This window comes from Chiloscyllium plagiosum, unplaced genomic scaffold (assembly GCF_037043375.1).
Source record: "Chiloscyllium plagiosum isolate Xiang-an unplaced genomic scaffold, Cpla_swu_hap1 HiC_scaffold_18, whole genome shotgun sequence".
In the NCBI taxonomy this organism is placed as follows: Eukaryota; Metazoa; Chordata; class Chondrichthyes; order Orectolobiformes; family Hemiscylliidae; genus Chiloscyllium; species Chiloscyllium plagiosum.
In genome coordinates, this window is record NW_028270156.1 from 114647871 (window position 1) to 114787569 (window position 139699).

General features: G+C 46.3%; 1 protein-coding gene across 1 annotated transcript; it reads left to right on the top strand.

The window, feature by feature from the left end:
- Positions 1-23144: 23144 nt before the first annotated feature.
- Positions 23145-95840, top strand: LOC148147176 (putative G protein-coupled receptor 139). Its single transcript, XM_087996193.1, has 2 exons — positions 23145-23361; positions 94933-95840. The coding sequence occupies exons 1-2, from the start codon at positions 23145-23147 to the stop codon at positions 95838-95840; spliced, it is 1125 nt and encodes a 374-aa protein (XP_087852319.1).
- Positions 95841-139699: the final 43859 nt, after the last annotated feature.

Genomic DNA, 139699 nt, shown 5'->3' on the forward strand with positions numbered 1-139699 from the left:
CAGTGCTTTGACTATATGAATTGGGTGGTCATGTTGCTGCTGTACAGCACATTACTTTGGCCATTTTTGGTGTACTGCATTCAATTCTGGTCTCCTTCCTTTTGGAAATATATTGTGAAACTTGAAGGGAGTCAGTAAAGATTTACAAGGATGTTGCCAGGATTGGAGCTATAGGGAGAGTGCGAGTAGATTGGGTTCTCAAAAACTTGGATGATTGGGTTATTTTATTCCTGCAGCGTGAGGAGCATATATAGTGTGCATAGCCAAGGTCTTTTTCCCCAAAACTAGAGGGCATGGATTTCCGATGAGAGGGAAAAGATTTAAAAATGACCTAAGGAGCAACTTTTTTCCCACAGAGGGTGGTGCATGTGTGGAATGAGGAGGTGGTGGAGGCTTTTACAATTATAACGTCTAAATGATATTGGGATGAGTACATGAAGAGGAAGGGTTTACATCGACATTGACCAAATATGACTAGTTTAATTTGGGATATCCCATCAGCATGGACGACTTAGACTGAAGCGTCTTATTCCATGCTGTACATCTCCGAGACTCTGACTCTATCTGACCTTGCACCAATATCGTATTAATTCATCATTCTCGGACATGCTAACCTATGTTGCTAGATATGACCGAAATGTCTTCATTTCAGCATTCTGAAACCTGCAAACACATCCTTCCATAACACTGACTCAGAGTCTCTCTCTCTCTGTCTATTTCCCAAATCCCTCCCATTTGTTGATGTTTAAACTGCTTCCCCGCCATCTAGTTTTAATTGCCCAGTTTCAATGTGAAGAACTGTCCTATATCTTTTCCTGCCTTTGAATGTTGCTCACTCAAGAGCATCAGCTTCCAACACTAAGAAGCTTAGAAACAGTGTTCAAAAAAGCATTGCTTGTGTTTTATTTGACTTCCCAGTGTCCTGCCCTGTGCTCCATGTTGGATAATGGGGTTTTAACAGTTTCGAGGCACACCTTTGTAACTTGCTCTGTGCCTATTCATTTAACGTCTCTGTTAATCTCTCTCTGCTGCTCATGTGCTCAGTACCATGAGGAATCCTCACAACTGTTAGTGATTCAGACCAGGCTTCTCATTTGCCTTTGACTGACATTTGACTTAACTCTAGTTTTTGTACGTTCGTGGAAATGCTGGGGATGGTTTCCTAGAGGCTGTGTTTTAAGCTGCTGTGGAAATTCAGAAAGACCAGAGGCTTTGGTGATCCAACTCTGGATGAAAAATGGTGATTGTAGTTACAGCATCTGGATCTGCAACATGACTAACAAATGGAGCAGAGGCTGCAGAGAGGGGAATCTCTGCAAAATGGAATGAGGGAATTACATTCAGATCAGCCATGGTTTTGAAGAATGTTGGAGCAGGATTGAATGGCTCGTTCATGCAACTTATTCAGATGTTTCTGTTGGTATCAAGCAAATTCCTCTTCTCTCCCAGTGTCTCACAGTGGTGGGTAGTGAGTCACCTCCTCCTGTTCCTGTGGAACAGAAATATGGGCCTCACGAGCCTCCAGATTTCCCTGTATCCCAGTATCGAGCAGTTCAGTTACTGCCTCCAGTTCCTGTGTCCCAGTATCGAGCAGTTGAGTGACTCCTCCTGTGCCTGTGTCCCAGTCTCGAACAGTTGAAAGACTGCCTCCTGTTCCTCTGTCCCAGTCTCGAGCAGTTGAGTGACTACCTCCTATTTCTCCCTGTTCCTGAGCAGCAGTTTCAATGCTCTGAATGATGTCACAAGGTTAAGAAAGGACTTGATAGCAGTGAATTTCAAACTTGGAACAGCATTACACAAAGGTATCTAGAAACGTCTCCACCAAATATTATATGCAGCTCGTCTGTTATTTTATTCCTGTCTCCTTTTATAAACAGGGTGAATCATATACAACAGTGCAGTGTTCCGACAATACTCCCATATATAGGGAAGACAGATCAAAAAGATTGAAAGTTTTATGATCTATCCCTCAGCAACTCTCATTCATTCCATCCAAACCTAGTAAATGTGCCCTTTTATTGTGTTATGTAAAATGATGTAAGGAACTGGTTAACTGAACCTGTTTGTTTGGTGACTGTGATTAATGTCAGTCTCCATGGATTCTAATTATCCCAGTGGAGAGTTTCCATCTTTTAATGATGAAAGAGATCGATTCAATATGTTATCCCATGGTATGGGCGGGAGCATCACCGATAGCACTAACAGGGATTGGCTGCTCCAGAGAGAGGGAGAGATCAGAAACTGAGAACATTAGACTGAATAGTTCTAACAGTGGATCAGAATCTGAGAACAAGAGACTGGAAAGTTTCAACAGTGGATCAGAATCTGAGAACAATAGACTGGAATGTTATAACAATGGATCAGAATCTGAGAATAATAGATTGGAATGTTCCAACAATGGACAGGGGTTTATCATATTATGTTTGGATTTTTTCTACATATTCTTGGTGGCCGTTATCATTACGGATGAAATATGTACTTTACATTATTCAATGCTTTTATTATCCTATCCTGGCTATTCCCTGGTAAGTTTCACTGTCGATATATTATTTGCATTAACTATGTGCGACTTGATTACTGTTCTTTTCATTTACACTACTCTGTAAGTATTCACGGTCCAAACCACAACAACAACAGTGAACTTGTTCATTCTTTCTCGCCTTCTTTAGTTCTGGCACTGGGTCTTGTTGGTTGACATACTCACTTTCAGGTATGAACCAGGATGCATTGCATCACTGCCCCTGCTATTTAAATATTGAAAGCTTGGAGGTCACTGTTTTCTGTTCTGGATGCAAACTCCATTTCCTTCCTCTGACTCCATCTCATCCCTGACCAATAACTGAGGCTGAAACAGACGAGTCACAACTACGGTGATCCCTTTGGCCACAAACTGATTACTGACACCATATCCTGACCATTCCTAATTTTATCTATTGACAACTGCAGAATATACTTCACTGGTTCGTTCCATCTGCTGTTTGAACGTTCAGCTATGAAAGACAGTCTTAATAAAGCCAATAATCTGCTGCTGCTTAACCAAATCTGAGTCGGTATTCCATGGCTTGTATCTAAATGCAACCAAAATCCCATCATTCCTGTACGGATTGCTTTATATTGTTGTTGCGTCTGGCAATGTCTTTACTTTAATATCCACAAGTACATCGTCACCTCTGTCTATGACACGGTCCTCAGACTCCCTCTGTTAATGACTCAAAGCCCTGTCAGTTGTTCACATTTACACTGATTTCCTCTATGTCTATTCTCTCTCAAATAATAATTTTCATATCTACTGCCACCAACACACACAGACACACACAGGCACACTCACACACACACACAATATCTTATCTCATATTTTGGCAGTGGAGGTGCAGAGCCATATTTACTGTCACTTACTGCATGGGTTATACATCTTCCCGTGCAAGACATTTCTGTAGTGCAAGTATAGTAGCAATATACTGGCAAAGGTTTGCAATGGACCCCATGTCCAGGTAGTCCAGTTTATAGAGTAATCCACTAGCATGGTCTGCACAGCTCTCCATTCTGGCTAGTCCCTTGTCCCAGTTTATGGAGTCTTGGATGGTTCTGTGAGGCAGATTCACAATTTGATGAAACTAACCATTTCAACTGATCTGGCAATAATTTTATTGAATGGTCCCATTCTTGTCATTGGACCCACCATTGTCTCACTTCTCCAGTTACTCCCACCCCTCTGTCTCCTTATCCATATTTTCACAACGTGTTATCAGTTAATTAATTGTTTGTTTTTTCTGTACCTTTCCCTGGTGTTGTTTTTTTCACTCCCGAGTGTATCGAGTGCTGGCATTGTGAAGCTCAGAAACAATGCAATGGTATGTGGCAGGCTGTTGCTCCAAGTTGGAAAGGGGGTTCCAGCAGCTTTGAGACACGTCTTTGAAACTTGGTCTGTGCCTGACCTCTGAAGGCCTGTGTTTGTCCCTCTCAGTTGATTGTGCAGTACATAACATGAGGAAACCCCTCGAGTATTATTGTCAAGGAACAGGAGCTGAGGGGCATCTGACTGCCTCCTGTCATGGAAAGGTTAGTGGAGGTGATGGAGATGGTTTACTGGAGGTTGTGCTGTGAGCTGCCTTAGACATTCAGGCAGACCTGAGGATTTAGTGAACCAACTCAGGATGGAGCATGGGGACTGTAGTTACAGCATCTGGGTACGCAACATGAACAACAAATGGAGCAGAGGCGGCAGAGAGGGGGAGCTCTGAAACCACAGAGTGTTTGTGGGGTAAGGGATCTGCCAAACCTGCCTGTGTTTTAACGAGGAGACACACATCCTTTCCCTCTCCCCTTTAAATACACCCATGCAAATTCACCCTCTATTTCTCGCATACAAACACATTCCCCCTCTATCACATGCACACACACTCTCCCCTTTCTCACACGCACGCATACCATCTCTCCCTCACAAAGACACACATAGTCCCCCTCACTCTCTCACAAACACACACACTCTCTCTCCCTCCCACAGACATTCCACCTTGTTTTCAATAACACATACGCACGTGTGCGGAAACACACACACACACACACAAACACATCTAATCTGTAAGATGAATTTTCATTTGCCGGTTTGTATTTCCAGATGCATTATATTTTCTCAAAAAAAAATACAATTTGTAGACAGTCAGTCAATACGATATTTTATTAACTCCTACTTTGGTAATAAACCTAGTCTGATTCCAGGTGAAGACATATACAGACTCCAAACAAGACCACTTGCCTAAAATACGATGTCTGACTGGAGGGGTCACCTCCTTTACATCGATAATACCTGAAGGTATCTACAGGCAGGAGTTGAAATGAACTCTGGATTTGCATATTCATCAATCAAAATCTGCACCTCCATTCTAACCGATTAAAGAGTTAGCAGCCATCTTAGATGTGATAAATTCATGTGCATGTGTTGTCTCAGCCTTTCATCTTTTCCTTATAAATTTCGTGCCTAAGTTCTTTTCTCTCTAACACCTGACGAAGGAGCAGGACAATGAAAGTTTGTGTTTTCAAATAAACCCGTCAGACTATAACCTGGTGCCATATGATTATTGACCTTACTCAACCCAGTCCAAAGCGAGCACCTCCATATCATGGTTTTTTATTGGTTAGCCAATTTTCTCTCCAAGCAAATAAATTGTCCTAACCCCGTGTGCTCTTGTCTTGCATATAAATCTTTCGACAAACATTGACTTCTTGAAGTCCGGATATAATACATCTTTCAGATCCCCGTTATTCAACTTGTTTGTCACACGTTTTAATTAAAAAAAGTTAGGAAAATCATTCAAGCATGATTTATCCTTAATACAATCATGTCGACTTTGATGGGTTGTGGTTTGACTTTCAAAGTCTCATGTTGTTAATTCCTTAATAACAGATTCGAACAATTTATCTTCAATCGTTTGCTCATAACTTTTCATTCCCGATTGAAGTTGGTTATTCTAAGTTCTTCCTTTTCCATAACCTCGACAGTCCGTTTCAATTCCTGTGCAATAGGCACGAGGCTGTAAAAGATCGGCTCCAATTGCTGTGTGAGAGGCATGGGTGGCTGATTGGACTCATTCTGTTCCTGTTTTACACACACGATGGGCTGAATGTCCTCCTGGTGTTCCTACTCTATAGCGTCGATGTCTTGCATGTCCTGCGCCTGTTCCTGACCAAGCCGCTCAAGATATCATTGTCCTCATCCTGTTGCAAAGTGACAAGTTTGGGGACTAATGGAATCTCCCTGCTGTTATGCCACATTTCGAGTGTTGAATTGTGCAGGCAGGTTGCGTTGCCCACAGTGGGTAGCTCAGTGGTTAGCACTGCTGCCTCTCAGCACCAGAGATCTGGGTTCAATTTCAGTCTCGCGTCACTGTTTGTGTGGAGTTTGCGCATTCTCCCTGTACATGCAAGGGTGTCTGTCGTTTACTGCAGTTTCCTCCCACAGTCCCCAGATGTGTCAGTTAGGTGCATTAGTCATGGAAAATGCTCGGTTGCAGTGATTGGGTTGGGAAGGGGGTTGGAGAGTGGTGTTTGTATGGGATGGCCTTCGGAGGATCAGCGTGGAGTCGATGGGTCAAATGGTCTGCTTCCACACTGTAGGGATCCTATGATTAACACCTTCATTGCAGAAATCAATTGAGGGAATAATATCTGAGTTAATACCAACACCCTTTGTTAGTGAGGAGATTAAATCTGTGCACATTACTCCAGACGTGATCTCACTAAGACCCTGTACAGCAGCAGCCACACTTTACCAGCTTGTTGTAAGGTTCCCACTCAGGTTAGAGCAGGCTCAGCTGTCACGGGAATACACAATTTTGTTGAAAATGAATGGTGTGCTGACCTTCATTTCAGGATGATTTGAGTCCAGGTGTAAGGGCGTCTTACTGCAGCTGTGCAGGCCCTTGGTGAGACCCCATCTTGAACATTGTGCAGTATTGTGTGCAGTTTTGGTCTCCTTCCCGAATAAAGGACAAACCTGACATTGAGGGAGAGCAATGGAGGATGACCAGACTGATCTCTGGGATGACAGGCTTGTTGTGGGAACAGAGTTTGGGGCGACTGAGCCTGTATTCCATGAGGTTTCGAAAAATGGGTGAACTATATAAAACTCTGACATGGCGAGACAGATTGGAAGCAGGGATCATAATTCCCCTGGGTGGGATGTCCAAAACACGGGCTCACAATTTTGGTTACAGCCAGGCCAAAGTGCGTTGAGATGAAACTAAATGTCTGCACTGGTGACCTTGGGGGATTATTTCCCTGATCAGGCTGTGAAAGCTAAGGTACTGAATATAAATAAGGATTTCAAGACACAGAACGGGTTTGGTGTGGAGATATAGAATCAGCAATAATTACAGGTAGTTATCCAATACTGTGGCAGCTGTGTTCCTGTGGAATACCGTATTATAGAAAACGGTGCAATATAAATAATGGGGCCAATGGAAAAAAGAGGCTTCGGTGCGAAACCCAAAATTACCAATAAAAATCAAAACAAAAATAATAGTCGGCCTAACGCAAATAATAGCACAAGCTACATAAATCTTTAAATTGTATATTGTAATGAGTTAGTGCAGTAAATACCACACTTGAACACTACAGTCACTGACTACAGCCCTGTACCTTTCACCAAGATCTTCACCAGAAATCGCGCGGGCTGACTGACCACATGATGCGGAATTCCAGTTCTCTCCAAAATATCCCCCTCCCGGATTGAAATTAATTTCCTTCTAAATGTAGACTACAAATCCCACATTCAGGCTCAGTTTCAAGGCTTGCAGAGCGGATTACATTCCTGCTTTATCTGAACACACTGAGGGTGCATTTGACAGACAGAGGGATCCTGAGACTGGGATTTGCTGTTCAGCTAGTGCCAGAGACGGACTCCCATAACAGTGAACGGGAGCTCGCTTTGTAAAGAAAATGGCACAATTCACTAATTGTGTTGCAGCGAAATTGCGTTTAATAAACACACCTTATTGGATAACTGCCTGTATATCGAATGGAGGATCAGAATTTATGGACCAAAGCGAATACATAGTTCCTATTTTATGTGTTCCGATGATTAAACATGCTAAAGGATATGTGTGTTAAAAACTGAATTGAGGAGATTTTCACCATGAACTAGAATGGAGGATGCTCAGTGTGTTGAATGATTTCCTCCTTTCCCGAAGTTTCTATGCAGTCTGTGGGAAAGCTCTATAAATGTTGCCACCAGCTCTCAGATGTTAGGAAGGAGGTCTCTGAAGGGTCAATAGGATAGTGTTTCCCGTTCCAATACTGAGACTGGTGCCGGGTGATCTGTACGGTTTTATCCTTTAAGACCTCGGAGCAGTTTGATACAATAGAGTGTCTTGCTTGGCCGTTTCCGAGACCATTGAAGAGTTTTTCATATATCTGTGTGTCTGGAGTCATTTTTAGGCCAGACCAGGAAAGCACCCGAGATTCAATTCCTGAGGAAGGAAATTGGTGTTTACAATCGACATTGGCTTCAAGGTCACTGTTAATGACTCCAGGTTTTACATCTCGATATTTTATTATTTATAGTTTCCTTCGGCTGCCAGAGCATTAGTCTGCTCTGGATTAGTAATCCAGTGATATTTCCACAACAGCACCATCTCCACATGGGGACCTATCTGAAACCACACTGAGCAGGTTATTTCTGTGCTGCTTGACAGATCTGCCAGAAAGAACTCCCACCAATGTGACCATTGCGATGGGACTCAGGGCGTGGTAAATGGTCAGACTGAAGTTATTCCCTTGTTATGGGATTGGACATTGCTGAGTTATTTTCCACATTGCCAAGGAGATGTCAGAGTTGGAGCTGGAATGAAACAGCTTCCCCAGAGACACGGCTTGTTGTGCAGCACAAGTCTTCAGTCCTATTGCAGGAATGGTGTCGGGGACCATTGCCTTTGTCGTATCTACTGTGTTCAGCTGTTTCTTCATGTCACATACTGTGAATCAGATTGACTAAAGACTGGCATCTGTGATTCTGCGGGCAGCACGATGAGGGTGAGGGGGATCATCAACTCAACACTTCTGGCTGAGGACGGTGCAAATAATACAACCATGTTTTTTACACTGATGTACAGGGCTGTCCCGTTATTTAGGATGGCGATATTTATGGAGTCCTTTCCTCCAGTGAGTTGTTTAATAGTCCATCGACATTTATGTCTGGATGTGGCAGCACTGCACAACTTCGATATGATCTCTTAGTCTTGGGATCATTTCGCCCTCTGTATCAGATGTTAGTCCTGCTGTTGCGAATATAACCAGTCAAGTGCGGTAGCATGAATGGGTTGTCATTAGGTTTCGGTACACATGGTTCCGGACCCTACCATGTTCACCCGCACTCGTCGCTGACCCATAGATCAGCTTGATGGTAATGGTAGGCTGAGGGATTATCCTGGGGAAAATGTTACAGATTGTAGTTGAATACAATTCTGCTGCTGCTGTGATTCTACCGCACCACATGAATGCCCACTTTGAGCTCCAATATGTTCAATTCAATTCTACTGACTATCTCCCAGTTCACACCAAGACCCATTCACCCATCAGCCCTGTACTCACTGTCTTAGCCTGGTTTCTGATGTGGTAATACTTCCATTTTCCTATTCTGATTCTGCTGAGGGTCTCTTTCTGGTGTCGCGCCTCCAATTTGTTACTTTACTTAAACCCCTTAACATATGCATCTGAATCGTTTCCATTCCCCCAATGCCATCTTCTGTGTTTGATGTGAATGTGTTCCCCTCTGTTTCTCTCCCTGACCAAGATTAAGAGCTCTGCAGTGTCAGTGATACCAGCCTTATGCAGTTTCAGGTCAAGGAATTTGTGAACCTTGCATTATCGGTCACATCCCAGTGCATTCTGTGTGAGACAGAGCGTTTGAGCAGCTTTAACACACGTCTATGGAACTTGTTCAAAAACAGAAATTGCTGACGAAACTCAGCAGGTCTGGCAGCATCTTGTGAGTGAAAGCAGAGTTAATCTTCCAGGACCAGTGACCCTTCCACAAAGCTCCCATTTTCTCCAGCAATTTTTGCATTTTCATTTCCAGTATCCATAGTTATTTGTTTAATTGAAAACTTGTTATGAGCCTATTCATTTCTAGAGAAACTCAACGGGTCTGGCATAATCTGCAGAGACAGAGAAACAGAGTTAGCCTTTCAAGTCCAGTATGACACTTCTTCAGAACTGAAAAGGATTGGAAAATGAGCTTTATAATCCCTTGACAGATGTGGGGAGTGGGTTGACAGGTAAAAGAGGGTGTGGCAAAAGATAAACAAGCTTTTAGTAGTGGTGAACGAGAAGATCATGTGAAATAGCTTTAAATTAAGATGTGAATGGGGAAATGGGGTTCTCCCTATTCAGTGAAAGATAAAGAAGATACAACCACGCAAGGTCACAGGGAGGCCAGGAGGGAGATTGTACGGAAATTGGAGAACAGTTATAATGGGGACAGACTGTGAAATTATGAAATGGTACATTAACTCCTAAAGGCTGTAACGTACGAAAGTGTAAAGTGAGTTGTTACTCGAGCTTGGGTTGTGCTGCCTTGGAACATTGCAGCAGCCCATAGCTGAAATGTTAGCATGAGAGCAAGGTAAGTTATTGAAATGGGAAGCAATGAGAAGGTCAGGGTGATTTCTACAGACACAGTGGGTGTGTTCCTCAAAGCAATCTCTATTTGGTCTCGCCAATATAAAGAGACTGCAGTATGAGCAGCAATGACAGGAGATCAGATTGAAAGTTTACAAGTGAAATGCTGTTTCACCTGGAAGCGATGTTTGGGGCCTTGGACAGTGAGGAGGGAAGAGATGAATGGACAAGTGATGCAGCTTCTGTAATTGCAGGTGATGGTGCGATGGGGGAGTGGGGAAACGTTAGTGGTGATAGACGGTGACACAGAGGGAACAGTCGCTGTGAAATACTGACAGTGGGCGGGAGGGGAAGATGTGTTTGATGATGCTGTCCTGCTGGAGATGGTGGAAATTGCGTAAGATGAATATGTGAATGTGGATTCTCGTGCAGGCGGAAGTGTGGGCAAGGAGGAATCTATCATTGTTCTGGGATGGAGGGGACGGATTGAGCGCAACACCGTGGGAGATGGGACAGTCTTAGCTGAAGGCCCTGTCCACCAGAGTTCGGGGATTTCTGGTTTGAAGGAAAATGAGGTCACGTTAGACGCAGCTCACAGGAATGTGGCATCGTCAAATAGAAACAACAGAGATCCAGAAACTTGGAGAATGGAATCAGCCTCCACAGATCATGTGTTCAGCCACAGGCAGAAGTTCCCCCTGAATGATTGAAAAGAACCAGGCATCTAATTTGAGGATTTCTGGTCTGAAGCGGAATGTGAAAATAGACCCAGAGGAAGGCCAGTGAATATACGTGAGCAGACATTCAAACAGATATCCCAAACCGCTCAGTAATTATTGTTTCTGTTCAAAAAGAAGAACTCGATAAGAAGATGAAGCACCCATGGTTGACAAAGGCTCTCAAGGATACCATTGATGAGCATTACTGGAGGGCCAGATTTAGGATATTTATTTCAGGGACCAGAAGCAGATGCTGGGCATGAATTTCAGCTGTGCTTCCTGAATTCCCCCCAGAAACCGCTGCCATTGCTGCTCTATCCTCTTCCCTGCTTGTGTCCCCTTCGTGATTCCAGGTTCTCCCTCTCAAATTATAGAGTACATTCTCTTACGTTATGGTCCCTCCCCACTTCACCTGAATCTCCTTGATCAAGTCTACCTACTCTTCAGCAACATCAAGCTGCGTTTAGTGCTGCCACTTTGGCTTTGGTGTCAGTGTGGCTCAGTCTCTCCATTCATGCTGTTTTACACCTCCCACACATCTCACTCCGGAAAGTTTCCTTCTTTGAGTAAACCTGATTGAGAACACCTCTCCCCCTTTGCACTGAATTCACACTGTGATTCAAATTTCAAAAGGTATACTCAGCCTTTATCTCACTCTGCTAAAGGCTGACCGTGTGGCACAAGAATTCCTCTTCTTACATGGTTCAGGCCAGTGATGTGCTTTCACTGTAGAGATCATCGCCCCATTTGGACAAAGCAATTCTGGTGTTTGACTTCTTATTGGTACTCGTAACAGTTTCCTGCTGATTTCCTATTATAACATGGAGAAAAAAAAATCACAGTATGAAGCTTGGGCTGAGTGTCATTTACCTGTCATTTGAACACTGTTTCAAATTTGCAGTGCTTATCTTTAAATGCTTGTTCGTGAAGCCGATGTCAGATAGCACGTAGAGGTTGAGGTTTATAAAAAAATTATAGAAGTTTATAAAATCATGAGAGGTATGAATAGAGTGACCAGCCAAGGTCTTTTCCACGGGGTGTGGGAGTTCAACCAGAGAGGTTGAACCAGGTTTAAGGTGAAAGAGGGGAGATTCGAAATGGACAAAGAGTCAACGTTTTCACACAGAGGGTGATGTGTGTATATGGAATGAGCCGTCAGAGGAAGAATGGGAGATGCAAGTACAGCTACAACATTTAAAACTCATTAGGACAAACATATGAATGGGAAAAGTTTAGAGGCACATGGACAAAATGCAATCAGATGGGGCTAGTTTAGTTTGGAAAACCTGGTCAGCGTGGACACGTTGGACCAAAGGGTCTGTTTGTGCTCTATATGACTGTATGAATCTAGAAAGCGAGGAAAAGGGGAGAAAAGACATGATGTAGTCAATTGGCAAGAAATACAAAAACAAGCAGCACGAGCTTTTCCGAGCATATATAAAAGTTCAAAATGAGTGTGAGATCTTAGGTGAAATTAATTAGGAAAGTATTCTGAGGATAATTGGAGGGTGTGACTGAATAATTGGCTACAGGGAGGAGACAGATAATTTACACCCATATTTTGCATCATTCCCCACAGGGGAAGGTACAGTAAGTATGTCAATGATGTAAACAAAATGTTAATAGGAGGGACGTTCTTGAACCGTCTCTAACAAAATAAACAAGGATTTTTCTAACAGGTAAGAGTAAGAGTAGCCAGATCAGCAGTAATTCATAGCTGGTTTTAAAAGAAGTGGTCACAGCCTTGGGATCATGGCGCCCTCTCTATCAGATACTAGTTCTGCTGTTTGTTAATGTAAGCAGTAAGTGCGGTAGCTTGAATGGGTTGTCATCAGGTTTAGGTACACACGGTCCTGACCATGGCATGTTCACCCACACTCAACACTGAAGCGGAGATCGGCTTCATGGTAATGGTAGACTGAGAAATTATATTGTGGTTGAATATAATTCAACTGCTGCTGCTGATGATACTACAGCTGCTATGATTTGCAGTATCACATGAATGCCCAGTTTGAGCTGCAATATCTTCAATACAATTCTGCGGCCTGTCTTCATTCGCACGGGGACCCAGTCACCCTTCTCCCCTGTACACAGTGTCCTATCCAGGTTTCTGATGTGGGAACGCTTCCTTTTTTAAAAAGTGTCATTCTGTTTGGGTATCTTCATGATGCCATGCCTGCAATTTATCGCATTCCTCAAAAGCATTTAACGTTTTCACCTGAATCTCTTCCCCTCCGGTAATACCATCTTCTGTTTAAAGCGACTGTGTTTCCCTGTTTCTCTCCATGACCATGATTAAGAGCTCTGTAGTGTCGGTGATGACAGCCTTATGTAGTTTCAGAACAAATGAATTTGTATACCTTGCATAATCGTTCACTTCCCGGTGTATGGCGCTCCATGTTGGAGAGGGGTGTGAGCAGCTTTGACACACATGTTTGAAACTTGTTCAAAACCAGAAATTGCTGAAGACAGTGACAAGTCTGGCAGCATCTGTGGAGTGAAAGTAGAGTTAATCTTTTGGGTTCTGTGACTGTTCCTCAAAGCACCCAGTAAGTCCAAAAAGTTTTGTTTTTTTTCAGATTTCCTGTATCCAATTATCTTTGCTTTATCGAAAATGTATTCTGTAACTTTTCATTTTTGAAGGAACTCAGGAGTCTGGCAACATCTGCAGAGACAGAGAAACAATGTTAGTGTTTCAAGTCCAGTGCAAATCTTCTTCAGACGTGTAAAGGATTGGAAAGTGAGCGTTTTAGTATCTTGGAAGAGGTGGGAAAGAGTGTTTGGACACCAAGTGTGAAAGACAAATGGGCTTGAAATTGTGGTGAAAGAGACACAGATATATAATGGGTGTAAATTAATGTATAAATATTTTTTAAAAATGATTTTCTCTGTTGAATGGAGCAAAACAAGACACGAACCTAGGGAGCCCAGGAGGGAGAGTGTACGGAAAATGGAGAACAGCCATAATGGGTTCAGGCTGTGAATTTATGGAATTCAATATTAACTCGTACAGACTGTAACGTACCAAAGTGTAAAGTGAGGTGTTACTCGAGCTTGGGTTGCGCTTCATTGGAACATTGCAGCAGCCTGCATTTTCTTAGAATCCCGACAGTGTGGAAACAGGCCCTTCAGCCCAATAGGTTTATACTGACCCTCCAAAGAGTATGCAAACCAATCCCATTCTCTACTCTAATACTATACGCAGACCCTTGATTATTGCACCTAACATCAACATCGGCAATTCAGCATGGTCAGTTCACGTAACCTGCACAACTTTGAACTGGGACAGGAAACTAGAACACCCAGAGGAAATCGAACCCAGTTCCCTGATGCTGTGAGGCAGCAGTGCAAACCACTGAGCCACCGTGCCATACAGGACCGAACAATTATAATGCCACAACTCTATACGAACAGAAATGAAGCCATTCGGACCATCAAGTCTGCTCCGCCATTCGAGATTTTCAACCCCATTTTCCTGCTTCCTCTCAATAATCTTTGATCCCCTTGTCAATCAAAACTTATCTGAGTCTGTTTTAAATATACTAAATAGAACATAGCACATAGAACAGTACAGCACAGAACAGGCCCTTTGGGCCACGATGTTGTCCCGAGATTTAATCCTAATGTAAAATGTAATAATTTAACCTACGCACCCTTCAACTCACTGCTATCCCTGTGCATGATCAACAGTCGCTTAAATGTCCCCAATGACTTTGCTTCCACCATCAGAGCTGGCAATGCATTCCATGCATTCACAACTCTCTGCATAAAGAACCTACCTCTGACGTCTCCCTTTTACCTTCCTCCTAATATCTTCAAACTATGACTTCTCGTACTAGTCAATCCTGCCCTGGGGAAAAGTCTCTGGGTATTGACACTATCTATTCCTCTCATTATTTTGTACACCTCGATCAGTTCTCCTCTCTCCTCCTGGTCTCCAGAGAGAAAGATCCAAGCTCGTTCAACCTTTCTTCATAAAGCAATCCAGGCAGCATCCTGGTAAACATTCTTTGCACCCTCTCCAAAGCCTCTGACCTTTCCAATAGTAGGGCGTCCACAACTGGACACAATATTCCAAGTGTAGTCTCATCAGGGCTTGTCGAGCTGCAGCAAAACCTCACGGCTCTTAAACTCGATCCCGCTATTAATGAAAGCCAAAAGACCATATGCTTTCTTGACACCCTATCCACCTGGGTGGCAACTTTGAGGGATCTATGCACCTGCGCACCCAGATCCCTCTGTTACTCCACACTGCCAAGAATTCTGTCTTTAATGCTATATTCAGGATTCGAATTTGACCTTCCAAAATGCATCACTTTGCATTTATCAAGGATAAACTCCATCTGCCATTTATCAGTCCAGCTCTGCATCCTGTCCATGTCGCGCTGCAGCCTACAGTAGCCCTCTACACTATCTACGTCACCTCCAACCTTTGTGTCATCAGCAAAGTTACTAACCCACACCATAGCCTCCTCATTCAAGTCATTTATAAAAACTCCAAAGAGCAGAGGCCCAAGAACACAGCCCTGTGAGATCCCTCTCAATACTGTCCTGCAAGCAGAATACTTTCCATCTACAACTACTGTCTGCCTTCTGCCAACCAGCCAATTCTGAATCCAGATAACCAAATCTCCCTGTATCCCATACTTCCTGACTTTATGAATGAGCCTTCCATGGGGAACCCTATCAAATACCTTGCTGAAGTCCACATGCATCACATCCACTGCTTGACCGTCGTTGACCTGTCTTGACACCTCCTCAAAGAAATCAATAAGATTTGTGAGGCATTACCTGCCCTCATGAAGCCATGCTGACTGCCTTTAATCACCCAATGCTTTGCCAAATAGTCATAAATCCTATCCCTCAGAATTTTTTCCAAACTTTGCTGACCGCAGACGTAAGACTGACAGGTCTCTAACTGCCAGGGATTTCCCTATTACCTTTCTTGAAATAAGGAACAACATTTGCCTCCTTCCAATCCTGGTACGACTCCTGTGAAGAGTGCGAAGGCAAATATCCTCACCAGCGGCTTAGCAACCTCCTTTCTTGCTTCCTGGAGCAGTCTCGGATAAATCTGGCCCTGGGGACGTATCCAGCTTAATATTTTCCAAAATTGCGAGCACATCAACTTCATCAATCTTGACCTGGTCAAGATTGATCTGGGCCAGCTCCTCTAAGTTTCATTTACAACAAGTTCACTTTCCTTGGTGAAAATCGAAGCAAAAAATCTCATTGAGGGCTTTCCCTATCTGCTCCGACTCCACGCATAAGTTCCCTACACTAATCCTGGTCGGCTCTGATTATTCTCTTACTCCTCACGTATGAGAAAAATGCCTTTGGATTCTCCCTAATCCTTCCTGTCAAGCCTTTTTCGTTCCTCATCATGGCTCGCCTCAGTCCTTTTCTGAGCTCCTTTCTAGCAAGCCTGTAATCCTCTAAAGCTATGCTAGATCCTTGCATCCTCCATCTTACGTAAGCTACCTGCTTCCTTTTTACGAGACGTTCCTCTGTTCTCGTCATCCAAGGTTCCTTAATGTTACCCCTTCTTCCCTTTCTCAGAGGAACAAATTTGTGTATCACTCGCAACAACTGCTCCTTAAACATCCCCACATGTCTGCTGTGCCCTTTCTGTGGAACAATTGCTCCCAGTCTGTACTTCCCAACTCCTGACTGATAGCATTATAATTTCCTTTTCCACAATTAAATATCTTACCCCAGAAACTGCTCCTTTCACTCTCCCAGACAATGCTGCATGTGAGGCAGTTGCGATCACTTTCACCAAAGTGGTCTCCCACCGTGAGTTCTGACACCTGTCCCGGCTCGTTGCCGAACAACAAATCCAAAATAGCCTCTCCCCTCGACGGTCCGTCCACATACTGAGCAAGGAAACCCTCTTGAACACACCTGATGAAACCGGCTACATCCACACCATCTACACTTAGGAGGTTCCATTCGATATTGGAAAAGTTGAAATCACCCATAACTATAATCCTGCTACTTTTGCATTTTTCCAGAATCTGTCCGCCTATGAGATCTTCAGTCTCTCTACTGCTATTAGGTGGTCTGTATAAAATCCCCAAATGCGGTGACTGTTCCCTTGCTGTTCCTAACTTCCACCCATACTGACTCAATAGACTAACCTTCCTCAACAATCTTCATTGCTGTAGCTGTGACGCACTCTTTGATAAGCAATGCTACACCCTCTCCTCATTTTCCACCCACCCTATTCCTTTTTAGAGTAGATTCGATTACTTACAGTGTGGAAACAGGCCCTTAGGCCCAGCAAGTCCACACCAACACTCAACAGAGCAACCCACCGAAAACCATTCCCCTACATTTACCCCTTCATCTAACACTACGGGCAATTTAGCATGGGCAATTCGCCTAATCTGCACATCTTTAGATTATGGGAGGAAACCGGAGCACCCGGAGGAAATCCACAGGGAAAGTTTGCAAAATCCACACTGACAGTTCCCTGACGTGCGAATTGAACCCGGGTCTCTGGCGCTGTGAGGTAGCAGTGCTCTACTTTGTGCCACCGTGCTACCCCAAAGCATTTTTAAACGTTCTAAACCCTGGAACATCAAGCAGCCATCCCTGCCCCTGTGAAACCTACGTCTCTGTTATGGCCACGACATCGTTGCCCCAAGTACTGATCCATGCTCTAGGTTCGTCACTCTTATTTCGGACATTCCTTGCATTAAAGCCGACGCACTTTAACCGATCCCTTTGTTTCATCGCGTGAGAAACCTTCCTTATAGGTTCAATATGCCCTGTCATTGTCCCGTCTGCAACTAACCCCCTCTCAGTCATGTGGTCTGATTCCTACCCCCCTGCCAAACTAGTTTAAACCCGCCAGAATCACACAGGCAAACCTCCCAAACAGGCCATTTGTGCCCCACCAGTTCAGGTGCAACCCGTCCTTCGAGTACACGCCCCACCTTACCCAGAAGGTATCCCGATGGTCTAGTATCTGAAGTCCTCCCTCCTGCACCAGCCTCGCAGCCACGTGTAAAGCTGCATTCGCTGACTGTTCCTCATCGAACTAGCTCATGCCACTGGTAGCAAACCTGAGATCACTACTCTACTCGTCCTACTCTTCAGCTTCCAAACTAACTCTCTGTAGTCAATTTTCAGATCCTCAGTTCCTTTCCAGGCCATATCGTTGGTGCCAAATGATTTGGTTTCCACAGCCTTCTGTGATAAGGAATTCCACAATTTCACCGCTCTCTGGCTTAAGACTTTTCATCTTATCTCCGTTCTCATGGGTTTTCCCTTTGCTCTCAGCCTGTGTCCTACCAGTGCAAACGTCCTTCCAGTTTTGTCTGTATCCAGGTCATTCAGTATTCTGTATGTTTCAATTGGATCCCCCCTCATCCTTCTAATCTCCATCGAGTATAAACCCAGAGTCCTCAAACATTCCTCATGTGTTAAGTTTTCATTTCTGCTGAACCTTCTCTTGGCACACACCAAGGCTAATACATACTTCCTGAGGTATGAAGCACGAAGTACTGGAAATGTGGTCTGACCAGAGCCTTAGAAAGCCTCAGAATCCCCACCATTATATCCTACTCCTCTCGAGATGAACGACAACATTGTATCTGCCTTCTTAACTACTGACTCAACCTGCATGTTTATCTAAGGTGAATCCAGCGCTTGGAATCCCAAGTCACTTTGTTACTCAGATTTCTGAATTTCTTCCCCATTTAGTAAATAGTCCATTCCTGTATTCTTCATACCAAAGTGCATGACCTCACACTCTCCCACATTGTATTCCATCTGCTACTCCTTTTCTCACTCTCTTAAACTGTCAAAAACTTTCTGCAGGCTCCCTGACTCCTCAATACTACATGCCCCTCCAACTATCTTTGCATCGTCTGCAAACGTAGTCATAACGCATTCTGTCCCACCACTCAGATCATTAACCTATAAAGTGAAATGTTGTGGTCACAACACTGACTCTTATGGAACACTGCTAATCACCGGCTGCTATCCTGAGAGGGACAATTTTATCTTCACTATGCCTTCTGCCAGACAGCCAAACGTTTATCCATGCCATCACTTGGCCTCTGACACCATAGGTCCTTATCTTACCCTGCAGCCTCCTGTGCGATATCATATTAGAGGACTTCTGGAAGTTCAGATAGGTAACTCTCTCTGGTTCAACGCGTCGTTACCTCCTCAAACATTTCTCATTATCCTGACAGCAATGTAGGTTATTGAAAAGAGGAGCAATCAGATGGAAAGGGTCATTCCTACAGAGAAAGTGGAGATGTTCCTCAAAGCAGATTCTGTTTGGCTCACTAATGTAAAGGAGACTGCATTGTGAGCAGCAATGACAGGAGACTGGATTTAAAGAGTACGACTGAAATGCTGCTTCACCTGAAAAGTGTGTTTAGGATCTAGGACAGTGAGGAGGGAAGAGGTGAATGGGAAAATGTTGCAGCTTCTGCATTTACATGGGAAGGTGCCTTGGGGTTGTGGGGAAATATTCGGGGTGATGGAGCGTGCCACAGAAGGAATATTCCCTGTGAAATACTGAAAGTGGACGGGAGGAGAAAATATTTTTGATGGTGCTGTCCTGCTGGAGGAGGTGGAAGTGGCGGAGGATGATTCTGTGAATGTGGATTCTAGTGCAGTAGGAAGTGAGGACAAGGGGAGGTCTATCATTGTTCTGGGAAGGAGGGGACGGAGTGAGGGCAAAAGTGAGGGAGATGGGATAGTCACAGCTGAAGGCTCAGTACATCAGAGTGAGGGGATTTCTCGTTTGAGAGAAAAGGACGTCATGTAAGAAGCGTCCCACTTAATAATGCTCAGCTATTATTGACTCTGGTTAAAAAGAAGCTGATATGAAGATGTGAAGATGAACCACCCATGATGCACAAAGGCTGTGAAGGATACTAATCAATCATAAACTAAAGAATTCAAATTGGTGAGTTCTAGCGTCGGCCACATTTGGGAAGTTTACGTTTGGAACCAGAAGCAGATTGTATAAAACAAAATACAAAGAAAAATATTCCAAAACTGGCAAGAAATATTTAAAAAACTAACTGTAAGAGTTTTCCCATATCGAATAAAAAACTTTCATGATGTATGTGTGACTCTTGGAAGAAAGGCAGGAAAGAATATGTGGAGGATGTGAAGGGGAACTGGTTTCAGGGAACAGGCAGAGCATTTAAAACAGTATTTTACATCATTCCTCACAAGGAAGGCACAAAGAGTTTCAATATTATAAACAAAATTGTAGTCAGATGCAAGTTTTGCACTGTCTCTAACAAAACAAACAAGACTTTTCTCAAACAGAAAAGACCAAGTGTTTTTTGCTCATCAGCAATTCATAGCTGGTTTTAATAGAAGTCGTTGCAGAGTGACTGGTGGCACTGTGTGAAATATTCCATAACTCTCGGGATTAAAGGAGTGTTCCAGTGAAACTGGCGAAACTCCAAAGTGGCGCCTGTCTTCAAGAAGAGAGTGAATCTTCAAGTGTTTAGGTTCTCCCTTTGATTGAACAGTGGAGCATATTTGAGAGGATTAATGGCCTCATGATGCAATTTCATCCTGAGTGATTGAAAAGAAAAGGTAAAACTCTGCTCCTTCTTCTGATTCGTTATATACTGGGGGATGAACATTTTGCTAAAGTGAATTATTTTGAAAATTATCTGGAACATTGTACAAACGACATCATCCAGAGAATTCTAGAAACTGTACTCATAAGAACATTTTATAACCATGTGGGGGTATTGCGTAGGTGAGAGAGAGAGAGAGAGAGAGAGAGAGAGAGAGAGAGAGAAGGTGCTGCATTGCAGTGGTGAGAGTGATGGATCCTTATTCTGGGGAAGGCGCTAACAAAATATACAGTGAGTGTGAGAGAGTAGAGAGAATACGGTGACTCTTATCCTGACAGAGCGGGGAAGGTGCTTTTCCAGTATTGCTAGACTTTTCGTGGACCGCAGATACTGCACTGAGCTGGGTGGTGTGCTCAGACCATGCTCGGTGGGTCTGGTGGTGCGGCTCTCTCTGGGAAGAGAATGGTCCCCCTCTGTACTAGACTATTCACCAGAACCTCCGTGCCCCTGTCGACAAGCTGTGGTGTAAGTTCCCCTTCTCTGCCATGCTCGGTAAACTATGCAGGGCAGCTCCAAACCGAGAAAGCTCAACCGTGTGCCCATTGGCCTTTAAATGATGTCAGCAGTACGAGTGATAACTGAATATTCAGTGGCATCTGGGAGATGGTGTGTACCTCCAGCCATGATGCGTGGGAGAATCAGGCTGGTATTGAATGAGAGGGACACCATGGAATGGGGTGGACAGTTAATGAGGTGAGTTCGATATGATAACACTAGGAAACTAGCTCTGCCTCGTGCAGACAACCCCTCTGTCACACTCAAGGAAATTGGCACTGAGACAAATTATTGCTCGATTCAGCCCAATGAATCGAAGACTCTGCTGATCCTACTGCCAGTTACAACGCTGCAGGAGAAATGCTTATCCAAAACTCTCCATCATGTTAACTTACACCAATATCCTGCTCACCCATCATTCCTGGAAACTGTGGCCTATATTGCAAGATTCTATCGAAATGTTTTCATTTCACAATTTTTAAATCTACCATCAAATCCTTCTCTGAAATTCTCTCTCAATCTCCCCCTCTCTTTTAACTAAGCTCCTCCCATTTGTTGGTATTTAAACTGATTCCCCCGCCATCTCTCTCTGGCAGTGAGTTTCACACCCACAGCACTCCCGTGTCATGCCACAATGGAGATATGGATCTGTAAATGGAGGGGAGATGTACATCCTGTCACTTCCAGCACGAGCTGCAAGTTTCCCCACGCTGGGCAGTGATCTAACACAGTGTTACTCAGCAATTCAGTGATTGGTGTACACAGCTGTGTATGCTGGGAAGGTAACTGCTCCAGGTTAATGGATAAATTCACTGCTATTCACTGCACAGCTCCCAGACTGCACAGATATCCAGTCCGTGTGTATAGAACAATACCTTTGTGTGTTCTGCACAGCGCCCTGTGCTAAACAGATCATCTAATTCAAATTTATAGATCAGTGCACTGTTGGACCAATAAGTAGTGAATTGGTGAGCTCTAAACAGTGTTCGATCCTGGACAGATTGGTGAGCAGTACACTAGCCTGATCTACGCAGTACTTCATGCTGAGCAGGTATCTCAATTGGGCTTATACGTGTCGGGGCTGGATCTAAGAGGTGGATTGAGTATCCGATATAATTCCTGACATGATTATCACTACTCCAGGTCGGCCCATTCTGCAGGTAAATGTGAGCTGATGTGTTTGAGATAGAATTTACTTGGTTAAAATATTCGAAATTAAGCAAAACACAATTTATTCGAAGACTGTCGATAAAAGACAAAAAAAGGAAGAGGAACTTGAAATAACTTAATTCTGATGGAAAACGTAGCAGAATAATAGTTTATTTAACTACTGTACAGTAACTGCTCCAATATGGTATCATACGATAAGCACACAAATGTCAAAAAACAAATGCAGGAAACAGATTGTCTCACATGCAGTTCTCCAATCCAGGAGGAAAGAACATCTAAATGCAGTTCCCAGAGAAATCACAGAGACAATGTGTAGCACCCGGGAGGGATTTACTACCTTCCAACCCTGCTGAGACCCCAGCAATAACTGGTGAAAGGTAAAACTAAGAATCCTGGTTCTGTGAGATTTTGACCATCACTCCACAGGACCAGGCCGCGGCTGCAAGAACACACGGAATGGACTGTATCCACATCGTCTATGGCTCTGTAGGTGTCTCTCAAAAATGCCTAAACCTAGCTAAGCCGTTTAATGCTGAACAGACAAAAGTCAAAGTTAAACCTAAATAAATAAAGCAAAAAGACCCAGCAGGCCCGGTGATCAGACACAGACGCCCTCGGGAGCCCAGCAATTCCTACACTGCCAAAACACAGCAGAATCATCGAGCTTGTGAAGAGAAAGAATTATGTCTCTCCCTCACCTCGATGTTTACAACTGGAGCAATGCCATGAGCCCAATAATCAACGATATCAAAATCCCACTCACACCAAGTATTATTGTGATATATCAGATTTGCCGGGAAATGGGTTAACTGGAGCTGTTTGTTCAGTGACTGTGATTAATATCGGTCTTCCTGGACCTAACTGGGTCACTGGAGGATTTCCCTCTTCAATAATTAGGGACCTACTTCACCTTGTTATGACATAATATTCGTGGCAGAGTCAACCTCAAGATGATTGGGATCAGCAGCTGCAGAGAAAGAGAGAGATCAGAATCTGAGAACATTAAAATGGTCCAACAATGGATTTTAATTTGAGAACATTAGACTGGAATGTTCCAACAATGGATAAGAATCTGAGAACATTAGACTTGAACGTTACAACAATGGACAGGAGTTTATCCTCGGGTCTTTACTATCTTTCTCGGGATTGGACAAAGTTACAGTTGCGGATACGAGCCGTACTGTTCATTATTCAAGCTGGGTACTATCCCATCCTCGCTATTATTGGTGTGCCTGGTAAGTCTATCTCTGTCAATTCTATAAATGAGGCTGAATGTTATTGCTATTCTGGTTGACTATATTTCACAAAAACGTAAACTTTCAGTAACAAACGCCACTTTATTCTCATGCATTTCCAAACTACTTACTGATAAACATCTGAGAAGGAACAAGACTCTTCGGAACCTTGAGTCCCTTTTTACAGTGAACTGTTTTATATCTCCATATTCTCTCTGTCATCAAACCTGCCGACGCCCACCGACATAATATCCCCAATCACCAGCTCTGTTGCTGACTTCGCCATCATCTACCCCTTCGTTATCGACAGATTTTATGGCTCCAGTTCTCTTCTGACCTCTCTTCCAGTCACAAATAGTTTGACCACAAACTTATTCGTGTCTCTACAGTTAAGTCACAACAAGGACTCTTAAACAGAGTAATAATGTCACTGACTGCAATTCAGAAGCGCAAGTTATGACTCTAAACGCATTGTCTAAAATCCTATTACAACCGATGACTAAATTTAAACTCCAATATCGAAAATAGGAATGAAGCCTAATTTCACTCATGGCAAGCATAAACTGTCAGGATTTCTTTTCTTATTTTATTGATAACCTTTGGTAAAGAAACCTAACATGTTTTCCCTGTCTGAACTAAGTTTCACCTCTGATCCACACCAAATGGTTGCCTCCCTATTGCCTTGACAAATGGCTGCGTGGTCAAGGGCAGTTAGGATGGGCAACAAATACATCCAGCGAAACAACAACAAGGAAATGCGGATGCTGGCGATCTGAAATAAAATTCTTCACCGTCTGAAAGAATGTTCGAGAATCTCAGCAGGTATGGCAGTCTGTCGGAAAAAAAAAACACAAATAACGTTTCGCGTTCAATGAACCTGTCAAAACTGAATGAAGCTGAGAAATAATATTATTATATCAGGGATGGTAGGAAGGGTGAGCGGGCGGTTTGTGTTGAGAGGATGATGTCCAGCAAGAGAGTGAGAGAGAAAGAGAGAGAGATGGAGGGAGGGAGAGAGAAAGAGGAAAAGCAAGCAAAAGGATTGCTAATGATGGTCAGGAAGGAAAACAGAATGGGAAGTTATTCTAACATTTCCCCTTTCCATATATTCCTGAATATCATATTTATTACGGTATGTCCCTGCTTACCGTGAGTTATGTTCTCTCTATCTCTCGTCTCTGAGTGTGGTGATCAACTCCATCAGCAATACTCATCTCAGAGCTGAGATATAGAGAAATGTAATGTTCCATTATGAACTGCTCCTGTGGAGAGAGGGACTGTTACTGTGCGACTGTGTGGAGATGTAAGAGCTTTCTCAGCCAGGAAGATAAACTGAGGAGACCGAGGCATTTTCAATACTGAATGGACGCACTTTGGGTGTGGGGAATTGACTTGCTGCTGTCATCTAGAAAGTCAGTGGAGGCTCTGTGGATGGTGTTCTCAGGATTGTGATGTCAGCTACTGGTTTCATTCAGTGAGCCCCGATGGTCTGGGGACCCCAATCTGAATACTGCATTTACAGTGTGTCTGGGTCCATGATAAACAAATGGAGCTGAGACTACACAGAAGGGAGGAGCGAGACACTATAGTTTCCTCTCTGGGATTTCCAGGAACATTTGTCTAAGCTGCACCCATTCAGGTGTAAAGTGTAAAACCAGCTTGTCTCAAAATTGTGGTGGTCACTGAGCTGTATCCTCTCCTTAATTATAACCTGTGTTCTCACACCAGGGACAGGACTGCGCTGACACTCACGATGAATTAAACTGGATGGATGCTGGAACTTTGCAGGCAGCAGTGGGTAATATATCACCATCTCTGAAGTGCAGTACTCCAACGTATTCATGAGCTGACTGAAACCATCTACCTGCTGAGAGGAATGCATTGGTTCCATCTCCACAGGGGAAGGTACAGAAAATAATTTCCAACAATATTAGCGACCAGAATGACTGGTAAAAATTGGAAACTGCAGGAAATCAGAAGTAATGAAGAGTAGGTTATTGAAAATCTAATTGAATTGAAGTTTCATAAATTGCTGCATCCGATGAGCTACATCTCAGAATGATTGAAATGAGAACAGAGCGAGTGAAAGAATTACTGATTATTCTTCAAAGCTAGTTAGATGCTGAAAGGATCCTGCAGACTGGAAAACAACTATTGTCAACCTAAATATTTAAAACAGGATGGAGAGGGAAGCAGAAAACTAAATAACTTGATGTCAGCTGTGAGAAAATAAAATATTGGAACATTTTAAATGCAACGTGACAACTAGACACTTGGAGAACAATGATATGATTTGGTACATTCAGCATAGATTCAGGAAAGGGAAATGATCTTTGATAAACCTGTTTGTGGAGACTATCCGTTGTGACTTAGACAGTTGAGAACCAATGAGAGTGGAGTATTTTTATTTTTAGAAGACGCTTGACATGTTTTATTACAGGTGAATGGGGAATGTTAGAGTCCATGGGTAGGTCGGGGTGGTATATATACCACATGGATTAAAAATTGAGAAATGGGGAATATGAGAAGAATACTGATTTTCACTGGACTGAAGGATTGATGGGTGGCAGCAGGATCAGTGTTTTGGCAATAGCTGTTCACAAGGTATAAACATGATTCAGATGTGAACAACAAATATCATCATGTACATTTATATTTATTAAATTGTAGGGAGGTTGGTGAGTGGTTTTGTTGAAAAGGACCTGGATGTCCTTGGTCATAAGTCACTGACAGAATTCATACAGGGGCAGGAAGTAAATGATATGTGGCTCTTCATGCAAAATGATTGAAGTACAAAAGTTAGAATATCTTTCCCACTGATCGTGTTTTGTTGAGAGAGTAGTTGGTGCATTGTGTAAAGGTTTGGTCTGCTTTATAATCAATGATGTCTTTGTCACTGAAAGAGTGCAAAGTAGTTTGACCAGACTAAACACTGGCATGATGTTACCATGAGGAGAGAGTGCAGTAACTATGTGTTTAATCTGTAGCGCTGTGAGAGAATAAGAAGTTGAAGCTTGATGGGTCTGGACAGAAACTCATTAGGTCACAAACAGCTGAATGGGGTGACAATGTCATACTTTCCATTGGATGTTTGATTCACGACAGTTTACATGCATCTGAAGAACCCTCACGTCGATTGACAGCGAGGTGCAGGCTCTGAATGAACTCTGAACACTTTATGCACAGATACTGTGTGACACTGCATTGAATGTCACTTTGTACACAATCCTTTCAGCAGCCAAAATACCATCATTCTGAAACAGTTAGTTATTCCCCAACGGCTTCTGACCTCCACGGAGACCATGAGACTGCCTTCTTGGAGATGGAAGATAACTTGGAGAATGGCTAAAAAATGTTGGCTTCATTCCGACTGCCAGAAAACCATGTTAAAGTAACACATATGTACCATGAGTAATTAAGCCAGGTGGATCAATTTGGAGCAGTCTGTCTGTGCAGCCCCTGCTCCATTTGTTTGTGATGTTGGAGCATCTCTGACACCTTCCTGTTCCTGTGTTAGTGGCTTGACAAGCTGAATAACCTCTTCCTGTTCCTTTGTAAGTAACTCCGGGTGTGAAATGGTCTTTCTGTTCCCATGTATGTGACATGTGGTAGAGAGCAGACTCCCTGTCTTCCTGTGCAACAGTCAGGAGGGACTGAATGGTCTATCCTTCTTCTTGCCCAGTAGTTTTGATGGGATGAATGGCTTCCCCATATTCTTGTGAAACCAGATTGAGGTGCTGAATGAACTCCTCCTTTTACTGTGGAAATGTACTGTGCTGTTACATAAATGTTACCCAGACTTTAACAGCACGATCATGAATGGTGTCCAAGTCTTGCTGTACATGGTCACAGACTGCTTCAAGAGCTGAAGAGGGACTTCAAGAGCTGGAAGAGCTGGAAATTTTGTAAATTTCAGTGAATGCCCCCTTTTCTGCTGGCACGGTGGCTCAGTAGCTTACACTGTTGCTTCACAGCACCAGAGTCCCAGGTTCGATTCCAGCCTTGGGCAACTGTCTGTGTGGAGTTTGCACATTCTCCACTTGTCTGCATGAGTTTCCTTCGGGTGCTACGGTTTCCTCACACAGTCCGAAGATGTTCAGGCCAGGTGAATTGGACATGATAAATTGTCCATTATGTTAGGTGCATTAGTCAGAGGGAAATGTGTCTGGGTGGGTTACTCTTCGGAGGGTCGTTGTGGACTGGTTGGGCCGCAGTGCCTGTGTCCACACTGTAGGGAATCTAATCTGCTCAGTTTGGACTCAATGGGCTGAATAGCCTCCTTCCACACTGTAGGGATTATGTGATGACAAAGTGGAGATGCCTGGGTTGAGGAAGCTACGCTGAGGATCTCCTGCAGATGTGTCCCATGGCTGAGAAGATTGATGCCCACCAATGTTAATCATCTTCCCTTGTGCAATGAATAACTCCAAAACGTGTAGAGGTCATAATTAATTCTAATTAAGTGCGATTTACCAGGAGGAGATTTACCAGGATGTTGCCTGAACTGGAGGGCAGGTCTTATGAGGAAACTATGAGGGAGCGAGGGCTTTTCTCACTGGAGGTGTACAAGATAATGAGAGGCATAGAGAGAGTGAATGGCCAGAAACATTTTCTCAGGGCAGAAATATCTATGATTAGGTGGCATAATTTTAAGGCAATTGGAGGAAGGTTTAGGGGAGATATCAACAGTAGATTATTTACACAGTGAGTGGTGGGTGAGTCGAATGCATTGCCAGCAGTGGTAGTAGAGTCAAATACGTGAGGGAAACTTAAGAGACTCTTGGATAGGCACATGGGACAAAGTAAATGGAAGCATGTAGGTTAGTCTGATCTTCGAGTAGGATAAATGGCACAACGTCGAGTGATGAAGGTCCGAATGGCATGCATTCGTGTACCACTGTGAGCTCGAAAACTGCATGAGTTCATGTAAAACTCCGTTATTTCACTTTTTAGATTAGAATCAATCTAAACATCATGGCATATAGAGAGAACACAAGGAGGCAACACCTTGTCTAGCTATCACTATTGTTAACAGCTAACCTGAGAATGCAACTTTAAAAAAAAGTTTTGTGATTTACATATGAAAGAAGTGAAAATATCATGGTATTCTAACAGATGAAAGGCTTAACAATCAAATTTTCAATGTGTAATTTCAGTTACATCACACTGCAAATTTGTGCTGAAATTCTGTGTTAGGATTGAGCCCTCAACTATCACCTGATGAAGGAGCGACGCTGCGAAAGCTAGTGTGCTTCCAATGAAACCTGTTGGACTATTACCTGGTGTTGTGTGATTTTTAACTTTGTACACCCCATTCCAACACCAGCATCTTCAAATCAGGACTGTTCTTTGTTCTGTGTTCTATGGAAGTGCTCAAGAAGACTTGGACATTGAGGAAGATTTGAGACTTGGAGCAGGTCAGATTGATCTTAGTGAAGGGCAAGGCCGGCTTAGGATGTGAATGACCTGCCCCTGTTTCTGATGTTCTCCCATTCTGTTATTGGAAAGTTAGTTGGTGTTATTTTCCTAGAAGGTCTTTTATGGAATGTTGCAATCAGTGAGACCAGCGGATTTTGTGAGCCGTCGCTGGGTGAGATTTGGGGGCTGTACTCACAGTGAATCTGGGTCTACAACATGATCAACAAATGAAGCACAAGTTACAAAGAGGGGATGCCATTGCTAGCAGGTTTGAGGGGTTGAATGGAATGCAGAAACATGGGACTGAGGAGCAGAAGTGGGTCATTAGAGAATTTGAGCCTTCTCCACCAGGCATTAAGATTGTGGCTGATCAGATTGTGGTCTCAGCCGCATTTTCCTGTCTGTGTCCCATGATCCGTGACTCACGTCTCTACCAAATATTTAACTAACACAGCTGTGAATACTTGTAATCAGAGAGGCACCACAAACTTCTGGGGAAGAGAATTCCCACTCGAATGGCCTTTTAGAATTTTCCCTCATCCCGTTGTGAGAATAAGAGAATCATACTGCGTGGAAACAGATCATTTTGTCCAAATTGTCCACGCCAGTCAGACATCTTAATCAGATCTCGTCCCATTTGCCAGCATTTGGCCCACATCCTTCTGATCCATTCCTATTTATGTACCTATCCAGTTATATTTTAAACGTGTAATTGTATTCGCTTTCACCACTTCCTCTGACAGTACACCCACGAGCTTCTGTGTGAAAAAGTTTACCCTCAAGTTCCTTCTAAGTCTTCGCCCTTTCACCTTCACACTATGCCGTCTAGTTCTGGACGCCCCTACACTGGAAAAAAGATCTTGCCCATTCAGACTATCCATGACGCTCAGGACTTTATTAAACCTCTGTCATGTCACCATTCAGCCTCTGACGATCAAGAGGAAAAAGCCTCAACCTGCTCATCATCTCCCTGTAGCTCAAACCCTCAGGTTCCAGAAAATCCTTGTAAATCTTTTCTGCACCCTTTCAAGCTTAACAACATCCATCCTTTAGCAGACTCAACTGACATGTACGCAGTATTCTTAAAGTGGCCTCACCTACGTCCTGTACAATCGCAACACGCTACCCCTACTCCTATACTCAATGCTCTGACCGATTAAGGCAAGCATGCCAACTACGTTCCTCACCACTCTACCAACATAAACTCCACTTACAAGGAACTATGAATCTTCACCCATAGTTCTCTTTGTTAAGCAACATTCCCCAGGGCACGACCCTGCTTTAACTTAACAAAATGCAAAACCTCACAAATATCTAAATTAAACTCCATCTGCCAGTCCTTGGCTCATTGATGGTCAAGGATCCCGTTGTATTCTGAGATAATATTCTTTTACTGTCCACTGCACCACTTTGGTGATGTTATCTGTAAACTTATTGACCATGCCTCCGATAATCACTTCAAAGTTGTTTATATCCGTGATGAAAAGCAGTGAGCTCAGCACTGATTCTTTCAGCACGCCACTGGCCACAGGCCTTCAGACTGGAAAACAATCCATTACCTTCAATCAAATTTTGTATCCAATTGGTTAGTTTTTCCTAGATTACATATAACCTAGTTTTAGTAATTTGTCTACGATGGGGAACCTTATTAAATGCCTTGCTGAAGTCTGTGTAAACAATATATACCACAGTATCCTCCTCAGTCTTCTTTGTCACCTCTTCATAATACTCAATCACATTAATTAGACATGATTTCCATCACACAAATCCATATTGACTATCCCTAATCAGTCCTTGTCTTTCTAAATAGATCTAAATCCTATCCCTCAGACTCCCCTCCAACGAACTCCTCGACACTAACGTTGGTTGATACTGACCACAAAAAATAATTATAACTATGTTGGTGATATAGCCAATGATATAGTTCTCAGAGTGTGTCAGGGTCTGTGTTAGGATCAAATCAGGCAGATTTCTTGAATCTGCTAAAACAACACATTTATGACCAAAACAAAGTTGCTCAAACTATGATGGAAAGAGGAGTGACGAGAGGATATTGCAAATATGTACATTAATATTTTTCTTTGAAAAATACTGAGAAATACACACTGACACACACACACACACACACACACATAAACAGACACATACACAGGTACACACACACACAAATGCACACACACACACGCATGGACACACACAGATATTGTCGATAACAAACTGAAAAGCAAAATATCTGCAAAGTTAACTTGAAAGAACATTGTCCAAATATGATTCGAACTCATGACGAAAGGAAAAATGACAGTTTGACTCAAATTCTGTTCTATTTAAAGAGTCATCAAGTCCTACAGCATGGAGAGAGGCAGAGAGGCCCTTTGGCCCAAACTCGTCCATGCTGACCCAAATATCCCACCACACTAACCTCATTTCCCAGCACTTGGCCCATAGCATTCTCGTCCTTTCCTGTCCATGTACTTGCCCAAATGCCGGTTAAATATCGTTAATACAAATGCTTCAACCCCTTCCGTTAGCAGCTCATTCCCTTTGTGTACCATTCTCTGTGTAAAACAGTTTCCATCAGTTTCCCTTTTATTCATTCCCCTCTCACCTTAAACTGATGCCCTCTCCTCCTCGATTCCCCAACTCTAGGTAAAAAAGGCTGGATCCATTCACCCTATCCATGTAAACTTCTATAAGATCCCTCTCAGTCTCCTTTTCTCGAAAGAAAAATGTCTTCGCTTGTCCAACCTCTCCCCATAATTCATATTGTTGCGTCCTGGCAACATTTTTGTAAATTCCATCTGCACACATTCCAAAGTAAAAACATCCTTCCATCGCAATGTGACTAAAACTGAACACAGCACTACAAGTGCAGCCCCACCAACTTCCTGTATAACTGCAACATAACTTCCCAACTGCTCTCCTCCATGCCCTGACCGATGCATGCCCGTGTGGCAAAAGCCTCCTTCATTGCCATGTCTAACTATGATCTCACTTTCAGAGAACGGTGGACCTAAACTCCATGGTCCCTCCGCTCCTTAAGGTCCTATCAGTCACCATGAAACTCCTACCTTGATTTAACGTTGCCAAAATATTCCTCAGTCCACTTCTCCAGTTTGATCAAGGTCCTGCTGCAATTTCTGATATACTTCCTCATTGTCCACGATACCACCTATTTTAGTGTCATCTTCAAGTTTCCTAATCATGCCTTGTACATTCGCAAGAATATCAAGACAACAAACAGCAATGAGCCCAGCAGCGACCCCTGAGGCACTTCATATGTCACAGGCCTCAGTCCGAGAGCATCCTTCCACTATTACCCTCTGCTTACTACTATGAAGCCAATTGTGTGTCCAATTTGCCAGCTCTCTCTGGATTCCATGCTATTCTAACATTCCAGACCATCCTGTCAATGGTAACCTGGTCAAAGGACTCCGTGACAACCATACAGACTACGTCTACCGCCCTGCCCTCATCAACATTTCTGGTCACTTATTCAATGAACTCAAACAAATTTGAGCGGCATGACCTCCCACTCACAAAGCCATGCAATCTTTCCAGTCTAAAAACAACTATTACTAATAATTATTAAAATTAATAATAACAAACTAATTAATAAATAATAATAAGATGACATTTTCAGTGGAGAATACATTTTCCATGGTATGTGATATTGGAACGTGTACCATGGGTGAAGGGCAGAATAGATTTTGTCTCTGTCATTGAACTGTGTTGAAAAAAGCAAGGTTGGCATGGTGGATCAGTGGTTGGCACTGCTGCCTCATAGTGCCATGGATCCGGATTTGGTTCCAGCTTCGGGTGACTCTGTGTGGAGTTTGCACATTGTCACTGTGTTTGTGTGGGTTTCCTCTGGGTGCTCCACTTTCCTTCCACAATCCAAAGATGTATAGGTCAGGTGAATTTGCCATGCTAAGTTACCCATAGTGTTATGTGTATTCGTCAGGGGTAAATATAGAGTAAGAGAATGGGACTGGGTGGGTTAGTTTGGAGGGTCGGTGTGGTCTTGTTGGGCCAAATGGCCTTATCCCATACTGTAGGGAATCTGTCAAAAATACTATTTCTAATCAAACCTTATCTTTCCAAATGCATGTATATCTCATCCCTCAGAGTCTTCTCAAGTAACCTTCGTTCCACAGATGTTAGACTTCCTGGTCTATCGATCCCAGATTTTTCTTTGCTTCCCTTCTTGAATAATGACAAATTTGCTAATCTCCAATATTCTGGAACTTAAACTGTAGCTAACACTGATGGAAAAATATCAACCAGGGTCCCCATAGTTTCTTCTGTAGCCTCTTGCAGTGTTCTTGGATGCATCTGTTTAGGACCAGGAGAATTATCCACCTTCTTACATTCTAATGCATCCAACACGTCTTCTCCTGTGATATTGACTCACCCCAAGATAACACTACTACCTTTGTTAACCTCCGAAGTCTTCATGATTTTCTCCACGGTAAAGGCAGAGGAGAAATATTCATGGAGAATCTCACAAATCTCTGACGGTTTTCGACATGCATGCCCACTTTGGACCTTGAGGGGTCATATTCTCATTTAGTTATTCTGTTTACTTTAATATACTTAAAGAGCCTCTTTGCATTCACTCTAATCTTCTCAGCCAAAGCTATTTTGTGCTCCCTTTTCACCCTCCTGATTTTCTTCTTCAGTAAGCTCCTGTATCCACTTACACCTCCAGGAATTCCCTCGATCCCAGCTGCCTGGACCTGAGCCACGCCTCCTTTTTGCTGGTCAAAGCCTCAATATCTCCTAACATCCAAGGTTCCCGCTTTTTACCAACCTTGTCTTTTACCCTCACAGGAACATTTAGACCTTGAACTGTAGACATTTCACTTTTAAAGTCCTCCCACTTGCAGGAGGTCCCTTCGCCTGCAAACAAACTCCTCCAACCAACCCCTACAAGCTCCTGTCTAATTCCATCAAAATTCGCCTTGCCCCAGTTTAGAACTTGAACATGTGGAGCAGTTTTGTCCTTCTCCGTAAATATTTAATAATTAATAGAACTATGTTCACGGGTCCCAGAGTGCTCCCCCGCTGTCACCTCAGTCACCTGCTCTGCCCTAGATCTTCGTGTAGGTCAAGTTTCGTCCCTTCCCGAGTTGCACCCTCTACTTACTGCTTAAGGAAACTATTCTGAACACACTTAATAAATACACCCCATCTCAGTCCTTAATTCTATGTCATTAACAGTCTATGTTAGGAAAATTAAAATCTCCTACTAATGCAATCCTATTGGCCCTGCAAGTCTCCCCAGTCTGTCTACATATTTTTGTTCCCCTACTTCCTCGTTTATTATTTGGGGGCCTATAGTACAATCCAAATCCTTTCACCATTCCCTTCTTATTTATTAGCTCCCCAGGCAAATCCTCGCAGGATGATCCAAAAGTTTTTTTTATCTCTGTTTACTGCTGTGATACTCGCCTTAATCAAAAATGAAACTCCCCGTCCCCTCTTTCCACCATCTCTGTCCCACATAAAATACCTGTACCCTGGTACATTAATCTGCCAGTCCTGTCCCTCCCTTAGCCATGTTTCAGTAATGGCTATAATATCCCAGTCCCACGCACCGATCCATGCCCTGAGTTCATCGACCTTATCTGTCAGCCATCTTGCATTGAAACAGTTGCAATTTAATCCAACAGGCATTCTTGCTCCCTGTCGTTATCTAGCCTGACCTGTCTCTTCACTTTACTGTTTTTGATTACTGTATCTCCTTCCAGCCTCGCACTTGCCTCCCTGCCCCTCCCCAACCCCAGCCAATCTAGTTGAAACCCTCCCTTGCAGCAGTTGCAAACCTGCCTGCCAGCATATTGGTCCCCTTCCAGTTCAGGTACAACCCGTCCTTCCGAAACACGTCACCTTGCCCCACAAAAGATCCCAGTATCCGAAAATCTCTGCCCCCTGCACCAATTCTTTAACCACCCCTTCATCTGCCATATCCTCCTATTCTAACCCTCACTAGCACGGAGAACTGGAAGTAAACTGGATATTACCACTGTCTTTTATCATTTTCCCCAGCTCTCTACAATCACTCTGCAGGATGTCATCACTATTTCTACCTGTGTCACTCTGTCCTTTGTGCCAATGTGCACAATGACTTCTGACTGCTTCCCGCCCACTCCCCCCCCCCCCCACCCAACCCCCAGTGAGAACATTTTGCAGCAGCTCTGAGACATCCTGGACCCTGGGCATATGGGAGGCTACACATCATTCCAGATTCCCATTTGCAGCCACAGAATCTCCTGTCTGTTCCCCTCACTATCGAGTCGGATAATTACTTCTGTAGTTATTCTGCTTGCACAGCCTTCTGACAATGGGATTTCTTCATGAAACAGTTGAATTTGGCTGAACTGTTTTGCTTCAGGCAATGGGGAGATTCCAATGAATCCTCATCAGGAATCCTCCATTAGTGGGAAAGACGACTGGGCTTTTTTTCACTCCCACACATTGCTGTGATGAGCGATAGGGAAACAGAAAGGGAGCAATAGAATGTTTCTCCACAGATAGGCTACATTTTCCGTCTGTAAGTTAAATCAGTCACGTTATCAGTCCCACACTGGACTCTGTGAGCTCTTCTTGAACATTGTCTGAACTATATGACTCCATCACATTCTCGACTCCAGGTCAGTGAGTTATTGCAGAATCAATTCATTCACAATGAATGGTCCTACTTGTTTTGAAGATGTGTTAATATGTGCTTGCATAATGTAAAAATAAGTTTTTCATGTCTTCTAAATATCTGTGTTAAATGAGTATTCTTAAACATACACAGTAATTGTTGGAAAAGCTCAGCTTGTCTGTCAGCATGTAGGAACAGAATTCAGAGTTCAGTTTTTCGGTCCAATGACCTTTCCTTTGAACTTGACTTATTCTTAAATTATTTCCCCAGTTTTATTCTCCCACACAAGAAGAAATATCCATCCCGTATTCACCAACTACACTCTTCTCAAGATCTTATATGGTCAATAAAACATCCCTCATTCTCAGGCCGAACTGTTAATTCTTCATAACGTAATGCTTTCATCCCAAGAATGCGTAAAGAGAAACGTCTTTGAGATGTTTCGAAAGCAATTTTGTTTTTTTATTCAGTTAAGGCAATTACAACTATACATAATACAACAGATGTAATCTCAGAAATGCCCTGTACTGATGCAGAAAACATCGCTAAGATCATACCCAACACCCCTTGCACGAAACAGAATCACGACATTTATCTTCCAAATCACTTGCGACATCTTCAAGTTAATTTGACGTGATTCATGTACTAAGACACACAAATCCCTCTGTAACAATGAGTTCTGCATTCGCCTTGCATTTAAATAAATTTCTGCTGTTTCGTCTTTTCCACAAAACAGAAAATTTCCATCACATATATATTGTACTTTTTTTTCTGCTAAATTTTGCTCACAGCCATCCTCTGTCTGTATGCCATTGCTTGATGCTGTGCCCTCCCTGGTCTGTGTCCTATTGCAGACGTGCTGCACTCCCAATGTCTGTATCACATTGCTGATGCTCTGCCTCCCCGTCTGGATCCAATAGCAGACCCTCTGCCCTCACCCATCAGTTTCCCATTGCAGACGTTCTGCCCTTCCCCTGTCTGTATCCCATTGCAGACGGTCTGCCCTCCTCCTACCTGTATCCCATTGTAGACACTCTGCCCTCTCCCGTCTGTATACCATTACAGACGCACTGTCTTCAGCCGTCTGTATCGCATTGTAGATGCTCTCCATTCCCCCGTCTGTATCCCACAGCAGACGCTCTGCCCTCCCCATGTCTGTATCCCATTGCAGACGCTTTGCCTTCCCCTAGCTGTATCCCATTGCAGACACTCTGCCCTTCCCCTGTCTGGATCCCATTGCAGACGCTCTTCCCTCCCCCTGTCTGTATCCCATTGCAGACGCTCTGTCTCTATTTGACACCTTATTGAATGACTATCCTGGTGTCTGAGCAAACTGAGCTCCATCTCCTTCATCCGGTTCATTAGTACAGATTGTAATTTGTTGATGACCTCATACAGATCCCAGAAGAATTCCACTTGTTACAGCTTTCCAAACACAAAATGATTAATGATCTATACTCTGTATTTCCTGACAGCAACCCAGGGCGTCCCTGCTTCTGCATAACAGCCTGGGATGGTTATATGGCATTCCCCTGTGCTGTGTAATTTACTGAATACTTCATTCTGTTTGGTGCGGCCTGTTTGGTGCAGCCCATTTTGCCGCAGACCCATTTAGGCGCAGGACTATTTCAGCGCAGCTCATATTTATTCCTATTCAGGCTTAGATAAAAGCATTAATCAAAGCAATAAAATAAAAATGATGTTTATTCCCTTCAGTAAAAATGTTAACAAGACACTTGAGTAAGTATAACATTGACTCAGAGTTTTCTTTCAAAGCTAAAATGATAATTGGCCTTGCATTTATTCACATTGAAAACATTCCTGAAGCTATTGAACATCTGACTGATGCGCTTCCAGATGAATTGCAGCCGCTGCTGGACTGGTTCGAGGATAACTATGGAGGTAGAAGATTACACAGAGGAAATGGTCGGCGTTCACCACTTTTTCCAGTTGGAATGTGGAATTTATATGAAAGAACTTTAAACAATGTGGACAAAACAAACAATAATGCAGAAGCTGCCCACAGGTGCTGACAATGCGAACTTGATGTGGAACATCCAGTTATCTGGAAATATATTGACAGTTTACGAAAAGTTCAGAGAGGAAGGGACATTTACTATGAGCATCTCGTAGCATGGGCACGATATTCCGTTGAAATTAAAGAATCAGATGCTAGAATACAAACACTCGTAAGAACGTTTAGTGAGAGAAATGATGTCGAGTTTTACGAGGATTGCCCAAAATTTTTAATGAACTTCATGTTTTAGATTTTTCGTAATGAACTTATATCGTTTATTTTTTTCTTTTTAACATTTTTACTGAAGAGAATAAACATTATTTTTATTTTAAGTCTTTCATTGATGCTTTTAACTAAGCCTGAAAAGTGAGAGAGATGAGATTGGAAATACCAGCGAGTTTAAATTGAGAATTGCTCTTTTCTGAACATTGATGCTTACTTGATTGGTGGGACGTCGATGTTTCAGAATCTCCACACAAGGTGTCCTGGTCGTTTCTGGCTCTTTTTAGGATCCTCCCGACATGTCGAAGTAGAGGGTGAGGGAACGGATATCGGGCACTCTAACACCTGGCTTGGCCTTTTATGTCCAATTCCAGGAAGTTTCTCCTGGAATGGGAGAAGAGGAGGGACGGAGTGAGGGTTGGAGTGGGTGTCCCTGCTGTTAATGCTGGTATAGGTGAAGGGGGAAGGGTGAGATGTCCGGAGGGAGTCTGACCACAGTGTTGTATCCATGCAGTGGTATTAGTGTGCGGGGCTATTGCGTCAGTGACAGAAAAAGTGGGGGAAGGAAGGTGCTGAATTCAACAGTGAGTGTGGTCGTGCTGGAGCCTTATTTGCAGATAGAGTGTTAGCCTTGTTCGGGGGTAGGTGTTAGAACAGATATACAGTGAGTGCGAGGGAGCAGAAAAATATGGTGACACTTATCCTGGCAAAGTGGGGGGAAAGAATATTGATGCTTGTCCTGTATTGCTGACCAATTCTTCAGATTATCTCAGCATTGAGGTGAGTCTCCTTGAACGTCTTGTCCAAGTCTATCGGTAATAACGCCACAGACCCTTTCCATCACTTCCCACAGAATCAGTTTGGGTGGATCTTACAAATAGCAAGGTGAAGCAAACATTAGTGTGTAATACATCAAAACCAAATCTGTCACGTAAATACTTTACAACATATGCTCTGGAAATTAGGTATGTAAGTATATGTAAGGGGGACCAATGACAGAGTGATATTATCGCTGGGCTCTTAACCCAGAGACCCAGGTAATATTCTGGGGACATGAATTCAAATCCTGCCATGGTGGAATTTGAATTCAATATGTATCTGCAATCAAGGGTTTGTGCTGACCAAGAATCCATTGTCGATTGTTGGAAAAACTCATCTGGTTCACTGATGTCCTTGAGGGAAGGATACTGCTATCCTTACCTGGTGTGGCCTGCATGTGACTCCAGACTCAAGACAATGCTGCTGACTCTTAGCTGCCCTCTGGCATGGGCAATAAATACTGGTTATCCAGCGACGCCCTCATCTTGTGAATGAGTAACAAATAATCGTGGGTGCTGCAGTAATAATGGTTGGTCTCAAGTTGCACCGAAACGGCAGTGGCTACTAATGCTGTGAAGAAAAACTTCCGTAAGTGTGTATTAGGTACGTTGAACAGTATGTTGTGAACCAAAGTAGAGAGCAGGTTATTTCAGATTTGGTGTTGTGTTGTCAGGAGGACTAATTAATAACCTTGCTCTGAAGCAGCTTTGGAGGAATAGTGACATCAATATGTTGCATTTTTACATGGCATCTGAATACAATATCGAATGTTTGAACATTCTGGTCAAACAACATGGAAGCCCAGAGGCGAGAGGGTCAATTACGCTCCAATGAATTGGGGAAGTATAATATAACATTCAATGGGAGAAGCAATGATTGTGAGAGTCATAGAGTCCAACAGCACGGAGAAAGGCCCTTCAGCCCAAACTGGTCCATTCCGAACAAAATGTTGATTCACATTAACCCCATTTCCCTGCCCTTGCCCCATATCCTTCTTATTCTTTCCCAAACGTGTATTTGTCCAAATGCATTTCAAATTTTGTGAATGTACCTCCCTCAACCATTTCTGCTGGCAGCTCATTCCATGTGTATACCACCCTGTGTGTAAAAGAAATTGCCCCTCAGGTACCCTTTTACTCTTTCCCCTCGGATCTTAAATTGATGCCCTCTAGTCCATGGGTTGCTCAATCCTGTGGAAAAAAACTGAGTGCATTCACTCTATCCATGCTTCCCATGATCTTATACACATCTATCAGATCCCTCTCAGTCTCATACACTCTAAAGTAAAAACTCCTAGCTTGCCCAACCTCTCACTATATCTCAGACCATTGAGTCCGGGCATCATCATTGCAAATTTCTTCTGCACTATTTCGAGTTTAATAACATCCTTCCTATAGCAAAGTGAACAACACTGAACATAACACTACCAGTATTGCCTCACCAGCATCCTGTATAACTGCAACATAACTCCCTAATTTCGATACTCATTACTCTGACTGATGAAGGCCAGTGTGCCAAATGCCTTTTTCACGGCCCTATCTACCTGTGACTCCACTTTCAGAGAACCTTGAACCTGAATTCCAAGGTCCCTTTGTCTCAATACACTCCTTAAGACCCTGTCATTCACCATGAAACTCCTCCCTTGATTTGACTTTCTAAAATGCAAGAACGGACACTTATCTGTAAATATATATACAATGTACATGCATATAACAAACCGTAGTCGTCCCAGAACCGACTCCTGAGGCATTCCACTCATCACAAGACTTCAGTCCGACAAGCATGCTTCCACTATTACTCTATGTATCCTACCATCAAGCAAACTTTGGATCTGATTTACCAGCTCCCCCTCAATTCCATATGATCTAAACTTCCCGAGCAGCCTACCATGTGGAACCTTACTGAAGGTCTTACTGAAATCCATATACACTACGTATACCACCATGCCCTTGTCAAAGTTACTGGTCATTTCACCAAAGCACTCTCATAATTTTTTAAGCCATGATCCCCCATGCACAAAGACGTGCTGACTGTTCATAATCACATGCTGCCTTTCCAAATGCATGTATGTCGTCTCTCTCAGAATCTTCTCAAGAAACCTACCTACTAGAGATGTCAGGTTTACTGGTCTATAGGTCCCAGGTTTTTCTTTGTAGCTCTTCTTGAATAAAGGCGCAGCATTCGCTAACCTCCAGTTCTCCAGGACCTCACCCGTTGGCTACCGATGACACAAAAGTACTAACCACGGCCCCCGCTATTACGTCTCTGTCCTCCTGCAGTGTTCCTGAATATATCTGGTTAGTACCAGGAGATTTATAGAAATACTGCATAGTCTGAAAGATATGTCTACTTATTTCCGGTGAAAACACCAAATAGTGAGTAAGTGACTTAATGATGACTAACATAACAAATTAAAGAATATATTAATTACAGGAAGTGGCTTCAGAAGAATTCCAGACATTGTGGAATCCTAAGAATTCTCAGAAAATTGCAATCCAGAAAAGGAGGGCCATGAAACTGATCAGGAAATCAAAAAGCGAACATGCATGCAAACAAACAGGAACACAAAGACTGCAAAAATCTATAATCTATGTTTCAAAAGAGAAAAAAAACATAATCAAATGTGGAAATTTGTAATCGGGAGAGACGAGTTTATTGTGGATAACAGGGAAATGGCAAAGCAAATGATCAGTTACTTAACATCTGTCTTAATGGAGTCAGATCCAGAAAATCACCCAGAAATACGAAGTGAATGTATAGGACCTGTGGAAGTAAAGACATGAAGTCAATTCATATCAGTAACAAGGCAATATTGAACATGCAGCTGGATTGAGCATTGCTGAGCTTGACAAACCAGATGTACTTCATACCAAAATCTTCAGAAATAAATCACAAATAGAAGCATTGATTGCATTGTCGATGACTGTGCTCTATTTTCCTGTGCATTCTGCAGGGTCTGGAAGCTGGTGTAGATAAATGCACATTACTAAACGTGATCCACGCACAATAGATGAATGGTAGGGATCCAAGCATCTACAACGAGAAGAAGAGATAGTGTGGAGAACTGCTGACAAATTAACTTGACATTTGTCGGGAAACTGTTGGAATCTATTATATAAAGATGTGATATTGGTTATAGAGACATTAACAGCAAAATTTGAGAGACTCAGTATGCATTTCTGAAAGGGAAATCATACTTGAAAAACTTTTGGAATTGTTTGAAGTTGATTCTTACAGCATAGATAATGGGGATCCTGTAGAATTGGTATAGATTTTAGATTATCAGAAGGCTTTCTATAAGAACCCACGCAGTGATTTCGAAAATGCAATGGTGTGAATGGTATTTGGAGGAATATATGTCAGTGGAAACTTAAAGTTTGGTTTGCCTTCCTTTAAGGGAGTCAGAATATAGATGTAAAGACACGTTGAAGCAGTTTCACAGAATGTTGGTGAGTACTGTACCTGGAGTATTGTGCACAGTTTTAGTGACCGAATCTGAGAAAGAATATACTGACCACAGAGGAAGTGCAATGGACATTATCCAGACAAATCCCTCAGGTGGCAAGGTTGCGAGATGAGGAAACTCGGCCTATGTTCTCTAGAGTTTCAACGAATCAGCGGTGGTCACTATGAACTTAATAAAACTCACAAAACATACGGCAAGTTGGAAATTAACAGGAAATTTATCAGGCTGTCTAATTCACAGTCAAGGCAAATAATGGCAGGATAAGGGACAAACCATTTAAGACTGCAATAAGGAGGAAATTCTGTGCGTGGAGGGGATTGACTAACACAGGGGCAATGCAGGGCAAGATTATGGAGAATCCCCAGATAAGCTACAAGTGTGTCAAGCGAAAAAGAATAACCAGTGAACACGTCGGACTCATTAGTGACTTGCCAAGTTGCATCTAAATCAACTTTAGTAGCAGGAGAAAGAGGGGAGTGGTAGAAGGCTGTTTGTGTGACTGGAGGCTAGTGTCCAATGGTGTACCACGGGCATCAGTGCTGGGTCACTTATTATTTGCGATTCGGAGGTGCGAATGTTGGGCTGGGGTGGACAAATCTAAACATATCATAACACCAGACTATAGTCTAACAGGTTTATTCGGCAGCACAAGTTTTCGAAACGCAGCTTCTTCATCAAAATGTGCAACTACGTGATATAACTGATGTTGACAGATTTTTAACCTTATTATTTGTGGTATTCATAAATGATGCAGCTGTGAATATGGACGAGGGGTGGGGTGTGTAATAAATAAGTTTGGATTTGATACAAAGATTGGCCGGATTGTTGGCAATAGGAGGAAGGCCTTATGTTATGGGTAGATACTGATGGAATGGTCAGATGGGTGGATCAATGGCAGATGGAATGTAACCCTGATAAATATGAGGTGATGCAACTTTGGAAGAAGGAACCAGTCAGGGGAGTACTCAATGAATGGCAGCACACTAGGGAGCTCAGAGGGTGCTTCTCCAGACATCACTGAATGTGACTGCACAGGTGAATACACAATCTGGGAAAGGCTAGGGAATGTAAACATAGCCTTTATTCATCGAGGCACAGATTATAAGAACTGTGCGGAACTGTGGTGAGAGCAAGATGGAATACTGTGTGTAGGTCTGGGAACAACATTACAGGAATTATGTGATTGTAGTGGAGGGGGTGCAGAGCAGATTAACCAGGATGTTCCCTGGGATGGAGCATATCAGCTATGGAGAGAGGCTGGATAATCTCAGGTTGTTTAGTTTGGAGGAGAGAAGGCTGAGAGCTCTGTGATTCAGAGGGATAGGATTACAACGTACATGGACAGGGTGGATAGACAGCAGCTGTTGCTGTGACTCAAAGGGCCACACTTTTAAAACGAAGGATTTGCGGTTTACTGAAGATTTAAGAATTGTTTTTCAACCAGAGGGTGTTGGGGTCTGGAATGCACTTCTTGAGAGTGGAGTTGTTATGGTAACCTCAAACCATTAGAAACCACACGGCTGTGCACTTCAAATGCTTTAAGATTCACAGCTACGGTCTTGTGTCGGAAAGTGGGCCTAATGTAGACCGTGCTGTATTTCTGGTAGTACATAGTCTGTGCTTCTGTGATTGTATGGCTGTGGAAGGTCAATCATTGAGTAGCTTAAGATAGGAATTGATGGGTTTGTGTAGAATACCTTAGCAAAGTTGTTAAGAGAGAACTTGCAATATTTTCTGGAAATATGTCAACGGCAAAATTAAGAGAAAAAAGTTGCAGATTTCTTAGTCTGATACCAGATAATTGAGGACCGGGAAATAGCAGAACTATGGAGCAAATACTTTAGTTATGCCTTCACAGAAGAAAACAAAATAAAAAAGAGAACTTCCGGGCAATACTAGGAAATGTCAGTCTTGTGAGAAAAATGGAATAGAATGAAAATAGCAACTAAACAGTTTAGAGAAAGTATTGGACTGAAATTAATGGGCATAGACAAAGTCAACAGAAATTTATGACATGGGAATCATATTTGAGAAAGTGGCTTTAAGGAAATTTATGTAGGAGGTATCAATGCCATGTGAGTGGAATCTCAGAAAGATTTTTAATAAAGCCCCAAGCCTATTGTGCAAATTCGAATCCTATGGGTCTCGGGCTAATATATGGTAATAGATTTAGAATGGGAGAGCAGGCAGGAAACAGTGAGTAGGAATAAAACAATGTTTTATTTTTAAATGGAAGGCTTGGAGGATATTGTAAGGATCGTGTCTTGGGCTCCAGCTGTTCCCAATACACATCATATCTTTGGGTGAGGGGCGCAAATGCAATATTCTCAAGTCTGCTGACAGCACTAAACGATGTCAGCTTGTGAGTGGATGAGGAGGATGTAAAAAAAGTTCCAAGGTTTTTGAGACAAGTGGAGTGTGACTGGGCAAATACGTGGCAGGTGGAGAGTAATGGGGGACATGAGATGTTGTGTACTTTGATGGGAACAATAGAATGGTAGCCTTCCATTTGACAAATGAGTGTTTGAAAAATGTTGCACTATAAATGAAATTAAGCTGCATTTTTGTTTATTTCTGCGAAGCCCACAGAGTACATATAGGGCAGTGAGTTCTGAAGCCAGATGTCAACGGCGCGGTGGCACGGTGGCACAGTGGTTCGCACTGCTGCCTCACAGCGCCAGAGACCCGGGTTCAATACCGCCTGAGGCGACTGACTGTGTGGAGTTTGCACGTTCTCCCCGTGTCTGCGTGGGTTTCCGCTGGGTGCTCCGGTTTCCTCCCAAAGTCCAAAAGATGTGCAGGTCAGATGAATTGGCCGTACTAAATTGCCTGTGGTGTTAGGTAAGGGGTAAATGTCGGGGTATGGGTGGGTAACGCTTCAGCGGGTCGGTGTGGACTTGTTTGGCCGAAGGACCTGTTTCCACACTGTAATGTAATGTAATGTAATGTAATCTAATCTAATCTAATCCTGGGAATGGTATTGCCACGCTGACAATTGTATATAGGCCCAGCACGTGGGGAACTATAACTTTGAAAGGAATCTAGATATCCCTGTACACCAGTCACTGAAAGCAATATTGCAGGAGTAGAAAGAAGGAAGGAAGATAAATGCTGTATTCACCTTCATTTCAGGGGGATTTGAGTACAGGAGTAAATGTATCTTACTGCAGCTGTACAGGGCCTTTGTGAGACCCCATCTCGAACATTGTGCAGTTTTGGTCTCTTTTCCTAACAGACGACAAACCTGACATTAAGGGAGAGCAGCAAAGGATGACCAGACTGATCTCTGGGATGACAGACTTGTTGTGGGAGCAGAGTTTGGGGCAACTGGACCTGTATTCCATGGGCTTTAGGAAAATAAATGAAAATCCCAGTGAAATATATAACACTCTGACAGGGTGAGACAGATTAGAAGCAGATCAGTAAATCGCCTGGTTGGAACGTCTAAAATCAGGGGCCACAATATTAGGTACAGACAGGCCACTTTGCATTGAGATGAGAATAAATACCTGCAGTCGGAGACTGGCGAACCAGGGGTACTCTCTCCCAGATCAGGCTGTGGAAGTCAAGGGGCTGAATATAAATAAGGATTTCTGGAAACTAAAGGGATAGGGAGAGAGCAGGAGTATGGTGTGAAGATAGAAGATCAGCTATTATTCCACGTTGTTCTCCAATAACGCAGTAACTGTGTTCCTGTGCAACACTGTGTTGTACAAAATCGTGCAACATTAATAATGGGGTCTATGGAAAAATGAGGGTAAGTGGCGAACCCCCAAAAATATCAGTAAAAACCAAAAATTAAATATGATCTAACACACAATGGGACATTCTAAATAAATCTTCAAATTAGATGTTGTAATGGAACAGTGCTGTAAATGTAACACTTTCACACTACAGTCCCTCACTGGAGCACTGTACCTTTCACCACAATCTTCACCAGAAAGCGCGTGGGGGCTAAATGACCATGTGATGCCGATGCCGAATTCCAGTTCTCTCCAAGATTCTCCCCACAGTTTGAAATAAAGTTATTTCTAAATATAGACTACAATTCCCAGTTTCAGGCTCAGTTTCAAGGCCTGCAGAGCCGATTGCATTCCTGTTTTTGCTGAACACATTGATTGTACCTTTTGTAGACAGAGGGTTTCTGAGGCAGGATTTGCTGTTCAGCTGGTGCCAGCCAAGGAATCGCGTCACAGTAAACGCCAGTTCACTTTATAGAAAAAGGTTCATGAATTGCATTGCAGCCAAATTGTATTTAATCAATACGCGTTATTGGTGAACTGCCTGTATATAGAATGAAGGCGCAAAACTGATGGGCTGAATGGACTACAGCAGTTCTCATTTTATGTTTCACAATGTTTTAACATATTAAGGGATATGTATATTGTATGGGGAAAACTGCGTTGAGGAGATGTTCGGCCATTAACTAGAATAGGGAAAGCTCAATGAGTTGTATGACGTATTCCTTTCCCGATGCTTCTGTGCAGTGTGTGGGAAAGCTCTGTAAATGTTGTCACAAGCTCTCAGCTGTTAGGAAGGAGGTCTCTGCAGGGTCGATAGGATTGTGTTTCCCATTCCCTTTTCTGATAACGAGGCTGGTGCCGGCTGTTCTCTCCGGGTTTATCCTTTAAGACCTCGGAGCAGTTTGATACAATTGAGTGCCTTGCTTGGCCGTTTCAGGGACCATTGAAGAGTGTATCACATCTCTGTGTGTCTGGAGTCACTTTTAGACCAGACCAGGAAAGCACGGGAGATTCACTTCCTGAAAGTACACTGGGGAAGGAGATCGACGTCTATAATCGACATTGAACACAAGATTACTATTACTTGACACCAGATAATAGATCTCAATATTTTATTAATTATTTTTAACTTACACCAGTTGCCAGAGAATTATCCTGGTCTGGATTAGCAATCCAATGACAATTCCACAACAGCGTGGCGCTGTTGAGGCCCTATCGGAAACCGCACTGAGCCGATTATTTCTGTGCTGTTTGACAGCTCTATCAAAAATAACTCCAACCAATTTGACCATCGTGATGGGACTGAGGACGTGCCAATTGGTCTGATTGTAATTATTCCCTTCTTAGGGGATGGGACATAGTTGAGTAATTTCCAACATTAGGAGAAAGTGAGAACTGCAGTTGCTAATTACCCACATTGCCAGGGAGTTGTCAGAGTTGGAGCTGGACTGAAATAGCTTCCTCAGGTACACGGCTTGTTTTGTAGCAAAAGTCCTCCGTCCTATTGCAGGAATAGTGTCAGGGCCAAATGCCTTTGTCGTATCTACAGTGTCCAGCTGTTGCTTCATGTCACATGCAGTGAATTGAATTGGTTGAAGACGGGCATCTGTGATTCTGAGGGTATCATATTGAGGGTGAGGTGGGTAATCGACTCAACACTTCTGGCTGAGGATGGTGCAGATACTGCATCTTTTACATGGATGCACAGGGATATTCCATTAATTAGGATGGGGATATTTGTGGAGTCCTCTCCTCCAGTAAGTTCTTTAATGGTCCATCGACTTTTATGCATGGATTTGACAGGACGACAGAACTTATATCTGATTTGTTAGTCTTGGGATCATCTCTCTCTCTGTATCAGATGTTAGTCCTGTTGTTTGTAGTGTAACCAGTCAAGTGCGGTAGCTTTATGGGTTGTCACAGGTGTAGGTGCACGTGATTCCGACCCGACCATGTTCACCCACACTCGTCACTGACCCATGGATCGGCTTGATGGAAATGTTAGACGGATGGACTATCCTGGGGGAAAAGTGACAGATTGTCATTGAAATATACAGCATCAGATGATAACCCAGTTTCAGCTGCAATATCTACAATTCAATTCTACTGACTGCCCCCCAGTTCACACCGAGACCCATTCACCCATCAGCCCTATATTCAGTGACCTACTCTGGTTTCAGATGTGGAAATACTTCCACTTTCATATTCTCACTCTGCTGGAAGTCTTTCCTTGGTATCACGCCTCCAATTTGTTACATAAACAATATCCATTTAAGGTACTAATCTGAATCTTTACCTTTCAGCAATGCCATCGTCTGTATTTGAAATGAATGTGTTTCCTTCTGTTTTTCTCCCTGACCATGATTCAGAGCTCTGCAGTATCAGTGGTGCCAGCTTTATGCAGTTTCAGAGTCAAGGAACTTGTCACCATGCGTTACTGTTCAGTTCCCAGTGTACGACGCTCCATGTTGGACAGGATGTTTGGTCATCTTTGACAATATGTCATTGGGAATTGTTCAAAAACAGAAAGTGCTGAAGAAATTGCGAAAGATGTTGTAGAATTTTCTGGAGTGAATGCAGAGTTAAACTTTCAGGTCCAGTCAACCTTCTATAAATGTTTTTTTATTAATTTCCAGTATCCATAATTATTGGTTTAATTGAAAAATCGTTCTGTGCCTATTCATTACGGGAGAAACTCAGCAGGTCTGTCAACATCTGCAGGGAAAGAGAAACAGAGTTAACGTTTGCAGTCCAGTGTGACAATTCTTCAAAACTGAATACAATTGCAAAATGGTCTTTTAGTCCCTTGCCAGAGGTGGAGGATGGGTGACAGAGAAAAGAGGGTGTGGCAAAAGAAAAACGCGCTTTTAGCAGTAGTGAAAGAACATATTCTGTAAAATTCGTCGAATTTGAGGTGTGAATGGGGGAAAGGGGTTCTCTCTATTGAATGCAAGATAAAGAAGACACAAACACACAAAGTCATACGGAGGCCAGGAGGCAGAATGTTGATTATGTGGTATTATATAAATTTGGCCACAGATACGTTTTCACTGTCGTGATCATTACCCCCTTTAGATAAAGGAATTCAGGTGTTTGACTTCTTATTGGCACTAGTAAGCGTTTCATGCTGCCTTAGTATTGTAATATGGAGAAAAACAAATCACAGTATGACGTTTGGGCTGAGTATTGGTTACGTGTCATTTTTAATATTGCTTCAATTTTGCAGTGCTTATCTTTAAACGCTTGTTCTTGAAGTTAGCATCAGATGGAGTGTAGGATATTGAGGAGTGACATAGAAACTTATATAATCATGAGAGATATGGATAGGGTGAATAGCCAAGGTCTTTTCCACAGGATAGGGGAATTCAAACATCGAGGGAATAGGTTTAAGGTGAAAGAGGGTAGATTTAAAAGGGACTAAAGGGCAGCGTTTTTGCGCAGAGGGTGGTGGGGGAATGGAATGAGCTTCCAGAGGAAGAGTGAGAGATGCAGGGACAGCTACAACATTTAAAACCCATTTGGGCAAACATATAGACATTTCGAAAAGCTTCACGCAGAGTCAGTGTGGTTTTGTGAAAGGGAAATGATATTTTGCCCTGTAAAATCTTGCAAGGTTTTTCTGGAGATGCCAGTTAATGTAACAAGCGGACTTGATAAAGGGGATCTGGTAGACACCAGACTTTCCAGAGATTTTCCACAAGGTATTACAAAACAAAAGTTCTTACACAAAACAGAAGCTCCAGGACATCGGATACTTTATGAACATGGGATGATGATTGGTTAACACAGAAATCAGAGAGTCAGGATTAATGGATCTTTATGGTAAAGGTGTATCTGCTGGAGTACCACAAACATCAGTCTTCTAGCATCAGTTATTTGCAATCTATACTGACAGCCTGAAGGAGGGAGCTGAGTGCAATATACATCCGAGTTTGAGTATAACACTGAGAATCAAAAGGCAGGCTGTTATTTAATGGGGAGGACTTCCAGAAAAGGAACCGTAAAGGCATTGGAGTCTTCCTGTGTATGAAACATAAAGTCAGCATGCTGATGCAGCAGGTTGGTACGTTAGGCAGTTTCCTGGGATGAAAGGGTTGAGTTATTTAGAATCTCTAAAATGGTTAAGTGATAATTCATTTGGGTTTAAATGAATGAGGAGTGATCCTGCTGAAACCTACAAGACACAGAAGGGATTGGAGAAGGTAGATGTTGAGAAGTTTTTTCCATTCTTGAGCAAGCTGTCAAACTCGATTATATAGATACCGAATAAGGAACACCGATTTCAATCTGAGATGCAGAGTCATGGCTTCTCTCCGAAGGTAGTAAATGTCTGGAACTCCCTAACCCAGAGAGGTGTGGAGGGATACAAGGAGTCGGCAAGATAGTGGAGTTGAGGCCTGGGGTAGATCAGCCAAGTTCTATCAATTGACAGAGTTAGCTTGAGGGACCGATTGACCTACTCCTGTTCCTATTTATTAATTTCACATGTCATGCTTTTGGAAAGTAACGGGTTATTTTGCTGGAAATCGTGTTGTACAATGTTGCATTCAGGGAGAGCAGGGGATTTGTTTTGTTAACCCCGGGTGGGGTATGTGGCTGTATTCCCAGCGTATCTGGGTCTGCAACATGACCCACATCTGGAGCAGAAGTTACAGCGAGAAGAAGCCTGGAAACAGAGACTGGGGGTTGGCGTGGTGGTCACTTCCTGTTCCAGCCTGGATTTTCCAAGTACATTTCCAAAACCACACCTAACCATCGGAGTGGCCTCGATCTGCCCCTGTTCCGCAGGTCCGAGGGCTGAATGGAACATCAGAACATAGGGCTGAGGGACACAAGTGGGCCATTCGGCCCTTTCACACTACTCCACCGGTATTTAAGGTCATGGCTCATCTCATTGTGATCCCAGCTGCACGTTTGTTTCCATGCACCATTATCCCTGATTCACCTGTCCATGGAAAATCAGATAAAGCCAGCTCCGATATAATATAAAGATCCAGCCATCCCAAACTTCTGGGAAAGAAAATTCCCAGTTGACTGAAATCCCATTTTGTGCAGTTCTCCTAATTCCTGCTCTGACGGAGGTTGGAGTGTATCACTGTTTCCTTTTCACGTCCCATTCCTCCACTGCTAACACCAAATTTTAAATATAACCAGGTTGGTGATAAGGCCGATGATAAAGGTCTCAGACTGAGTCAGGTTCCGTGACAGGAACAAGTCAGGCAGATTTCTTTAGTCAGCCAAAAGTAACTAACAGAACTAACAGATGCGCATGGTGGATCTGTGGTTAGCACTGCTTCCTCCCATCACCAAGTAGCTGCGTTCAATTCCAACCTCAGGCAAACCTCTATGTGGATTTTGAACATTCTACCCATCTCTGTGTGGGTTTCCTCCCAGTGTTCCAGTTTCCATCCACAGTCCAAAGATATGCAGCTGAGAGCGGATTGGTCAGGCTAAATTGCCCATCGTGCCCAGAGATGTGTAGGTCGGATAGTTTAGTCATGGGAAATGCAGGGTTACATGGATAGAGTAGGGGGCAGGTACAGGAGGGAATACTGTTCCGAGGGTCAGTGTGGACTTGATGGACGGAATGTCCTGCTTCCACACCATAGAGATTCTATAAAAACAACAAGAAGTTTGGATTATACAAACACCCAGTGGGTATCTATCTGATCCACTCTCCTCCAGGTTTTGTATGTTTCAATAAGATCACCTCTCATTTCAAGAGTAACCTGTTAAAGCCTTCATAATATAAGACCATCATTCCTGGAATACATTAAGTGAAACATCTCTGAACTGCTTCCAATTTAATTATATCCTTTCTCAGGTAAGGAGACAAAAATAATCTCTCGCTCAGGTGAAGTTAATTTTTGTTTTCTCAGTGGTGAGAGTATTTGGAACTCTCTTCCCCGCAGATCATTGGAGGCAGAGATTTTGAATATGTTTGAGGCATGGACAGAAGGTTCATAAATAATAACGGAGTCAAGGAATATTGGGAAATGGCAGGAATGTGCAGTGTTGGGGAAATGCCGCCAGTGGTACAAAATCACACTGCTCCAGCACATCCAGGAATATAGTGCAAAATGAAATGATAATATCAATAAAATGTTGAGGGGAAATCCAAGATGGTGGCGTTCTGGAAGGCCTGCTTTGTTGGGCTCTGCATCACAGCACGGGCAAAGTGGTTCCCTCTCCCACTCCATCCCAGTCATTTATTTAAAATGCTTAGTTTTGGAAAATTTTGAGAGTTGGCAGTTGCAGTAGTCTTAGTTTGTGTAGTTTTTAAGCTCTATGAGACTTTGTTTATTAATGTTCAGTAATTCGAGTTCTTCCTCTCTCGAGTTCAAATGTTGCTACAGTGTGTTCTGGGTAATGATGTGCTTAAATGGTGTACACGAAGCATTAAGGGGAGTCATTGGCCAGAAAAGAGGAAAAATGTACTTTCTAGTCGTAAAAAGAGAGGGGAGATGTTGTCCTATTGCAGGAGATGCACCTTGATGACAAGGGACGTTTGACATTACAGCAGGTCGGGTTTGATCGGGTTTATTTCTCCTCTTTTAATACTACGAGTAGGGGAGAAGCCATAATGGATAAAAAGAATCTTCCATTTAACTAATTAGTTCGTATTTGACTCTCACGGGAGGCTCATGATCCCCAAAGCCTTGAACTATGGCAAATAATACAGTATTTTGAATGTTTATTGACCCCCCTCCCCCCGGCGCACCCTCTTAAAATCCTGGTAGATGCATTTTCCAAACTCAGATATCTTGCACCGTGGCACATAATTGTAGAAGATTTCCACTGTCTTATGGACCCCACCGTGGACAGAATGTCCAAAGGTGCTCCAATACCCTCGTTATAATGTAAGCAATTAGTGGATTTGTGTGCAGAACTAGAGCTGGTGGATGTCTGGAGGCAGATCCACATCACAAGTAGAGATTTTATTTTCTTCTTTAACCCGCAGAAATGCCACACGAGGGTTGATATCTTCCCCATCCCTGCAACAATCTTAGATTTGGTGGCATCCTATACAATTGGGAATATTACCGTTACTGACCATGCAGCAGTATACTTATTGATTAAGAGCAATATAGCAAATGTACCCCTTTATTGTCAAGACTAGTTAGTTCATTGAGTATTTAGATTAGATTACTTAAAGTGCAGAAATAGGCCATTTGGACCCAACAAGTCCACACTGACCCGCAGAAGTGCAACCCACCCAGACCCATTTCCCGACATTTACACCTTCACCTAACACTACGGGCAATTTAGCATGGCCAATTCATCTTACCTGCACATTTTTGGACTGTGGGAGGAAACCGGAGCACCTGGAGGAAACCCACGCAGATACAGGGAGAATGCATAAACTCCACACAGTCAGTCAACTGAGGCGGGAATTCAACCCGGGTTTCTAGCACTATGAAGCAGCAGTGCTAAACATTGTGCCACTGTGCCACTGGGCCGCCCACTGCAATGATTGCAGATCTTTCTCAGCCATTAATTCAGATTCAACCAGTAACTCATCCACTCTGTGAGAAATTGCTAAGGCTTATGCCAAGGCAATAATTATTCCTTAGGATGCAGCAGAAGGGGGAGCAGGAACGCTGGTTTGAGGCACAGCTGAGGGCAGCCCATAGTGCATACTGTGATTGACCCTCAGTGGCTAACCTGCAGAGGATCACAATGCTTCGTTCTACAGTGAATTCCACGCTCACACAGACAGCCAAGAAGGAACTTACTTTTGCAAAACAAAGGCTGTCTGAACACGGTGATAAGCCAGGCAGGTATTTAGTCTATCTTGCCAGGAAAACGAGCGCCCCACTCAAGCCATTACCAAAATTACGGAAGGTACTGGGATCCTTACCTTCAATTTCAAAATATTAATGACTCCTTTCCGAGATTTTTCTCCGAATTATTTCAGACTGAACATTTTGAGGATAGATGGATTAAGATGGAGTCATTTTTCAAGAAACTGGGTTTTCCAGGAGTAACCCCTGAAGACGTGTTGTGCCTTAATGCACCATTGTCAGCGCAGGAGGGTGTGAAGCAGCTTCAGAATGGAAAGGCGCACGTTCCTGATGGATTTCCGAGTGAAATTTATAAATAATTTATAAACCTATTGTCAGGGCTGATGTTTAACATGTTCCGTCACTCATACAGTCACGAACCCCTCCCTCCATTCTTAAGAGAGGCTCACATCTCTCTGATGCTGAAGAAATGTAGACCCCGGAGGATTGTGCTTCTTACCCTCCAATCTCACTTTTAAATGTTGGTTTCAAAATACTATCTGAGACCCGTACAATCAGGCTGGAAACTTTGCTGCCTTCCGTTGCCAAAGAGGACCAAACGGGCTTTGTAAAGGGCCGCAGATCTTCCTACAATGTTAAGAGGTTACTCAATATGATCCAAGAGTGTCAACAACAATCTGTCCAGGGATTATTGATCTCTTTAGATGAGATAAAGTATTTGGGTTGAGTGGCCGAATCTCTTCTGTACATTAGAACGGTTTGGTCTACGCAAAGTTTATATCAAGTGGGTGAGGGTCTTTTACCGTGATCCTCTGGCTGCGGTTCTCACTAATGGTGCGCCAACCAGTAATATTAATATTTCTCCAGGCAGCCGACAAGGCTGATACCTTTCACCATTGTTGTTTACATTGGTGATTGAGCCACTGGCGGAGACCATCCGTCGGGATGCCAACCCATCTGCCCCAGAAGTGGGATAGAAGTCGCGTGAGATTACATTGTATGCAGATGAGGGTCTTATATTTTTTTCAAATCCCGCAATTTCGGTAGTTCATGTGATGCAATGCATTCATTCGCTTGTTGACTTTCCAGGCAATAAGATTAATTTTACAAAGTTGGAGGCCATGCCTATGGGAGATCTTAGGGAAATACCTGATACTGAGGGCAAATCCTGGTTTCCTTTTGAATGGTCACGGGGGTGGTTTCCCTATTTCAGTACATGCATTACATTTGTCTTTGATCATTTATTTAATGTGAACTATGTCCATTTGTTTGACAAAATTAAACAAGACCTTCAAAGATGGGAGGCATTTTCAATATCCTGGCTAGGTCCGATAGCTTTTATTAAAATGAATGTCCTTCCTCATTTTCTTCACCCCGTGCGAATGCTTTCTATGATGTTTCCCAGACAGATATTTCGGAAACATAATGGCTGATTTAGCTCTTTTATTTGGCACCATAAACGATTCTTTATCTAGCTAATAAAATTGCAACTGCCCCACAGATTGTGAGGAATAGATCTCACCGATTAAAAGCAATCAATTAAGCTTTTTTTAAATCGTATGTTAGTGCCTGGGCCGCTGAGGTCTCGGCATCAATATGGTTAGACATTGAGCCCTCTCAGACAAAGTGAGCCCTTATTAGGCTGATGCTCTTAGATAAAATGACAACAGTTATGGAATATTGTCATAAAATAATGATTATCAATACTGTTAAAACTTGAAGGACAATGCGTCAGATCGAGGCAATACAGCCAAAACCATGTTTCTTACCCTATAATTGGTATACCGGGGATAATGGATTCCAGGTTTAAACTGTGGGCAGCGTAGGGGATACGTTCTTTGGGTAATTTAGAATTAGTCGTAACCCTACAGTGTGGAAACAGGTCCTTTGGCCCAGCAAGTCCACTTCGATCCTCTGAAGAGTAACCCACCCACATCCATTCCCCTACCATCCTATATTTATCCTGACTGATGTCTGAACTTACAGACCCTGGAACACTATGAGCGATTTAGCAATGGCCAAGTCATCTAACATACACATGTTTGTGACTGTGGGAGGAAACCTACGCAGACACAGTTGAGAATATACTAACTCCACACAGCCAGTCACCCAAGGCTGGAACCAAACCTGTGACCCTGGTGCGGTGAGTCAGCAGTGCAAACCACCGAGCCACCACGTGTTACTTGAAGGAGAAACAATGATATCGTTTGATCAAATAACTCGTAAGTATGGACTACATGCTAGGGACTTCTTCTGTTTTTTTCCAGATTAGAGACTTGATTCAAAAACACAATTTTAACAGATACTTATAGATACAATACAGAGAAGCAAGTGATTATTGTAAAAAATACCCTCTCTGTCAGTTCCCTGTGTCATTTGTTGGAGAGTGTCCCCGCAGACAAGACTGTGCAGCTTCGTGACGTCTGTGCGAGAGAGTTGGGGGTTTAGATCTTTTCGGCTATCTAAACAAATATCCCTGTGAGGATATTTGTGAAAATGCTCGAAGGATTTTGATCTGTAATAGAACCCATTCCATGCAGTTGCAAAATCTTCACAGGTTCTATCTGACCCCAGATTTTCTCTCAAAATTCAAAGTGGGATTGTCTTCAGCATGTCCTAAATGCAGAATGACTACAGACACTCTTACTCATTGCACGTGGTCCTGCTGCAGGTTTCGTATATATTGGAGCACTGCGTTAGGTGTGGTAGAGTGAGTCCTGGGGACCGAATTGGAGATGGACCCGGTTTCTCTTTTCCTGGGCCTGCCCAGAGTATCTTACACAGATGCACATGGGAAAAAAAACCTTTACTTTCTGGGCTAGGGAAAATATTATGTTGTGTTGTATGTCTGAAAACTCCCTGGGTCTGTTGGGACTTTGTAAGCTCATCATGGAGAATATCCCTTTGGACTTTCACACCAACATGGTGCAACAAAAAAACAGAGATCAATGTAAGTCATAGTGTCATAGAGTCATAGAGATGTATAGCATGGAATCAGACACTTCAGTCCAACCCGTCCATGCCGGCCAGATATCCCAAACCAATCTAGTCCCACCTGCCAGCACCCGGCCCATATTCCTCCAAACTCTTCTTATTCATTCACCCATCCAAATGCCTCTTAAATGTTGCACTTGTATCAGCCTCCCTGACATCACCTGGCAGTTCATTCCATACACGTACCATTCTCTGTGTGAAATAGTTGCCCCGTAGTTCTCTATTATATCTTTCCCCTCTCACCCTAAACCTATACCTTCTCGTTCTGACTCCCCGACCGCAGGGAAAAGACTTTACCTACTTACCCTATCCATGCCCATCATAATTTAGTAAAACTATATAATGTCAGCACTCAGCCTCCGACGCTCCTGGGAAAACAGCCCCAGTCTGTTCAGCCTCTCTCTATAACTCAAATCCTTCAAAGCTGGCAACATCCGTGAAATCTTTTCTGAACCCTTTCAAGTTTCACAACATCTTTCCGATAGCAGGAGACCAGAATTGCACGCAACATTCCAACACTGGCCTAACTAGTGTCCTGTACAGCCGCAACATGATCTTACAACTCCTGTACTCTATACTCTGACCAATAAAGGAAACGCCTTCATCACTATCCTATCTACCTGCAACTCCCCTTTCAAGGAGCTATGAACCTGCACTCCAAGGTCTCTTTGTTCAGCAACACTCCCTGCTACCTTATCATGAAGTGTATAAGTCCTGCTAAGATTTTCTTTCGCAAAATGCAGCACCTCGCATTTATCTGAATTAAACTCCATCTGCCACTCCTCAGCCCATTGGCTATTTGGTCAATCTGAGGTGACCCTCTTCGCTCTCCACCACACCTCCAATTTTGGTGTCATTTGCAAACTTACTAATTGTACCTCTTATGCTTACATCCAAACCATTTATGTCAATGACAAAAAGTAGTGAATCCAGCACCGATCATTGTGGCACTGCACTTGTCACAGGCCTCCAGTCTGAAAAACAACCCTCCACCACCACCCTCTGTCTTCTACCTTTGAGCCAGTTCTGTATCCAAATGGCTAGTTCTCCATGTACATCATGAGATCGAACCATGCCATTCAGTCTCCCATGGGGAACCTCATCAAAACCCTTATTGAAGTCCATTTAGATCACATCTACTCCTCTGCCCTCATCCATCCTCTTTGTTACTTCCTCAAAAAACTAAATCAAGTTTGTGAGACATGATTTCTCACGCACAAAGCCATGTTGACTATCCCTAATCAGTCCTTGCCTTTCCAAATACATGCACATCCTGTCCCTCACGATTCCCTCCAACAACTTGCCCATCACCAACGTCAGGCCCACTGATCTATAGTTCCCTGGCTTGTACTTAACAACCTTCCTATACAATGGCACTGCGTTTGCCAACCTCCAGTCTTCCGGCACCTCACCTGTGACTATCCAGATTACAAATATCTCAGCAAGAGGCCCAGCAATCACTTCTCTAGCTTCCCAAAGAGTTCTAGGATACATCTGATCAGGTACTGGGGATTTATCCACCTTTACCCTTTTCAAGACATCCAGCACTTCCTCCTCTGTAATATAGACAGTTTGCAAGGTGTCACCATCTATTTCCCTACATTTTATATCTTCCATATCATTTTCCACAGTAAATACTGATGCACAATACTCCTTTCGTATTTCCCCCATAATTCCTGTGGTAGGAAAAATATTCTGTTGTTTTGGATGTCTGATAAACCTCCGGGTCTATTGGGTAGTTGTAAGGTCGTCATGGAGAATATCCCTTTGGACTTTCTCACCAGTATGGTGCACCGAAAAGCAGAGATTTATATAAGGTATGGCAACCCTTTTTGGATTACCGCGATACAGGCTTATCTGCCACTCTAAAAAGGGCTTTTATATAGTCATGACGATAGTGTCTAATGAGTCACATATTAGGAATTATGAACGTATGCATGTGTATCAGTTAATGCTCTCGAAGAACGAGAGCTATCACTTTGTTATGCTGAACCGTATTATTTATTTATTATTTATTGTTTATTTTTGTTTTTCTTCTGTCCGTTTAGAGACTAACTTATTTTGTATATACATGCACATGGCTGTAATTTTGTTCAGTTATTTGAGTTGTTTAGTTATTGGTTTAATATAATAATAAAAATATCTTTTTCAATAAAAAATTTTGCTAAAAAATAAAAATGCTAACATTGATAGATTAGAGTCCCAAATAACTCTTATTAGAGAGACCACTCGTGGTGGTTTACGTTGAAGGTCACCACACGGGTGATGGGGTGAGGTTGAGAGAGCATCCCCTTCATGGTAACCTCTGTCAGTGTGGGGAATTAAACCTGCGCTCGTGGCCTCTCTCTGCATCACAAACCAAACATCCAGTCAACTTAGTGGGAGACGGTGCAACTGCTACACACAGAATCAGCCGCAGAAAAAGGGCAAGAGAAATTTTAATTACAAGGAAAAACGTGTATTTGAGACAAAAATGTTCTCTGCTAGAAATTGTATTTTATCATGAGACAAGTGTTTGGAAGCTGTCTTTGGCTGAATACAATAAGGTGAGACAAGTGAAATAACCAGGATGACTAATTGTGGTTGGATACTGATAACCATAAAATAAGTGCATGATTTTGAATGGTCTGTGGAAAGCATGCTGATTGTTGCATGAATTTATAAATCAGATGAAATATTTTGTAAGGAGAATCCGTCCCCAGGGGAAATGCCTTCTGAACACATGCTAGAAGAAACCCGGGGTATGAAGTGTCTGAGAATCGTCTGCTCGGGAACAGGAACCTGGGGGTTGAATGACTGAAAGTTCCTGTAACATGGAGCTGAGAAAACCATCAGATCACCCCCAAATGTATTGAATGTTGGAACATATTTGAAGTACTGAATGACCTCATGATGGTTTTTAATTGTGTGTGATTTGAAAAACGTACATCTCTACTCCATCGTCTTTCGTGTTACACACTGGGGCATAGCCGTTTTCCTGAAACTGGGAATAAGTTGGAATAATACCTAGAATATTCCATAATTGGCATTCCCCAGAATATCCTATAACTATGTGGGGGGCATTAGAAAGGCAAGAGAGAAAGAGAGGGAAGGTGCTGCATGCAGTAGTGAGAGTGGTACTCCATGAGCCTTGTTCAGGGTCGGTGCTATAACAGATATACAGTGAGTGTGAGGGAGCAGAGAGAATACGGTGACCCTTATCCCTACAGAGTGGGGAAGGTTATTGATGCTTGTCCTGTATTGATGGACATCTCTTCAGACCGCAGATACTGCACTGAGCTGGGTGGTGAGAACAGACCATGCTCGGTGGGTCTGGTCGTGTGGCCCCCTCTGGGAAGAGCATGGTCCCCTTTTATACGAGCCCATCCACCAGGACCTCCGTCCTGCTGTCGACAAACCGTGGTGTAATTTCCACTGCGCTGCCATGCTTGGGGATTATGCGCAGGGCAGCTCCAAACTGAGAAAGCGCAACCATGTGCCCATTGGCCTTTTAAATATGGCACCAGTGTCACGGATCACAGAATATCCAGGGGCATCCGGGCGATTGTGAGTACCTCCACTCATGATGGGTGGCAGAATGGGGCTGGAATTGTATGGGAGGGACACTATGGAGTGGGGTGGGTAGTTAATGAGATGAGTTTGGTAAGATAGCACCAGAAAACAAGCTCGGCCTCGTGCAGCCAAACCCTCTGTCACAACTTAATGAAAATGTCACTGCGACAGTTTTTTGTTAGATTCAGCCCAGTGAGGTGAAGACTCTGCTGTCCTCATTTCCAGTTACAAAGCTGCAGAACAAATGCTCATCCAAAACTCTCCATCGCCTGAACTCACAGCAATATCCCTTTCACTCATCATTCTTCATAATACTGACCCGTGTTGCATGATACGAGCGAAATGTCTTCATTTCAGCATTCTGAAACCTGTAAATATATCCTTCCATGACATTTTATCTCAGTCTCTCCCACACTGCCTCCACCCCAAAACACACTCATTTACCGTCATATTGCACGAGACTACCAGTATGACTGGCCATTTGGCCCAGCTGGTCCATGGCAACCAAAATGTCCATCCAGACTCACCCCATTTCCTTGCCCTTGCTCTGTATCCCTCTAATCCTTTCCTATCTGTGTATTTGTCCAATTGCCTTTTCAATGTTATAATTGTACCCACCTCAATCACTTCCACTGACAGCTCAGTCCATCTTCGTACCACACTCTATGTGAAAAGGTTGTCACTCAGTTTCCTTTTTATATTTTTTATCCTTTCCAAACATTAATGGATGTCCTCTAGTCCTCGATTCACCAACCTTGGGAACAAATTTGAAGTATTCACCACAAACACGCCTCTCATTATTTTATAAGAACTAACTTCTATAAGAATTCCCTCAGTTTCCTACGCTGTAAAGAAATAAGTTCTAACCTGTCCAACCTCTGCCTATAACTTAGAGCCTTTAGCCCAGGATACATCTTTGGAAATTTGTTCTACATATTTTCTAGTTCAATAATATCCTTTCTAGAGCAAGGTGAACAAAACTGAACACAATACTCCAACTGCAGCCTTACCAACATCCTGGACAACTGCAACAAAACGTCCCAACTTCTATACTCAATGTGCTGATGTAGGCCAGTGTGCCAACAGCCTTCTTCACTGTCCTGTCTATCAGTGACTCAAATTTCAGACAACCGTGCACCTGATCCCCAACGTCCTTATGTTCCACTACACTCCTTAAGTCCCTCTCATTCATCATTAAACTCCTACCGGGATTTGACTTTCCAAAATGCAAAACTTCACACTTATCTATATTAAACTCCATTTGCTATTTCTCAGCCCACTTCCCCAGCTGATAAAGGTACTGCTGCAATTTCTGATAATATTCTTCATTGTAAATGATGTCTCCTAATTTAGTGTCATCTGCAAACTTACTAACGTTGCGTTGTGCACTCTGGTCCAAATCATTGGTATAGATAACAAACAGCAATGGGCCCAGGACAGACCACTGAGGCACTCCACTAGTCACAGGCCTCCAGTCCGACAAGCATAGCCCCTCCATAGCCAGTTGCTTCATAATGTCAAGACAATTGTGTCGCCAATTTGCCATTTTACATTGGAGTCCATTCGATCTAACCTTCTTGAGCGGCCTACCATGCGGGACCTTATCAAAGGTCTTACTGAAATCCATATAGACCATGTCCACCACCCTGCTCTCGTCAACCTTCCTGGTCACTTCCTCAAAAAACTCTATCAAAATTTGGAAGGCATGATCTACCACGCACAAAGCTATGCCGACTGCTCCAAGTCAAACTCTGTCTTTCCAAATGCATGCATATCTTATATCTCCGAAACTTCTCAAGTTGTTTCCGAAATAGATGTGAAGCTTACTGGTCCATATTTCCCAGGCTTTTCTTTGCAGCCATTCTGAATAAGGGCACAACATTTGCTACTGCCCAGTCTTCCGGGACCTTGGCCCCTGGACTGTCTTCTCTCGCCTCGTTCAGTGCTCTGAGGTATATCTGGTCAGGACCAAAAGATGTATCTGACTTTGTGCATTCTAATATGTCCAACAGCACCTCTACTGTGATATGGACTGTGCCAAGATATCACAACTAACCTCCCAAAGGTCACAGGTCTTCATGTCTTTCTTCATGATAAATACAGAGGGGAAATTGAGGACCTCATCAATCTCTTGAGGTTCTACACATGTATGCCCATTTTGGATTTTAAGGCGTCCTATCTCTCTCTAGTTGTTCTTTTTCTTGACTGTACTGAATTTGGATTCACCCTAATCTGCTCAGCCAAGGCTATCTCATACCCCACTTTAGCCCTGCTGATTTCCTTCTTCAGTAAACTCCTGTAACCCCTGTGTACCTCCGGAGATTCCCTTGGTCCCAGCTACCTGTACCTGAGCGACGACTCCTTTTTTTCTGCTCAGAGCCTCAATATCTTTTGTCATCCAGGGTTCTTTATTCCAGCATCACTTTCCCTTCATCCTCACAGGAACATATAGACCTTGAACTTTTGAAGCCCTCCCACTTGCCCGGGATCCTTTTACCTGGAAACACACTACTCCAATCAAGCCCTGCAATCCCCTGTCTAATTCCAACAAAATACGCCCTGCCCCAATTTAGAACTTGAATCTGTGGACCAATTTTGTCCCTACCATACCAATTTTAACATTAATACAGCTCTGTTCACTTTTTCCCAAAATGCTCCCCGACTTTACCTCCGTCACCTATCCTGCGCTATTTCCCAACAGTAGGTCGAGTTTGTCCCTGCCCGAGTAGGACCCTCTACATGCTGCTTGTGGAAGCTTTCCTGAACACACTTAACAAGTTACGTTCCATCTTAGTTCTGAACCCTCTGGAAGTCCCAGTCTATGTTAGGATAATTAAAATCACCTATAATGATAACCTCATTGCTCCTGCAAGTCTCGCCAGTCTCCCTGCATATTTGTTCTTCTAATTTCCATTGATTATTTGAAGGCTTATAGTTCAACCACTATAACATTAACATCCCCTCTTACTTGTTTGCATCATTTATAAAATCTCATTGGATATTATCTCGGTTATTTCATCTTTAAATACTAGAGTGATACGCGCCATAATCAGAAGTATTGGTATGTAAATTGTTTCCATTTACATCTCTTCCTCGCAGTGACTTTCACATTTTCAGCACTCCTTGTCAAGGCACAGTGAAGATGTGGAGCTGTAAATGGATGGGAGCTGCACATTCTGTCAGTTCCAACATTGGCTGCAAGTTTCCCCACACTGGGCTGCGATCTAAAACAGTGTTAATGAACAATGCAACAGCCTAGGTTTATAAATGAATGAACCAGTGTGGACTGCACAGCTCCCCACGCTGGACATTGAGCCCAGGATTATAGATCCAGCATTGGTGTGGGCTGCACAGAGTTTCACTCTGGACATAGCTGGATTGCATTCAGCTGTACACTAGCCGGATCTACACAGTGCTCCATCCTCATTTTGTAATGGATGGTATGGTTAAGTGAGTTGGATTGCGAATGTGAGAGAACTAGACATCTGGCAATGCCTTTATTTTGTGTTTTAATTCTTGTGAATGGACTCTTCAAATACTGACTCATCCGGTTAGACCCATCCCTCTGGATGAGTCGCGGTGACTGTTGTTACAGCACCTGTGTCTTCAACATGACCAAAAAATGGAGCAGAGGCTGCAGAGAGGACAGTCTCCGTAAAATGGAATGAGGGAATCACCATCAGATCAGACGTGGTCTTAGTGAATGGTGGGTCAGGATTGAATGGACCACTAATGCAATTTATTTATATATTTCTGTTTGTTCCAAGTAAACTCCCCTTCTCTCCCAGTGCCTCATACTCGTGGGGACTGAGTTGCCTCCTTCTGTTCCTGCGTAATAGGATCCTCGGGCCTCAGTAGCCTCCAGATTTCCCTGTGCGCCAGTTTTGAGCAGTTGAATGACTGGCTTCTGTTCCTGTGTCCCAGTCTCGAGCGGTTGAATGACTACCTCCTGTTCCTGTGTCCCAGTCTCGAACAATTTAGTGACTGTCTCCTGTCCCTGTGCCCCAGTTTCAAGCAGTTGAATGACTGCCTCCTGATCCCAAGTTTGTGAAAATACATGTCCTCCTCCTGCTCCTGAGTAACAAGCTCCAATAGCTCTGTGCTCACCTGCTGCTCCTGTGGAATGGAGGTGAGGGACTGAATGGCCTCTTCACATTCTTTACAGCTTTTCTTGACTAAAGGCCTTTGTCCTGTTTCTGTAAAACAACATCAAAATCTGAATGATGTATTGTTGTATTTGACTGTCAGGAATTGAGCAAACAAGCCGACTGGCAGAAATCAGATGCTGAATAGCCTTCTCCTGTTCCAGTGTTATACACTGAAGAGTCAATAGACTCTCAGAGATGTAAAGCACGGAAAACGATCGTTCGGTCTGGTCAACTATACCGCCAAATATCCTGAATTAATCTCGTCCCCCTTGCCAGCAGGCGGCCCATCTCCCTCTACACACTTCACATGCACATACCCATCCAAATGCCTTTTAAATGGTGTAACTGTACCTGCCTCCACCACCTCTTTTGGCTGTTAAATCCATACACACAGCAGTCTCTGTGTGAAAATGTTGTCCCTCACGTCCCTTTCTAAATCTTTCTCCCTCTCACCTTAAACCTTTGTCTTCTAGTTTTGGACTCGTCTATCCTGGGAAAAGACATTGACTGTTTACTTTATCTATGCCCCTCATGAATTTATAAATCCCTTTAAGGTCCCCCCTCAGCTTCAACACTTGAAAATAGTCCCAGCCTATTCAAACTCTCCCTGTAACTCTAACCCTCCAAAACCTGCAACATTCTTTTAAATATTTTCTGCACCCTGTCAATTTTGACAACGCCTTTCCGATAGAAGGGAGACCAGAATTAAAGGCAATATTACAAAAGTGGCCAAACCAATGTCCTGTACATATTTAACATGTCATGCAAATGCTTCGACTCAAAGCATGCACCAATAAAGGGAAGATCACCAAATGCCTTCATCACTGCGCTATCTCCCTGTGACAGCACTTTCAAGGAACGGAGAACCTGCACCACGAGTCTAGCTTTGCTGCCTCACAGGGCAGCGACCTGGGTTTAATTCTCTCCTTGAATGATTGGCTGTGTGGAGTTTGTACATTCTCCTCGTGTCTGCGTGAGTTTCCTCCGGGTGCTATATTTTACTCCGACAGTATAAGGATATGCAGGTAAAGGTAGATTGGCCATGCTAAATTGCGCACCGTACCCAGGGATGTGTAGGGGAGGTGGATTAGCCATGGAAAATGCAGGCTCAGAGGGTTTGTCCAATGGGATACTGTTTAGAGGGTCGGTGTGGCCTCGATGGGCCGAAAAGACTGTTTCTTAACTGTAGGGATTCGATCATTTCTATGGGGTTCCCCTTGATTAGCAGCTTTCGACAGCACCCTACCTATATGTCTTGCCTTGAATTGCCTTGGCAAAATGCAACACCTCATAGTTATCTAAAATAAACTCCATCTGCCACCCCTCGACTCACCTAATCAATGTCCCATTTTATTCTGAGATATCATTCTTCACTGTCCACTACACCACCAAATTTGGAATTATCTACAAACTTACTCACCATACTTCATAACTCAAGTGCAAATGATTGGTATAAGTGACAACAGGCAGTGGACCCACTATTGATCTTTGCGGCACGCCACTGGTCACAGGTCTCCAAGTTAATGAACAAATGTCCACTCTCACGGCCTGTCTCCAATATTCAAGAAAATTTTGGATCTAAATGGCGAGTTCTCCCTGGATCCCAGGCAGACTAACCTTTCTAACCAGTCTACCATGTAGAACATTTTGGTTTTCATACTGAATTCCACAAAGACAACATACACTGTCCTGCCTTCATCAATCATCTTCATTACTTCCCCAAAAAATTCCACCGAGTCAGTGAGACGTGACCGCCAATGTACAAAGCCCTCTTCAGTCCTTGAGTTTCCAAATGCATATACATCCTTTCCCTCAAAACCTCCTCCAACAATTTAGTCACCATTGACGTCATGCTCACCGATCTATAGTTACCTGGGTTTTCCTAACTTTCTTAAATAATGACGCTATGTTAGCAGCCCTCCAGGTCTTTTGACACATCACCTGTGGAATAAATGATACAGATATATCAGCAAAATGCTGAGCAACCTCTTTCCTAGCTTCCCACATACTTATGGGGTACAACTGATCAGGTCCCAATAATTTGCTCTGCTTTATATGTTTTAAAATGTCCTACATCTCCTTGTAATATAGGTACTTTTCTAGGTATCACGATAGGAAAATTAGTGGAGATCTCAGTGAAATATATAAAACTCTGACAGGGTGTGACAGATTGGAAGCAGGGATGATAATTCCCCTGGCTGGGACGTCTAAAACAAGGTCCCACAGTATTAGGTACAGGTAGGGCACTCTGCATTGAGTTGACACGAAATGTTTGCACTCAGCTGGCGAACCTGGAGAATGTGCTCGCACCTGGAAACCAAGAATATAAATAAGGATTTTGAGACACTAAAGGAATAAGGGAAGAACAGGAGTATTGTGTGGAAATAACGGGCTAGCCATCATTATATTGAATTGGGTAGCAACTCGATGGATCAAAGGGACTACTGCACTTCCTATTTCATAGCTTCTAAGGTTAATCACATTAACAGATATATTTATTGAGTGGGATAAGTGCATTGAGGAGATGTTTGAACATGAACTAGAATGGGGAAGGCGTAATGTATTGAATGACCTCCTCCTTTCCCGATGTTCATGTGCAATCTGTGGGAAAGCTCTGTAAATGTTGTCGCAAGTTCTCAGATGTTAGGAAGGAGGTCTCTGCAGGGTCAAGAAGACTACGTTTCCATTTCCCTTTTTCCAGTACCGAGGCTGGGGCCGGGTGTTCTTCCAGTTTTATCCTTTAAGAACTCGGAGCAGTTTGATACAATAAAGTGTCTTCCTTGGCCGTTTCCGAGACCATTGAAGAGTTGATCACATGTCTGTGTGTCTGGAGTCACTTTTAGGCCAGACCAGGAAAGTACCGGAGATTCACTTCCTGAAAGTGCATTGGGGAAGGAGATGATGTTTACAATCTACATTTATTCAAGGTCAATGTTACTGACACCAGATTTTTATATCTCGATATTTTATTAATTGTTTTTAACTTCCACCAGCTGCTAGAACATTAGCCTGGTCTGGATTAGCAATTGTTGTGGAGAAAATATAGAGAATCATCTGGCGACGCAGAGAGTTCTTCAAGAAGTAGGTCTTTTATTTTCAAACAAAAAACCGTGATACTGAGAAAGCAGATTCTCGAATGCCCCCGAACTTCAGGGTCCGCGGATTTTTATATCTTTGTTTTATCATGTTTCTGCTAGCTTATCAGCATGTCCAACTATATTAATCACAGTAGCTCACTCTAGCTACACAATAAACCAGTGATGTTAGTTCCTATTATCTCTTCAGTTGTATATTCTACTTAATATTATTCTAATGTCATGGTTAGATATTTATTGCTAATTCTGCTACAGTGATCTTCAATTCCAGACTAACCTGTCATAATAGATATTTTGTTATTCCATCCGTTACAATAGTCTCCTGTCTCAAGCTGACTCTACAAACTACTAATTAGATATTTAATGTCATGTCCCAAATATTTATTGTCCCAATATTGTCATAATAATACGTAACAGAGCAACTTGCTTTTTTACTTGTGTTATCTCATCTCGCCATAATGACCTTTCAGCCTTAACCTTACTCTGTCAATTGGTGAAAGAACATTCTACTATTCTTATTCCACCTTGCCTTCCACACACCATAGATTGCTAGTGGCCTTCATACTTTAACTCTTCCCATGCTGTCATGTTCTTTATATTCCATACAATCCAGTGACATTTCCACAACAGCACCATCTCCACATGGGGACCAATCGGAAACCACACTGAGCAGATCATTTCTGTGCTGCTTGACTTCTCTGTCAAAAAGAACTCCCATCAATTTGTCTATCGTGATGGGACTGAGGGAGTAGTAATTGGTCAGACTGTAATTATTCTCCTTTTAGGAGACTGGACATAGTTGAGTAATTTTCCACATTGCCAGGAGATGTCAGAGTTGGAGCTGGAATGAAACAGTTTCCCCAAGGACACGGCATGTTGTGCAGCGTAAGTCTTCAGTCCTATTGCAGGAATGGTGTCAGGGCACATTGCTTTTGTCGTATCTACTGTGTGCAGCTGTTCCTTCATGTCATGTGCAGCGAATCAAATTGTTTGAACACGGGCATCTGTAATTCTGTGGGCAGCATGGCGAGGGTGAGGTAGAACATCAACTCGACGGCACGGTGGCACAGTGGTTAGCACTGCTGCCTCACAGCGCCAGAGACCCGGGTTCAATTCCCGCCTCAGGCGACTAACTGTGTGGAGTTTGCACGTTCTCCCCGTGTCTGCGTGGGTTTCCTCCGGGTGCTACGGTTTCCTCCCACAGTCCAAAGATGTGCAGGGTCAGTTGAATTGGCCATACTAAATTGCCTGTAGTGTTAGGTAAGGGGTAAATGTAGGGGTATGGGTGGGTTTCGCTTCGGCGGGTCGGTGTGGACTTGTTGGGCCGAAGGGCCTGTTTCTACACTGTAATCTAATCTGTGGGCGGCACGGTGGCCCAGTGGTTAGCACTGCTGCCTCACAGCGTCAGAGACTCGGGTTCAATTCCCGCCTCAGGCGACTGACTGTGTGGAGTTTGCACGTTCTCCCGGTGTCTGCGTGGGTTTCCTCCGGGTGCTCCGGTTTCCTCCCACAGTCACAAAGATGTGCAGGTCAGGTGAATTGGCCAGGCTAAATTGCCCGTTGTGTTAGGTAAGGGAAGGATGTAGGGGTAGGGGTAGGGGTATGGGTGGGTTGCGCTTCAGCGGGGCGGTGTGGACTTGTTGGGCCGAAGGGCCTGTTTCCACACTGTATGTAATCTAATCTAATCTAATCGACACTTCTGGCTGAGGATGGTGCAGATAGTGCATCCTGGTCTTTTATAGTGATGTGCAGGGCTGTTGAATTATTTAGGATGGGGATTTTTGTGAGGACCATCACCATTTATGACTGAATGTGGCAGAACTGCTGACCTTTGATCACATCTTTTGGTCGAGTGTGTTACCTTTAATTTATTAGCATCAGGTTTAGGTTCACGTGGTTCTGACCCTGACATGTTCACCCACACTCGTCACTGAACCATAGATCGTGTTGATGGTAATGGCAGAATGAGGAGCTTATCCCGGGCAAAATGTTACAGGCTGTGTTTGAATGCAGGTCTGTTTCTCCTGCTGCTGTGGTCTACAGCACTACATAAATACGCAGTTTTGAGCTGCAATGTCTGCAATGCAATTCTGCTGTCTGTCCCTTTGTTCAAATCGAGACCCACTCACCCATCAGCCCTGTACTCAGTGACCTACTCTGGTTTCTAATGTGGAAATACTTCAATTTTCATATTCTCATTCTGCTGACGGTCTCTCCCCGGGTCATGCTTCCAATCTGACACATTCTGCGAAACCAATTAACTGATTTTAATTCAATTGTTTAATTCATCTGAATCTTTTTTCCTTGAGTAATACGATCTTCTGTGTTTGAGGTGAATGTGTTTCCCTGTTTCTCTCCCTAACTATGATCTAAAGCTCTGTCGTGTCAGTCGTACCAGCCTTATGTAGTTTCAGAGTCAATGAATTCTCTGGATTCCCAATCATCTTCACCACATTGTATGTTTCCTCTTTTGGTTTGATGCTGTCCCTGACTTGCCTTACCACTCATGGCTGCGTTGTCCTCCCATGAGTATGTTTCATCTCCTTTGGGATAAATTTCTGATATCCTCCGAATTTTACACAGAAACTCCTGCTTTTGCTGCTCCATGATCTTCTCTGCTCGGCTCCCCTTCCAATTAACTCTGGCCAGCTCCTCCCGAATGTCTTGGAGTTACTTTGCTCAATTATAATCGCATTACATCTAGAAGAGAGCAATTGATATAAACTGAAAGAAAATGTTTTAAGAGAAGGCACGTGAAGAATAATTGGTAAATTTCTTAACTCGCTACAAGGAGAGAAAGAGAGAGAGAGAGGATATAGATGAGGAAATGTGAAAATGAGAAAACTAGATTATTGAAGGAAGTAGATGTACATCCCTCAATGGTTTGGAAAGTCCTGTGTACTGTGGTCCTTTGTACAGTGCATGTACAACAGAGTAATATGTTCAAATGCTGGGTCTGATGCCAGAAATTTTATCTCCAATAATATGACAGACACTAGCTTTGGAAAGAACCCAACAGGTCAATATATTTCATTCTTGGTAGAAAGGGGATTAACTGAAATAAGTTGGACACCAGAAGCAAGAATTTATAACACGCATCCTGATAAGAATGAGAGATAAGAGTAGAGAAATCAAGAAAGGGAGAGAACATTGAGAGAAGGGGTACATATCACTTTAGATGAGGATCAAATAATGTTTTAATGTTTTATAAATTATATACATCATATGCATCACTTTTCGTTAACTGTGTCTCCGTTGTTTATTTAGAATGTGTTGTGCACACATGAAAAATGGTACTTATCTGCACACACACATTTAGTAAACAGTGTATATAAAATCATTTTTTCCGTGATTGAAATGGTCCTGTTGTCGTGTTACCAGGACACATGAACACCAACTGACCACCAAAAGACATGACCCACTACCACTATGTTCCATGATACAGACAAAGAAGGGCATCACTTTGACTGGAACAACACACGCACATGCTAAGACACGCAAGGACGTTCTTAGAGGAATGGTATTCTAACCAGACGTCCATCAATAAACACATCAATTTAAATCCTATCTACCTTCTCTTGTAAAATAAAAACGGAAATGACATCACCCACCTTCAGAAACAAAGGCCTATAACTAGAGAGGCGGGACATACCACCAGCACTTCAGCGAAACTCTCACTGATGATGTCACCTAGTCATGGTGACGAAACTTCTGAAAACAAACCTTCAAGCTCAGCGAGCTAACTTGCATATATATATAAAGTGTAAGTTTTCGTTAACTAGTGGAATTTAGGAGTTCTCTGTCACCCACGTTTTAACAGATTATGATGTGAGGTGAGCTTTTCTGGGTATGTGGTTTTAATTAACCGAGGAGTTCAACATTGATGTCATAACATTTTGCGGCCTTGCTGTATGGGATTTGGACAGATTTGATCAGATGTGGTGTAGAAAAGGTCCCAGCAGATTCCAACACGTGGCAATTGGTGACCTAGATCTTCAAATATAACCGGTGGGAAAATTCATTTAATTTTGTTAACTGGTGGTTGGTTTAATTAAAAGTGAGAGAAATGGCTTTTAACATGCTAAAGAGGTTTCCAAATTTGCCAAGGAAGTTTAGAAAGACAGAAAGACTTTTTTTTTAGAATTAGCAAATCGGTTGGAATTCGGTTTAACCAGGGACAAAAGGAAATCTGAAATTGTAATGGAGATGGTCAAGCACTTTGGTGTGTCAGAGAAACAGGCAACTGCAGTCGAGTTAGAAAAAACTTAAATTGCAAATGTGGCAACTGGAGTTAGAAGATGAATAAAGGGACGGAAACTGCGAGAGAACAAAGAGAAAGGGAAAGAGAGGAAAAAGAGAGAGAGAATTTGAATTTCAGAAGTTGGGAATTAGACAAGGAAGTTAGATTAACAGGATAGAGATGAAGGGAGAACGTCGGGATGTATACAGCTATGTTAATACATTGCTATACTTCGGTTAGAAAAATGTCAAAATCTGTTTTTATTTCATTTGAAAAACAAAAATGACTCGGCTGATGGTATGTCCAGTGAACTTGTGGGTAATGCTAGTTCAGACTTAGCAGATGGGCACAACTAGTGAGCTATGTGCAGCGCTGTCAGATGAAGGGTCAAGAGATTAGGCTGATGTCAAACTGTCTATTTTGTGTGGTCATGCATTGGTACTAGAAGAATATAGACAGAGGTTCAGAAATATAGAGAAAAAACCAGGTCAGACTTTTGTTGTTATGAAAGAATTAACCACAGTCATTTTGATAGGTGGGTGTTGACCTTAAAACTGGTTAATACCTGTGAGGCTCGAAGGGAGATTATTCTGCTGGAGGAGTTTAAAGATTCACTTCCAGAGACGGTAAGAATTCACGTGAATGAATAGAAAGTTCAAGAAGTGAGAAGTACGGCAGAAATGGCAGGTAAAAATGCATTGGTTCATGAGATGAAGTGTAGCTTCTGGGAGAATTTTCATCCGGTGAGGGATAGAAATTGGGAGAAGGTGAGATCCTACAGTGCAAAGTGAACAGTAGAGCAAACTGGCAATAGTTTAGCACAAATGAAAAAAAGAAGCCCATGGGGGTTGAAAGGAGGTGAAAGGCCTTCAGTATTCTCACTATAAGAGAGTGGAACACCTAAAATTAGAGTGCTGAGGGTTAAGAAGGGCACTGGGAACAAAAAAGGTGTTTTTACTGCTGTAAGCTGGGGGACACAGTGCTGGGCATTGAAAGAAGACATTTTTTGAAAATATGTGGTAAAAGAGGCTAAGCCAGTGGCATTAGTGAAACTGGTAAAGGAGACCCCAAGTGGTGCCGAGGAGCTGCAGGAGAGTCCACAGCCGAGGCATGGGCTAGGTATGGAGTTACTACCTGATCTCTGTAAAGAATTTGCCTCTGTGGATAAACTTTACTCAGAAATGGCGGGGGGAGGGGGACGGGGAAGGGGAAGGACAATAAATTATAATTTTATGAGATACGACATCTGCTCAGTCTCTAATGGTTGAGAAGTGAGGCGCCCAAAAAGCACAACAGATCAGGCAGCATCTGAAGAACAGGACAATCGACATATCTGGCATAAACCCATCATCAGGAATGTGGCTTGGGGACAAGGGGGCTGAAAGATAAATAGGAGTGTTTAGGAGCTGGGCTGGCGGGAGTTTCACTAGGAAGTCTATAGGAAGATGTAAGAGGGAGTGATAGTAATATGTCGGAAGGGATGGTGCAGTGGGTAGGTGGGAAGGAAGATGGACAATTAAGACAGTTCAAGAGTTCGGTGCCAATTTGAACGGTTGGATCTGGAATGAGGTTGGGGAGGGGAGATTTGGAATTTGGTGAAGTTGATGTTGATGCTGTATAGTTTGAGGGGTCCAGCTATCCTACCACCTATCCACTTCACCCTCCTCTCCGATTTATCATCACCACACCCCACCTGCATCTACCTATCACATTCCATGTTACCTTACACCCAGCTCAACCCCCACCGTCCTATTTATTTCTCAGCCCCCTCCCTTGCCCCCCACTTTCCTGATGAAGGACTTGTGCCTGAAACGTCAACACGCCTGCCTCCCGGATACTGTCTGACCTGCAGTGCTTTTCCAGCCCCACAGTTTTCAACTCGGATCTCCAGCATTTGCAGTCCTCAATTTCTCTCAGCCCCTAATGGTAAGAGATGGAAGTATTTTCACTCTTTCTGACATGTTACTCAAGAGCGTGATAATTTGTCGAATGCGACAGCAATTAAGGTTGGGGGACAGAAACATCAGGTTGGAGTTCCAAATCAAGATTGGGGAAGTAAAAGTGAGAGTGAGTGACAGACTGTCAGTTCCAGGAATACACTTTATTCTTGGGGACGGTTTAGCTTGATCCAAGGTGGGAGAGACAGCCCTTGTGGTGGAGAAGTCAAATGAAAACTAGGGAACTGAGGAGTTAAAAGAAATATACCCAGGAATTTTTCCACTCTGTGTACGAACAAGATCCCACTGTCATAAGTTACAGCAGGAAGAAAAAAAAGAAAAAGACAAAGGAGTTGATGTTCAGTTAACTGACATGACACCCTGTTTGATGTAATGGTGCAGGAAAACACCTGAACGTGGAGAGAAACTGTCGGTTAGTTCAGAAGGGAAATGGGCCGAAGTGCACTAGATCGTGTTACCGGTAGCATACTGTGTTACGGGTAGCACACGAACTAACTGCAGGTGGTCACCTAGGTGTACAGAATCAGGCGAAGGTACAGAAGCATTTCTAGTGACCTGGAAAGCACAAGGACGTGGTTAATTTTTGTTTTACATGTCAGACATGCCAAAGGGTAGGTAAGTCACAGGCAGTAATGAAACCGCACCTTTGTTGCCAATTCCTGCATTCGAAGAACCTTTCCCGTAGGTTATGACTAATTGTTTCGCTCCCTTTTCTAAAATAAAAGTGGAAACCAATATTTGCTGACCATAATGTACGTGTCTCCCAGGTTTCCAGAGGCAATTCCGTTTTGGAATGTTAAGGAAAAACGGGAGGTGGAGGGGTTGGTAGCTTTCTTTTCTCGCTGTTGCCTACCCAGAGGGATTCAATCAAACCAAGGGTCTTAAACCACTCAGCTGTTTACGGAAGTCATGGATAGCTTAGGCATACAACACTTCAAATCAAGGGCCTCCCATCCTGAATCCCAGGGAGCATTGAAGAGTTCGCATCAGACACTGAAGATCATGTTGGCCAAATGATTGGGATAATGGTGTCCCATTAAATTGCTTATCATCGAAGATGCCCCAAATAAATCTACTCCGTTTACTTCATTTCAGTTAATATTCATACATGAAGTGAGAGGTTTTTTAAAAAATTATTAATTATAAATTGACAGGACAGAAGTCGAAGATCTCACACTTGGATTATTTATGTGAGTTGAGGGAGAGAGAAAGTGAGGACTGCAGATGCTGGAGATCAGACCTGAAAAATGTGTCGCTGGAATAGCGCAGCAGGTCAGGCAGCATCCAAGGAACAGGAGAATCGACTTTTCAGGCATAAGCCTTTCTTCAGGAAAGGCTTCAGAAGTACGGCTTATGCTCCTGCTCCTTGGATGCTGCCTGACCTGCTGCGCTTTTCCACCAACACATTTTTCAGGTGAGGGAGAGATTACATTGAGTAGGTCAGTTAGCTAAACAGCACCAGAAGAGGGCACAGTATAGAGTAAAGCAGGTGGGGGTGACTTATTAGTATTGCCAGCAGTGGTAGGAAATCCATTTAAAGCCAGGTTTAGTGGCCCCTTTCAAATTAAAAAAAATGTTGAGTCAATTAAGCTGTCTGGTAAAAATACCAGATATGACAAAAACGTTATCGAGTATGTCATGTGAATGAATAATGCTCCAGCCACATTTATGACTCAGGAACAGAGTTGTGGCCAGATGAACAAATTGTGCAGTTTATCTCTATGATGTAGTGATCTTTAGCAAGTGATTGAAAGCTCACATGTTACAGTTGGCAGAGCATGTTGAACGATTACAAGAAGCAAAACTGGTAATAAACTTAAAGAAAACAGAATTCGCGAAGGCAGAGGTGATGTTCTTGAGACTTTACATTGGACATGGAAGGTTGATCCCATGGAACATAAAGAAGAAGGGCTTTGAGCAATTTCCACGACCATCCTCGAAGAAAGAGGTGTTTCAGTTATTTGAACTGAATGGATTCAATCGGAAGTTTGTCGCAAACTTCAGCACCACCGATTGATTTATTAAATAAGAACACAGAATTGTGGTGGACAGAACAATGCCAGGAGGCATTTGAGAATTTTAAAGCAGATTTAATCACTGCATCAGTTTTAGCTGCACCAAATATTTTGAAATCCTTTGAAGATTGTGTCTGATGCTCGGGATATAGAGCTCGGAGATGTATTGATGCAGAAAGATGATGATGGAATTGAATGGCCAATTGGCTACTTGTCGAAAAAGCTCAATATCCACCAGAAATAAATACAACATCGCCATTATTGAAAAAGAATTATTGAGTTTCGTACTGGCCTGACAGTATTTTAATGTTTACATGACAAATTGTCGGAGACAGTTGTGGACAACAATGACAATGCTCTCGTTTTTTTTTTGGGATATTTAAAGACGAAAATATGAGACTATTTCATTGCAGTCTTATGTTACCGACTTTAAAATTACAAAATTACAAAATGCGTATGCTGAGGGTCGTAAAAATTATATAGCAGATGTGTTATCGTGAATTTAAAGGAAGAAGTGTAGATAAAATTTGACTTATTCCAGTGTTATATATGTGTGCAGAATTAATATGAATAGTTTAACTGAGATTAATGCTTTTGTATTTTATAAAAATGGGATTAAGAATTATAGGAAAAGAAATGAAGCCAACTTTTCATTCTGATGGTTCTTTTTTTTTTCCTGAAGTGGGGAGACGTTATGAAGCCGAAAGCAAGTCTGGCCACTTTAAGACAGAACGGGTTTTGCTGAATAGAAAGTACAGCCACAGATGCCAGCTAAATGTCAGACTGTTCCAAATACAACAATTAGCTGAGGAATGGATACCTGAGTTTTGGTTGTTGTTTTGACAGCAATTCAAATGCAATCAAGGAGTTTAAATAACGCTGAGGATACCAGAATCCAACGGAATTTGAATATTATTGTTTGGGCACCTGGAAAGCAATCACATTGTGAGAATTATTGTAACATGGGGAGTATATAAACCCAGCATTTTGAACACTAGAGGGAGAGCCACTACCATCCAACAGTAGAGTAACTGCTGTAGAGCAGAAGTGCTAACTGGCCATCTCCAACACTCTCTATCAAAGATACATGTTCATATCAAACCTACTTGCAGTAAACAAAACATGACCCAGGGAGATCAGAAGCTGGAAGAGTGAACACAGATAGAGGCTGTGTGGTCTTGAGATTGTAATGTTTAATATGTGGGTTGTTGGAACAGCATATTTTTACAGAGTTGCAGTCAGTTAGTAAGTAGTAAAGAAAAGAGGGGCTTGTATTTGTGAATAGTTGTTGTTTAGTGTTCACTATTAAAGTTAAGAAACTAACTTGTTATTTTTGTTTAAATAGTGGAATGTAGGAGATCTGTGTCACTCATATTTTAACAGATTATGAGGTGAGGCGAGCTTTTCTGCGTGTTTGGTTCTACTCCACTTTGTAAATGTCCATCCATGCTAACCCCATTTCCCTGCAGTTGGCCCATATCCTTCTTGTCCTTTCCTATCACATATTTATCGAAATCCGTTTGAAATGTTGTTAATGTATCCCCCTCAACTACATCTGCTGGCTGCTCATCCATGTACTATCCCTCCGTGTAAAGAAATGGCCCCACAGTTTCCCTTTTATTCCTTCCCCTCTAACCTTAAACTGATCCCCTCTAGTACTTGATTCTCTACACCTTGGAAACCAATTGACCGCATTCACCCTATCCATACCCCTCATGATCTTATACAGCTCTATAATGGCCCCCCACCTCACCCCCCTCAGTCTCCTACACGCTAAAGAAAATGCCCTAGCTTTTCCAACCTCTCCCTATAACTAAGACCATTGGGTCCTGGCAACGACCTTGTAAATTTCTTCTGCATTCTTTCTAATTTAATAACATCATCCCTATAACAAGGTGATAAAACTGAACACTATACTCCAAGTGCTGTCTTACCAAAGTCCTGTGTAACTGCAATATAAATTCCCAACTTGTATATTCATTGCCATGATTGACGAAGGCCATTGTGCCAAAAGCCTTCTTCACTGCCCTGTCTAACTATGACCCCACTCTTACAGAACCATGCATATGAACGCCAAGGGCTCTCTGCCCACTGCAAACCATAAGGCCCTGCTATTCACCATGAAACTCCAAACTTGATTTGAGTTTCCAAAATGCAAGATCTCACACTTCGATATTAAATTCCATTTGCCATTTCTCAGTCAACTTCACCACCTGCTTAAGGTCCTGCTGCAATGTCTGATCAACGTCCTCACTGATCACGCTCCCACTTATTTTAGTGTAATCTGCAAACTGACTAATCTTGCCTTGTACATTCTCAACCAAATCATAGATAACAAACAGCAATGGACCCATGCTCCAGTCTGACAAGTATCCTTCCACTAAACCCTGTGCTTCTTACCAACAAGCCAACTGTGTATCCAATTGGCCAGTTCCCCCAGCATTCCATGTGATGGAACCTTCCAGAGCAGCCTACCATGTGGGACCTTGGCAAAGCCTTACTGAAATCCATAGAGACTATGCCTGCCGCTCTGTCCTCGTCAACTTTCTTGGTCACTTCACCAAAGAAATCTAACAAATTTGGGAAGCATGATCTCCCACTCACAAGTCTATGCTGAATGCTCGGAACGAAACGCTGCATAAGTAATGGGTGCAGTCAATGGTCTGCTGTCCTTCAGTGTAAGATGATTCGTGTACATAAGTAAAGCCATCATCCTGCTGTTGTAGAGCCTTGTTGAGAGAGAATTTGTGGCACTCTCTACAGAGGTAATCTCCTTTGTAAGGAATGATCTCCTTACCACAGACACGAATGATGGTAACATGAGGACAGAGTAAGGAAGCTGCGTGTAGAGCTGTGAGAGACGAAGAAATGGTGACACTGCAACACGAGGAGTGGCAGCAAGGTCTCTTTTATTTACAAAAGAGACATTGGTAGGGTGAGAAATTCCATACTTTACTCAGGATTGATTGGTTTGATTTATTGCCACGCGTACCTCAGTACAGGGAAACACTTTATTTATGAACAGTGGAGGCAGGTCATAGTAAACATGGCCAGACAGGTCATAGGGTGGAGATAGACTTGGACAGAATAAGGTATAAAGGTTACACTGAACAGGACGTGCACTAGACAAGATCAACATGAACAAGATCAGCATTACTTGAACTTAGAGAGTCCATTCATCAGTCTAACGTGGCTTTCCTAATAGTTTATATGCCTAAATTAACTCACCCCACGATATTGTGCAGTCGGTGCGTGAACCCGTACTGAACGTCATGTTGCTCACAATCTCCAACACCAACCACAATACGTTCCATCTGAAACAGGTAGCCATTCCCACCCACTTCTGCCCTACATAGAGAATACCAGGCTGTCTTCTCGGAGATGGAAGATGCCTTCTTGAGATTTCACACAAGACATATGGCTTCCCTCCTCAACACGAGAAAACCATGTTAAAGACCCACGTGTGTAGCATGAGCAACGGAGCAACGTGGAACAACGTGGATCAGTCTGTCTGTGCAGCCTCTGCTCCACTTGTTCATCATGTTAGAGCATCAATTAGGAGACAAAAGACTACCGATGCTGGAGATCAGAGAAGACAGTCAATTGCTGGAAAAGCAAAGCAGGTTAGGCAGCATCCGAGGAGAAGGAGAATCAACCTTTTTGGCAGAAGCAGTTCATCAGGAATCAGCATCAACTATTTGAGTGGGAGCAGCGGCCGAGTTGAGGTGAACCCGGGAGACTACAGCTAAGGTAAGAGTTTTTTTCAAAATTACTTACCTGTAGCGGGCATCGGTGTTTTGTTTTCTCTCTCCTTCACAGAAAGAGCGGGAGCAGCAGAGGAAGTGACGGCAAGCAGAGGGGCAGCCGGGAAGGAGAACTGTGAGTATAAATACTCACTGTTTCACCACCAACGGTCATTTGAGTGGGAGCAGCGGCCGAGTTGAGGTGAACCCGGGAGACTACAGCTAAGGTAAGAGTTTTTTTCAAAATTACTTACCTGTAGCGGGCATCGGTGTTTTGTTTTCTCTCTCCTTCACAGAAAGAGCGGGAGCAGCAGAGGAAGTGACGGCAAGCAGAGGGGCAGCCGGGAAGGAGAACTGAGTATAAATACTCACTGTTTCACCACCAACGGTCATTTGAGTGGGAGCAGCGGCCGAGTTGAGGTGAACCCGGGAGACTACAGCTAAGGTAAGAGTTTTTTTCAAAATTACTTACCTGTAGCGGGCATCGGTGTTTTGTTTTCTCTCTCCTTCACAGAAAGAGCGGGAGCAGCAGAGGAAGTGACGGCAAGCAGAGGGGCAGCCGGGAAGGAGAACTGTGAGTATAAATACTCACTGTTTCACCACCAACGGTCATTTGAGTGGGAGCAGCGGCCGAGTTGAGGTGAACCCGGGAGACTACAGCTAAGGTAAGAGTTTTTTTCAAAATTACTTACCTGTAGCGGGCATCGGTGTTTTGTTTTCTCTCTCCTTCACAGAAAGAGCGGGAGCAGCAGAGGAAGTGACGGCAAGCAGAGGGGCAGCCGGGAAGGAGAACTGTGAGTATAAATACTCACTGTTTCACCACCAACGGTCATTTGAGTGGGAGCAGCGGCCGAGTTGAGGTGAACCCGGGAGACTACAGCTAAGGTAAGAGTTTTTTTCAAAATTACTTACCTGTAGCGGGCATCGGTGTTTTGTTTTCTCTCTCCTTCACAGAAAGAGCGGGAGCAGCAGAGGAAGTGACGGCAAGCAGAGGGGCAGCCGGGAAGGAGAACTGTGAGTATAAATACTCACTGTTTCACCACCAACGGTCATTTGAGTGGGAGCAGCGGCCGAGTTGAGGTGAACCCGGGAGACTACAGCTAAGGTAAGAGTTTTTTTCAAAATTACTTACCTGTAGCGGGCATCGGTGTTTTGTTTTCTCTCTCCTTCACAGAAAGAGCGGGAGCAGCAGAGGAAGTGACGGCAAGCAGAGGGGCAGCCGAGACCCGGAAGCAGTTAGTGTAAGCTTAGCTGGGTTAGTTTTTTCCCCCTTTAAAAGCGTGAAGGAGAGGAACCCGAGGCACTACACGGGTAGTGCCTCCCACCCGCCCTCCTCCTCTAACCTAATAATAACATCTGTTGTGGCAAGCAGGTAAGTGCTGAATTTTGCTTGTATTATTTAGACACAGTTTTTGTTTAAACAGTTAGCTTTAGAGGGATGGCAGTGAAGGCAGTGCAATGTTCCTCCTGCAACATGTATGAGGTGAGGGATGCCATCGACGTCCCTGCCGATTACACTTGCAGGAAGTGCACCCATCTCCAGCTCCTCCAAGACCGTGTTAGGGAACTGGAGCTGGAGTTGGATGAACTTCGGATCATTCGGGAGGCAGAGGGGGTCATAGATCAGAGTTATAGGGAAGTAGTAACTCCAAAGATGGCAGATAGATGGGTTACAGTGAGGGGGACTGGGAGGAAGCAGCCAGTGCAGGGACCTCCTGCGGCCATTCCCCTCAAGAACAAGTATACCGTTTTGGATACTTGTGGGGGGGATGACTTACCAGGGGTAAGTAACGGGGCTCAGGTCTCTGGCACGGAGCCTGTCCCCGTTACTCAGAAGGGAAGGGTGAAGAAGAGCAGAGCAGTAGTAATTGGGGACTCGATAGTTCGTGGCACAGATAGGCGGTTTTGTGGGAACGAGAGAGACTCACGTTTGGTATGTTGCCTCCCAGGTGCAAGGGTACGTGATGTCTCTGATCGTGTTTTCCGGGTCCTGGAGGGGGAGGGGGAGCAACCCGAAGTCGTGGTCCACATTGGCACCAACGACATAGGTAGGAGGAGTGCTGAGGATGTTAGACAGGCTTTCAGGGAGCTAGGTTGGAAGCTCGGAGTTAGAACAAACAGAGTTGTTGTCTCTGGTTTGTTACCCGTGCCACGTGATAGAGATTCGAGGAATAGGGAGAGAGAACAATTAAATGCGTGGCTTCAGGGATGGTGCAGGAGGGAGGGGTTCCAGTTTTTGGATAACTGGGGTTCTTTCTGGGGACGGTGGGACCTCTATAAACAGGATGGTCTACACCTGAACCTGAGGGGAACCAGTATCCTTGGGGGGAGGTTTGCTAGTGCTCTTGGGGGGGGTTTAAACTAACTCGGCAGGGGCATGGGAACCCAGATTGTAGCTTCAGGGTGCAGGGCCTGGAGTGTAGGGAGGTGAGGAACATGGCATCAATTTCCAAGGAGGGTGCCTGTAAACAGGGAAGTGGCTTGAAGTGTGTATACTTCAATGCAAGAAGTATACGAAATAAGGTAGGTGAACTTGCAGCGTTGGTTGGTACCTGGGACTTCGATGTTGTGGCTATTACGGAGACATGGCTAGAACAGGGACAGGATTGGCTGTTGCAGGTTCCGGGATTTAAATGTTTTAGTAGGTTTAGAGGTGGGGGTAAAAGAGGGGGAGGTGTGGCATTGCTTGTCAAAGATAGTATTACAGCGGTGGAAAGGACGATGGATGAGGACTTGCCATCTGAGGTAGTTTGGGCTGAGGTTAGGAATAGGAAAGGTGAGGTCACCCTGTTAGGAGTCTTTTACAGGCCTCCTAATAGTCCTAGAATCATTGAAGAAAGGATTGGGAAGGTGATTCAGGAGATGAGTGACAGTAATAGGGTGGTTGTTATGGGGGACTTTAACTTTCCTGATATTGATTGGGAAAGCTATAGCTCAAGTTCGTTAGATGGGTCAGTGTTTGTTCAATGTGTGCAGGAGAGTTTCCTGACACAATATGTAGACAGGCCAACAAGAGGTGAGGCCATACTGGATTTGGTTCTGGGTAACGAACCAGGCCAGGTGTTAGAATTAGAGGTAGGTGAGCACTTTGGGGATAGTGACCATAATTCGGTGATTTTTACACTTGTGATGGAGAGGGATAAGTGTGTACTACAGGGCAAGAATTATAGCTGGGGTAAGGGAAATTATGATGCGGTGAGGCATGACTTAGGATGTGTGGCTTGGAAAAGTAGACTCCAAGGCAAGAGTGTAAATGATATGTGGAACTTGTTCAAGGGGCAACTATTGAGTGTCCTTGATAATTATGTACCTGTCAGGCAGGTAGGAAAGGGTCGTGCGAGGGAGCCGTGGTTTAATAAGGAATTGGAATCCCTTGTTAAATGGAAGAGGGCGGCCTATCTCAAGATGAGACGTGAAGGTTCAATTGGGGCGATTGAGAGTTATAGGGTAGCCAGGAAGGACCTGAAGAGAGAGCTAAAAGCAGCAAGGAGGGGACATGAAAGGTCCTTAGTAGATAGGATTAGGGAAAACCCTAAGGCTTTCTATAGGTATGTTAGGAATAAAAGAATGACTAGGGTAGGAATAGGTCCAGTCAAGGATAGTAGGGGGAAGTTGCGTGTGGAGGCGGAAGAGATTGGGGAGACACTGAATGAATACTTTTCTTCAGTATTCACTCAGGAACAGGGCATTGTTGTCGATGAGAATACTGAGGCACAAATAAGTAGAATGGATGGCTTTGAGGTATGTAGAGAAGAGGTGTTGGAAATCCTGGAAAAGGTGAAAATAGATAAGTCCCCTGGGCCTGATGGCATTTATCCTAGGATTCTCTGGGAAGCAAGGGAGGAGATTGCAGAGCCATTGGCCTTGATTTTTATGTCCTCTTTGTCTACAGGAGTAGTCCCAGAAGACTGGAGGATAGCAAATGTGGTTCCCTTGTTCAAAAAGGGGAGTAGGGATAGCCCTAGTAACTATAGGCCGGTGAGTCTCACTTCTGTTGTGGGCAAAGTCTTAGAGAGAATTGTAAGGGATAGGATTTATGCACATCTAGATAGGAATAATGTGATCAAGGATAGTCAGCATGGTTTTGTGAAGGGCAAGTCGTGCCTCACAAACCTTATTGAATTCTTTGAAAAGGTGACGAAGGAGGTTGATGAGGGGAAAGCGGTAGATGTGGTATATATGGATTTTAGTAAGGCGTTTGATAAGGTTCCCCATGGTAGGCTACTGCAGAAAATACGGAGATATGGCATTGAGGGTGAGTTGGAGATTTGGATTAGGAATTGGCTGGATGGAAGAAGACAGAGGGTAGTAGTTGATGGCAAAGTTTCTTCATGGAGTGCCGTCACTAGCGGTGTTCCGCAAGGATCTGTTTTGGGACCATTGCTGTTTGTCATTTTTATAAATGACCTGGAAGAGGGGTTAGAAGGTTGGGTGAGCAAGTTTGCGGATGACACGAAAGTCGGAGGAGTTGTTGACAGTGAGGAAGGATGTGGCAGGTTACAGCAGGATATAGAGAAGCTGCAGAGCTGGGCAGAAAGGTGGCAGATGGAATTCAATGTAGCTAAGTGCGAGGTGATTCACTTTGGGAAGAATAACAAAAAGATGGGGTACTGGGCTAATGGTCGGATACTTGGTAGTGTGGATGAGCAGAGGGATCTTGGTGTCCATGTACACAGATCTCTGAAAGTTGCCACCCAGGTAAATAGTGCGGTGAGGAAGGCATATGGCGTACTGGTTTTTATTGGTAGAGGAATTGAGTTCCGGAGTCCTGAGGTCATGATGCAGTTGTATAAGACTCTGGTACGGCCGCATCTGGAATATTGTGTGCAGTTTTGGTCGCCATACTATAGGAAGGATGTGGAGGCATTGGAACGTGTGCAGAGGAGGTTTACCAGGATGTTGCCTGGTATGGAAGGAAAATCGTATGAGGAAAGACTGAGGCACTTGGGGCTGTTTTCACTAGAGAAAAGAAGGTTTAGGGGTGACTTGATTGAGGTGTACAAGATGATTAGGGGGTTAGATAGGGTCGACAGTATGAACCTTTTCCCGCGTATTGAGTCGGGTATTACAAGGGGGCATAGCTTTAAATTAAGGGGGGGTAGATATAGGACTGATGTTAGGGGTAGGTTCTTCACTCAGCGAGTCGTTAGTTCATGGAATGCCCTGCCAGTAACAGTGGTGGACTCTCCCTCTTTATGGGCATTTAAGAGGGCATTGGATAGGTATATGGAGGATAGTGGGTTAGTGTAGTTTAGGTGGGCTTGGATCGGCGCAACATCGAGGGCCCAAGGGCCTGTACTGCGCTGTATTCTTCTATGTTCTATGTTCTATGTTAACTACCTCATTCTGTTCTTGTGTAAGTGCGTTGAGGGGGGATTTACCTCGCACTGTTCCTGCCTAAATGGCTCAAGGGGATGAATATCCTCCCATTGTTCCTGTGGAAATGACGCAAGGGGCCGAATGGCCTCATCCTGTTGCAGTGTAAGTGACTCAAGGGACTGACTGGCTTCTTCCTCGTCCGATTGGACAGTGCCAAGGGCTTGACTGGGTTACCCCTGGTTCCTGTTTGACAGCTCGATGTGCTGACTAATATGATGATGCTGTAGCTTTAAGAGGTTATTTTGTCTTGGTTTCTTTTCAGAGAGAGATCGAACGATCATTACCAATCTGGCTAGTTAAGACCACTTGAGTAACAGGTAGGGGGGCCTTAGGTTTATTTGAATGCAGCGTGAATAGGTGTGGCCAACTCTCACAGATTAGGATCTCTGGGTTTTGGTTTCTCAGTGACATCAGAAACATTTGGGGTCTCCACAGAGTTGGAAGCTTCAGTGAATGTCTCCTGGCTGCAACCCTCTCTGAAATTTCTCTTGATGCTGTTTTTAATTCTTGGATAGGAGAAATGTTTGTGACAATCTGTGTCTGAATATTTATTTTTGCCAAGGGCTGTGTTTATGGGATTTTCCTATATTGGAACAGTTCATTTGTAATAGTTCCTAGATCTATTATTCTGTTAACTTTTCCAATAGAATTACGTTATTCCAAATTCCTCTTTCTTTGGTTTCATTTTATCTTTCATGTTTAAGTGGATGGTGTTTTGCTTCACACCGAGTGGGTTGGCTAGTCACATTGCATCTGGAACAGACACTTTACATTTCCTTTAAAATAAGAAATCATTACATTCTACACTACTGCCTTCAAATATTATCGAGGGGCTGTGGTGTGGCCCATCACACTACACTCCTTCTCTTCCTGAGTAATAGGCTGGAGGCACTTAATGGGCTATCCCTGTTTTTCTCCAATAATGTCAATGACTTAGTGACTTCTTCATATTCCTGTGAAACCAGCGTGAGGTACTGAATGAACTCTTGTTTTAATGTGGCAATGTGCAGTGTCAGGCAGTGCTGTTACATGAATGTTATGGACCCTTTAGCAACACAAGTTTCAATGGTGTCCAGGTCTTGCTGCACATGGACACAGACCAGTGCAGGAGCTGAGGGGGAAACAAAATGTTCTGAACATTGTGGAATCTTCGTTGACCATCCCCAATTCTGATCTTATGTTGTGGAGGGTGGGGGCGGGGAGACATTGATGAAGCAGCTGAAGCTGTTTGTGAAGAGGAAACTGCCCTGAGGATCTCGCACAGAGGTGACCAAGGACTGAGATGATGAACATCTTCCTTTGTGCCATGCTTGACTCCAAACACTGGAGAGGTTACTCTGATTCCCATTAAGTCCAGTTTTGTTCAGCTCCTTGATGTCAACAGAAGGCAACCACTTGATATCAGAGCCAGGCATTTTTACCTGAACCGTTGTCTCAAACTCTTTTGTTCATATCAATAAGCCATGATATAGGAGCAGCAAGGGGTTTCTTCCAACAGATGGTATTGAATGTCAGGATTTGTCTTCTCAAGGGTGTTCGGGGAGCTAGATGACTGAAAGTATTTGAAGAGGAGGTAGATCGATATTGATCTGTCAGAGAGTTGAGGGCTTTGAGGAATTGGGCATTAAAGAGGATATCAGACCAAGAGCAGATCAGCCATGACCTTAGTGAAGGGCAAGGCAGGCTTCGGGGTGAACGACCTGCCCCTGTTTCTGATGTTCTCCCATTCTGCTATTGGAAAGTTAGTGGGTGTAATTTTCATGAATTTTATGTTATTGAATATTGCAGTGAGGAAGACCAGATGATTTTGTGAGCCATCTCTGGGTGAGGTATATGGGGAAGCTCTGTGAAGTGAGATGAGGGGCCTCTTTCATATCCATGCCTGGATTTTCCAATTACATTTCCCAAATCACTTCAAAGCGTGTGTGACAGTCTTGAAGGACTGAGTGGTCTCCTCTATTTCTGTGCACCAGGTTATAGGAGTAAGTAGCCTCCAACTGCTCCTGTGTAGCAGATTTTAGGGGCTGAATGTAATTCAGAAACATGGGACTGAGGAACAGGAATGGACCATTAGATATGTTGAGCCTTCTCCATCTGGCACTAAGATTGTAGCTGATCAGGTTGAGGTCTCAGCTGCACTTTCCTGTCTGTGTCCCATTATCCGTGACTCACTTCTCTGTCAAATAATTAACTAACGCAGCTTTCAATCAATGTGAACATAGAGGTACGCTAAACTTCCAGAGAAGAGAAGTACGACTTGAAAGATTCTTTCAGAATTATTCTTCATCCTTCTTATAGAATCAGAGTGTCATGCAGAACGGAAACAGACCCGTTAGTCCATTCTGTTCACTCCGAGCAGATATCAAATCTGATCTAGTCCCATTTGCCAGCATTTTGCCAATATCCCTCCTCTTTCAGATACTTTTTACATGTGCGATTTTAACCGCCGTCACCACTTCCTCTGACAGCACTTTCTGTACACACACCACTCTCTGTGTGAAACATTTATCTTCAGGTCCCTTCTAAATCATTCGACCTCTCGCCTTCAGCCTATGCCCTCTTGTTCTGGACTCCCCTACCCTGGGGAGCAGAACATGGCTGTTCAGAATATCCATGCCCCTGCTAGTTTTATAAACCTCTATAATGTCACCCCTCATCTCTGACACTCCAGGGGGAAACGCCTCAACCTAATTAACCTCTCCCTAAAGCTCAAACGTCCAGTCCTGGAACATCTGTGTGTAAGTCATTTCTGCAGAAAACCTAATTGTACGCAGTATTCTTATAGTGGCCTCACCAACATCCTGTGCAGATACAACATACCACCACATCTCCTATACTCAATGCTCTGACTAAGGCAAATGTGCCAAATGTGTTCAGCACCACTCTGTCTACCTACAAGGAACAATATACCTGCAACCCTAGGTCCCTTTGTTTCACAACACTCCCCAGGACCTTACCATTAAATGTATAATTCCTTCCCTGATTTGCCTTCCCAAATGCAAAGCTTCATATTGATCGAAATTAAACTTCATCTGTCAACTCCTTGCCCCTTTATCCCATCTAATTGCGTTCTGGTTGTACTGCTAACAACAAATGTTAAATGTAACCAGGTTTGTGATATGGAAGATGATGCCATTCTCAGACTGGGTCAGGGTCAGTTTTAGGAACAAATCAGGCTAGTTTCTTTAATTTGCTAAAACAACACGTTTATGATACACAGTAATGTTACTCAAACTATGATGGAAAGATGAATGGCAAACGATTTGTGCATTGTAATAATATAAGAATATTTCCCTTTCTAAAGACACTGACACACACACACACACACACACACACACACACACACACACACACACACACACACACCCACCAACTCTCTGCAATTTTAACTTGAAAGAACTTTGTCCAGATATTATTGAAACTCATGACAAAGGAAAAATTGCAAGATTGTCTAAAACGTTAATCTACTTCACAAGATATTGTACTCACACAGTTGCTAGCAATGGGATTTCATCCTGGAAGACTTGGATTTGGCTGAATTCCCTTTGCTTTAGGCAGTGAGGAGATTCCAGTGACTTCTGGTCAGGGATCACCCAAACGGTAGCACGGTGGTTAGCACTGCTGCCTCACAGCACCAGGGACTTGGGTTCGATTCCAGCCTTGGGTGACTGTCCGTGTGGAGTTTGCACATTCTCCCCTTGTCTGTGTGAGCTTCTAAATGGGTGATCCAGTTTCCCACCACAGCTCAAACTGTGTAGGTTTGGTGGATTGATCATTCTAAATTGTCTGTAGCGTTCAGGGATTTCTAGGTTAAATGCATTGGGCAGGGGTAAATATAGGGAAATGGTTTGTATGTACTTGTTGGGCTGAAGGGCCTGTTTCAACACTGCAGGGATTCCATAAAAATAAGAATGGTAATGATGACGTTAGAGTTTTGTTTTTGGCTCGCACACATTGTTGAAATGAGGAGTAATGAAGGAGAGAAAGTGCAGTAAGCCTTTCCTTCTCAGGCAGATTGTATATTCTCCCTCTCTGAGCTGAATCACACAGGAATATCATTCTCTCCCAAACTGTACCATGTGAGGTCTCCTTGTACATTGTCCAAACTATGTCCCCATCACATTCCCTGTTCCATGTAGGTGCACCATTGCTGCTGTCATACATACACAGAGCCATACCCTTATCAGAAAATGGTCTCGGTCAATTTGAAATATGTTTACATGTCCCTGCGTCATTAAAAAATAAAATGTTTAATTTATTCAGATTACCTGTGTTAAAATGAACGCATTTTTAAAACAAATACAGAAATTGCTGGAAGAGCTCCTTTTACATGTTATATTTGTATCAGCCTCCACCACTTCCTTTGGCAGCTCATTTCATACGCACACCACCCTCTGTGTGAAAAGGTGCCCTTTAGGCCTCATCAAAACCTTTCCCCTCTCACTTTCAAACAATGTCCTCTCGTATTGTACGCCCCTACCCTGGGGAAAAACCCTGACTACTCACCCTATCCATGACCATTCGGATTTTATAAACCTTTACTGCTGCGAAATGTGACTCCAATCAACACGAATGCCTGTACTTTCAGTCATCCTGGGCCTGAATTCTGAAATACAATACTGACACCTATTCCTTCTCAATCAAGTCACAATTCTAAATCCATTTTAATCAGTTTGTTCAGATATATTATGAGACACTTCTGTGGGATTTGCACCTGGACCTTTGTGCCCGGAGGTAGGGACACTAGACTCACTCAGCAATACCCATAAAGCTGTAACATTATTCTCCTGTGTGTTTGTTCATCAGCCTGTTCTGACATGCTGGGACATACCTCTGCAACAGGCAGGACTTGAATCCAGTCCTTCTAGTCCAGAGCTTGGAGCACTACCATACAAGTTCAGGAATTGGAATCAAATCCAGAGATCTGGCTCAGAGGCAGGGACACTACCCAGCACACTACCATACCCAGATATTGAGTCATATTTTAGAGCCCACTTTCTGCTCGGTGTGGATTTTTTATAATCAGGTTACCATTACTGAATTACAAAAAACAATTTGTATTATTAATCAAATGCAAGATATTTGTCTCAACTGTCGGATATTGAGTGCACGTGCTGTGCCATCGAAATTAACTATGACCATCTTTAATCGCTATTATCTGTAGTCTGCAATATTAGGGAAAGAAATCTTGCAGACATACTCTGCACAATGAAGGGTCTCAAAAAGATATTTATTACTGAACACCAGAAACGAAGGAAGAGCTTAATTTCTGGTCCCAAAACACCGATCACTCTTAACCAACTCTAACGTGCGACTGCCTTCTTCCTAAAACAATGAAATGATACCAGGCCCGGTTATTACTGTTCAGCCTCTCCTCCTCACTGAATGTGTCTTCAATCTGTCCAACCTCCCCCTATCCACACAAGGCAACCCAAGCTCGGGGTCTTTGTGAAAATCAAGGCCGGAGTGTGCAGGCCTCCTGGAGAGGGGGATGGGCATTTTAAAACTGAAGGGGATGGGTGAGGTGGCAATAATATCACACACTGGACTGAGGGGTGGCAGATGGAGTTTAGTTTGGATTAATGCGAGGTATTGGATTTGGTAAATCAAACAAGAGCAGGATCTATACAATTAAAAGCAGGGCCTTTGGCAGTGTTGTAGGACAGAGACCTCGGCCGTCAGGTATAATTCTTTAAAATTTGCATCTCATACAGATAGTGTGGTTAAGAAGGTGTTTAACACACTTGTCTTCATTGGTCAGACCTCTGAGTATCGGAATTGGGACGTCATGTTGTGGTTGTACAGGACATTGGTGAGACCTCTTCTGGAATACTGTGTCCAGCCTGGTCATCCTGCCCGCTCATTCCATAGGCACACCACCCTCTGGGTGAAAAAACTGCCCCTAAGGTCACTTTTAAATGTTTCCCCTCTCACCTTAAACCTATGTCCTCTAGTTTTGGTCTCCCCGTACCCTTCGAAAACACCTTGACTATTCACTTTGATATTATTGACCTTGATATAATTAAGATGGAGAGTGTTGAAAACAGATTAACCTGGATGTTTCTGGGAATGGAGGGAGTGAGCTATAAGTAGAGGCTGGTAGGCTGGGACTTTTTTCACTGGAGAGTATGAGATTAAGGGGTAACTTTACAGAGGTTTATAAAATCATGAGGGGTACAGATAAGCTGAAGGGCTGATGTCTTTTCCCTCAAGGTTGGTATTCAAAACTGAGGGATATTTTAAGGTGCGAGGAAAAAGATTTACATAAGTCATGAGAGGTAATTATTTGAGATAGAATCTGGTTTGTGTGTGGAATGAACTTCCAGAGGAAGTGGTAAAAGCAGGGACAGTTACAACGTTTAAAGGACATTTAGATCAATCCATGGATAAGACATCAGTTTGGATGGTGCTGTGAGCAGCTGCCCTCTCCCTCCCCCTCTCTGAATGAATCCCTGTGGGTTTTCACCCTCTGCCAATGCCTGTGCAGTGGCGTGTGGAGGCCAGCAGAGGGTGGCATTGCATCACTTTAAGCACCACAGAGACTGCCAGACCTGCCCCACACAGACACACACAGATACACACACGGGAATGTTTCGGGCACTGCGTGAAGCTCATCTGGTAACTTAAACTAAACATAAATAAATGCTCAATTCGCCTCGTAAACTGTTAAAATATGAGTGTCAGATCTACCAAATCCCACTGTTTAAAGAAAAACATCAATTTATTTTTTAACTCTGAAAGTGAACATTATACATTAACTAATCACAACTCTGGGACCCCCCTTTCTCTTAACTGCTTATTTCCCGACTCCAGCTCTATAGCAATATATTGTTTCTGGGTCTGCCATCCTCTCGTATCACAGGTGCTTGTAAGCTTTCAGTTCAGAACAGAATTCACCCTAGCTTAAAGGTACAGTACACGCTCTCAACTTCATCACATTATACCCTGGTGAATATCGATAAGTGGAACCTATCCGGATTTCTCTTGCTCCGTGGTTTGTCAATATTTCATTTGCTCCGTCTGGTGTGTGTCAGGACTTTTGTTGCTCCATTGACAGCATGTCATTATTCGACTTTGTCCACAGGAATATATCAGTATTTCACTTGCTCACACTCGTGTATGTGGGGCGGGATTTCAGTTGTTTCATGGGGACTGTGACACTGTAACAATCTCAATGTTTGTAGATGGCACCGAACCTGGAAGAACTCTGAAGACTATGGAGGACAGTGTGGAAAACTAACAGGACAATCACACGTTGATGTAGTGTTCAGGTGTATGGCAGATGGGGATTAATGCAGAGCAGTGTGAGGTGATACACTTTGGTAGGAAAGACAATGAAAGACAGTTTGAAACAGGCTGTGCCATTATAAAGGGGGTGCGGGAACAGAGAGTCCTGGGTGTATATGAGCACAGATTGTTGAAGATGTCAGGACAAGTGGGGAGAGCAGTAACTATCACAAATTAGTTTCAGTATCTGAGCTGTTTACAGGGGGAGGTGTAGGAGGGAGTCTCCATGCTCCCTTCCTGGGAGGTGGTGGTTGTGGTGACGATGTGTAGGTGGGGGACATGGTCATGGTGAGGTGCCCAGAGAGAGTCAGTCCACAGTGTTGTGTCCATGCAGTGTTATTAATGGGGGGGGGGGGGGGGGGGGGGGCGGGGGGGGGGTAAAGTGGAGGGAGAGAGAGAGAGAGAGAGAGAGAGAGAGAGAGAAAGAGACAGACAGAGACAGAGAGAGACAGAGACAGAGAGAGAGAGAGAAGGTGCTGCATGCGGCAGTGAAAGTGGTGGACCATGAGCCTTGTTCGGAGGTTGGTGCTGTAACAGATATACAGTGAGTGTGAGGGAGCAGACACAATACCGTGACCCTTATCCTGACAGAGCGGGAAAGGTTATTGATACTTGTCCTGTATTGCTGAACATTTCTTCAGACCGCAGATATTGCACTGAGCTGGGTGGTGAGCTCAGACCATGCTCGGTGGGTCTGGTCGTGTGGCCCACTCTGGGAAGAGAATGGTCCCCCTCTGTACTAGCCAATTCACCAGGACCTCCGTGCTCCTGTCGACAAACCGTGGTGTAATTACCTCTTATCTGCCATGCTCGGGGTAAACTGGGCAGGGCAGCTCCTAACAGAGAAAGCTCAAACTTGTGCTCAGTGGCCTTTTGAAGATGGCGCCAGTGTCATGGATCATGGAATATCCAGGGACACCCGGGCGATGGTGAGTACCTCCAGCCATATTGGGTGGGAGAATCGGGCTGGTATTGAATGAGAGGGACACCATGGGGTGGGTGGTTAATGAGGTGAGTTCGATAAGATAGCACCAGGAAACTAGCTCGGCCTAGTGTAGATTATCCCTCCGTCACAGTCAATGGAAATGGCACTGAGACAAATTATTGTTAGATCTAGCTCAATAAGCCAAAGACTCTGCTGACCCTACACCCAGATGCAAAGCTGCAGAACAAATACTCATCTAAAACTCTGCATCATCTGAACTCCCACCAATATCATGTTCACCCAAAATTCCTGGAACCACTTATGTTACAGGATGCTGTTAAAATGTTTTCATTTCTGCATTCTGAAACCTGGGAACACTTCCTTCCATAACATTTTCTCTCATTCTCCCCCTCTCTGTCTATTTCCCATACCCCTCCCATTTGTTATTGTTCAAACTGATTCCCCCTCCATCTCTGTATCTCTGTGGCAGGGATGTTCACACCCACAGCATCCCCTTGTCAGGGCACAATGGAGAGATGGAGTTGTAAATGGATGGGAGCTGCACATCCTGTCACTTCCAGCATGGGCTGCAAGATTCCCCACACTGGGCAGTGATCTAACACACTGTTACTGAGCAATGCACTGGGGTGGTGTACACAGTCCTACATGCTGGGAGGGTAACTGCTCCTGGTTTACAGATCAATGCACTGGGGTGGTGTTCACAGTCCTACATGCTGGGAGGGTAACTGCTCCTAGTTTACAGATCAGTGCACTGGGGTGGGGGGCACAGTCCTACATGTTGGGAGGGTAACTGCTCCTGGTTTACAGATTAATTCACGGGTGACCACTGCACAGATCACTGTGCTGGTCAGACTATCTGGTTGAGGTTTATAGATAATGCCCTGCTGTGGTCTGCACTTCTCCCGCTGCTGGACAGATATCTACTCCGGGGTTATAGATCAATGCACTGCTGTGGTTTGCACAGCTCCCCGTGTTGGATAGATATCTAATCTGGGTTTATAGATCAATGCACTGCTGTGGTCTGCACTTCTCACTGCGCTGGACAGATAAGTGGTCTGGGATTATAGATCAATGCCCTGATCTTATCTGTGCAGTGCTCCACTCTGGACAGATTGCTGGGTTGTACTGAGCAGGACACTGGCCTGGTCTGCACAGTGTTCCACGGTGAACAGATATCTCCTCTGGCTTTATGGGGTCTGGGCTGGTTCTGTGAGGTGGATTGAGAATGTGGTATATCTAACTATTTCAGCTGATCTGGCAATGCCTTTAGTTCCCATTCCTGTGATTGGACCCTCCGTCTCTCACCCCATTAATGTTAGTGTGTCCAGGTACAGTACATCATGTTGGTGGGGTGGGTAGGGGGGAAAGGTGATGGACAGGTCCAAGAGTTCCTCGGAACGTTCTGTCCCCAACATTCTATAACAGTCATTCCCCGGAACGTTCTGTCCGCAACATTCTGTAACTGACATTCCTTGGAACGTTCTGCCTCCAACATTCTATAACTGACATTCCCCGGAACGTTCTGTCCCCGACATTCTATAACTGACATTCCCCGGAACGTTCTGTCCCTGACGTTGTTTGTGAACGGCCGGACGTCAGTGAATTGAACAAACGATAAGATCCCAAGGGAAGAGATCCCGTTCAGGGGTGAAGGAGACACTGTTCCGAAGACCCCTCAGGCAGTTAAGGGGGTGAACACGTTTTCCCTGCGTTTACATTTCTCCACGACACAGGATCGACCACAATTTAGACCAAAATACAGAAATTCCCAAACTCCGTTTGTCTTCAGGAAACTGGGAGAGAATCCTTCAGGACAGCGACGTTTCCACCCTCCGTATTAGGAACTGGGAAGGAGTGACCTGTGTCTGCTCTCGAGTGATTGAGTGTGTGGGAATGTTCTAGAAACCATCTGTCCTATGGATGTGTCTCTGTGTGTTTGGGGAGGGAGGATTTCTTGTGGTTTATGTCACATTTTTGTCAGTAATTCCGACCTTCCCATTTGTTTTTCCAGCTCCTATTATTTTAATAAATCCCTGAAATCAGGGACACATTTGAAAATCTGACTGGGTCCCCGATCAAACGGGTCCATTTGCCTCCAGGCTGATGGATAATGGGTTTGTTTTCCTTCCTCACAGTTAACGTAGTGACCATCTACGTCCTGCTTTATAAAGATTGTGGATTGTCTCCATGTGTCAGACGTTACCTGGGGGCCATGGCAGCGGCGGATCTCCTGGTCATTATCCTCGACCTGATCCTGAGGCACATTCCCATTGTTTATTGGGAACAGTTTTATTTCCTGTACTCCATCTCCGTGTGTAATATCCACGCCGTCCTGCTTTATGCAGCCACTGACTGCTCTGTCTGGTTCACCGTCACTTTCACCTTTGATCGGTTTGTGGCCATTTGTTGCCAGAAGCTGAAAAGTAAATATTGCAGTGAGAAAACGGCGGCTGTGGTTCTGGGAGCAGTGACTGTGCTGAGCTGTTTAAAGAACATTTTCTGGTATTTTATGCTCACGGCTGAGTATTGGCTGGTGAACGCCCCCTGGTTTTGTGATGTAACAGGCGCTGTTATATCCTCCAGTGTCTGGGTCACAATTGAGTTCCTCCACCACATTCTAACCTCGTGTGTCCCATTTCTCCTGATTCTGCTGCTCAATGTTCTCACCGTCAGACACATTTTAGTGACCAGCAGAGCCCGCAGGAGACTCCGCGCTCACACCAATGGGGACGCTCAGTCTGACACAGAAATGAGAAACCGAAAAAAATCCATCATTTTACTGTTTGTGATCTCGGCCAATTTCATCCTGTTATGGTCAATGTTAATGCTGTTTTCTATATGGGCCCGGATGTATGATTTTGGGTATGAGTCTGTGTATCTCGAATGGTTTGTGCGGGAATTGGGCTTCATGCTGCAGCTCCTCAGTTGCTGCACAAACACCGCGATTTATGCCGTGACCCAGACTAAGTTCAGGCAGCAGCTGAAGAATGTGCTGAAATATCCCTTCACCCATATACATCCATCCATCAAATTCCCTCATTAATCAATCCATCCGGGATTTTCTCATTTCAGTTCAGTGTTTCAGCGATGGAGCAGCCTGTCGCTATGGTAACAGACTGAGGGTAGCGCTGGGTTGTCCATCCTTATCCCACAGGGGGGTTAAAGGGAAACATTTCAATGTTTCTCACAACTCAGGGGCCAGTGAGAAAAGGCACTATCCCACTGACTGTATCCATCAGTTCCATTTGTAACCAATAAAAATGTTGATTAAAGCGTGCCGAGCAGCAGAGTGACCGATGTTGTTGTGTGTCTTTCTGTTGGAGAAGCTGAGCTGCAGAGAGACAGACTCAGCCCCAAGTCCTGGTCCTCAGGGAAGGGGAAGGCACCGCGCCCTGAGCTCAGGAGCTGGGTTCAACACCCTCTGACTCCCCCACTCCAAACTGGACCCCCCATTTCCTCTCCCCCACTCTCTCCACCTGCCTCCACTCTTTCCTCTCCCCCTCCCCTGCACTCTCTCTCTCTCTCTCCTGCCGTCTCTGCCTCCCTCCCGCGATTCCGTCTCTACACCATTTTCCCCCCTCCTCCCATCTCCTACATCTCTCTGTCATCTCACAACCAACCCTCCAACCACATGCAGCTACAGCACCAACCACTACCCCCTCCTCCCCAGTCTCTGGATCAGAGGGAGAGGGACGCGTCAGGGAGACAGACTGCGTCAGAGAGGGAGGGAGGGGCAGGAGGGAGATATATTTATTCAGAGAGGAACAGAGGAGGTGGGGAGAAAGAGAGAACGAGGTAGGTGGATCGAGAGTGAGAGAGTGAAGGAGCAGAGAGAGAGAGAGGCAAGGGAGAGACAGAGAAATAGGGGAGGACTTAACGAGAGAGGGGTCAGAGAGAACGGGAGAGACAGGTTCAGATAGAACGGGAGAGAGAGGGGGACAGAGGACAGAGAGGGAGGTGACAGAGAGAGGAGGGTATGAGAGGGGGACACAGAGAGAGGGGGCACGGAGAGCGTGTGGGGACAGAGAGAATTACTAGATTAGATTAGATTCATTACAGTGTGGAAACAGGCCCTTCGGCCCAACAAGTCCACACTGACCCGCCGAAGCGCAACCCACCCATATCCCTACATTTACCCCTTACCTAACACTACGGGCAATTTAGCATGGCCAATACGCCTGACCTGCACATCTTTGGACTGTGGGAACAAACCGGAGCACCCGGAGGAAACCCACGCAAAAACGGGGAGAACATGCAAACTCCACATAGTCAGTCGCTTGAGGCAGTAATTGAACCGAGGTCTCTAGCGCTGTGAGGCAGCAGTGCTAACCACTGTGTCACCGTGCCGCCGAATGGGGCAGAGAGAGGGAGGACAGAGAGAGAGAGTGACAGAGAGAGAGGGGGGACAGAGAGGGGGGACAGACAGGAACACAGAGCGGGGAGAGGGGGGAAAGACACAGTGGGGACAGAAAAAGGGGGGTATAGAGAGGGGGGCAGAGAGAGGTGTAAAGGGGGGACAGAGAGAGAAAGGGGGTAGATTAGATTTTTAGATTAGATTACATTACAGTGTGGAAACAGGCCCTTCGGCCCAACAAGTCCACACCGACCCGCCGAAGCGAAACCCAGCGATACCCCTACATTTACCCCTTACCTAGCACTACGGGCAATTTAGTATGGCCAATTCACCTGACCCTGCACATCTTTGTGACTGTGGGAGGAAACCGGAGCACCCGGAGGAAACCCACGCAGACACGGGGAGAATGTGCAAACTCCACACAGTCAGTCGCCTGAGTCGGGAATTGAACCCGGGTCTCAGGCGCTGTGAGGCAGCAGTGCTAACCACTGTGCCACCGTGCCGCCCACAGAGAGAGGGGATGGGAGACAGAGAGAGACAGGACAGAGAGAAGGGGGACAGAGAGAGGGGGTACGTGGGACAGAGAGAGGGGGATAGAGAGAGAGAGAGGACAGAGAGAGAGGGGACAGAGAGAGGGGGGACAGAGAGAAGGGGGGCAGAGAGAGGGGTGACAGAGAGAGAGGGTACGTGGGACAGAGAGAGGGGGATAGAGAGAGAGAGAGGACAGAGAGAGAGGGGACAGAGAGAGAGGGGACAGAGAGAGGGGGACAGAGAGAAGGGGGGCAGAGAGAGGGGTGACAGAGAGAGAGGGTACGTGGGACAGAGAGAGGGGGATAGAGAGAGGGAGGGGACAGAGAGAGAAGGACAGAGAGGGGGACAGAGAGAGGGGGACAGAGATGGGGGCAGAGAGAGAGGGGCAGATAAAGAGGGGCAGTTAGAGAGGGGCAGATAGAGAGGGAGGGGGACAGAGAGCAGAGGACAGAGAGAGGGGGACAGAGAGAGGGGGACAGAGAGTGGGGGACAGAGAGAGGGGGACAGAAAGAGGGGGTAGAGAGAGCGGGGGAAAGAAAGAGGAGGAAAAACAGAGGGGGACAGAGGGGACGGAAAGAGAGAGTGGGGACAGAGAGAGGGTGGGACAGAGAGAGGGGCGGACAGAGAGGGGGGACAGAGAGGGGGAACAGAGAGGGGGGCGGTCAGAGAGGGAGGGGACAGAGAGAGAGGGGGGACAAGAGAGTCGCGGGAGAGAGGTAGGGGAGAGATGGGGAGAGAGGGGGGTAAAGAGAGGGGAGAGAGAGGTTGGACAGAGAGAGGGGGATAGTGAGTGGGGGGACAGAGAGAGGGGGACAGAGAGAGAGGGGTGGACAGAGAGATGGAGACAGAGGGAGAGGAGGGTACGGGGGGGTGAAGACAGAGGGGTGAAAGGGAGAGAGGGGTACAGAGAGAGAGAGGGACAGAGAGAGGGGGACAGAGAGGGGGGAAAACGAGGGGGGGCAGAGGTACGGGGGATTGAGAGAGGGGGGCAGTGAGAGAGGGACAGAGAGGGGGACACAGAGAGAGAGAGAGGACAGAGAGAGGGGAACAGAGAGAGGGGGACAGGGGGTCAGGCGGGACAGAGAGAGAGGGGACAGACAGAGGGGAACGGTGAGAGAGAGGGGCAGAGAGAGGGAAATGGAGAGAGAGGGGGACAGAGAGAGGTGGCATACAGAGGGGAACGGTGAGAGAGGGAGACAGAGAGGGGGACAGAGAGAGGGGAGCGGAGAGAGAGGGGGGACAGAGAGAGGGGGACAGAGAGAGGGGAACAGAGAGAGGGGAACAGAGAGAGGGGGGTACAGAGAGAGGGGAACAGAGAGGTGGGGGACAGAGAGAGGGGACAGAGAGAGGGGGATACAGAGAGGGGGGAACAGAGGGGGGCTGAGAGAGGGGCGCAGAGAGAGCGGGACAGAGAGAGGGGGGACTGAGAGAGGAGGGAACAGCGGGAGAGGGGGTCAGCGAGAGGGGGGCAGAGGGGGAAGAGAGAGAGGGTGACAGAGAGATAGGAGGACAGAGAGAGAGAGGGGACAGAGAGGGGGACAGAGAGAGGGGACAGAGAGAGAGGGGGACAGAGGAAGAGGGGGGGCAGTGAGGGCGGACAGAGAGAGAGGGAGGACAGAGAGAGGTGGTATAGAGAGAAAGGGACAGAGAGGAGGGACACAGAGGGTGGGACAGAGAGAGGGGGGACAGAGAGGGGGGGCAGAGAGGGGGGGGCAGAGAGAGGGCGACAGAGAGAGGGGGGACAGAGGGGGGTACAGGGAGAAGGAGGGGCAGAGAGAGAGGGGACAGTGAGAGAGGGGAGACAGAGAGACGGGGGCGCAGTAGAGGGGGAACAGGGGGACAGAGATTGGGGGACAGAGAGGGGGGAATGAGAGAGGGGGACAGAGTGGGCGGACTGAGAGCGGGGTGACAGAAGGAGGGGCAGAGAGAGAGAGGGGGACCGAGAGAGGGAGAGACGGGTGTGGGGGCAAGAGAGAGTGGGGTTCACAGAGAGAGGACGTCAGAGGGGGCAGAGAGAGGTGTATACAGAAAGGTGGACAGAGAGAGAGGGAGGGACAGAGAGATTGGGACAGAGAGAGAGGGGGGCAGAGAGTGGGGGACAGAGAGTGTGGGGACCGAGAGGGGGGACAGAGAGAGGGCGCGGAGAGCGGGGGCCAAGGGGAGGAGAGAAAGGGGACAGAGAGAGGAGGGAACAGAGGGAGAGGGGGTCAGTAGGGGCAGAGGGGGAAGAGAGAGGGATGACAGAGAGTGGAGGTACAGAGAGAGGGGGTACAGAGAGAGGGGGACAGAGAGAGGGGGACAGAGAGAGGGGGATAGAGAGAGGAGGGACAGAGAGGGGGGACAGAGAGGGGGGAACGGAGAGAGAGAAGGTCAGAGAGGGGGAAGACAGAGAGAGGGGAACGGAGAGAGGGGGTACAGAGAGGGGGTATAGAGAAGGGGGGACAGAGAGAGGGCAACGGAGAGAGGGGGCACAGATAGAGGGGAATGGACAGAGAGGGGAGACAGAGAGAGGGGATACACAGAGAGGGGTGGACAGAAAGAGGGGACAGAGAGAGGGTGGAAAGAAAGAAGGTGGGGCAGAGAGAGTGGGGACAGAGAGACGGAGGGACAGAGAAAGAAGGGGACAGAGAGAGGGGGACAGACAGAGAGGTTTGGACAGAGAGATGGGGACAGAGGGAGAGGAAGGGACAGAGTGAGAAGGTGACAGAGAGAGTGGGGACAGAGAGGAGGGTGACAGAGCAGGGGGTACAGAGAGGGGGGACAGCGAGAGAGGGGGACAGAGATAGGGGACAGAGAGAGAGTGGGGACAGAAAGAGGGGAGTGGACAGAGATATGTGGACAGAGTGGGAGGAAGGTACAGAGAGAGGGGTGGACAGAAAGAATGGGTACAGAGAGGAGGGTGACAGAGAGAGTGGTGACAGACAGAGGGGAACAGAGCGGGGGGACAGAGAGAGAGGGCGACAGAGAAAGGGGGACAGAGAGAGGAGGGTACAGAGGGAGATGGGGTCAGAAAGGGGGCAGAGGGGGAAGAGAGAGGGGTGACAGAGAGAGAGGGGGACAGAGAGAGATGAGAAAGTGAGAGAGTGGGGACAGAGAGGTGGGGACAGAGGGAGAGGAGGGTACAGAGAGAGGGGTGGACAGAAAGAGGGGTACAGAGAGAGGGTGGAAAGAAAGAGGGGGGAAGAGAGAGGGGGGACAGAGCGGGCGGACAGTGAGAGTGGAGACAGAGAGAGAGGGGGACTGAGAGAGGAGGGAACTGAGGGAAAGGGGGTCAGTGAGAGGGGGAGAGGGGGAAGAGAGAGGGGTGACAGAGAGAGAGGAGGACAGAGAGAGGGGGACAGACAGGGGGACAGAGAGAGAGGGGGACAGAGGAAGAGGGGGACAGAGAGAGGGGACAGAGAGAGGGGACAGAGGAAGAGGGGAGAGAGAGAGGTGGATAGAGAGAGAGGGAGGACAGAGAGAGGTGGTACACAGAGAGGGGGCATAGAGAGAGGGGGCATAGAGAGAGGGGGAACAGAGGGGGGTACAGGGGGAAGGAGGGACAGAGGGAGGGGGACAGAGAGAGTGGGGACAGTGAGAGAGAGGAGACAGAGAGACGGGGGCGTAGTGGAGGGCGGACAGGGGGAGGGAGAGGGGGCACAGAGAAGGGGAATGAGAGAGGGTGACAGATGGGGCGTACTGAGAGCGGGGGGACAGAGAGAAGGAGGGGCAGAGAGAGAGGGTGAACGAGAGAGGGCGACAGAGAGCAGGAGAGACTTTGGGGGGGAGGCAGAGAGAGTGGGGGTCACACAGAGAGGGGCGGCAGAGGGGGCAGAGAGAGGTGTACAGAGAGAGGGGTCAGAGAGAGAGTGGGGACAGAGAGAGAGGTGGGGACAGAGAGAGAGAGAGGACAGAGAGAGAGGGGGACAGAGAGAGAGGGGGCAGAGAGAGGGGGACAGAGCGGGGGGACAGAGAATGGGGTGACAGAGAAAGAAGGACAGAGAGAGGAGGGACAGAGGGAGAGGGGATCAGAGGGGGGGTTGCAGAGGGGGAAGAGAGAAGGGTGACAGAGAGAGAGGGGGACAGAGAGAGAGGGAGACAGAAAGAGAAGGGGACAGAGAGAGGGTGACAGAGCGAGAGTGGGGACAGAGAGAGAGGGGGTGCCAGAGAGAGGGGAGAAAGAGAGAGATGGGGGACAGAGAGACGGGGTGGATAGAGACATGGGGACAGAGGGAGAGGAGGGTACAGAGAGAGGGGTGGACAGAAAGAGGGGGACAGAGTGAGGGTGGAAAGAAAGAGGGGGAAAGAGAGGGGGACAGAGCGGGCGGACAGAGAGAGTGGTGACAGAAAGATGGAGGGACAGAGAAAGAGAGGGACATAGAGAGGGGGACAGAGAGAAGGAGGACAGAGTGGGGGCGGTCAGAGAGAGAGGGGGTCAAAGAGAGAGGGGGGATAGGGAGAGGGGGGACAGAGAGAGGGGGAGAGAGAGAGCGCGGTCAGAGAGAGGGGTCAGAGAGGGGTGGACAGAGAGAGGGGGACAAGAGAATTGGGAAGAGAGAGGATGGAGTGATAGGGGAGAGAGAGGGGGTAGAGAGATGGGGAAGAGAGATGGGGACAGAGAGAGGGAGACAGAGAGAGGGGTACGGAGAGAGGAGTGGACAGAAAGATGGGGACAGAGGGAGAGGGAGGGACAGAGTGAGCAGGTGACAGAGAGAGTGGGGACAGAGAGGAGGGTGAGAGAGCAGGGGGTACAGAGAGGGGGGCAGAGAGAGAGGGGGACAGAGATAGGGGACAGAGAGAGAGTGGGGACAGAGAGAGGGGGTGGACAGAGAGGGGTGACAGAGAGAGAGGAGGACAGAGAGAGAGGGAACAGAGAGGAGGATGACAGAGCAAGGGCTACAGAGAGGGGGGACAGAGAGAGAGTGGAGACAGAGATAGGGGGACAGAGAGAGAGGTGACAGGGAGAGAGGGAGACAGAGAGAGGGGGGACAGAGAGAGGGGGATAGAGAGGAGGGGGATAGAGAGGGGGGGACAGACAGAGGGGAAGGGAGAGAGAGGGGGGACGGAGAGAGGGGGGCAGAGAGAGGTAGGACAGAGAGAGGGGGAGAGAGGGGGAACAGAGAGAGGTGGATAGAGAGGAGGGGGACAGAGATGGGGGATGGGGGGACAGAGAGAGGGGAAGCGAGAGAGAGGGGACAGAGAGAGGGGGACAGAGAGAGGGAGGACAGAGAGAGGTTAACGGAGAGAGAGGGGCACAGAGAGAGGGGGGGCAGAGAGCGTGGTACAGAGAGAGGGGGACAGAGAGAGGGGGACAGAGAGAGGGGGGACAAAGAGAGGGGGGCAGAGAGACGGGGGACAGAGAGAGGTGAACGGAGAGAGAGGGGTAGAGAGAGAGGGGAACAGAGAGAGAGGGCGGTCAGAGAGAGAAGGGGAGCAAGAGAATGGGGGGACAGAATGAGGGAAGGGATGGGGAGAGAGAGGGGGTAAAAAGAGGGAAAAGAGAGAGAGGTGGACAGAGAGGGGCCAGTGAGTGGGGGTACAGAGAGAGGGGGCAGAGAGAGAGGGGGGCAGAGCGGAGGGAGGGAAAGAGAGGAGGGGGACAGAGAGGAGGGGGACAGAGAGAGGGGAAGGGAGAGATTTGGGGCCAGAGAGAGGGGCACAGAGAGGAGGGACAGAGAGGGGGCATTGAGAGAGGGGTGACAGAGGGAGGGGGACAGAAAGAGGGGAACGGAGAGAGAGGGGGGACAGAGAGTGGGTGATAGAGAGGAGGGGGACAGAGAGGAGGACAGAGAGAGGGCAACGGAGAGAGACGGGGCATTGAGAGAGGGGTACAGCGAGATGAATGGACAGAGAGGGGGAGAGACAGTGGGAGACAGAGAGAGGGGCGGTCAGAGAGATGGGGCAGAGAGAGACGGGGGCAAGAGAGTGGGGGGAGAGTGGGAGCGGAGAGATGGGGGGAGAGAGAGGATGGACAGAGAGGGGGACAGTGAATGGGGGGACAGAGAGAGGGGCAGAGAGAGCGGTCAGAGAGAGAGGGGGACAGAGAGGAGGGGGGACAGAGAGGAGGAGGTCAGAGAGGAGGGGAACAGAGAGGAGGGGGACAGAGAAAGGGGAACAGAGAGAGAGGGGGCCAGAGAGAGGGGGACAGAGAGGGGGGACAGAGAGAGGGGGGACAGAGAGAGGGCAAAGGAGAGAGAGGGGGACAGAGAGAGGGGGGCAGAGAGGGGGGAACGGAGTGAGCGCGGGGACAGAGAGAGGGGGAACAGAGAGGAAGGGGACAGAGAGAGGGGAACAGAGAGAGGGGGGATAGAGAGAGGGGGACAGAGAGGAGGGGGACAGAGAGGAAGACAGAGAGAGGGCAACGGAGAGACGGGGGCATTGAGAGAAGGGGATAGAGAGAGGGCAACGGAGTGAGAGGGGGACAGAGAGAGGGGGACAGAGAGAGGGGGTACAGAGAGAGGGGTACAGAGAGAGGGGAACAGAGAGAGGGCAACGGAGAGAGAGGGGGGACATAGAGAGGGGGGACAGAGAGTGGGCAACGGGGAGAGAGGGGGACAGAGAGGGGGGAAAGAGATGGGGGAACGGAGAGAGAGGGGTATAGAGAGAGGGGGGCAGAGAGAGGGCAACGGCGAGAGAGGGGGACAGAGAGAGGGGGACAGAGAGAGGGGGTACAGAGAGAGGGGTACAGAGAGAGGGGAACAGAGAGAGGGCAACGGAGAGAGGGCAACGGAGAGAGAGGGGGGACATAGAGAGGGGGGACAGAGAGTGGGCAACGGGGAGAGAGGGGGACAGAGAGGGGGAAAGAGATGGGGGAACGGAGAGAGAGCGGGGACAGAGAGAGGGAGGACAGCGGGGGGGCAGAGAGGGTGGACAGAGAGTGGGAGCACAGAGAGAGGGGGAGAGAGAGAGGAGAACGGAGAGGGTGGGGACAGAGGGGCGGGACAGAGAGGGGGGACAGAGAGGGGGAACAGAGAGACAGGAGGGACAGAGAGCGCGTGGACAGTGCGAGGGGGACAGAGTTAGGGGACAATGAAAGTGAGGCACAGAAAGAGAGAGGGGGATAGAGAGAGGGGGACAAGAGAGGGAGTAGAGAGACGGGGAGAGAGAGGGGAAGACAGACGGTGGAGAGATGGGAGAGAGAGGAGGGGAGAGAGGGGGGAGAGATGGGGGAGAAAGAAGAGGAGAGAGGGGAGAGAGAGGAGGGTAGAGAGAGGAGGGAAGAGAGAGGAGGGGAGCGAGAGGAGGGAAGAGAGAGGGGAGAGAGAGAGGGGGAGACAGAGGGGAAGAGGGGTAGAGAGAGGAGGGTAGAGGGAGGAGGAAAGAGAGAGGAGGGGAGAGAGTGGGGAGAGAGTGGGGGAGACGGGAGGTGAAGACGGGAGGAGGAGACGGGAGAGGGAGAGATGGGGAGAGTAAGAGGGTGAGTGAGGGAGGGATTGAGAGAGGGAAGGGGTGAGAGAGGGAGAGAGAGGAGGGAGGGTTCAGTGACAGAGTTGGGGAGAGAGTTAGTGAAGAGAGAATGGGGGTACAGAGAAAGTGAGGAGCAGAGAGAGAGGGAGTGAGGGGGAAAGGGAGGGGGAGGAGGAGAGATGGGACAGAGAGAGGCGTGGAGAGAGAGGGCGCAGAGAGAAGGGGAAGAGAGAGAGGGGGTAGAGAGCTAGTGGGAGAGCGGGGGAGAAGGAGGGGAGAGGGAGGGGGGAGAGGTGGAGAGAGAGAGGGAGAGAGAGTGAGCTGGACAGAGTGAGGGGGAGAGAGAGAGAGCAGGAAAGAGAGAGCGACAGGGAGAGGGGGCAGGAAGAGGGGAGCAGAGAGAGGGGGAAGAGGGAGGGGGCAGAGGGAGGGATCGAGGGAGGCAGGCGAGAGAGGGGTCGAGAGAGGGGTCGAGAGAGGGGAGGGGTGAGGGGAGGGGGAGAGAGGGTGAGAGAGAGGGGAGAGAGCGTGGGGAGAGAGAGAGAGTGGGGAGAAAGTGGGGGAGAGGGGGGAGACAGGGGAGGGGAGAAGGTGAGAGAGGGGAGGTTGAGAGCAGGGAGATAGAGAGGGGAGTTGGAGAGGGGAGAGGGATCGGAAGAGAGAGTAGAGAGAGGGGGAGAGAGACAGAGGGAGATAAAGAGAAGGGGAAGAGAGGAGAGTAGAGAGACGGTGGAGAGAGAGGTGGAGAGACAGAGGGAAGAGAGAAGGGGAGAGAGAGAGCTGGAGAGAGGGGAGAGAGAAGGGGTGAGAGAGAGGGGGAGAGAGAGGGGCGAGAGTCGAGATGATGGGGGTGAGAGTGGAGGCAAGAGTGGGGGGCGAGAGAGGGGGCGAGGGTAGGACGAAAAAAGGGCCGAGGGTAGGGTGAAAGAGGGGCCGAGAGAGGAGGGGCGAGAGAGGAGGGCGAGAGATGGGCGAGAGATGGGCGAGAGAGAGGGTGCGAGAGGGGGGCGAGAGAGGGGGGGGGGAGGGAGGGGAGAGAGAGGGAGGGGGAGAGAGGGGATAGAGAGAGTGTTGGGAAAAGAGGGGGTAGAGAGAGAGGGGAGAGAGGGGGGAGAGAGAGGCGGGAGAGATGAGAGCGGAGAGAGAGAGTGGGGGAGAGAGAGAGTTGAGAGACAGGGACAAGGGATTTGGGGACAGAGAGGGGAGAGAGTGAGAGGAGAGAAAGGGGGTGTGAGAGAGAGGCGAGAGAGAGGCGAGAGAGGTGGGGAGAGAGGGGGAGAGAGGAGGGTTAGAGGAGGAGAGAGAGAATGGGGAGAGAGAGTAGGGGAGAGAGTGGGGAGAGAGAAGGGGAAGGGAGGGGGGCGAGAGTCGGGAGAGAGAGGGGGAGAGAAAGGGGAAAGAGAGAAGGGATTAGAGTGAGGGAGAGAGAGTGGGGGTAGAGAGTGTGGGGAGAGAGGGGTGGAAGAGAGGGGGAGAGAGATGGGGAAGACAGAGGGGGAGAGAGAGGGGTTGAGGGGGGGAGAGAGGGGGGAGAGTGAAATGGGAGAGAGGGGGGCAGAGAGTGAGGGAGAGAGAGTGGGGGAGAGAGTGGGGAGAGAGAGTTGGGTGGAGAGAGTGGTGGGGAAAGAGTTTGGTGAAATAGTGGGGGAGGGAAACTGGGTGGGTAGAGTGGGGTTGGAGAGTGGGGTGAGATTGCGTTGGCTGAGAGGGGAGAGAGACTGGGGTAAGAGAGCGGTTAAGAGAGCAGGGTACGAGAGCGGAGAGAGAGAGAGAGGGGAAGGAGAGAGGAGAGAGAGTGGGGCGAGAAAAAGGGGAGATGGAGAGAGGGGAAGAGAGAGGGGTGGGAAGAGAGGGGAGAGAGAGAGGGTAGAGAAACAAAGGTAAAGAGCGAGGGAGAGAGAGAGACAGAGGGGGGTAGAGAGAGTGGATGAGAGAGGGGAGAGAGAGAGAGGGGAGAGAGTGGAGACGAGTGGGGGGCAAGAGTGGGGGCGAGAGGGGGCGAGATGGGGGCGAGAGAGGGTGCGAGAGAGGAGGGGAGAAACAGGAGAGCGAGACAGGGGCGAGAGATGGGCGAGAGAGGGAGCAAGTCGGGGGCGAGACAGGGGGAGAGAGGAGATAGAGAGAGGCTTGAGAGAGGGGGAGAGGGGGAGAGAGTGGGAGAGAGCGGGGGAGAGAGTGTGGGGGATAGAGAGTGGGAGAGAGAGTGGGAGGTGAGAGAGGGGGTGAGAGAGAGAGAGAGGCGAGAGAGAGGGGCAAGAGAGGTGTGGACAGAGGTGGGACAGAGAGGGGAGAGAGTGGGAGGAGAGAGCGAGGGGGAGAGAGTGGGGAAGAGAGTGGGGGAGGGAGGGGTGGGAGAGAGAGGGGGAGAGAGAGGGGAGAGAGATGGTGAAGAGAGATGGGTGGTGAGAAATGGGTGGAGAGAGAGGCTGAGAGAGAGGGGGCGAGAGAGAGGGGGAGAGAGAGGGGGCGAGAGAGAGTGGGGCGAGAGAGAGGGGGCGAGAGAGACGGGTTGAAAGAGAGGAGGCGAGAGAGAGTGAGGCGAGAGACAGGGGGAGAAAGAGAGGGAACGAGAGAGAGTGGGGCGAGAGAGAGGGGGCGAGAGAGAGGGGGCGAGAGAGAGGGGTTAAAAGAGAGGGGGAGAGAGAGAGTGGGGCGAGAGAGAGTGGGGTGAGAGAGAGTGGGGTGAGAGAGAGGTGGAGAAAAAGGGGGCGAGATAGTGTGGGGTGAGAGAGAGGGGTTGAAAGAGAGGGGGCGAGAGAGAGTGGGGCGAGAGAGAGGGGGCGAGAGAGAGGGGGCGAGAGAGAGGGGTTAAAAGAGAGGGGGAGAGAGAGAGTGGGGCGAGAGAGAGTGGGGTGAGAGAGAGTGGGGTGAGAGAGAGGTGGAGAAAAAGGGGGCGAGATAGTGTGGGGTGAGAGAGAGGGGTTGAAAGAGAGGGGGCGAGAGAGAGTGGGGCGAGAGAGAGGAGTTGAAAGAGAGTGGGGCGAGAGAGAGTGGGGAGAGAGAGGGGTGAGAGATGGGAGAGAGGGGAGAGAGAGGGAGGGTGAGAGAGGGGGCGAGTGAGAGGGGGCAGAGAGAGGGGGAGAGAAAGGGGGAGAGCGTTTAGGGAGAGAGAGGTTGGCTTGAGGTGGGAGGGAGGGGGAGAAAGAGGGTGTGAGAGTCGGGTGAGACGGGGGTGAAAGAGGGGGGAGTGAGAGTGGGGAGAGAGAGGGTGTGAGAGAGGGTGTGGGAGAGGGGGTGAGAGAGGGGGTGAGAGAGAGGGTTGAGAAAAGGGGAAAGACAGGGGTGTGTGGGAAGAGTAGGGGACCGAGAAAGGGGGAGAGGAAGAGGGGGAGTGAGATTGGGGAGACAGTGCAGAGAGAGTAGGGAAAGAGAGAGAGGGGGAGAGTGAGATGGTGAGAGAGGGAGGGGAGAGAGGGTGGAGAGAGAGGAGAGAGAGAGGGGACGAGAGAGGGGGAGAGAGAGAGGGGAGAGAGATGGTGTGAGAGTGGGTGAAGAGAGTGGGGAGAGAGTGGGGAAAGAGAGTGGGGGAAAGAGAGGAGAGAGTGAGAAAATGAGAGAGGCAGGGAGTGAGAGAGGTAGAGATTTAGGCGACAGAGTGGGAGAGAGAGTTTGTGAAGAGAGAGGGGAGAGAGAGATTGGGGGTCGAGTGAGGGGAAGGGCGGGGTAGAGAGAGAGATAGAGAGAGGTGGTGAGAGAGTGGGGTAGAGAGATAGAGAGGGGAAAGGGAAGGGGAGAGAAGGGGAGGCGGAGAGAGGGGGAGAGTGGCGGACAGAGAGGAGAGAGAGGCGGACAGAGGGAGGGGGACAGAGGGACAGGGACAGAGGGAGAGGGCAGAGCGTGGAGGGAAAGAGAGAGGGGGAGAGAGAGGGGGAGAGATGGAGGGGGAGAGAGAGTGGGGGAGGGAGACGGTTAGGGAGGGAGAGAGAGGGGGGGAGAGATTTAGGTGACAGAGTCGGGGAGAGTTAGTGAAGAGAGAGGGGAGAGAGAGAGTGAGATGTAGAGAGAGAGTGGGTGAGAGAGAGAGGTGTAGAGAGAAGGGGAGAGAGGAGGGGAGAGGGGAGAGAGGAGTTAAAGGGGGAAAGGGGTGTGTAGAGGGGGAAGAGAGAGAGGCGGCAGAGAGAGAGATAGGGAGGGCGAAGAGAGACGGGGAGGGCGAGAGAGTGGGGGAGAGAGATTGGAGAGCGACGGGGAGAGGGGGGCGAGACGGGGAGAGAGGGGAGGGAGAGGAAGGTGCGAGGGAGGGTGAGGGGGGACAGAAAGAGACTGAGAGCGGGGCGAGAGAGTGGGGAGAGAGAGAGATGGGACAGAGAGTTGGGGAAGAGAGATCAGTCCCAACACTGCAATCGGCCCCTCCCTGAATGATCCCTACCCAACACTGCACCTACCCCCTCCCTAACTGATCCCTACACAACACTGCAATCACCCCCTCCTTGACTGATCCCTACAAAAGGCTACACTCACACCCTCCCTGACTGATCCATACCCAACACTGCAATCTCCCCCTCCCTGACTGATCACTACCCAACTCTGCAATCTCCACCTCCCTGACTGATCCGACCCAGCACTGCACTCTCCCCCTCCCTGTCTGATACCTACACAACACTGCACTCACCCCCTCCTTGAATGACCCCATGCCCAACGCTGCACTCACCCCCTCCCTGACTGATCCCTACACAACACTGCAATCACCCCCTCCCTGACTGATCCCTACACAACACTGCAATTTCCCCCTCACTCTCCTGTCCTACCCAACAAAGCAATCTCCCCCTCCTGACCCATCTCTCCCAGATCAGGTCAGAGAGTTGCAGGTATTAATAATTAATCCTCTCCTTTGTGTATTTGACTGTGACAACACAGAGAACACGAGGTGCTGTCAATCTCCAGAGTGTTCGATGGGAGCACTTCGAGGAAGCTTTCCTCCAGATCTAAGTACATTCTCAAACTAATCTAGGATGTTTACATGATAACCGTTTCAGTGAAGCTTAACTTTGAACCTTTTCTGTGCCTTGCTGACGTTACCTGGGATCACTGATAACCTGGGCAGGACTGTTCCTGGGAATTTTGATGGGAGCCAGAGTAAATGAAGATTTCTGGGTCATATTCCTTCACATGGAAGAGATAAAGTCTCACAAGTGAACATTGAGATGCTGATGGTGTTGTTCAGTTATTTCTAAAAACAAGGTAAACAACCCAACCAGAATTTTCGGAGTGAGGTGACAGTGGGGGAGCACTTTGGAACTGGTGGCCATATTTCTATTAATATTGTAATCATTGTGGAGTAAGGCAAAATGTTCCAGAGGTGCTAGTTCTACATTGGGGCAAAGCACATTTTGACGGAATTAGACAGCAGCTTGCAGGGGTTGGTTTGAGTAGTGTGTTTGCAGGCAAAGGGACCTCTGGCAAGTGGAAGTACTTTAAATGTTGGATAGGTTCAGTTCAAGATCTGTACGTTCCTGTGAGTGTGAAGAGCAAGGTTGGCAGGAATATGGAACCCTGGATGACAAGAGACATTGAGGCTTGAACCAGAAAAAAACAAGGCAGACATGGCTCAGGTACAGGCAGCTGGGGTCAAGGGAATCCCTGGGGATAAATAGGGGATACAAGAGTTCACTGAAGAAGGACATCAGGAGGGCAGATGACCTTGGCTGAGAATATTTGGGTGAATCCAAAGAGATTCTTGAAGTATGTTTAAGGAAAAAGAATAACTAGAGAAAGAATAGGACTCTTCATGGGCATGTATATGCAGAATCGCAAGAGTTATTTCTCTTCTGTGTGACCGTGGAGAAGTACATGAAGGCTTGGGAGATTGGGGAAGTTAGTGATGTCTCTTGGGGACAGTCCATATCACAGGAGAGGAAGTGTTGAATGTTTTAGAATGTATGAACGTGGATAAATCTCCTGACCAAAAATATACACCAACACTGCAAGAGGCGAGAGAAGAAATTGTGGAGTCCCTGGCTGATCTTTTTGCATCAACGTTACCCAGGGGTGAGGCCCCAGATTTTGGAGGGCAGTAAATGTTGTGCCCTTATTCGAGAAGGGCTGCAAAGGAAAACCTGGGAACTATAGATCAGTAAACCTAACATACGTGGTAAGTAAATTACTTGAGAAGATGCTATGCATTTGGAAATACAGCATTTGATTGGGAGTCGTCAGCATAGCCTTTTGTGTGGGAGACCATGCCTCACAAATTTGTTAGCATTCTTTGATGAAGTGATCAGGAAGGTTGACGAGGGCAGGCCAGTACATGTAGACTCTACAGATTTCAGGAAGGCCTTTCATAAGGTTCCACATGGTACCTTGCTCTGGAAGGTTATATCGCATGAAATCCAGGGGCCGTTAGCAGACTGGGTACACCATTGGCTTGATAGTAGAAAGCAGAGGGTAACAGTCCGACTGAAGGCCTGTGACTAGTGGTGTGCCCGAGCGGTCATAGAATCATAGAATCCCTCCTCTGTGGAAACAGGCCCTTCGGCCCAACAAGTCTACTAGCCCTCTGAAGATTATTCCACCCAAACCTATTCCCGTACCCTGTTACTCTACATTAACCCCTGACTAATGCAACTTACTTACACATCCATGAACACTATAGGCAATTGAGCATGGCCAATTTACCTGACCTGCACATCTTTGGACTGTGGGAGGAAACCGGAGCACCCAGAGGAAACCCACGCAGACATGGGGAGAACATACAAACTCAGTTGGGGTGGTATGGTGGTTCAGTGGTTGGCACTGCTGCCTCACAGCGCCAGGGATCCGGGTTTGACCCCAGCCTCGGGTGACTGTGTGGAGTTTACACATTCTCCCTGTGTCTGCGTGGGTTTCCTCTGGGTGCTCCGGTTTCCTCCCACAATCCAAAATGTGCAGGTCAGATGAATTGGCCAGGCTAAATTGCCCATAGCGCTTGGTGCATTCGTCAAGGGTAAATATTGGGTAGGGAGAATAGCTCTGGGTGGGTTTCTCATCGGCAGGTCGGTGTGGATTTGTTGGGCCAAATGGCCTGTTTCCATACTGCAGGAAATCTACCCCTAACAGGATCTAACCTACACAGACCATCCTATGAGGTGGGAATTGTACCCAGATCCACGGCGCTGTGAGGCAGCAGTGCTAACCAATGAGCCACTGTGCCACTGAGCTGGTCAGTGCTAGGCCCATTGCTAAGGCATGATTAGTAAGTTTGCAGGTTACACTAAAATAAGTGAGGAAGGTTCTCAGCAATTGCAACAGGGCCTTGATCAGCTGGGGAATTGGGCTGAGAAATGGAAAATGGAGTTAATATAGACAAGGGCGAGATCGAGCATTTTGGAAAGTCACATCAAGACAGGGGTTTCATGGTGAATGGTAGGGCCTGAAGGATTGTAGTGGAACAGAGGGACCTTGGATTCCAGGGGCAGGGTTCTCTGAGAGTGGAGTCACAGGGAGACAGGGCAGTGATGAAGGCCTTTGGCACACTGGGCCCTTCGTCAGTCAGGGCATGGAATATCGAAGTTGGGAAGTTCTGTTGTAGTTGTGCAGGATGTTGGTGAGGCGGCACTTGGAATATTGTGTTCGGTTTTGCCCATCTTGCTATAGGAAGGATGTTATTAAACTGGAAAGAGTGCAGACGAAATTTACAAGGATGTTGCCAGAACCCAACTAGACGGTTATAGAGAGAGGTTGGACAAGCTAGGGCATTGTCTTTAGTGCGTAGGAGACTGAGGGGTGTCCTTATAGAGGTGTATAAGATCATGGGAGGCATGGATAGGGTGAATGCACTCAGTCTTTATCCAAGACTTGGGGAATTGAGGACAAAATGGCATCAGTTTAAGGTGAAAGGGGAAAGATTAAAAGTAAACCCGAGGGACAACCCTTTTCTCCAGAGAGTGATACACATATGAAATGAACTTCCAGCGGAAGTGGTCAAGGAGGATACATTTAATAACATTTAAAAGGCACTTGGACAAATACATGGAGAGGAACATATTGGAAGGATATGAGCCAAGTGCAGGGAAACGGGGTTAGCGTGGATGGGCCAGTTTGGGCCTGTCTCCATGCTGCAGAACTCTGTGACTCGATGAACATATTCAGGTGTCCCCTAATACAGAAGCAGCCAAAGCGACATGAACACGAGCCGGTACAAATGTGAAACAGTCCGGCAGAATTTGGCAGGAAACCAGCCTGGCCTTGCAGCGAAGGATTCCTGGCACAGGATCTGTGGTGAGATGCCCATAGAGAACTGGGGAAGGAATATGGAAAGCTCACTCCACTGCCGATAGCCTGGAGGATCCCCGGCTGGGATAAGGCAGCTGGGATCCGGTCACCCCAGGGAAACCTACAGGCTGTGACCGAGCTAGGTTTCCTACACAATGAGCAGGACAGAAGGTTGCAGGAAAATCTCACCCACATGGGACTACTCCAGTTACAATTGGGAAGAGCCCAATCCAGTGAAAGGGGGGTCTCTGGGGATGGGGAGGCAGCCTCAGGTTACATTGACAATCTGGAAGGACAGTGTATGAGCTCCAAGCAGCTGCATGGGTCCTGTACACCTGCAACACGGAGCAACACACATCAGGCCCCAGTAGGAGGTGCCAGGAACAAATACAATCCCTAGGGAACAAGGGCTCCTTCCAGAATGGGATAGTGTGTGCCCTTGGGATTCTACCTCCCCAAAAAGATAATGACAGGCCCCTTCCTGACACATCCACACACGCCCACAGATGGGAACTCCCACTGCATTGCTCCCAGGTAACTGCAACTTTTGCCCCCAGCCCTGACCCACAGACGGACCCAGATTCCATGAATCCTATGGTTACCCAGTGTCAGACAGCGGATGGTCTCACTCCATACACAACAGCCATTGCAGGCACGCAGCTGGTGGGCAGCATCAAAAAGACCACTCTGTTTGATCCTGTCTCAAAACCAGATACATTTTCGTATAAGACAGACCGACTGTCTGTCATACACGGACTGGATGCTGACAAACAAACTAAATTAATCACCATGTGACTTTGTCCACCAGGCCATTCAGCCCTCCGTGAGGGACAACAGTGAGGGAGGGGCATCCATAATGAAATGAAGGCAGCGGTCCTCACTGCTCAAGAAAAGTCCCATCCCAGATTAGTGACAAACAGCGTAAATATTTGTTCCAGGAGAACACCCACATCAACATCTCTCACTGTCACTTACAGCAGCTCACCAAGGGCTGGGTTAATGACAGCTGCAAGGATACTTTCGGTGAGGCACTGGGCTTGGTGCGAGGGATTCCAATTATCCCAAGTGACAAAGTTTGGATGGGGATCTTTGAAGTCGAAAGTATCGGATTACATTAAAAAAGGTATTTGGATGGGTTATCATGATTCCATACCACATGCTGTGAAGATAGACGGGACATTGACAGGGACAACACTTATGTAAATGTGAAGGAACAGGCCATACCACGGCATTCCCACTGCCTGTCATAAACGAATTCGGCTCCTCTCACATCGGCTGTAGTCCTAACTGCACTCACCTTAATATATCTCGGTATACCGGTGGTTAGGATTGAAGACTGCAACAGATGGGTACGATCATGGTGAATAATGCCTGGAAACACCCCCAGGGACTGGAAGGTAGATGGAACTCCCCGGGTGATCACCTTTAGTTTCATTCATTTGCAGCGTTTGAGTGTTCCTGGCTGGGCCCAGTATTGATTGCCTGTCCGTAGCTGCTGGGGAGCTGGTTTTGGTGGTGAGCTGCCTCCTTGAACTGTTGCAGGTGGCGGACCCACAATGTCCTTAGGGAGGGAATTCCAGGAGTTTGAGCCAGCAGGTCTCATTCCCTTGCATTTATTCTGATCACTGGATGTTGGCTATGCATCACAATTCTGTATGGATTCCCAGAACGGAATATGTTTTGTCGAAACAGTTAGAACAGCCACAGTCGCTCAGTGGTTAGCACTGTTACCTCACAGCGCCAGAGACCTGGGTTTGATTCCACTCCTGAGCGACTGTCTGTGTGGATTTTGAACATTCTCCCTGCATCTGCATGGGTTTTCTCCCACTGTTCAATAACTCACATTTTTGACAGATTGCCTATAGTGTCGAGGGATATTCAGGTTAGCAGGAATAGCCATGGGAAATGCAGCGTTTCAGGGATATCATCAGGGGACGGATCTGAGTTGGATTCTCTTCAGAGGATCTTTGTGGACTCAATGGGCTGAAGGGCCTGTTTCTGCTCTGTGGGGATTCAATGATATCACTTATCAGCCATATGACAGTCGGTGTGACAATGTACAAAATGGCTTTCGCTCAAACTGCAGGCTACTCTGACAACAAACATAACCAGCTTTCAAAATTAGGATTGTAATTCATTGTATAATCTTCTTTCCTTTCAAAAGACTGGATGGGGGAAGGGGAATGGGTGAAATGTTGCGGTCTCCTTGCTAAAACACAGATAGACAGCCAAGAGATGCTGGGTATACTGGACAAGTTATACTCCCAAATCACAAAAGCCAGATAGCAGCCAGATGGTTATACCATCAGCATAATGTCAAACGCAACAGTTCACCTGGGCAGACATATCCCTAACAACGTCTCGACCAAACAAAGGAGGGCCCAGATAGGAAGGCACTGGGTCCTGCTACATAAAGAAACTAACAGGAACAATCCATCCAAATGATTAGCAACGCTTCAAACTATTAACTGATTCTCCGAATTGGCCAGAAGTACAGAAAGTTCTGGGAAACCATCCAGAAATGAACAAAACGAGGATTCACCTGCAGACTGATTTCTTGAATTTTCTGGAGGCTTTCTGAGGTGACCAACATGGCAAGGGACAGAGACCAGCTCACCATCCAGAGAGAGGGAGAGAGAGAGGGAGAGAGAGGGAGAGAGATAAGCTGAAGCAAACCCCAGGAGCATGGGAGAGAGGGAGTGTGCAAAACCATATAGAGAGAGGGAACTGGAACCAACTGGAATACTGAGTATCACCCCTTCAGTCTGTCCATGCTTTAACACCTGTTTGTCTCAGTCTGACTTCCCCATCTCTCTTTGTCCTTCTCTCTCTCTGTCTGTCTCTTTCTCTCAATCTGCCTTTCTCTCGCAACCTCCCTCTCACTGTCTGGCTCTGCCCCATCTTTCTCCAATCCCCCTTCTTCATCCCCACTCTCTCTACCTCTCTCTCTTTTTCTCACCCTCCTTTTCTCTTTTTCTTTATTTCAGACCTGAAAGTGCTCACCCAATTTTGAACCCCCTAAAAATATTTTGCTCCTCATTTTCACTCTCCTCCCAAATTTATCCCCTTCCCCAAATATTTTTCCTCCCAAATACCTACTTCACTAAATATGCTCCCCCTCAATTATTTTGCTGCCCCCAACACTGCTGTGAGCCCCACTCACTGGGGCAGACGGTGTTGAGTGGAAAAGTGTGGAGCTGGAAAAGCCCAGCAGGTCAAGCCTGAACCATCGACTCTCCTGGCTGACCTGCTGTGCTTCTCCAGCTCCTTACTTTGTAACTCTGGCTCTCCAGCATCTGCAGTCCTCACTTTCTCACACCAGTAAATGAGTCTGGGTTGACTGACTGGCCTGGGACTATTTTAATGTACAGCAAGATCCCAGTGCCAGAATTACAGAAGGTTTGTATCACAGATGGAGTCCTTTCTGCCGATCATCTCACCTCCCCCATGAAATGATCCTGGTCCGGTTCAGCATCCTCAGGATTGGCCCCTGAATGGCCTCATTGACTATCCTTCCTGTGGAGACCTCTTCTCCACCCTGTCTCAGGCTTTGCATCACATGCTATCCCTCTCTCCATCTCTCTGAAAACAGCCCCTCCTTTCTCCACCAACTCCAAAGCCCAATTAAACCCTCCCCCAGTCTCTGGCTGTCCCACTCCCTCCGTACCTCCCACTCTCCCCCTTCCCATGCAGACTCACAGCCCCTGGGCTGGAGGACATAGTGCAGAGACTAACTCGCCTTTTGACTGACTGCTGTAATGCACACCAAGATCCCACTCTAAAACCATCGCCAAGTACACACACTGTCCTTCTCCCTCAATATATGTCCTTCTCACTCTCTCTCTCTCTCCCTCACTGTCCCTCTCACTCTGTCCTTTTCTCACTCCACCTCCTTGACTCTTACTGCCCATCTCTCTCTCTCCACTTTCTCCATCTCCACTCTCTCCATGTCTCTTTCTCTTTTTGTCACTCTCCCTTTCTCCTTCTCTTTTTCTCTATTTCAGACTCACTCAGAAAAGTACATCATGTTCCTTCCACTCACCCCCTCCCCACAGTGGGGGTAAATCCTGGGAGAGACCAGCCACTGCGGCAAGCTCTTCCCAATGCCCCTTCCCCCAGTCACTGGGACAGAGCAGAGGGGTCCAGGGAGAAAGAGGGAGAGAAACTACAGGAGATAAAGAGAGAAGGACGGACACACAGTGAGAGGGAGGGAGAGAACAAGAGAAAGACAGGCAGGCAGAGGGAGGGAGAGAACTTGAGAAGAACTGAGAGAGAGAGCAGGAGAGAGACAGACAGAGACAGAGAGAGTGAAACTCCAGGAAGAGTAATACAATGTCAGACAGATACAAGGTGAAAATGGGGGGAGAAAGAAAGGGAGAGAAGTTCAGGCAGACAGCAAGACAGAAATCCCAGGGAGAGATATAGGACAGAGAGAGAGAGGAGTTGCAACAGCAGAGAGATAGAGCTGAGAGAGTGGGGTGGTGGTGGGGGCTGTGATGTGGCTAGAATGACGTACAGAGCTGATGCAAGATCCCACAGAGCTGACAGACAGATGCAGAGAGAGGTGAGCAAGGTGTTGGTTTTATGAAAGACTGAATGATTAAACATTACTGAAAAACCTGGTGAGGTGACAAATGGGGAAGGGAATCTACCGGGAAACGTAAACAGGGCAGAGATGTGAAGGATGTTGAGGGATAGGGATTGAAGGAAAGATGTGGGAGAGAGAACTGGGAACACAGAAATAGAGATGAGAGCTGCAGAGAGAGAGGGAAGCAGTGGAATCTGTGGGATCAGATAACTCTCTGGCATTTTGCTCCTTTGTCTCGCCCCATTCCCACAGACAGCCTGAATCCCACAATTCGTGTGTGTGTGTGTGTGTGTGTGTGTGGGTGCGCGCGCACGCGCGCTTTCGTCTGATGATTCGTCATGGCAGAATAATTTGATTCTCTGTCTCTGTATTTTCTTAGCTTCAGCTCCCAAATCAAATGTTGAATCACCCACGATGCTATTGAATACAAGGGCAGGCTCGAGGGGCTGAATGGTCTCCTCCTGTTCCTATTCCGGATGGTCTTATGTTCTTAACGCTATCTCCCAGCTCTTGGCCCCCACCCTGGAGGTTATGACTCCACAAGGTCCTGATCTGTAGAGTGCTGCACTCTTCCGTGAGTCTCGGAGGGAACCAGCCTGATTTGGATTGGAGTTGCAGCCTCTCAGTGAGAAGTGAAATCTCGACATTCCCCTCAGTGTCTCACTGTAAGGTGGAGCAGGCCAGTCACGGGAAGCAAACAGCAGGCCAGATGTGCTCTGTCCTCCAGCTCCATTTCAGAAGGCCACATGGGAGGGGCATGTTTCCTTCATCAGCTTCCCGAGCTCTCCCTTCTGGGTTAGGGTGGGGGCCGAATGGTCTTGCTTCTGGCTTCTATTGAAGTGCAGGCTGGCTATGATTGGGTTATATAGGACATGCCCCTGGAGTGAGGTCAGTTAGCTCAGTTCGCTGGTCAGTTAGCTTACCACACCAGCTAGAGTTACTCTAAAGGACTCTCCTTCCCAACCTGTCCCCTCAGCTGGGCCATGGTGACCCTCTGATTAAATTTCCACCAGACACCACTCTCGAATGCAGAGCTGTCCCATGCTCTGGTAAGACTACGGTGACATTACATTGGTTTGTACCTGGAGCACTGTGTGCAGGACTATTCACTGCATTGCCAGAGGGATGTTAGTGTGTGGGGAAGGTTTACTGGATGAATCCCCACTGGAATGAACAGCACTCTCTTTGCCCCAGTTAAGCCACCCTGACAGATTTTGTATCTTTGGAGACACAAGGACCAATTCACCTGAAACAGCAGCTGGGCACACAATAAGACTGGCTAGTTTACACAAGCTCCCTCAAACACTCACACACACTCACACACACATACACACACAGACACACGCTCCCTCAAACACACACAGACACATTCTCTCTCACACACACATACACAAAGGACCCACACACAGACACACGCTCCCTCAAACCCACACAGACTCTCTCACACACACATACACACACAGATACACGTTCCCTCAAATACACACACAGACGCACTCTCTCACACACACATACAGACACTCACTCTCTCTCACACACTCTCTCTCTCACACACGCACAGACACTCTCTCTCACACACACAGACACTCTCTCTCTCTCACACATGCACACAGACATCCTCTCTCCCACACAAACAGATACACTCTCTCAAACACTGACACACTCTCTTACATAGATACACACTCTCTCTCATACACAAACACTCTCACTCTCCCACACACACAGATACACTCTCTCAATCACAGACACACTCTCTCACAAACACACACTTTCTCTCATACACACACACTCTCTCTCATACACACACACTCTCACTCTCCCACACACAGAGACACTCTCCCACACACATAGGCACTCTCCCACACACATGCACACACGGGCACCCACTGTCTCTCACACGCACATACACACACAGACCACGCGCTCCCTCAAACACACAGATACTCTCTCTCTCTCTCTCTCTGTCATACACACACACATAAACACACAGTTGCACTTTCTCTCTCACACACACATACACACGCTCCCTCAAACACACACAGGCACACTCTCTCTCACGCACACACGGACACACACACTCTCTCTCTCGGACACACACTCTTTCTCTCTCACTCACGCACAGACACACTCTCTCTCACACAATCTCACGCAGAGACATGAGCTGAAAAATGTGTTGCTAGAAAAGCGCAGCAGGTCAGGCAGCATCCAATGAGCAGGAGAATCGATGTTTCAGGCATAAGCCCTTCTTCAGGAATCATACACAGACATACTCACTCTCTTTCACACAAAGACACACTCACTCTCTCACACACATACACACTCTCTCTCACACACACAGATATACTGTCATACACACACAGACACACTCTCTCACACACACACATACACACTCTCTCACACACACACATACACACTCTCTCACACACATATATATAAACAGACACACTCTCTCTCACACACATATACACATTCTCACACACACACCCTCACTCTCACACACCTGCACACACAGACACACACCCCCTCAAACACACAGAGACCCTCACTCTCACATAAACACACACATTCTCTCTCACTCACACACATACAGACACACATAGATACACATGCATCCACTCTCTCATACACACACAAACACGGACAGTCTCTCTGTGTGTCTGTTTCTCTCACACACAAGCATACACACACACAGGGCTGTAAAGGCATGGTTGAGGTATTGATGAAAAAATGAATTCTCCGAGGACTGAACCCTGATCTAGCATGATGACTGCTCCAGGGAGACAGACAGCAGCTACAGATGACTTGTTGGATCTTCCTGTGTCCCACCTCTTGCATCGACAGCGTTAGTCTGTTTGGGTGCCTGCTTTTCTAAAGCGTCTCCAAGCAACAAGTGACAATAGATTGATGAAAGTTTTCCTCCAAACCATGTTTCAGACGCATCCTGACGTTATTTTTCACTGATTGTTTAAAATGATCTGAATCTTCTGAAATGGGGAGTGGCTTCCATTTCAAATTAGGACACCAGAGTGCCTCAGGGACCCTGAGGAAATGATCTGCACTCTGTACCACCACATAATTCTCCCTCAATACCTCAGACAGTGCTCCCTCAATACCTCAGAAAGTGCTCCCTCAATACCTCAGAAAGTGCTCACTCCGTACCTCAGATAGTGCTCCCTCGATGCCTCTGAAAGAGCTCCCTCAGTACCTCAGAAAGTGCTCCCTCAGTACCTCAGATAGTTCTCCCTCAATACCTCAGATAGTTCTCATCAATACGTCAGAAAGTGCTCCCGCAGTACCTCAGAACATGCTCCCTCAATACCTCAGATAATTCTCCCTCAATAGTACCGATAATTGCCCCTCAGTAGCTCAGATACATCTTCCTCAATACCTTAGAAAATGGTCTCTCAATACCTCAGAAAGTGCTTCTTCAGTACCTCAAAGTGCTCCCTCAATGCCTCAGAATGTTTTCCCTCAATATCTCAGACACTGCTCCCTTATTACCTCAGATAGTGCTCCCTCAGTACCTCAGAAAGTGTTCCCTTAACCTCAGAAAGTGTTCCCTCAGTACATCAGAAAGTTCTCGCTCAGTACCTCAGACAGTTCTCCGTCAGTACCTCAGATAGTGCTCCCTCAGTACCTCAGATAGTGTTCTCGCAATATGTTAGAAAGTGCTCCCTCAATACCTCAGAAAGTGCTCCCTCATTACCACACAAAGTGCTCCCTCAATACCACACAAAGTGATCTCTCAATACCTCAGATAGTGCTCCTTCAATACTTCGGAAAGTGCTCCCTCAATACCTCAGAAAGTGCGCCTCAATACCTCAGATAGTGCTCCCTTAGTAACTCAGATATTGCTCCCTCAGTACCTCAGATAGTGCTTGCTCAATAACTCAGAAAGTGCTCCCTCATTACCTCAAATAGTGCTTCCGCATTTGCTCAGATAGTACTTCCTCAATACCTCAGAAAGTGCTCCCCAATACCACAGATAGTGCACCGTCAGTTCATCAGAAAGTGCTCCCTCAATACCTCAGATAGTGCACCCTCAGTTCATCAGAAAGTGCTCCCTCAATACCTCAGATAGGGCAACCTCAATACCACAGAAAAAGCTCCCTCAATATTTCAGAAAAGGCTCCCTCAATACCACAAATAGTGCAACTCCAGTACCTCAGAAAGCGCACCGTCAATACCTCAGACAGTGCACCCTCAGTAACTCAGAAAGTGCTCCCTCACTACCTCAGAAATTGCTCCCTCAATTCCACAGATAGTACTTCCTCAATAGCTCGGATAGTGCACCGTCAATACCTCAGGAAATGCTCCCTCAGTACCTCATATAGTCCGTCCCTCAAACTTCACCCTCAACCCCGCCACCCCACCAACCCTCCCGACCAACGGAACCTCTTTCGGTTTGTGCAACCAACCCCATCTGTGTAACTGTCTCCAACCCAGCAACCTGGCATCCTCCATTGTCTTCCTATTTCCGTCGCCTCCAGAGCCTAGAAGCCTTCTTATAATCTTTAAACGTCTTCAGTCACTACAAACTTCAATATTTCTGTTAGTATATACAATCCTCTTCTCCCTGAAACACCGTGAAACTCCCAGTCAACTATAGACCGGTGAGCCTGACGGCATTAATATTCACAGCTACACAACATTGTGGAAAGTCAGGCAGAATGGGAAGCAGGATGGGGATCTCTCATCGTTAGGGATAACAGTGGGATGATGAAGAAAATATTGTGGCCTTAGATTATCAATCAGTCGTAGACCAAATTATGGGTAATAAGGGTCAGAACAAAGAAGTGGAAGGGCAGTGTTAAGGCTCCTTTACAGCATGACATTATGAGAAACTACATTAACAGGGAATTATTTGAATTTGTAACAAAGGCACTATGATAATTGAGAGGGTATTTAACTTTCCTCTGTCATCATCGCATTGGTGATGGGTCAGAGATGAGGCTGACTCTCTCCCGCTCTTTGGGGGAGTCTGTCGGTGGCTGTACAGTCGGATGTGGCCTTCCACAGACTCTGTGATACTTGGGTCAGAAGATGGCCGTGGGAAGGGGGTGGGTGGGGCGTTGGGCTGATAGCGCGCTACTTGTTCTGTTTTCTCCTGGATTCCCCACAGTAAATCCTAACACCTTTTTTTTCAGATCTCCCCCATCAACTGTGATTGCAAACAGACGGCCTCATTGACCTGTCAGAGGCCCTATTCTCTCCCTCACTATACTTTTGCCCCGGGTGAAACTTGTCAAAATGCCTCTGAAATTTCAAATATCACCCACCACCAATAGCCTCCCACACCCTTATCTATTCTGCCATTTATGCTCACACCAAAATACAGAATTGAACAGTTTTAAAAATATTCTGCTTCTATACAACCATGTGTCTCCCATTGTTTCTAAGTGTCCAGTTATCATTTATTGTCATATCCTTTATAATACAGTCCAGCATGTTCCCGACTGACTGTCAGGCTAACAACCGTTTGATTTCAGGCTGACTGCACAAAGTGTTTTGGGCGGCATGTTCAACAAAACGTCGTGAGCCCGTTCCTGTGCTGCATTGTTTCATGTTCTATGTAACTGTTTAAAACTTATGCATCAAGGAAGGATCTGGACCGAGAAAAGACTCGGGCCTCTCAGAGATGAAAAAGAGAGAAAGGGGTTGTGGGGAAGGTGGATTGGTAAGAACAGGGAAGGCGAGGTGGGGTGGTAAGAACAGGGAAGGGAGTACAGTGTGTAAGAGGGAGCATGAAGAATAAAAGCAAGCACGAGTATAAAAATGTCTGAGTGATGTTGTGAGGGAGGCCACATATACGAGTGGAATAAATTAACAGCACATAGCTTAGGGACATGCAGTGATGAAAACCCTCATTTGAACATGACTGGAAGGAATAACAGTAAACTATCATATCGGGTAAAAATCCACATTATTAAAGGTGACGCAGGTTGGACAATGGAAAAGAGATTGTCATGGAGAACAGGGATGAAACAGAGCAATGAATGGACATGGATTCAGATCCACAGTAAAGGGATCACACCAGGGCCTGACCAATGAACCACAGCAAAGCAAGTTCAGTATTGGATTATAGATGAATGCTCAATAATATTCAAATCTGAACCAATTTCATCGTCCTTCAGTGTAAACTCTCTGGCTGGACCTTGCAGCTAAGAAGATAGCACAGAACTTGAATCAAAGAAACACTTCAGTTTTCATTACTTCCATTTCTCTGCAAAATGAGATGACAAAAGACACATGTTGAGAGACATTCAGAATAAACAAATATATCTCTTGGTTTGAGTGATAAACATCCACCTGTTAAAGGAGTTTCCAAAATCCAGCACCATGAATTCAGGACGGGAATTTACAAAATGATTTGAGAGATCTAGTACTTTAATGACAAAGTTATGTTATAGAGACGATTTGAGAGATTTGATAGATGCATCCCATTTTAAGATATTTTTCTAACCGCTAATTTTGTTCTTCCAAAGATTATTTGGAAAACAAAACGTTGTAATACAGGGAAAAAAAAGTTATTCATGAACAGACTCAACTCTGTAATAACTGAATTCAATGGCGGCAGTATGAGTCCAGCATGCACCGCGGTATGAAATGCCCTCTATACGCCCGACAGGCGAGGGCAGCACATTGGCATTACCGACTTTATTTCCGTGGGAAATTGGAAGAGATGCGCTTTTCCACAAGGTAAATCTGCAGGAGCTGGAGAGCGTTTAAAAATCCTTTCAGCCAGAAGCGAGCATGTTGAAAAATAACTTGCGGTTAAATGTATCGCAGTTCCGAGGTGAACAGCCGCCATCTTGGCCGGGGATCTGGACGCATGTGCAGACGGTCCGTGACGTCACGGTGCGGGGCGTGGCCTGAGGGTGACCCATGCAGATGCTGAAAATCTGACACGAAATCAGAAGGTGCTGGTGGAGGTCAGCAGGGTCTAGCTGAAAATGTGGACATAGACGGAGAGTGAAACATTCCAGTCCTGTCTGCATCTACTTCACAATCCATTACTCTGGTGTTGCAGTGTCCTCGGCGATAGCTTTATAACAGCTTCACCCTCAGATGATCTTTGAAACAAATGTCTGGATTTTTCTGCAGGCGACATTTTTAATCAACCTGTTCAGACGTGTCATGTCCCACTTGTGAAGCAGATGGGGCTCAGATACTGATGTAGCGCATATCCATAAGTTCAGGTTGTAAGTTTGCTCACTGAGCTGGTAGGCTTGTTCTCTTTGAGAACAATCTTACAACCTAAACCTCAACCTGAGCTAAAAATGTTCTCAAAAATCGCATACCCACATGTAGCAAGACCTGGCCAGCACCTACAATCTGCACAAGTGGCAAGTAACAGTCGTATCACATCTGTGCCTGGCAAAGATCATCTTCCACAAGAGAGAATCTGAGTATCACTTGTTGACATTCAAAATAATATCATGACTGAATCCTCCATGAGCAGCATTCAGGGGGTGTAATGTTGATGAGAAACTGAACAGGATTCAACGTACAACTGTTGATACAGGGTCAGGGCAGAGGTGAAAAGTCTTGCAGTGCTCAACTCACCTCCTGACTGCCCACCTTTCAAGATGTAAGTCAGGTGTGATTCGGAATCCTCTCCATTTGACTGGTTGAATGCTCCTACAACAACACAAGAAGCTTGTCAACATCTGGAACAAAACAGCACTTTTCATTGTAAACAACCTTCACCATTCACTTTCTTCACCTCTGATGTACAGTAGCAGCAAAGTTTTAATCTCTTCTGTAACGTCCTTCTGGATAGGGGGCTGTGCTATCCACCAGTTGGCGAGGTTTACACAACAGGTTTACACCTCAGGACACACAATGTATCACAGATGTTGGGAACAACAACCTGAATTATTCAGGAAGGTTCCTTTTTGCTTTTGATCGGGCTTTTTGCATCTATCAATATGATTGGATCATATGTTTGGGAGGAGATGTATAACAGAGGAAGAATTTCTTTCTGAAATTGGGTTTGTTTCTTCTGAGATTTTAACCTGTATGGACCGAGATAATATTTGAAAATCATTTTGCAAATAAATAGATTGAAAGAATTGAAGAGGAGTGAGTCAAATCAAACATGATATAAAGATCCAACAGAGTCACTAAATTCATTTGGACATATAGGAAACATGTTTATTGTAAGGTTTGTGAAGGTTTGTAGCTCAGGTTGAGGTTTAGGGTGTAGGTTTGCTCGCTGAGCTGTAGGTTTGATATCCAGACATTTCATTACCTGGCTAGGTAACATCAGCAGTGGCGACCTCCAAGTGAAGCAAAGCTGTCGTCTCCTGCTTGTTAGAAAATTAGCCACCAAGATACATGAACACTAGCTAGCCACAAAAAGACACGACCCTCTCTCCCTCGTAGCCCTACACACGGATGAAAAAAAACCACCAATTCGATTGGGACAACACATCTATGGAAGAGAAGTTATTCAGCTGTTCCATGTGTGGGAGAGTTTTCATTTGGTGATCCAGCTTAATGTCACACAAGCATCTTCATCATCGGGAGAGAAGCTTTGTCTGCTCTGTTTGGACCGGTGTAAACTTCACATTTCAGCCTAATGTCAACCTTGAGTGGACACTGGGGAGGGACCAATCATCTGCTCTGTGTGTGAGAAGGGATTTATTAAATCAGCAAGCTTCAAATATGCAGGTGTGGCCGTTCTAGAGAGAGACTGTACGCTTGCACTGAGTGTGGGAAAGAATTCACTTCATCACCTGTATGCAGTGAGCACCAGTACATTCACACCTTTTTACCTGTTCCTTGTGTGGGAAGGGGTTCACGCGGTTGACCAATCTCAGCAGCTATGGCTTTGTTCACACCAATGAGAGAACATTTAAGAGCTTTATGAGTGGCAATGATTTGATGAAACACCAACAAGCACATTGTGGGGAGAGGCCGTTCACGTGCAGTGGGTGTAGCGAGGGATTCAATTATTCATCCCCACATGTGATACCCCAGTGAGGGGGAATCGCTTTAGCTGAGTTGGCTGTATTGTTGGTCTGCAGAGCAGTGTGATGCCAAAAGTATGTGTTCAATTCCCATTACTAGTTTGAGGTTACCATGATTGCCTCTCCTTCTCAAATTCTTCCCTCTCCTGAGGTCTGGGGCCCTCTGGTCAAATCACCATGAGTCGCTTTTCTCTCTTTTGAAGAGAGCAGTCCCTATGGACTGGTAAGACTATGATGACACACACACATTCCAGTGATGTCGCATGTAATTGTATTGTGCTGTTATTGCATCCAGAACTGAACTGTGTTCATTCTGTCAGCAGTGGTTTACTTCATTGGATGTGAATTATCTCTTTACTTGAACTAGTGTGAATTTTTTCAGGTCTCAATCACATCAAATGCACTTTTTTTTTCAACCATGGTTTCTGTTCCATGAGATGAGAGTGGTAGATATTCATTTACTGCCCTGTTGTTGGGTCTTTTATTCATTGCTAAGGCTTGATTTGTTTTTATAAATGTATTTTCACACATTCAGGATTCGTGAATGTGTTTCATAGCAACTGAAGTAGTTGTGAAGTGTAGTCGCTGTTGTGGGAGATACAGCAGCTAAATTGTGCCGATGTGCAGTGGGAAACCAATCCCACAGTGAGAACACGTGAATGATTTCACATCAATGTGAACACGTTGATGGGACTTCAGTTCCTGTGAACTGATAAAGCACTTCCCATACTCTGGCACTTAAACAGTTTCTTGTCACTGTGAACCCGTTGGTGTATTTGTATGATGGATGAATTAAATGCATCCTTTCCCAAATTTGGAACGTACAAATGGCCTCTCGCCAATGTGACTTCTCTGGTGTCTCAGTAAATTTGATCAGTGAGAGGTCCTTCCCCACATTCAGAGTAGGTGAATGGGCTCTCTCCATTGTGAAAATGCTTGTATTTCAGCAGGTTGCTGGAATCAATTAATTTCCTCCCACACACAGCTGATGAGTGGTCTCTCCTCTGTGTGATCTTTCTGGTGTCTCAGCAGACTGAATGACTGACTGTGTCCTTTCCCACAGTTGGAGCAGGTTATCGGCCTCTCTCCAGTGAGGTCGCTGATGTAAAGTGAGATCAGATGTTGGCCTAATCCCACTCCCACTTTGAGAACACTTGAATTGTTTCTCATCAGTCTGAACTTTTTGATGGTGCATCAGCTCCTGAGAATTTTTAAAGCATTTGGCGCACTCTGGACAATTAAATGGTCTCTCCTCAGTGTGCACCCACTGGTGTATCAGCAGGTCAGATAACTGAGCAAATCCTTTCCCACACTCCGAACAGTTGAAAAGTTTTTTTTTTCCCAGTGTGGCTGCACTGATGAATTTTCAGAGCAGACGAGAAATTAAATCCTTTCCTCAGTCACCACAATTCCAGTTTACCTCCAGTGTCCCTCCATTTATATTTTGAAAAGACAGATGATTGGCGGAAGTCCCGCTTACAGACAGACCAAGTGAATGGATTCACTCAAATGTGAATGTTGCTTACTCATTTCATTCTCAAAGATCGATGTGATTCAGGCGACATCAAACAGAGCAACTTCATCAGATTCTGATCTGATGCTTCATTTCAGTTTTCTAACTGCAAATCCTCATCTTTAATATTTCTGAAATTAAAACAGAAATAGCCCAGTAAGAGAGAACTTTTAAAAACACCAAAGCAGAAATTTTCATTCTTCATCGGATGTGGATATTCCAGACAAGGAATATTGCCCATTGCTAAATTTACTGGATAAGGTGATGACGGGCTACCTTTTGAACAACTGCTGTCCATTTACTATTGGTAGACCCAAAACATAAAGAAGGGAAATCCAGAAGTTTGACCCAGTGACACCGAAGGAATGGCAAAATATTTCCAGATCAGGATGGTAAGTAGTTTGTAGGGTTTTCCTATCTACCTGCTAACCTTTCTTTTTAGATGTAAGTGGTTGTGAGTTTGAAAGGTACTGTTACAGGAGCTTTGGTGAATTTCTGCAGTGCATCTTGTGGATAATGCAGAATGCCTGTCTGAGTGTTTGCAGGTGAAGGAAGTGGATCTATGTCGATGCTGTGTCAGTATCGTGGTTCTGATTAATTCGGCTGTCCTGTTCTGGATAATGTTCAGTTTTGCCATATTGTTGGAATTGCACTCAGGAGTCCTCAAGAAGGTCATAATTGAAATGTCTCTTGCTACTCGGATGCTGCCTTATCTGCTGTGTTTACCCTGCGCCATGCTTTCCCAACACTCCACTCATCCAGGCATGCAGGGAGTATCCCTGCATGTTTCTTACTTCTGTCTTATAAAGGAGTAATGAATATGTGGGCAAAACACCCAAAGAAAGAGAAGAATAGTTGGACAATTGAGTGGATAATGATCTGGCTTGGAGAGTAAATAGCTGTTAATGGAAGCTGCTACTCACTAACAACAGGCGTCGTGTAATGGCAGGCTGCATGTCAGATAGGCTTCAGGGAATGAAGAAGCGTATTCCTTGCTGTAGAAAATTCCAGAGATTAACAATCCTCTGGGTGAAAAAGTTCCTTCTCAATTCAGTGCTGAATCTGCTCCCTCTAACCTTGAGGCTACGCCCTCTTGTCCAAGTTTCGCCAGCTCATGGAAACATCATTTCTACTTCTATCTTATCTGAACCATTCAAAATGTTATGTTTCTATAAGATCTCCCTTCATTCTTCTCAATTACAATGAATATCATCCCAATCTACTCAGTCTCTCCTAATAAGCCAACCCTCTCAACTCCGGAATCAATACAGTGAACCTCCTCTGCAACCCATCCAGTGCCAGTACATCTTTCTCAAATAAAGATACTGCACACAGACATCCAGGGATAGCCTAACCCCACCGTGTACAGCTGAAAGATAATCTCCCTGTTCTGAAACTCAATCACTTTAGCAATGAAGGATAACATTCCATTTGCCTTCCCGATTGATTTGTTGTACCTGCAGACCAACCTTCTGTGATTCATACACAAGGACACCCAAGTCCTCTGCATAACAGCATGCTGCAACTTTTTTATCAAAACAAGAGAAAAACCTTTTTTATGTTTACTACCACCAAAACATATGCCTTCCCATTTACTAACATTGTATTCCATCTGCCAGAACTTTGCCCACTCACTCAATATGTCCATATTCCTCTACAAAGTTTCACAGTCTTCTGCACACTTTGCTCTGCCATTCATCTTACTATCATCTGTAAACGTTGACATGCTACACGTGGTCCCCAACTCCAAATCATCAAAATAAATTGTAAATAATTGCAGTCCCAACACCAATCCCTGAGGCACATCACAAGTCACTGATTGTCAGCCGGAATAGCACTCATTTATCCCCACTCTTTGACTATTGTTAGACAATTCAACCAATCCTCGATCCGTGCTAATACTCTACCCCGGAAACCATGCATCCTCACATTTTGCATCAGCCTCTTATGCGGCAGCTTGTTGAAGGCTTTTTTTTTTGGAAATCAAGGTACACCACATCCACTGGGTCCCCGTTGTCCACCATGCTCATAATGTCTTCATGGAATACTAAAAGATTTGTAATAGTATTTCATGCCCTACATGAGCCCATGCTGCATCTGTCCAATTTCTGTCATGATGCCTTCCTTGATAAAAGACTCAAGCATTTTCCCCACTACAGACGTTAGCTAACTTATCCATAACTCCCCATCTTTTGTGTGCCTTCCTTTACAAACAGTGGCGCCACATTTACTGTTTTACAATCTGCTGGAACTGCCCAATAGTCCAGCAAATTTGGAAAATTACCGCCAGTGCACCAGTTTTATCCCCCATTTTCTCTTTTACCACCCTGGGATGCATTCCAGTAGGGACAGGAGACTTGTCGATCCTTAGCTCCATGAGCTCTCCCGACACTAGCGTTTCTGTAATAATGTTTGTTTCCATGTCCTCACCTACCTTCGTCTCTTTGTCAATCACTGGCATGTTATTACCGCCCTCCACTTTGTAGACTGATACAAAATGCATCTTCAATGCCTCGGCCATTTCATCACATCCCATAACTAAAAGCCCCTTCTCATCCTCTAAAGGACCAACATCTACCTTAGCCACTCTTTTTATTTAAAATTCTAATAGAAACTTCTGCTATCTATCTTTTAATTCTGTGCTACTGCTTTTCTCTCCTGTTCTTTCTTATGGTTCTTTATATCTATTTGTGGCTTTCTTTTGACCTTTAAAGCTTTCTCAATCTTCCAGTTTCATGCTGTTTTTAACCACTTTGTATGCCTCATCTTTCAATGTGATCGCCTGCTTCCTGATTTCCTGAGACACCCATGGCAAATTACACCCTTTCTTACAGTCCTTTCTCTTTACTGGAACATACTTTTGCTGAGCCCGTTGAAACATTTTTTTGAAAGTCCTCCACTGCTCACCAGTTGTACCAGTTTGGTTCCCGTTTACTTTAGCCATTCCCTCCTCATTCATTGTGGTCCCCGCTGTACATGCAAAGGAGCCTGGGTTTGGATTTTAACTACACACTCTCCATCTGTATTCGAAATCCAACCATACTGGGATCACCCCTTCCAAGGGAATCCCTAACGATGAGCTCATTCATTATTCCTGCCTCATTACACAAGGCCAGATCGAGGAGAGCTTCCTCCCTCGTTGCTTCCGTTACGTACTGTATAAGGAAACTATTGCGGATGCACTAAACGAATTCCTCCTCAAGGCCACTCTGACCGAGCTGGGCCGACCAATCTAGATGGTAGATTGAAATCCCGCATGATAAGAGCCGGCCCATTTTGACCGCCTGTAGTTATTTCTTTGTTTATGGCTCACCCCCGGGTGATGTTATTATTTGATGGCCGAGAGACTTGGCCTAGCAGAACATTTTTTCTTAGAATTTCTAATTTACATCCAAATGGATTCATTCTCATTCTTCCTAGTACCCATACACTTCGCAAAATCGCCCTGATGTCAGAGCGACGCTACCTTCTATACACTCCTGTCCTGTCCTTCCGAGGTATTTACCTCCCAGTTGTGACCATCCTGTAACCATATCTCTGTAATGGCTCCTAAATCGTATTCATTTGTGATGATTTGTGCCAGTAACTCTCTAACCTTTTTCCGAATCTGCCAGCATTTAGGTAAAGCGTCTTCATGATGGCTTTGTTGCCCTCATAATTTTCAACGTCTCAAATAATATTTCCTGGTTTTCCCTTCCTTTTTGCTTGTTGTTTCTCCTCACCTGTCTAGTCACATCCTCCCTCCTCAGTATCCAAGGGCCAAAACACACCTTCCAGGAGCAGTAACACTTTCTCTACCCTTCGCACAATCCCGTCGAATACATTCACTGCTTGGTCGATTGTCTCCACTATCTTGGGAAACGAAGTGTGTACTGGGGGACTACTTTGCAGAACATCCAAATTCTGTCTTCAAGAAGACCTGGAACTTCCACTCCCCTGCCCCTTGAACAGCCCACCCTGTTCCTTGGCCAAAATTTCTGTCTCAGCCTTATTGCAGTGCTCCAGTGAAGCTCAGCACATGGCTTAAGGAAGAGCACTTCATTTTCCGTGCGGGGATTCCGCTGCCCTCCGGACTCCATACCCATTTCCATATTTTTGGGGCCTGAACTCCTCCATCTCCTAGCTCCGTACTGCACCCACAGGTCTTGTTATCACATAGTCAACCATTTCATATACCTATGGGAGGGGGGGGGGGGGGTGGCAATGAGAGGTGGGGAAGGAAGGGGGAAGGAGACGGGTGAAAGGACGGGGGAAGGGGGAAGTGTGGGGAGGGAGGAGGGAGGAGTGAAGGGGGGCATAATGTGGGGAAGCAGAGGGGTGGAGAAAGAGAAGGAATGGAGGAGTGGGCGAAGGGGAAGGGGAGGGGGATGTGGGATGGGGGAATAGAGGGCAGGGAAGTAGAGAGTGGGAAGGAGATGGGGGAAAGGTGAGGGCCCGGAACGATGGGCAATGAGGGGTGGAATGAGAGGCGGGTGAAGGAAGGTGGTAGGAGAGGGGTAAGGGGAAGGAAGGTGGGAAGGCGAGGGGTGATGGAGAGGGGGAAGGAGAGAGATGGAAAGGAGGGAGCGGGAATATAAAGGGGGAAGCAGGGGAAAGAGAAAGGGGAGAAGAGGGGGGAAGGAGACGGGGTGGGTGAAGGAGGAGGGGAAAAGAGAGGAGGGAAAGAGAGTAGCTGGAAGTGAAGGGGAGGAGAGTGGGGGGAAGCGAGAGAGGAGAAGATGGGGAGCAGAGTGGGGAGGAGAGGAGTAGAAAGTGAGAGGATGGGGCATGAGAGGGGCGAATAGATTGGAGGTGAGGAAAGGGGAAAGAACGGGGAAGTGGGGGGGGGGTCAAGGAGGAATGCAAGAATGGCTGTGGAAGGAGAGCGGGAAGGAGTGGGGGAAGGATAGGGGAGAAAGAGAGGGGAAGGAAAGGGGAAGGAGAGTGGGAAGGATGGGGAGGAGAGGAGGAAGGAGAGGGTGAAGAAGATGGTGAAGGTGAGGGGAATATGGGAAGAGGAGAAAGGAGGGGGGAGAAGTAGAGTGGCTGAAGGTGAGGGTGTTGAAGGCAAGAGGCTGAATGCAAGAGGGTGATGGCAAGGGGGGTGAAGATGAGGGGGTTTGAAGGTGAGCGTGGATGAAGGCGAGGGGGCTGAAGGCGAGGGGGTGAAGGCGAGGGGGTAAAGGTGAGGGGGTGCGACGGCAAGGGTGGTGTGAAGGCGAGGGGGAGAAAGCAAGGGGGGGTGAAGGTGAGGGGGGTGAAGGAGAGGGGCGTGAAGGCGAGGGTGTGTTAAGGAGAGGGGGTGTGGAGTTGAGGGGGATGAAATCGAGGGGGGGAAGTGGATGGGGTGAAGGCGAGGTGGTAAAGGGGAATGGGTGAAGGCGAGGGTGTGAAGGTGAGGTGAGTGAAGGAGAGGGGGAGTGAAGGCGAGAGGGGTGAAGGCGATTGGGTTTAAGGCGAGGGGTGTGTGAGATGAGGGGGTGAAATGTAGGGGGGCAGGTGGAGGGGGTGAAGGCGAGGGGGTAAAGGGGAAGGCATGAAAGCGAGAGGGTCAAGGTGTGGTGGGTGAAGGAGAGTGGGAGTGAAGGTGAGAGGGGTGAAGGTGATTGGGGTGAAGGTGAGGGGGCGCAAAGGTGAGGGGGGTGAAGGTGAGGAGGTGTTAAGGCGAGGGGTGTGTAAAGGTGAGGGGTTTGAAATGGAGGGGAAAAGTGGAGGGGGTGAAGGCGAGGGGAGAAGGGGAATGGGTGGAGGCAATGTGGTGAAGGTGAGGTGGATGAAGCAGAGGGGGAGTGAAGGCAAGAGGGGTGAAGGCGATTGAGGTGGAGACGAGGGTGGTGAAGGTGAGGGAGTGAAATCGAGGGTGGAAAGTGGGGGGGGGGGTTGAAGACGACGGGGGAAAGGAGAAGGGAGTGAAGGCAGGGGCGGTGAAGGCAAGGGGAGAGATTGCGAGGGGAGGGAAGATGGGGGTGAACATGAGGGGGTGACGGCATGGGGGGTGAAGGGGAGGGATGGTGAAGGCGAAGGGGAGAAGGCGAGGGGAGAGAAGGCGAGGGGGAGAAGACGAGTGTGGTTGAAGGAGAGTGGGGTGAAGGCAAGGAGGGTGAAGGCTAGGGGAGAGATGGGGAGTGGGGTACAAGTCAAGGTGTGTGAAGGCGAGGGGGGAGATAGCGAGAGGAGCGAAGACGAGGGGTGTGAAGTTGAGGGTGCAGACTGCGGGGGAGAGATGATTGGGTTTAAGGCGAGGGGGTGTGAGGTGAGGGGGTGAACTGGAGGGGAGCAAGTGGAGGGGTGAAGGCGAGGGGGTAAAGGGGAAGGCATGAAAGCGAGGGGGTGAAGGTGAGGTGGGTGAAGGAGAGTGGCAGTGAAGGCGAGAGGGGTGAAAGCGATTGGCTGAAGGCGAGGGGGTGAAGGCTAGGGGAGAGATGAGGAGGGGGTACAGTGAGAAGTCAGGGAGAGAAGGCGGAGCGGAGAGTGAGGCAGAGAAGGCAAGGATGGAGAATGCAGGGAGAAAAGGCAGGGAGAGAAGTTTGGGGAGAAGACAGGGGAGAGAAGGCGAGTGGGGTGAAGGCAAGGGAGAGAGAAGATGGGGGTGAAGGCGGAGGAGAAGGCGAGAGGGAGAATACGGGGGAGAGAAGGCGGGAAGAGAAGTCAGGGAGAGAAGGTGAGGGTGGAGAATATGGGGGAGAAGGCGGGAAGAGAAATCAGAGAGAGAAGGCGAGTGGAGAGAGTGGGAGAGAAGGCAAGGGTGGAGAATGCGGAGCAGAAGGCGGGGAGAGAAGGCGGGGAGAAGGCAGGGGAGAGAAGTCGAGTGGGGTGAAGGCAAGGGAGGGAGAAAGCGATGGGGTGAAGGCGGGTGAGGGTGAAGGCGAGGATGTGTGTGAAGGCGAGAGTGTGGTGAGGGCGAGGGTGGAGAAGGCGAGGGTGGTGAAGGTGGGGGAGGGTGAAGACTAGGGGGAGAGAAGGCAGGGGAGAGAAGGCGAGTGACAGAATGCGAGGGGAGAGACGGCAAGGGCAGAGAGGTTTAGGGGAGAAGGCGAGGGGAGAGAAGTCAAGGGGGAGAAGGCGTGGGCTGAAGGCGAAGAGTTGAAGGCAAGAGGTGCGAAGGCGAGGGGGGAAAGGCAAGGGAGCGTTAAGTCGACGGGGCTGAAAGCAAGGGGGTTGAAGGCGAGGGGGATTAAGGCGAGGGTGGGTGAAGGCAAGGTGGGGTGAAGGCGAGGGGGGTGAGGGCGAGGGTGTAATTGTAAGGGGCGTTGAGGGTGAGGGGGTGATGGCAAGGAGTTTGAAGGTGAGTGGAGAAGAAGGGGAGGGGGTGAAGGTGAGGGGTGTGAAGGCAAGGGGAGAGTGAAGGTGACGGGGTGAAGGCGACGGGGTGAAGTTGAGGGGTATGATGTCATGGGGGGTTGAGGGCGAGGGGTTGTATGCGAGGGAGGTTGAAGGCAAGTGGGTGTGAATGCAAGGGGGTGTGAAGGCAATGGGCGGTGAAGGCGAGGGGCAGTGAAGGCGAGGGGGTGAGGGTGAGGGGCGGTGAAGACGAGGGAGGGTGAAGGCGAGAGAGGGTGAAGGTGAGCGGAGTGAAAGTGAGGGGGTGAAGGCGAGGGGTTGAGTGTGGGGGGTGTGAAGGCAAGGGGTTTGAAGGTGAGGGAGGGGAAGGTGAGGGAAGTGATGGTGAGGGGAGCGAAGGCGAGCGTGGAGAAGGCGGGGAGAGAAGGCGAGCTGAGAAGGCAGGGAGAATGAGGTGGAGAAGGCGGGGAGAGAAGACGAGGGGGAGAAGGTGGGGAGAAGGCGGGGTGAGAAGACAAGGGTGCAGAAGGAGGGGGAGAAGGTGAGGGGTGTGAAGGCGAGGCTGGAGAAGGTGGGGGAAATGGCGAGGGTGGAGAATGCAAGGGCGGAGAAGGCGATGGTGGAGAAGGCGAGGGTGAAGAAGGCGAGGGTGGAGAAAGCGGGGAGAAGGCGGGGGAGAAGGATACTTGGAGAAGGTGAGGGTGGAGAATGCAGAGAAGAGAAGGAGAGGGGTGAAGGTGAGGGCGAAAGCGAGGGTGGAGAATGCGGGGGAGAGAAGGCGGGGAGAAGGTGGGGGAGAGAAGGTGAGGGCGGAGAAGGCAAGGGGAGAGAAGGTGAGGGGAGAGAAAGTGGGGTGAAGAAGGTGTGTGGAGAGAAGGCAAGGGGAGAGAAGGCGAGGGGAGAGAAGGCGAAGGGGAAGGAAGGCAAGGGTGGAGAATGCGGGGGAGAGAAGGCGGTGAATAAGGCGTTGAGAGAAGGCGAGGAGTAGAAGTTGAGATGTGAAGGTGGGGGTGAAGGCGGGGGGAAAAGGTGGTGGAGAAAGTGGGGTGTGAAGGCAGGGAGTGAGGGCGAGGTGAGAGAAGGAGGGGGTGAAGCCGAGCGGGAGAAGGCGGGGGGAAAAGGCAGGGAGAGAAGGCGCGAGTGTGAAGGTGGGGGAGAAAGCGGGGGAGAAGGCGAAATGGAGAATATGGGATCGAGAAGGAGGGACAGAAGTCAGGGTGAGAAGGCGGGGTGGAGAAGGCGAGGTTGGAGAAGGTGGGCGGAGAGGGTGGTAGAGAAGGCGAGGGTGGAGAATGCGGAGGAGAAGGCGGGGAGAGAAGGCAGGGGAAAAGACAGGGCAGAGAAGGTGATTGGGGTGAAGGCTGGGGACGGTGAAGGCGAGAGGGTGTGTGAAGGTGAAAGGATGGTGAGGGTGAGGGGGTAAAGGTGAGGGTGGTGAAGGCGGGGAGGGTGAAGACGGGGGAGAGAAGGCAGGGGAGAGAAGGCGAGGGGAGAGAAGGCGAGGGGAGAGAAGGCGAGGGCAGAGAAGGTTAGAGGAGAAGGCGAGGGGAGAGAAGCGAGTGGGGGGAAGGCGAGGGTTTGAAGGCGAGGTGGGGTGAAGGTGAGAGATGTGAAGGTGTGGGCAGAAAGGCAAGGGAGCGTGAAGGCGATCATGGGGTGAAGGCAAGGGGGATGAAGTCGAGGGTGATTAAGGCGAGGGTGGGTGAAGGCGAGGTGAGGGTGAAGGCGAGTGTGAGAATGCAAAGGGCGTTGAGGGCGAGGGGTGATGTCAAGGGGGTTAAAGGTGAGAGGGGTGAAGGCGAGGGGAGGGTGAAAGCAAGGGGGTGAAGGCGAGGGTGCGAAGTCGAGGGATGTGATGGCGTGGGGGTGAGGGTGAGGGAGTGTGAAGGCAACTGGGGTTGAAGACGAGAGGGGTGAAGTCGAGGGATGTGAAGTCGAGGGGGATGAAGGCGAGGGGTGTGAAGGCGATGGGGAGAAAGCGAGGGAGGGTGAAGGCGAGGGGAGTGAAGGTGAGGGGGTGAAGGTGATGGGGAGTGAAGGTAAGCGGGTTAAGGGGAGGGAGGGTGAAGGCGAGGGAGTGAAGGCGAGGGGGGTGAAGGTGAGGGGCTGTGAAAGCGAGGGGGTGAAGGCGACGGGGGTAAATGTGAGGGGCTGTGAAGGCGAGGGGGTGAAAGCGATGGGGGTGAAGGTGAGGGGCTGTGAAGATGATGGTGGAGAATGTGGGGGGAGAATGCGGGGATGAAGGTGAGGAGGGAGAAGACGAGGGGAGAGAAGACGAGGACAGAAAGCGAGGATGGAGAATGTGAGAAGAGAAGTTGGAGAGTGAAGGCGGGGTGAGAAGACGAGGGGAGCAGTCGGGGAGAAGGAGGGGGAGAAGGCGGTGCGAGAAGGCAGGGGAGAGAAGGCAAGAGTGGTGAACGTGGGGGAGAGAATGCGAGGGGGAGAAGGTGGGGCAGAGAAGACGAGGAGAGAAAGCGAAGGTGGAGAATGTGGGGGAGAAGTCAGGGAAAGAAGGCAGATAGAGAAGACTAGGGGGAGCAGGCGGGAGAGAAGGAGGGCGGAAAAGGTGGGGAGAGAGGGTGAGAGCGGAGAAGGTGGGGAGAGAAGGTGGGGAGAGAAAGAAGGGGAGAACAGGGGAGAGAAGGTGGGGGAGAAGGCGAGGGGGTAGAAGGTGAGGGGAGAGAAGACGATGGGGATAGAAGGCAAGGGTGGAGAGGGCGGGGAGAAGGCGAGGGGAGAGAATGTGTTAGGCAGAAGGCAGGGTGTGAAGGCGCTGGGGGAGAAGGCTGGAGCAAATTCGAAGTCAGGTTTGAAGATGGGAAAGCAAGAAAGAAATTTCTGTTCTCGTACATGTAAAAGGCTGCACTCGGAGAACAAGATAGTTTTGGCCAAGATTCAAACTGGCGACTGTTCATGTATAAGGCCAACGCGGTCACCACGACACTTCAGAAACAAGCCCGGAGCAGTGCTGTTGCAGCTGACTTGCGTCCAGCACTGAAATTTGCAGCCATTCTGCACTTCACCTTTCTGCTTCCAATAGCTCGTTGTTATCCAGCGTAATTGATATCTCGAAAAAGTAAAAAAAAACGTGAAATTGATGACAAAATATAGACAAGGATGTTTGGCCATAGGGTGAGGTGGAATAGGCTGGGACAACTTTCCCTTCAGCTCAACGGCTGTGACATGATCTTATGGAAGGATTGTAAACTGAGTATTTACATGTTTTATTCAAGTTGGAGCGAGTTGAAAACTCGAGGGCATAGGTTTAAGGTGAGTGGGCGGAAGTTGACAAAGCACCTGAGGCACATTTCCCACACAGAAGGTTGTGCGTGTATGGAATGAGCTACGGAGGGGAGTGGAGTAGGCTAGTACACTCAGAAAATTGCAAAGGTAACCGGATGAGTGTCTAGATAGGAAGGGTTTAGAGGGATTGGGGCAAAATGTTGGAAATGGGATTTTGTTTAATTATGGCTAAGTGGTCAGCATGGACGGGGTACACCAAAGTCACTGTTTCCACGCTGTGTGCCCCAATAATGTTGTGTTGATTACACCGGCTTGAAACAACTAGTTTTTAGCGGAGATTGCCGTCGCAGTCTGTGGCATAATCATATAGTCTGTTCGACTGCTCACGGGAAAGGTAGTATTGTGAAACACTGCAGAAACGATCGACTTCCTCACTTTTGACCCGACTGACTATACTCCGTGAAATTTTCCCAGATCCTCAGCTGAGGATTTTCCTGCTGGAAGTTACCTCAGAAACCCTGTTAACTCGTAATGAATTGAGCGAATCATAAAACAGAAAGCATTTAACACGGAACACAAACAAAACTGGAAAACCAAATGTATTTTCAGACACAGAGAAGCATGAATGCTAAATGTGAGACAGTCCGAGGGCATGAGCTACAATATCAATTTCACAGCAGATAATGATAGCCCATCGATCCAGACAAAAATCAATGGTAAGTTGAGTCTATCTTCTCAGACTCTTTTCAGCTACAAATGTATCTGTGAGTGCGTGAGAACATATGATCGGTTATGATTTGGTCAAATTACCATGAGCTGCTTGACATTACTGCAATTTCGATTCTTGCTTTGCTAAATGATT

What these genes read in the sequence shown, in the direction of transcription:
- LOC148147176 (XM_087996193.1), top strand. Translation starts at nt 23,145, where the DNA reads ATGGATTTTAATTTGAGAACATTAGACTGGAATGTTCCAACAATGGAT. An exon ending in CGCTATTATTGGTGTGCCTG is followed by an intron (nt 23,362 to 94,932) that starts GTAAGTCTATCT and finishes CCTTCCTCACAG; the next exon opens with TTAACGTAGTGACCATCTAC.